We start from the raw sequence: 108707 nt of genomic DNA on the forward strand, positions 1-108707 counted from the left end.
ACTACAGGTGCAGGCCACCACTCCTGGCTAATCTCTTTTGTATTTTAGCAGAGATGGGGTTTCACCATGTTGCCTAGGCTGGTCTCAAACTCTTGAGCTCAGGCAATCTGCCCACCTTGGCCTCCCAAAGTGTTGGGATTACAGGCGTGAGCCACCGCACCTGGCCTTGCCTCAGCCTCTTGAGTAGCTGGGATCACAGGCACATGCCGTCTGGCTAATTTTTGTATTTTTAGTAGAGATGGGGTTTCATCATGTTGGCCAGGCTGGTCTCGAACTCCTGACCTCAAATGATCCGCCCACCTCGGCCTCCCAAAGTGCTGGTATTACAGGCATGAACCACCACGCTTGGCCAGAACTGCCTTCCTTTTGAAAGCTAATATCCTATTGTGCGTGCGTGCCGCATTCTGTTCATCCATTCATATACTGATGGACACCTGTGTTGCTTCCACCTTTGGCTATTGTGAATAGTGCTGCTACAAACAGGGTTGTACAATACCTGCTCAAGACTCTGCTTTCAGTTTTCTGGGGCATGTACCCAGAAGTGGAAATGCTGGATCATAATGGTAAAATATACACAACAAAATCTACCATCTTAACCTTTTTTCTTTTTTTTTTTAGTGGTAATTCTGACTGGGCTTGGTGGCTCACACCTGTAAATCCAGCACTTTGGGAGGCTGAGGTGGGAGGATTGCTTGAGTCTAGGACTTCAAGACCAGCCTGGGTGACAAAGAGACCCCATCTCTACAAAAAAAAAAAAATAATTTTGTTTAATTTTTGAAGATTTGCCATCCTGTTTTCCTTACTCCTCCCTCTGATGTGCAGTTTCTGTACTCACTGGGGCCTTCTGTGAATGAGGCGGTTCCAAGACAAGCTGCCTTCTTGTCCCCCAAGTGAGGCAGGCGAAGATCACAGAGCTGAACCTTCCCTGGCTGTGACATGCTACTCCACAAAAGCCTCTTATTAGCGACTAAGAGCTATCACTTCATCAAATCTTATCAGACCTGCCACCTTGCCTAGCAATTTTACAACAATTACTCTAGAAGAGTGACTTTGTACAAACAATCAGAAAGTATGAACACTGGGTGCAGAGGTGGGTGGCGGGTGGCCAGCTAGGCTCACCCACGAGCAGAGGATCTTGCTCCCTCGGGCCAACCTCACAGCACATTGAAACTTCTGGCTTAGCAAAGTCACAAATTAGACCATTCAGAGGCCAGGAGGACAGTCAAGGCCACACATTGCTCTGGCGCAATTTCTCTTGGTGCTTGTGTGCGTCAATTTTTTTAGCTCAGTTCTTTTTGGAATCTCCTTGTCATACTGCTGGCAAAACAGAGCCAATATAAAAGTACTATGGTGGGAAGGAGGCAGCAGGGCCCAGAGCTTTGAGGGGCCAACGTGACTTTAATCCTTTGGTGGCATCTGTCATAGACACAGATTGGGGTGGATGTCCCATTCGGGACAATTTCTCCAGGAGCCATGTTTGGACTCACCCTTTTTTAAAGATAACCCCTCCTTTTTCTACTTTAGACAAGCTTTTTGGGAAGCTTCCATCTTCCTACTCAGCTCCACCTTCCTGGTCAAATGATTGGTCCAAGGTTGGCATCATGGTACCTCACCTTCTGGCTCTTTCTTTTCTTTTATCCTTTTTTTTTTCTTTTGTTTGAGACAGAGTCTTGCTCTATCGCCCAGGCTGGAGGACAGTGATGGTGCGATCTCGGCTCACTGCAACCTCTGCCTCCCAGGTTCAAGGGATTCTCCTGCCTCAACCTCCTGCGTAGATGGGATTACAGGCGCCTGCCACCAGTAGAGACGGGGTTTCACCATATTGGCCAGGCTGGTCTTGAACTCCTGACCTCAAGTGATCTGCCCACCTTGGCCTTCCAAAGTGCTGGGATTACAGGAGTGAGCCACTGTGCCCGGCCAGAACTGCCTTCCTTTTGAAGGCTGAGTAATATTTTATTGTGCGTGCGTGCCGCATTCTGTTCATCCATTCATATATTGAGGGACACCTGTGTTGCTTCCACCTTTGGCTATTGTGAATAGTGCTGCTATCAACAGGGTTGTACAAATACCTGTTCAAGACTCTGCTTTCAATTCTCTGGGGCATGTACCCAGAAGTGGAAATGCTGGATCATAATGGTAAAATATACACAACAAAATTTACCATCTTAACCTTTTTTCTTTTTTTTCAGTGGTAATTCTGGCTGAGGTGGGTGGCTCACACCTGTAAATCCAGCACTTTGGGAGGCTGAGATGGGAGAATTGCTTGAGCCTAGGACTTCAAGACCAGCCTGGGTGACAAAGTGAGACCCCATTTCTACAAAAAAAAAAAAAAAAATTAAAAAGTAATTTTGTTTAATTTTTGAGGATTCACCATCTTGTTTTCCTTACTCCTCCCTTTGATGTGCAGTTTCTGTACTCACTGGGGCCTTCTGTGAATGAGGCAGTTCCAAGACAAGCTGCCTTCTTGTCCCCCAAGTGAGGCAGGCGAAGATCACAGAGCTGAGCCTTTCCTGGCTGTGACAGGCCACTCCACAAAAGCCTCTTATTAGCGACTAAGAGCTATCACTTCATCAAATCTTATCAGACCTGCCACCTTGCCTAGCAATTTTACAACAATTACTCTAGAAGAATGACTTTGTACAAACAAGCAGAAAGTATGAATGCTGGCCATGTATGCAAGTTTTAACAATCCAGGTGCTAGATCCACCCAGAACTTGCAGATTACCCTGTGTACCCACTTTGTGAGCTGCACACACAGTCCTGCTGTTCTGTTGTGTAACCAGAGTTGAGACCCCTTTACATACTTCCTCAGGCAACATTTGGGCCAAACCCCACTCTGTAAACCTCCTCCCTCAACTTTGTGGCTTCTGAGCAGATCACTTTCCATTTCCATTTATTTCTTTTTCTTCTTTGCTTGGTTTCTGGCTCATTCCTCTTTGAACTGCCAAGATCATGCTAGGTAAATGTTTATTGAATGTAAGCTAGCAGCTTGGTTTTATGAGACACATATTTTATAGCAAGGGGTTTCAAACTTGAACGTGTGTCAGGATCACTTGGGGGGCTTGCTGCAACAGCCCACCAGGCCCCATCCCTAGAGTTCCTGAGTAGCAGGTCTGGAGGGAGGCCGGAGAATTTTTTGCATTTCTAACAGGTTCCCAGGTAATGCTGCTGCTGCTGGCATCAGTATCACCTGGGAACTTCTTAGAAATGAGGACCACACTGTTTTAGCAGAATAAGAAAGTGTTCTCAATTCACATAGCGTCCAGCTAATCAAAACCACAAGTAGAAACTAGAGGTATCACCAGCCTATAGACTGACTAACAGAGACTGTGCACTCAGTCTCGCAGAGTGGAATTATAAGGCTGTGTGACCTTGAGCAAGTTGTGTAACCTCTCTGACCTTCAGTTTGCTTATCTGCAAAATGGGATAATAATAATAGCCAACGTGACGTGCTTACTACATATGCCACACACTGTTCTAAGCACTCTACAGTAAGTATCATCACATTTCATCCTCATAACAAGCCTATGAGTCGATACTGTTTTTATGCCTCTTACAGATGAAGAACCTGAGACATGGTAGAGTAGCTGGCGGGCAGTAGCTGGCACACAGCCAGCAAGAGGCTGAACCAAGATTCAAATCCGGGCAGTTGGGACCCAACGTCTGAGCTTTCATACTAGGGAGCCCCTCTCGCCCCCTTCAGATCCCACCTCCAAGGGCTTCTGGGAGGAAAGTGTGATGATTTGTAAAACGCTGGCTGATAGCCTAGTACACGGAAGCACTCAACAAAGTTTGTGGTTATTGTGAGTTGGTGTCTGGACGTGCACCTATCTGTGTCCTTGTAGGCTGTGCCCAAGGGCACCCCAGCACGTGTGTTGACTATTGCACAGATCCACAGAATATCAGACCCCAAAATCATGCCCGTTGGACAGGAGGGGGCTGTCCATATTATGTAATGTGTTAATTCTTGGGTCCTTGGATGGGACAAAGTTGTGAATATGCATCACTTAGAAAACTTATCAGGGAGTGAGGAATGGAGTTGTTTACAAAACCAAGCCCTTGACGTCTTCCTGGACCTCAGCCTCATCTCATCAGCTCCCGCTGAGGAGTGGGGCGGAGGCGGCAGACACGCTGAACGCTCAGGGTCTAAAGGAGCAGGGGCTGCACCTCGCGCCACCTAGTGGCCAAAGTGAGCAGGTCCCCTAAAAGACACGACGCCCCGCAATCTGCGGTAAATCACATTCCTTGCGATTTTGCAATCACAGGTAGATTTGGAATGGGCTAGGATCCCCTGAGAGACTGTTTATAAGGAGGGCGGTCTATGTAGATGCACTAATTTGAAGGAGGGAGAGCGTGGGAGGGTCTCTGCGAAGGAGAGATGCCTTCTCTCTGGAAACCCTGGACGTGAAGGCACCTGCCAGCTGCCATTTTTCTTGCTCTAAGCTTTTCTGCAAAGGAGAGAATAAAACTGAGATGCTTTACTAGGAACTCAGGTGGGAAAATAAACGGTTCCCTTAGGAAAGATGCCAGAGGCAGCGAGCAGAGGCAAAATCCAAGAGAGAGATGAGGTTTTTGTTTGTTTGTTTATTTTAAATCAATTTGGGCTGGGCTCGGTGGCTCACGCCTGTAATCCCAGCACTTTGGGAGGCCGAGGCGGGCAGATCACAAGGTCAGGAGTTCGAGGTCAGCCTGGCCAATATGGTGAAACCCCGTCTGTACTAAAAATACATATATATATATATTAGCCGGGCGTGGTGGCACGCACCTGTAGTCCCAGCTACTCGGGAGGCTGAGGCAGAAGAATCACTTGAACCCAGGAGGCGGAGGATGCAGTGAGCCGAGATCGCCCCGCTGCACTCCAGCCTGATCCACAGAACGGGACTCCATCTAAAAAAATAAATAATAAATAAATATTTCCCCACTCTGCTACATCGAAAGGCCGGCATGGTTCACTCGTGGAAGGGGAGGAGCAGGTGTGCTAAGCAGTAGCTGTGGTTTTAAAATGTTTTTCTTTTCACCATCATCCTTCTTTATCCCTCAGTTTCTTCCCTCTGCAGCCCCGGAGGAAGGAGGTGGGCCGTTCCGCATTGCTGTAAAGGAATACCTCAGACTGGGTATTCAAAGAAAGAAGATTCATTGGCTCTCAGTTCTGCAGGCTGTACAGGAAGTGTAGCAGCATCTGCTTCTGGGAAGGCCTCAGGAAGCTCCCGATCACGGCAGAAGGCAAAGAGGGAGCAGAAGCATCACACGGCGAAAGCAGGAGCAACAGGAGCAGGAGGTGCCACACACTTTTTATTTTTATTTTTTTTTGAGACGGAGTCTCGCTCTGTCGCCCAGACTGGAGTGAAGTGGCGCGATCTTGGCTCACTGTAACCTCTGCCGCCTGGGTTCAAGCGATTCTCGTGCCTCATCCTCCCGAGTAGCTGGGAGGCCTCCACAATCACCGATCACTGTGTCCAAGGGAGAAGGTGCTGGAGGAGCGTGTTCTGCTCCTCAAGACTGTGGCTCAGAAGCAACACACGTCTCTTCTACTCCCATTGGCCAGAATTAGTCACATGGCCCCAACCTAACTGCAGTGGTGGCTGGGAGTGTTGTCTTCCTGAGTACCCAGAAAGAGGAAAATGCAAAAACATTTGGTGAAAATATAGCATTATCTTTGCCATAACAAACATCCTTCCTTTGTTGGTTTTTTTAAATCAAAAGCAATAATTGGAGATTAATGTGTTATATCTCCTCTTGGAGAATATTTTGTTGTCATGTTAAAAGCCTCTGAAAAGTCTTGCAGTAAATATGGAACTTTTATTTAATCCAGCATTTCCCAGATTTGGTGACTGAGGCCTTTTAAATAATTTAATAGCTCTTGGAATTAATATTTGGAGGTATAAACTTTGGGAAATTGCCCAAAATGAGTCTACTGGCGAGTCCAAATCTTTGGGGGGAAAATGATGAGCAAAGAGATGAGTAATTTGTTCTACAAAAGTAGAGGACAGTCAGGTGCGGTGGCTCAGGCCTGTAATCTCAGCACTTTGGGAGGCTGAGGTGGGCAGATCACCTGTTAGGAGTTCAAGATCAGCCTGGCCAACATGGTGAAACCCTGTTTCTACCAAAAATACAAAAATTAGCCGGAGGTGGTGGCAGGCGCCTATAATCCCAGCTACTAGGGAGGCTGAGGCAGGGGAATCACTTGAACCCGGGAGGTGGAGGTTGCAGTGAGCAGAGATTGTGCCACTGCACTCCAGCCTGGGCAACAGAGCAAGACTCTGTCTCGAAAAAAAAAAAAAAAAAAAAAAAAAAAAAAAAAAGTAAGGAATGAATTAGACCTGGGGCTGAGAGAGGGAGAAGATAACACTGGGGAAAATTTTCCTGAGATGGGAAAGGCCTGGGAAGCAATGACAGACCCAGAGCAGAGGGTGATTCAGCCCAGGCCACAAGCTTGAGGGCCCTAGAGCAGACGCAGCTATAAACCAGGAGAGTCGGTGCAGCCAATGTCAAGAGCTGGGAGGCTCTTTTGGTGCCAACTTGTAGCCCTGCGTAGCTAGAGGAATCTTAGGGCTCATTCAAACTGCCTTCTTCATGTAATAGACAAGAAGGGTAGGGGCTTAGAAAAATGTAGTTTTTTATTCTTAAAGTAATTCATATTCATGAAAGACAATCTGAACTAAGCACAAAGAAGATTAAAAAAAAACCCACCATATTCTGGTCAGGTGCGATGGTTCATGCCTGTAATTCCAGCACTTTGGGAGGCCAACACAGGTAGATTGCTTGAGCCCAGAAGTTTGAGACTAGCCTGGTCAACAGAATGAGACCCCATCTCTAAAAAAGAATGTATAAATTAGCTGGGCATAGTGGCACTTGCCTGTAGTCCCAGCTACTCAGAAGGCTGAGGTGCGAGGATCACCTGAACCCAGGAGGTTGAGGCTATAGTAAGCTGTGATTCCACCACTGCACTCCAGCCTACGGGGGGCAACAGAGCAAGACCTTGTCTCAAAAAATATATAAATATAAATAAAAACGTATTCCACCTTGTAAAGGTGTTTTATTCTGGAGGAGACAACTGCCACCAGGTGGCACCAAACCTAGCTGGCCTGGGCTGATGGGGAACCCCAGCTGTGCAGGCTCTCCAAGGCCACTCATTAACCTCAAAATAAGGCAGCTCCTCAAGTCATACAGTTGTATTTCTGGACCCCGCTTACTGGTTAAGAAAAGATTTTACCATTTATTTGATCAGTCTTGCTAATTGTGCTGTACAAATCTTCCACATCTTAAATTTTTGGGGGTCTATTTGATCAGTGAGAAAGATGGTTAAAATATCCATTGTTGACAATTTTGCCTTGTAGTTCAGTTTTTGCCTTGTATATTTTGAAGCTATGTTGTTAGGTGTGTAAGGGTTCGTGCCTGATATGTTCTATTCAGTTATTTTTTTATAAAAATGAAATATCTTTTTCTGTCCCATTCAATCCTTTTCTTTTTGAATTCTGTCTATAGCCATAGCACTCTGAACACTCTTGATCTTGTCTGAATTCTATAGAATCTGATTGGTATTGCTAAACCAGCATTTTGTTAACATTTGTTTGATATATCTTTTTCCATGTATTTATTTTTAAAAACAATTTTTGAGACAGGGTCTCACTCTGTTGCCCAGGCTGGAATGCAGTGGCACCATCATGGCTCACAGCAGCCTAGGCCTCCCCAGGCTCACATAACCTCAACCTCAACCTCCCAAGCAGCTGGGACTACAGGTGCACACCACCACACCGGCTAATTTTCGTATTTTTTTGTAGAGACAAGGTCTCCCTATGTTGCCCAGGCTGGTCTTGAACTCCTGGGCTCAAGCAAATCCACCCGCCTTGGCCTCCCAAAGTGCTGGGATTACAGGTGTGAACCATCGTGTCCAGCCCACACTGTCTTAATTATAATATTATAGCATTTGGAAGGATAATGCCCTAATATTATTCTTTTTCAGAGCTCTCCTAGTCACTGGTCATTGTTCTTTATGCAATTCTACAAGAAACCTATTCAGATTTTTATTGAAGTTACATATGACATCTTTACAGTGTTGAGCTTTTCTGTCTCTCTTTCTGTGGTTTGTGTGTGTGTGTGTGTGTGTGTTTCTCTTTTTTTTTTTTTTTTTGAGACAGGGTTTCACTCTGTCACCCAGGCTGGAGTGCAGTGGCCCAATCATGGCTTACTGCAGCCTCCACCTCTTGGCTTAAGCAATCCTCCCACCTCCACCTCCAGAGTAGCTGGGACTACAGGTACACACCACCACACCCAGCTAATTTTTGTATTTTTTTGTTTTTGTCTTTTTGTAGAGATGGGAGTCTCGCCATGTTGCCTAGGCTGATCTTGAACTCCTGGGCTCAAGCAATCCACCCACCTTGGCCTCCCAAAGTGCTGGGATTACAGGTGTGAGCCACTGCGCCCAACTCCTATGTCTTTATTTTCAGTTTTCCCATGTGCCTTGATTGGGAATTGGTTTCACTTCATGTAGTAGAAACAAACTAATGCAGCTCCGTCAGTAAGATTTTTTTCTCACACAAGAAGTCTGAAGGCTGTGGTCCAGAAGAGGTGAAGGTCAAAGATGCATCAACCACCTAGGCTTCTTCTACCATTTGCTCCTCTGCATTTTTTTTTTTTTTTTTTTGAGACGGGGTCTTGCTCTGTCGCCAGGCTGGAGTGCAGTGGTGCGATCTCAGCTCACTGCAACCTCTGCCTCCTGGGTTCAAGAGATTCCCCTGCCTCAGCCTCTTGAGTAGCTGGGACTACAGGTGTGCACCACCACGCTCGGCTAACTTTTTGTATTTTAGTAGAGATGGGTTTCACCACGTTGGCCAGGATGGTCTTGATCTCCTGACCTCGTGATCTGACCGCCTCGACCTCCCAAAATGCTGGGATTACAGGCATGAGCCACCGCACCCAGCCTTTTTTTTTTTTTTAGGTGGAGTCTCCCTCTGTCACCCAGGCTGGAGTGCAGTGGAGGAATCTCAGCTCACTGCAACCTCCACCTCCTGGGCTCAAGCAATTCTCCTGCCTCAGCCTCCCGAGTAGCTGGGATTACAGGCACCCGCCACCATGCCCAGCTAATTTTTTGTATTTTTAGTAGAGATGGGGTTTCACCATGTTAGCCAGGATGGCCTTGATCTCCTGACCTTGTGATCCGCCTGCCTCAGCCTCCGAAAGTGCTGGGATTACAGGCATGAGCCACGGTGCCCGGCCAATGCTCCTCTGTATTTAGTGCATAACTTAGACCTCCTGGTTGAGAGAGAGCTACTGTACCTCTATGTAGGTGACAGCATTCCAGACAGAAAAAGGTAACAAGGGTAAAGGACACAGAGACATGCAGATGGAACAGAAAACGAGAGCTTGCTATGAAGCTGCACCCAGCAGAATTCCACTCACATCTTAGTGCCCGGAACTGGGTGTCATGGACACCACCAGCTGCAAGAGAGTCTGGGGAGTTCAGCCTTTTAAAATGAGCACATTGCTTCCCTAAAAAAATAGGGTCTCCATTAGTAAGAGGGGAGGATGAATCTTGGGTGAATAACTGGCACTGTCTGCTTCGCCACAGTATTTTGCCTTTGCTATCTCTTGTAAACAGCATATAAATGAGTTCTTTTTAAAAACCCAATATGAATTTATAAAGCTTCAATAATAAAATAGTATGAGAACAGTGCATGAATAGACAGGGATAATTAGAATAGAATATAAATTTCAGGAATAGGCCTAAATACACATCATAGTTTAATAATGTGATAGGGGTGACATCTCAAAATAAATGGGGGAAGTCATGGACTATTCAGTAAATTATGTAGAAAAAAATAAGGTTAGACCTATACTTCACACCATATACCAGGATAGATTCTAAAAGGACCAAAGGCCAAAATGTTAAAAAAAAAAAAAAAAAAAAAAAAAAAGAAAGAAAAGAAACCTTAGAAATCTGTAGGAAAACCTGGAATAACTGTTTTATAACATAATCCATATTTCAAAGTGAGTGTGATAGACCGCAAATGACCACAAATTCTTTGAAGCTCTTTTCCATCAAGAGATGGAGTCTATTTCTCTACTCCTTGAATCTGGCCTGGGCTTGTGACTTGTGTAGATCAACAAAATCATCAGAAATGCCACTAACAAGTTCCAGAGCCTAGGCCTCCAAAGGCCCTGAGCCTTTGACTGTGCTCTCTTGGAATGCTGTGGTCTGTGAAGAAGCCCAGGCAAGCCCACGAAAGGATGAGTGACCACGTGGAGCAGAGACAAGTCACAACTCAGATAGATGAGCAAGGCCATCCTGGACCATCCACCTCCTGCTGAGCTGGCCCTGACCAAAAGAGCCACCCAGCCACCTACAGAGTTGTAGGCAAACAAATGATTGCTATTTCAAGCTGTTTTTTTTGTTTGTTTTACTACATATTGGAGTAATTTATCACTTTGCAACAAAAGATAACTGTAACTTCACTTCTAAAAATTTATCCTGCAGATAGAATTGCAACATGTGCAAAATGACAGACATTAGGTCCAGACCATTCATTGCCCCATTGTCTGTAAAATCTTTCTGGGGTGCAGAAAGGGGGATGACAGGGTCTCACTCTGTCACCCAGGCAGGAGTGCAGTGGCATGATCATGGCTCACCACAGCCTTGACCTCCCGAGCTCAGGTGATCCTCCCACCTCAGCCTCCAGAGTAGTTGTGACTATAGGCACCTGCCACCACGCCTGGCTAATTTTTTTATTTTTTGTAGAGACAAGGTTTTGCCCTGTGGCCCTGGCTGGTCTCAAACTCCTGGGCTCAAGCGATCCACCTGCCTCAGCCTCCCAAAGCGCTAGGATTACGGGCATGAACTACTGGACCTAGTATTGACCCATCGTTTGTAATATCTAAAGACTGAAAACAACCTAAACCTCTATCACTAAGGGATGGGTGAGTAAATTATTATATATTCATACAAACGGATACTAGACAATGTGAAAAAATATTAGCACCTATGTGCTGATATGGAAGGATCTTCAAGAATATTGCTAAAGTATATAATAAAAAGATATACACGGCCAGGTGTGGTGGCGCATGCCTGTAATCCCAGCACTTTGGGAGGCCAAGGCGGGAAGATCATGAGGTCAGGGGTTCGAGACCAGCCTGACCAACATGATGAAATCCCATCTCTACTAAAACTACAAAAAATTAGCTGGGCATGGTGACATGTGCCTGTAATCCAAGCTACTTAGGAGGCTGAGGCAGGAGAATCACTTGAACCCAGGAGGCAGAGGTTGCAGTGAGCTGAGATTGAGCCACTGCACTCCAGCCTGGGTAACAGAGTGAGACTCCGTCTCCAAAAAAAAAAAAAAGTATACACAAGAATGTTCATAATCACCTTATTCATAATAGCTAAAACTGATCATTCAAATGTCCACCAACAGGTAAAGTATGGTGTATTCATGCAATGAAATGCTACACAACAAAGAATAACTAATATACCCAACGACATGGATGATCTCAAACAATATTGGGTCAAAGAAGTCAGACACAAAGAGAACATATTGCATGCTTCCATTTGTATGAAGAGGAAGAGGAGATGGATCTAATCTATGGTGATGGAAGCCAGAAGGGTGGTTACCCCCTGGGGAATGGAGAGGTGTGTTTGGACTGAAAGGGGCAAAAGAGAACCTTCTAGGGAGGTGGAAATGCTCCATGTCTAGATCTGGGAGGTGGTTATACTGGTTTTTATAATGTATGTAAAAATCACCAAGTTGCACATTTAAGATCTATGCATTTTATTATATGTAAATTATATCTTAATTTTTCTTTCTTTTTTTTTTTTTGGAGACAGGGTCTGGCTTTGTTGCCCAGGCTGGAGTACAGTGGTGCAATCTCAGCTTACCTAGGCTCAAGTGATCCTCCCACCTCAGCCTTCTGAGTAGCTGGGACTACAGGTATGCGTACCATGCCTGGCTAATTTCTGTTTTTTGTTTTTCTTTTTGGTAGAGGTGGGTTTTTTTCATGTTGTCCAGACTGGTTTTGAACTCCTGGGCTCAAGTAATCTTCCAGGCCCAGCCTCCTAATATTTCATTTTTTTTTTTTAAGAGACAGGGTTTCACTATGTTGCCCAGGCTGGCCTTGAACTTCTGGGCTCAAGTGACCCTCCTGCCTCATCCTCTCAAGTACCTGGGACTACAGGTGTGTGCCACTGTACCCAGCTTTATATCTTAACTTTTAAAAAGGCATATTGCTAAAGAGAAAAAAAAAAGCAAGATTCAGACTAGTGTGCATAGTATGTGCATAAAAAAAGGGAGAAAGAATACGAAGTCATGTTTGTTTAAACAACGACTCTAAGGATACCCTAGAATCCAAAGAAGACAGTCTACTTCAGTGGTAGATTTACCAGAAGGGGCCAGGGAGGGGAGAGGGAGACATTTCACCTTTTATCGTTTCGGACTTCTTTTTTTTTTTTTTTTTTTTTGAGACTGAGTCTTGCTCTGTTGCCCAGGCTGGAGTGCAGTGATGCGATCTCAGCTCACTGCAAGCTCCACCTCCTGGATTCACACCATTCTCCTGCCTCAGCCTCCTGAGTAGCTGGGACTGCAGGCGCCCACCACCACGCCTGGCTAATTTTTTGTATTTTTAGTAGAGACGGGGTTTCACTGTTCTTGGCCAGGATGGTCTCAATCTCCTGACCTCATGATCTGCTGGCCTCGGCCTCCCAAAGTGCTGGGATTACAGGCATGAGCCACCACACCCAGCCCCGTTTTGGACTTTTGAATCCTAAGCATAAATTACTCATTCTAACAATTTTAGAAGTTTAAATTTAAAAAGAGTCCAGCCTGAGAACTGCTGCACTTCAGTAAGTGAGTTTATGCCATTGACTTCTGTCATTTGACATTTTCCTCTATCCTACGTTTGTACTTTTCTTGTTTACCAGGTTTTTATCTCTTTAACATAGTTAGTGGGTTGAATTTTGTTGTTCCATTCCTCACCTGGCCCCAGTAATTTGAAAGGTTCTGTCTGTCCTGCAGTCACCCCCGACTTAACCCGCCTACTTAAGCTCATTGTTTTACCATGTCTAGAGTTGACCATTATCTATAACCTCCTACCAAGCAGGTCAAGAGCCTTTGCAGACATCTGCCAAACCTTGGCACCCCTCTCCCTATATATTTGGGAATTTTAGACTCAAATTTGGGAGGGGGAGGTTTCAAAGAGAAATTAATGGAAATATTTAATTTTAAATAATTTTACTAGGTGCGGTGGCTCACGCCTCTAATCTCAGAGCTTCAGGAGACAAGGTGGGAGGATCACTCAAGCCCAGGAGTTTTAGACCGTATCTCTACAAACAATAAAAAAAAAATTAGCCAGGTGGGTTGCATACATCTGTAATCCCAACTACTTGGGAGGCTGAGGCAGGAGGATCACTTGAGCCCAGGAGTTTGAGGCTGCAGTGAGCTATGATTGGGCCACTGTACTCCAGCCTGGATGACATAGTGAGATTGTCTCTAAAATAAACAAACAAATTTCTATACTTACCATCATGGGTCTTAGTATCCCACTACCTTCTGAATTCCTTTTTGTTACTATGTATCTGCCAGTAATTCCTTTGTTGTGGGTTTGTGGGTGGTAATCTTTTTAAATTCTTTTATACTGTATTTGAAAATGTCGGCCACGCACAGTGGCTTATGTCTCTAATTCCAGCACTTTGGGAGTCCAAGGTGGGAGGATCGCTTGTGCCCAGGAGTTTGAGACCACCCTGGGCAACGTAAGTGAGACCCGTCTCTACAAAAAAAATTTTTTTAATTAGCCGGGCATGGTGGCACTCACCTAGAGTCCCAGCTGCTCGGGAGGCTGAAGCAGGAGGATTGTTTAAGCCCAGGGTCTTGGAAAGAGTCCACTTCCCGGCCTTTTCCAGTTCCATGGCCTTTTCTTCCATCAACATACATCCCTCCAACCCCGACCCTGTCACCATCTTCTCCTCCACTGTCACATCACTTCTCATGGCCCTCAGTCCCCAGCCCCATCATTAGGGGACATCACGCCCAGTACGGACATGGGACTGGAGCGCCAGGCCTCTCGTGGTCACTGTTGGTCAGTGACAGGCTCCCCCGGCCTGCCCTCACCCAATCACTTTCTCTTTAACACAGAAGCAGGCCTCCCTGTCATCCTCTGCGTCTTGGATCAGCATTCCAGCTTCTGCTTATCCTCTAGAAACTTCACTGGGCCATAGTCCTGGTGGTGATTACTCTTTCCAGCTCTGTGTCACCTGGAAGCAAACTCCAAGAACACCTCTGCGACTTCAACCAGTAGGGGAGCTGGGCTGGGAAGAGAAAGGGCAGTTTCAAGAGGCACAGGGATGACAGGAAAGGGAAGAACACAACAGTCGCCACTTATGGGACTGACTGGCTAAACCTCGCTCAGATGCCAAGTCCACTCAGTTACTGTCTGGCCAGTCCTACCCCTCAACCCCCACTGTGGGGGCTAAAGCTACTCCAGCTTGGATGCTGATCCCACATGTTGACCTCGATTAACCCTAGTTCCAGGAATGCTTCTAAGATTTCTAATTTCACGTACTTACCCTTAGGTCAAAAAATGTTGATGTTATTGCAAATGTACACTTACCCTAAATCCTGGTCCTTAGGCAAATCCTCCGTGGCATATAAGCCCTGAGTCTGGAAGATAGCAGTGCAGGGATCCACCCTCTCATCTTATGGCTGCCTGAGACATGGCTCTGTCTCTATGTCCCTTTTAAATGTTTCTGAGAAAACTGGATTTGTCAACCTCTTTTTTCAGCCTCTCAGCTCCCTCAGCCTTCAAAGGTAGGTTTTCCAGGGCTGCCATGTTCTAATCAGCCCTGACCCTCGGCCCACAGCAACTGGCCTGGAGATAGGTGGGCTCATGATCTGATTTTTGGCCTTGGCACAGGTTCTGGTCAGTCTCTTGCTAAAGTGAAAGATGTTAAATGTTTTCAATAGCGAAGGAAACACTGGTCTGCGGAGAGAGGAATAAGGTCATCAGGGGACTTCCCCAAGGCACAGGATGCTCCAGCACGGGTGCCTGGCCCACCATGGAAAGACAGACAGGGGAGGTAACTGTCATGAGGATCTGGGAGTGACGCATGGAGGTGACTACTGGAACAGGTACTGAGGTAGTATGAATAAGGACACTCACTGATGGAATACAGATATGTGTGCACACCGATCTGGCTATATTTTATGAAATGGATCAAACATCTGGAAAAGAACATCTTTTTGCAGTCCAGTATGGACTTGGCACGCAAAGCTGCAGACCCTGCCTCTGTGCCCCATCTTTGACAATTGTCCCCAGGCCCCAGAAGTACATCCAGGTCGTGCCTGCCCTCCTCCCAGGCCTGGACCATTTCAAGACTCAGTCCCAGCCCTGGTGAGAATCCAAGAGCTGTCTCTGCTGCCACATGAAGTGAGACGAGGCAGCCAACTGAGGCAGGAGAATAGGGTCTGGAGGCAGGGAACCTAAGGCTGTTTCACGCTGACTTCCTAGAACTAAATCGAAAGGAAAACCCAAACTTTCCACGCCTAAGTAACAAAAGGACCAGAGGCTACTTTGATCTTTTCTGTCCACAACCAATCAGACTGATTGCAGACTGAGTCTTCATTTGCATAGAAGTATAACTTTGTAACTTCATCCTAGCCTCTGATTGGTTGCTTTTCGCAACCAATCAGATGTTTCGCACAGGGGTGTGACCTTTGTAACTTCACTTAAGCCTCTAGTTGGCTGCTGTGTGCAACCAACTGATTGCAGGCTACCACTTCATTTACCTGAGGTGAGCATGAAGTGGCCAATGGGAATCTTCTAAGGGGGTATTTGGACCCAAGAAGATTCTGTATCTGGGCCCTTGAGCCGCTGCTCGGGTCCGCTCCCACGCTGTGGAGCGTACTTTTGTTTTCAATAAATCCCTTTCGTTCTTTTGTTGCTTCATTCTTTCTGTGCTTTTCTGGGCGTTTTGTCCAATTATTTGTTCAAAACGCCAAGAACCTGGGCAACTTGCAGTCACAACCCTCTACCGCTGACACACCACCTCACCGCCCTTCATTCGCCCTTGGAGTTGGCTGTGTCCAAGACTGCATCTTAGAGGAGGTGTGTGTCCAGAGGCCTCAGGGTCGCTCCTGGTGCCCTGCGAGGAATGAGGGGAGTAGGATGGGATGGTGGCGGGTGGATTTGTGGAGGGCAGGAGCTAGCGTGGATGCAGCCCCTGCTAAGCTGTCCTGGGGCAAGTGGGCCCTTGGAGTCCTCCCTTGTAAGCTGCCCCCGGCCTGACACTGCAAGAGCAAGTGGAGCCTCACCTGACTTCTCCATAAAGAGGGCGCAGGGGAAGGAGCAGGTGTGTTGGGAGGATTGCAAAGTCCAAGCAGATGTCAGCCGAGCTCATTCCACATGCCGCTGACCCACTCTTTGGGGCACTCCCAACCCTTTTTGGCCTCAATGGCATTTCTCCTCTCCTGAGTTTCCTAGTCCAGTATCCTACCTACTGCACACATGCCCCAAACTCTGCTTTGAAGCCCAATTCTCACCACGTGGCATGACTGTCCCAGCTGGCCACCTTCCTGGAATTCAGCCCAAATCAGTACTTTTGGGAACTTCCTGCAAGGTTTCAAAGAAGCTTTTCTGACACACAGCCACCACGGAGGGTGTTCCAATCCCCGGACCCTGCTGTGGACATGAGGACACCCATCCCCCACCAGCCGAGCCAGCTGCAAAGGCCTCATAGTCCAGCCCCAGCCACCCAGGAGGACAGTGAACACAGCCTGTCTGAGAATGGTATTTGAATCTTTAAGAAAACGAGACTGACTCCAAAATCTAAAACTACCTTTATTGTGGTTGGCTCGACATAAGATGGCGCCATCAATCCGCAGAATTATGAAACTGTACAGGAGGTACAAAAATAGGTTGTTTAACTTAGATAATGACCCTCATGTCTTCAAGCTTTAAAAATACACATAAAAGTTGTACAATCTGGCAGTTTATAAAATATAAAGCTAAAAAGAGGATTTTGGATTCCACAAAGAAGACTGTATCACACAATTAACACATACTAATTAATTAACCATCCACATAGAAGACACAATGGCACAGAATTCTTAAAAATCACCTAAAAATTAACATTTTACCCCGACCAAATTAATCACCCTTTAATAATAAGACTACTGTAAAGCATCCATCCCATGGAAGGATACAGTATCACTTTTCCAGTTTTAAAATGGTCAGGGGTGTTGTCCAAAACAAATCTGATGTGCTTTAAGCAAGTAAAATTGTAACTGGATACATTTCAGAGTAAAAATTAAATAAATATAAATAGGTTAAATAAATAGGTCATTGCAAAAAGAACACTACACAAGGTTTGCATCTGAGAATGCAGAGTAGGTGACTGGTAATGCTTTCTAGGTAAGTGGGGACTCCCCATCACAGCTTTAGGGACACTGAAAAGGAATACTGTATCCACCAAACACACACACAGTACACAGGGGAGGTGAGGGGGCTTTGGCCAAAGTGTTGGTTAAGGCTGCTCCAGTGGGAGGCTCACTGCAGTCACGTTCTTTGTGGTTTTCCAACGTCTACAGAAAAGATTTAAGCGCCGGTACAAAAAATCAGAACCAGGGTTACTCACAGGAAATCACTGTTTCATAAAGAAAACAAAGTAGAGGAAGGGAATAGACCATTGGGTTTAAAAGATGATGTCCAACCTGGGAGGGTGGAATTTTGGCTCACCTGGCGAGGATGCCTGATAACTTCCAGCCAGGAGAAGCCAAAGCCAGGACACAGTCAACCAAAATGACTCCAGGATGGTGAGGGAAGGGACAAGGAAAAGAAACACTGGGAAATTCAAAGAAAGGCAATCTCAGACACTAAAAGCGCAGAGAGAGAAAGCGACATGGGGAACTTAAAGAGGCTCCTTCCAGGGCGCTGGGCTTCTCTTCCAGCACAGAAGGCTGCAAAAGTGGAACTGGCCCCCCGCTCCCAGAGGATCACAAGGCCAAGGATCCAATGGGCACACCATGAGGATCTAAGGAAAGGACAGAGAAAGGAACGGCTCTGGGAAAGCCAAACCTGGCCAAAGTCCAACTTCCTGAAAAGAAAGCAGCCAAGAGGAGAAAGCCGTACAATCCAAAGTTCCCCCCATCTGCATGAACGGTTTGATCAGCAACCAATTAATCTCTCTCACTGCAGCAAGAAAAGAATTGCCAAAGATAACTGAATCGCATTCACACAAAACCTTACCAAAGGCTCAGGGTCAACTCTGATAAAGCCCTTTCTTCTAGAGTTGGTGGGAAGAAACTCTGCTGGATCTACTCACCTGCAGATCTTCCAGAACATCTATCTGTAACTGATCAGAATGATGTCTCCTTGGAAGGGCCTCTGACCACCACTGCACTAAGAACACGGCGGGAGTGAGAACACCTGTGCACCCAGGATTTCACACTTTAGCTGCTAGATTGCTTCACAGCTAATCAGGGAATGCCAATGTTCCTCAGGTGAAAATGCTTTGGTGCCTAATGACTTGTGGAGCACTTCAAAAACTGAAATTAGGCTGGGCTGTAATCCCAGCACTTTGGGAGGCTGAGGCAGGCGGATCACAAGGTTAGGAGATCGAGACCATCCTGGCTAACGTGGAAACCCCATCTCTACTAAAAAAAAATACAAAAAATTAGCCGAGCATGGTGGCACGCACCTGTAATCCTACCTACCCGGGAGGCTGAGGCAGGAGAATTGCTTGGACCCAGGAGGCGGAGGTTGCAGTGAGCTGAGATTGTGCCACTGCACTCCAGCCTGGGTGACAGAGCGAGACTCTGTCTCAAAAAAAAAAAAAAAACAAACAAACAAACGAAAACACTGAAATTAAAAAGACTCAAGAAGCAACAAGAGAAATTCTGGCACACGTGCCCAAGAGAGGTTTAGTAAGACAAGATTTAAATAAGTCATAGTGTCCTTTAGATTCCTAACAGATGTGACCAAGTTCCATCTTGAAGATAGCGTACAGTACTTCTAAAAAGTTCAACAGCCTTCCAGGATTGGAGAAGTCCCATAACCTGAACTACAGACCAAACATCTAAGCTGCAACACGATATGTGATGGTGCAGAGCTGTTCTGGCCTGAAAAGAACTTTCCACTTGCTGAGCACAGTGGGAAACCAGAATTCTCGAGACTAGAACTGGATACACCAGATGATGCCCAAGGTGTTTTCATGACAAGTATCCACAGGAGATCTCTTCAAACAAACCCCCCAGAGGATGGACGGGAACCTGGGCTCCTAAAGGCGACTAAGACGAAAGACCAGAGGTGACTGGACCAGATCCCTGTGATTCTGGGACAGAAGAGATGCAAACCGCAAACACGTGCCCTTCCCCACACACTTTGGTTTCTTTGTGGCAGCAACACTTTTTTATTGTTCTCTCTCATGACAAGTTTTAGGAAAGCAGAAGTGTTGCCTGTCTTGTTCATCGCTGTATCTCCAGCACCCTATATCCTGCCTAGCTCAATACAGTAAGTGCTCAAATAAAATACTTTGAATAAATGATTTTGAGAAATCTGGGTGGTTAGAAACTAGTATGATAAGCAGAAAAGGCATCGGAAACAGTTGTCTCTAGGCAAGTGGGGCTAAAACAGGGAGATGACACAAAATTGGGCCACTAGAAATCACCTGGGTACTCCCAAAGAGAAAACCTGTGCTGAGAACGAGGTGGGGGAGGCACTCCCTGTGGCAGTCCTGTTAAATCACTCGTGGCACCTTCTCCACCTTCTGATCCTCTCTTAGGTTACTGCCAAAGCCCACAGGTAGCGCCTTGCAGCCATATGGGGAGCTCTGTCTCAGGCCACCCGGCATGCAGCATGGGAGCCGCAGGAAACGCTGTCCGGCCATGTTTCTGAACAACGCACAGCCTTGCTTAGAAGACACCAAGGACACCGACCAAGGGCCAAGGTTCCAAGGCCTAAGTGAGGTAATCGATGAGATTTAAGGATGCAGGTTCATGTTAATAGTATGGAAAAAAGTCACTTTAGCTATGATGAAAGGAAGGGAGCTGAATTCTACAAAGGCAGAATAAGAGCTTTTGATGAGTAACCATGATACAAATACACAAACAGAAAACATCTTACAACATGAATAAACAGTTGATTTCTCTGTGAGTAAAATTCAACAATCCCATTCTTAATATTGAATGGAATATCTGAGTTCACCAGGCCTGAGCTGCAATGATCCCCCAACTGGCTGGAGAAAGTACACAGACAACATCTCCTTACACGGTAGGCTGATTGCATTTTAACCTCTAAGGCTCTCGGGAGAGAAAAGACAAAGTTTTGACTGAAACTAAAGCTAAAAATTATGTTAAGTTTAGAAAAAAAAATATGGTACAAACAATTTAGAGACTATTTCTTTGATACTGTTCAATACATTTACATAGTGTTGCTATACTGTTTTACTCTTCAGCATTAGAGAATGTTCTATACATGAACACTCTTTCTTGAGGGGATGGTGATTTTTGGTACCACAAAAAATAGAAGCTGTATTGTATCTTGCATTTATTCTTCACAAGTAAGCTTCAAGTTTAGCTTACTTATGCTGACATAGCATTCTACAGTATAATCAAAATATAGTTATTAAAATTTGCCAAGAAAAACAAAAAAGCTGGCCCATGAAGCACACGGTGACCCTGGCCTTGGCCGCCCACCCTGGCCCTGACTCACCACGAGCCTCTTGTTCCACTGGCCTTGGGGACGAAGGAGGTTGACTGCCTACTCGCTGGCCCAGGGCTTTCTCCTGGTGACCAGGAGGGTCCCATTCGGCGGCCTCCCTCTGGTCCTGAAGGCTAGCCCCTGTCTGGGTCTTAGCTGCTCTCCTTGAAGGCCAGGGAACCCTTTACCTCTTGCCCCAGGCGCTCCTGAGCACCACTCCCAGATGGCCCAGGACACACCCACCAAAGGCCACTGTTCTGGCCACTGGCACTGAGCCACTGCTGCCTCCAGAACAGAGCAGCCTCTTCATTTCTGAGACCTGCAGACACAACCCCACCTACCAGCATGCATAGCTGACGGGTCCCTAATGCCACGCCTCATGCTCACGGCTCCTGCTGCCTCTGCAGAAACACTAGTTAACAGTGACCTGGGCTACTCTGGGCACATCTGTGATCAATGAGGCATCTCATACTGCAGGACGACACCCTCTGAACTCCATCCTCCCCCTCCTCAGCATCCCCCACCTCTCAAGTCCGGTCTCCAGTGAAGCCTGCACTTGGTGCGTCTCAGCCTAGCTGTCCCAGCACACAAGCAAAATGTAGGATTCCCTCCTCTCCCTTCCTGAAAGGCCCGTAGACTGACACTAAGCAGGAATTTAAAAAGTCTGAAACAAGTTTATCCAGTAGATGGCTGGGGGTGCTACTCGCGCTGTCTCTGAGGCCCTCCTTTGCAGACATCATGACTGTAAGGCTTTTGGGGCCAGCATCTTCCCAGTTCCCTGTAGGTCACGAGGGGCCACTTCTCCCACTTCCTGGGGTCAGCACTGTCCTCTGTGGGCTGCAGAGCAGGCAGCTCAAGGCACTTGGTTTGGGAAGCCTGGTCTCCCTGCACAGCCGGGAGGCATCAAGCTCTAATTGTGGTGACCAGGCCCTCAGTCACAGCTGGGGCTACCAGAACAGAGGGGCCGCCCTCACTCAGAGGGCGTCTGGAGTCACTGGGGGCTGCGGCTCTGGGGGCTCGTGGAAGTAGTAGGGCTGGAAGAGTCTCTCGTGGCTGCACAGCTCCATGGCCTGGTAGGTGTGTGCGAGGAGGTGGGGGAAGCGAGATGTGAAGTAGCACACGAAGTCGTCGGGGAGGGACCCCAGTGTCTCCCGCACCTCCGCAGGCAGCTCCCGGTAGTGGTGCTTCTGCAAAGAGAGTTAGAGAGCTGGGGAGGTTAGAAAGGGGTTAGAAAGCTCGGGAAATATTGGCAAAACACCCTTTCATCATGCAAGGAAGAGACAGAACGTGAGTGTTGGTTGGTTTTTGGTAAAGAAAAAGAAAAAAGGCTTATGTATCCAAGAATCCAGCCCCGTCATCTCACTCAGGAGGAGGCCTCGAAGTGAGCAAGGCCCAGCTGGTCCAGGGGGGCTCAGGCCTTCTGTGACAGTCAGGACCTGGAGACACTCCTGGCCACCTCAGGAGGAGTAAAGTCGCCTGAGATTGGAGTGTCCGTCCCAGGGGGGTCCCCGCATTCGAGGCATGTTTATACATGTTTATATATAGTGGCTGCATCAGATAGGGAGAGGGCCCCACAAAAGTCAGCAACCAGAGACCATGAGGGACACGGGCCACAGAGCACTGCTTCCCAGAGCTTCACCTGCACCTAGGTCCCTGAAGGGAAAATCCACGTAAGAGAAGCAACAGCCTGCAGTTTGTCAAGTCCAGCTGAAGCTGCCTAGCTCCTGAGAGATGAGAATGCCAGTACGGATAAAAGATTTATAAAGAATGGATGAAAGGAGGAAGGTGTCCATGTCACAGCCACTGGGTCTCCTCCCCAGTATTTACAAACCGCTTACCTTGTTTCTCATGGCTCGGAGGAGATCTCTGACAGAACCACCTTTATAGGTCCTGAATTTACGCAGGTCTAGAAAAACATTGAGGGAAGCAATGGGTAATCAAATTTAAAACTAATAAACTTTAAAGAAAACAATTCATGGGGTCCTGGGGATTAGGGAGTGGGACTGAAAGGTGAGGTCACTCCACACCCAGTCACGGGAGCAGATCCTCCCATCCAACCCAAGGGTGGTGTCCCCCTGAACCCCACCTGGTGATCGCGCCCAGATCAGAAATGACCACCTAGAGCACGACAACATCACTCACCTGTCACTCTAGGGAACAAAAATGAAACACACATCAGTGTAACCAAACCACAGAGGACACACCCAGAAAGTCTCAAAACCGACAGGTGGGATGTGGGGCCTGAACAGCCTGGAGCGGCCATTTCCACGTTTACTTTTTGGAAAGGCGGCAGCGGCTTTTGCAACGCGTGTCCTTTCACACGCTGCAGCACGGTCACCTGTCTGGAGGGGGACGGTGATGTTCTCCCGCCAGTCCATCTTCACCACGGCTCTCCCGCCTCTCTCTAACTGCTTCACGATCGGGCCATCCAGGGATTCCTTTTCTATTCTGTCGCTCACGTCCTGTGAGAGAAACAAGGGCAGCAGATGATGGTCAGTGCTGGAGATGCTGAGAGCTGTGCGACTGGGACTCTGAGTAACAGATGGTCATGAAGGGATGACGGCCCCTAGGCCCAGACTGCAGCCTGCCCCAGAGCTGGGCAGCAGGCACCCTGCCCCCTGCTTCCCTCATCCATGACTTTCCCTGTGAGCTGCTATGTTCCTCATGAAGGACAGGCCCACAGAGAGCTTCTCCATGTCAGAGAGGCGTCACAGAGTACACCTGCATATAGACCATGAACGCACACCCTGAATTTCACATGTGCACACACATGCCATGTGTATGGAGCCGCAAGTGCAATCTATATCCAATGAACCAAAACCAAAAAGAAAAGGAAAGCTCAGATTTGATGTGCATCCCGTGCTTTGTCTACTCACTGAAACAGGGTATGCTCAAGCCCATAACTGGTGGAGGGTCGCCACTCTTCCCTCCAACAGTAGAAAAGACCAGTGAAGCTGGGCCTTCTTCTCAAAGAGGAAACTTGGTGGCAAGAATATGGGCTCCAGGGGCTCCTGTTGGGATTCAAACCTTGCTCTGCATTTGACTTTGGCAATAAGGAGAGGGTCAGAAAGCACCCAAGTATGGGCCTCTCGAAGTCCCACCAGTAAGACAAGTCGACAGCTGAGGACACAGGGAGTGGTGAGCCCTGTCTACATCAATGTTAAGTAGCCTTAGGAGACCCTTTTCTCAGAGCAGCCTTTTCTGTGATGAAGATGAAGCCAGACTGGCTGAACTCCTAATTTACAATTGTCAGAGAAAAGCTGTGGAGAGGTTAGATTGTCGACTTGGGTACACTGGGAACACATGTGTCTGAGCTGCAAAGCTGTTATGGCTAAATGACCCGGGTGGAAGCCAGGTGTGTTCGAGAGACATGACCTGAAGATACTAAGCATTTAAATCCTGTCCCTTGGTGGGTGAAGGTCCCTTTGTGTGGTTTTATTCCTGTTCTATATTTTGCGATCAAAGTGACCTGGTTAGTTTTCACAAGTCCCTGGAAGACATATGGACTTGAGATTTTTCACATTATGTCCATGGACACAGTGACCAATCCTTATGCTACAACATGGAAGACAGCATTAAACTCTCCCCAACCCGGTCCATCTGAATGGTTACTAAGCCCCCACCTTGGGCCAGGCAGCGTCCTCCCTAGGAGGCAGGGACACAGCAGTGAATGCGGCAGTCAAGCACTCCTGTCCTTGAGGAGCTTACATTCTGGGGGCTTCCCTCTGGCCAAGGCCCCAGTCAGACCCCAGGAGAGCATGATGGTCACTTCTCAGTATGGTGCCCACCAAGCTCTGCCCGGACCCAAGGGGAAAAGCACTGCCCCACAAGCCTGCTCTTTGGAGCCACGTGCCGGGCAGGAGGTGTTCGGGTGAGTTATGTTCAATTCATACGTGGAAGACTTTGAAAAACACATTACCTCTTCAAAAGTCACCTGACATTGTCACAAAGCTTTAAAACAGTCAAATCGCCAAAGGAGTTCTAACTTTACAGAACCTATTTTAAGCAAAATGAGATCTGGGCAAAGACTGTGTAAAAGATGATAGAAACAAACACAATATAAGAAAGCACTGAAATTTATGACACTTGGGCTGAGCCCATGCCTGTAATCCCAGCACTTTGGGAGGCTGAAGCGGGCAGATCACCTGAGGTCCAGAGTTCAAGACCAGCCTGGCCAACATGGTGAAACCCCATCTCTACTAAAAATACAAAAAAACTTAGGCAGGCATGGTGGTGCATATCTGTAATCCCAGCTACTCAGGAAGCTGAGGCAGAAGAATCACTTGAACCCGGGAGGCAGAGGTTGCAGTAAGCCAAGATTGCACCACTGAACTCCAGCCTGGGTAACGGACTGAAATGCTGTCTCAAAAAAAATAAAAATAAATGAATAAGCTTATGACACTTGAATGAAATTATATGATGCCTGAGATTTACTTCGAAATAACCTGGGGTGGGGAGAGGATGAAGGTTAATATTTATTGAACCTGAGGGATGAATAAAGGAGTGCTCGTTATAGCGTTTAAACATTTATGTATTATATATTTGGAAATTCCATAATATAAAGCTTAACCGTTATGGCACATCCATACGATAGAATACTATGGTCATTGGAATTTTAGAACTTTAACACGAAAGATACTTAGAATATCATGTACAGTTAAAAAAAAAAGCAGGTTCTGAAACTGTATATACGGTTAGATCCCAATTATACTTTTATATATGAAGAAAACATTAAAACATCAGCCATGATTATCTCTCAGTTTTAGGGTAATGGGCAATTTGTTTTATTCTTTGTCCTTTTCTATATTTTCAAAATTTGAAAAACATTAAATGAAGACTCTGGATAAAGAGAACAGACATCTCTACCTGGAAGAACTGGAGCTGCTTCTCTAGGCTCCAGAAGAATGGGTGTTTGAGCACGTGCTTCGCTGAGGGGCGTTTCTGAGGATCCATTGCAATCATCTTCTCTATCAATTCACGTGCAATGACGTCTTCTATAAAGGAGGAAAATAAGCAACTCACGATTACCAGTCCAAAGCCACGGTGAAATACCAAAAACTTTAAAAAGCTGCACACCCTCTCATTGATGATTCTATTTACAGGAATTTATTCCAATAAAATAATTAGGAACAGACACAAAACCTCAGCCAATGAGGTGAGTCCTCACTGCATGGTTTGTGAAGGAAGTGACTGTAAATATCCAGTATCAGAGGCCCGAGTGGATATACTACTGTGCCTCCCTACGCTGGGCCATGAGCTGTTAAAGTGCGGCTGTGACTAAATATGGATTGACATGGAGAGAGATTCAAGGTGACGGTGAAAAACGTGCATGCTGCAAAACAGAATGCAGGATTTAACCGTATTTTTATAAAATATGCAAACACGTCTAGATGAATGACTGGAATAACATATACGCAAAGGTATCAACAGCCATCATTCATCCCTGTATAATGGGAATATATGGGCCTTTATGCTAATCTGTGTTTTCTATAATAAGAAAAATTAAGCATAAACAAAACAATAATTTAGTTGTAATTTTTTCAAAAGGCAGCACTGGAGTGTCATGGGCCAATTACCACCCAGGAAAACCTGAAGTCTGGAAGAAAGACTTGTTGCACCCATACCAGGAGACCAGGAGGGTGAGGATAAAGCTTGTCTGTCACCAGCCCAGCATGGACTGCACCTGCTGACCACTCGCCATCCCAAGAGAGAAGACAATTTGTCTTCCCAAATGCCAGTGCAGGAAGGGACCTCTGATTATTTAACCCTCGTGTCACCAGGCAGAAAAAGAAGGTCTCCAAAGGGGGCTTTGCCTAGATCACACAAGTAGTTGGTGACCTGGAGGAACCTTGGAGCATCTCAGCTTTAGAAGGTGGCACCCCAGGGATAACCCTACCAACCCTCTACCAGATTTGGCACAAGTCTGTAGGTTCCTGAGGCCTGTGGGGTGAGCAGCTGGGGCACCAGGGCCTCTGGGAGTGCAGAGGCGGCACCAGCCCAGCTCTGCGGGGCCACCTGAGGCAGCTGAGGAGCTGCTCCCAACCCCAACCCCTGGACCGCTCACCGTGCTTCTCTGGATGCAAGCAGTCAAGGCTGGAGGCACCCAGGAGGATGTTGGCCTGCCGCTGTAGGGACTTGCCAAAAGGGTGGCTGCCCTCAGAGATCACGTAGTAAAAGACGCAGCCTGCAGAAAATATGTCCACCGTGTAGGTCTGAAAAGAGACATGAGGTGTGAGAGGTCTGGGAGCAGAGTTTTCATCCTCACTCACAGCCAGGGAGGGAGGAGCATTGCTGCTGCTTCTGCCACCTGGAAGGTGTCCTGGGAGAATCAGCTGACATACGTGAGCTGCGCAGAGCAGCGAGGGCTAACCTGCAGCACTGCACGGGTGTCAGAGGTCACAGTGGAGAACCTGGGCTTGGAGCCACCTGGAAGCCCCTGGTTCCCTCTCATGTGAGATGAGGACACCGACAGCATGCTCCTCATGGGGTTGTTGTCAAAAGAGATGCATTAATATGCAAAAATGGTTGCTTACGACAGTGCCTGGCCCATCAAAAGCCCTCCTGGCTGTTATATATTCCTTACCCCCAACATGAAAGTGCTCACAGGCAGGGTCTCTGTGTCATTGCTTCCCTGCTGTACCCCCAGGGCCCAGAATGGTGCCTGCACACAGTAGGTATCAAAATTGCTAATAAGTGAATAAAACAGCTTATGATTCAAAAACATCCCTAGAAAGAACTATCTGACAAGTTACCAAGGAGGTCATGTTTGATGTTAATCCGAGAAAGCCTCTCACTTATCCCATGAAACCATTCTGTGTCTACAGAATAGCTTCCTTTAAGGGAAATGTACGTTTGTGTTTTTTAGCTCATGCTACCTGGGGTATAACACCAGGGTGGTTCCTGAGCACAGCTTGGGTCCCTGTTAGTAGGCCCTGCCTCTGAGATTCTCCACCGGGTGAAGTGAGAGTCTAGTGAGAGGAAGCAGGGGCTCATCGCCTCCCATGCTGGAGGAGACACACCTTGAACAACACAGCACTCTCATTCAGCCTCACAACAACCTTGTGAGGTGAGCAGAGCAAATGCTTTCATCCCCAGATGAGAACGTGGAAAGGCTGCATGACAAGCTCAGGGTCACTGCTGGATGTGACAAACGAGGATGAGACTCAGGTCTTCCAATCCCCAAACCTACCATGCTTTATTCCACCTCACCGGATTTTCCCTTAGGAAGGTGCTGGATTCGGGACAGGAGGAACATGGCCACCAAAGCTAGAGCTCGCCCCTGACTCCCAGAGCTCTCTGGGTCTTCCACACCCCCTACACTCTCTGCAGCCTGCTGTCCCCAGCATAATCAACACTAAGGTGAAGAGGCATCTTTCCTACCTGCCTGGCCCCAATTATGTTCTTTCCCAAACTTATTATTGCCACTTGTCCTTGTAATTTGGATATTCCATAAGCTGTTAAACATGAGTGCCACGAAGTCTGAGGTAAGCTGAATCTTTAGAAAGACTTGACAAACGAAAGGGAATGGTTACAAGAGCTGCTGCGGCATTTGGTGTGGTGGATTCAACTGTAAGGGACTGGGTCATGAAGCGTTAAAAACCAGGCTTCTGCTCTCAAATCGCTCAGGAAGTGTTTGAAGTGTCCAAGCCTCCATGCAGAAGTCACAGAAGTGGCACAAAAGTGTGCTTAATGCAAGGGGGAAAATGAGGACTCCAGTCAGTCAGACCCAAATCTGAAAAGACCTTAGCCTACAGCACAAGATTTAAGGGCTAATATTACTTGCTTTAAGTTAAAATTAAGTGTTATGGCGTGTGTGCGTGTTTTTATGATTCTTCGCTGTAACTGACTTCTTTGATGATCTGACCAGCTGCTGGTCCCCAGTGAGCTGCATAAGAGGGGGCCATATCTAATCCACTCAAGATGGCTGACCCACCCAGGCCTTCATCGGGGAGTGTCCAAGGTGAGCCTCGGTGACTTGTGCTAGAATAAGGTGCTCAAGTGTAAGTGCGCTCCCAGCAAATGGATGCAGAAGCCAGCTTGAAGGGGTTCCAGGTTGGCCAAATTTGGAATAATTTATGTATCAAAAGAAGTAAATAACAAAAAAAAGGACTAAAATGGATTATAACATTAGTTTCAAAATCCTTGAGCCCATAGTGATTAAGAAAAAAAAAAAAGAGAGAAGAAAGTGAAAAGAAAGCTCTGCTTTACAGAAAAATGTCAGCTAATAATGTAGAAGAATTTCTACTCAACTGAGTTCAGGCAACGGTGATCAACAGATGCTAAACCACTGGGTGAGTGACTGTCAGTAAACAGGATATTCACACTGTGCTGAAGTACCACCCCAAATACTAACAACAGAGGAGGAAATGAACCCTTATGGTAGAGAGATCAGCTGTAGCATCACTAAGAGGAGGTGATAATAATCTTAGAGATACAATCTGCCATCACATGCTTTCTGATGTAGAGACCTGTGATCTATTCGTGCCAAAAACATTTAACTTGAACCTAATCAAGCCTCTACACCTAACTTCAGGTTTCCAGGAAATATGAGGAATACAGAGAAATGTTCAACGCTGTCATGAGGAAACAAGCAAACAAATCAGAATGGGGCATCCTATAACCCACTGCCTGGACTCCTCAAAATGGAACTTCAACATGGAACAAAATATAGGTGGAAAGATTTGTAAATGCCAAGAGACAGAATCAAATGTAACGCAAGACACCTGATTCCATCCTGGTATACAAAACCCAGTAGGTATCAAAACCCAGTAGGTAGCAAAATACCAACTCTATAAAAGACATTTGGGGACTAATTGGGGAAATTTGAATACGGATTGAATACGAGATGATGGATAGAAACAGTATTAATTGTTGAGGTGGGATAATGGTATCGTGGTTGGAAACACAATGTATTCCTTAGGAGACAAGTGCTGAGGTCTTCAGGGGTGAAGGGCCAGGACGCCTGCTACTTATATTCAAATGGTCCAGTAATAGGTAAAGATAAAGCAAATGTGGCAAAAGTATTAACAAATGTTGAATCTAGGTGGAGATACACAGGTATTCATGTTAACATTCTTTCAGCCAGATGCTGTGGCTCATGTCTGCAATCCCAGCACTTTGGGAGGCTAAGCCTGAGCCCAGGAGTTCAAGACCAGCCTGGGCAAAATAGCGAGATCTCACCTCTAAAAAATTTTTTTCTTTTAATTTTCTCTATGTCTAAAAATTGTCAAAATAAGTTGAGAAAACAAAAACAAAATTTTAAAAATAATGAAAACTTGAAGTTTGCTCATGCTAAGCAAGTCCTGACTTCCCAGTTTACCAAAATTAAAAAGGGGTTAAAAAGTGATTGATTTAGCTGGGTGTGGTGGCAGGTACCTGTAATCCCAGCTACTCAGGAGGCTGAAGCAGGAGAATCGCTTGAACCCGGGAGGTGGAGGTTGCAGTGAGCTGAGATCATGCCACTACACTCCAGCCTGGGTGACAGTAAGACTCTGTCACAAAAAAAAAAAAAAAAACCCAACCAACCAAACAAAAAAAAACAAGTGATTGGAAGAATAGGGAAAAAAAATAGATAATTGCCCACATTTGCCCCTTTAATCAGCTGAACATGAGATGACACAGAAAGTTCACACAGGAGCTCTTGGTGAAAGGAATGCCATTCTCCAGCTACACGGGCACCAGCCCCCAAACCTGGAATTTAAAGGTTCTACTCCTGAAGATACAATGGGCTGGTTCTGTAGTTTTCAAAGGGCCATAGCCTATTACTCACAGGGTTCTCCTTACAGTCTTCGCTCAGCATCTCCGGAGCGATCCAGCCTTCTGTGCCAGGCACCCCAGATCGGCGGCTGAAACTGTGTCTGCCCACTGCCAGCTTCTTGCAGAGGCCAAAGTCAGAGATCATGGCCTTGATCTTGCCGTGTGCATTGGGCATGGATATGAGAATGTTATGCGGCTTTAGGTCTCTGTGAACTAACAGAGAACTCCAGATTAGTCCAGTGCTTACCAGGAGCAACCCCAGGCCTCCTCCTCCAATGGGGAGTGTGTCCTCGTCAGACTCCCAATATGCCTGCTGCCACCTCCAAAGGTTCTGATTTTCAACTATGTCGGATTCCTCCTCAAATTCTTACACCACTCATCTTTGCTACTGGTGATATAGCCAAGAGCTTGAATGGAAGCAAGGCCCACCCGAGCTACTGGTTAGCCCCACCTGGACCACTGATTATCCCCACCCGGGCCGCTGGCCTGGTAAAGCGTGGCCTCTCACCGATGTTGAGGGAGTGGAGGTGGGCCAGGCCCGAGGTGGTCTGCTGCAGCAAGGTGATGGGCTCCAGGCCGAGATGCGCAAAGTCCTTCTGCTCCACATACTGCAAAAGACATGACAGCAAGGTCACGGCACACAGTCCTCAGGACTTGGCCCCTCCGCTCATTTTCTTTGATACCATTTTAAGAACGAAATGGGAAGTTTTACTGACAACATTCTGTCTAAATCCGTATTTTCCAACAAGGAGCAAACCTCCAAATCTACTAATTTACAATGAGAAAGATAAGAAGGCAAGAAACTCAAGTTCATTGCCTCATATAAGTAAACCTACAAAGGAATCCAAATGATACTGATATGGTTTCAAGGTGAGCCTGGAAAATGAGCAAAAGGAGTTTGCTGGATGATCTTAAAGCCCGGAGTTACCAACTGGCATCCTCCAAGCCCACACCAGCCATGACTGAAGATAGGAAGAACAACTGTCCAGGTTTCCTGGAGGCAAAGAGGGAGAGACATGCCAACTGCAAGCAGACTGCCCAGACATGCTGGGGGGACCACCCTGTTACAACTAGAAGGATAAAAATGCTCCACATTTTGACGGTGTATGTGGTTAAATGGGTATAGATATTTGTCAAAATTCATCAAGCTATACATTTAAAATGAGTACAATTCACTGTAACTTTTTTTTTTTTAATTTGATGGGGTCTCACTCTGTTGTCCAGGCTGGAGTGCAGTGGCACAGTCACTGCTTACTGCAGCCTCGATCTCCCAGGCTCAAGCAATCTTCCCACCTCAGCCTCCCAAGTAGCTGGGGCTACAGGAGCACATCGCTAGGCCTGGCTAATTTTTGGTTTCTTTGTGGAGATGGGGTTTCACCATGTTGTCCAGGCTGGTCTCAAACTCCTGAGCTCATGGGATCTGCTCACCTTGGCCTCCCAAAGCGCTATGACTTTAATGAAGTTAACAAAATAAAAAAAATAAATCCACCTCTTGCAGGGTGGCTGCACACAGCTCAATGGCAATGTACTGGAATTGCCGGTCCTTCTCCGTGCAGAAGTAGCGGATCACGTTCGGGTGCTCATCCGATTCTCGCAACAGCTGGACCTCACGGTCTGCAAAGCTAAAACACTCCGGTAGGATCCTCTTCACGGCCACGTCCCGGTTGTCAAACATGCCCCTGCGGGATGAGGAGCGGGAGTTGTGTCTGGTAAGCACGAGTCAGGCTGTGTAAATGAGGTGAGAATCTGGGTCCACAACATTCACCTACTGCCTCCCAGCCTAGAGGGCCCTGACTGACTGCCTGGTGGCCCCGGAATCATCGCTTGTCTCAGTGTGCAGGCTCCCTGGAGGCAGGACTCCATGCGCCTAGGTCACTGCTTTGACCCTGCTGTGCTTTGAGCCTGGCACCAGGCTTGCAACCTGACAGGCACTTAGCAGACGGTGAGGGCAGGGGGCTGGCTAATCCACTCACCGGTACACAATTGTGCCCTCAGCTCCATGGCCCAGGACATCCTTGGGACAGAAGGAAATTTTCCCAACTATCACCATGCTGGTTTCCTCATCTGGGACAAAACAGGAAAAACAGAGATTGTTTCAAACAGATATCACCTAAAGAACCTTGAGGTTAACATAGTGACAAGCTTCCTGACCTCAGATTAAAAGATGGGATTTAAGAGGCACTGCACCCCAGACTGCTGCTCAGCAAGAGCCTGCCGGGCCCACTCCCCATGTACACCCAGGGCTGCCTCTTCCCCCTGCCCCTGCATTCTGTTTCCGCCTTTACCTTATTGTGCGATTGCATATCTTAAAACCTTCTGGAAGGCAGGGATTCTTCATAGCGTTTCACACACTTATACATATTCATTGTGATATAGTTAGAATGGTTTAATAGTTAACAACAACCACAAAGTCCACTGTAAAGATCCGCACTGAAACATTTAGGTGGCGGCAGTGGACAGGTAAAACGAGGAGACTGCCTGGGACAGAGGGCTCTGAGTTCCCTGCACCAGCTCTGTGCCAATTCTCTCAGAACTGGGGCTCTGACAACTGGCTTGAGCCAACTTCCAGAGGAAAGCAGATCAACTGTGACACTTTCACACTTGGCCACCAGCTGGCCCTGGGAACTCTCTTCAGCCCAATGGGCAGCTCACCTCTGGTCAGCCGCGATGCCCAGCCCTTGTGGAGAAAGACAGGAGGATGGCCAGGGTGGTCCCCTGAAGGCCCTCTGAGGGGGAGATGCCAAGGGACGGGGCAGAAGCCTTCCCACAGAGACCCCCAGAGTGGAAGTTAGAGGAGAACACAGTGAACCCCTGAGAATGGCACTTTACAATCTTATGGAGACTCCTTGGACTTCCCAGGAGGTGCTCGAATAAAACATAAAATAGCACCAAGATGGCAACTGGCTTTACCTCCATCGTCTTGTTCCAGGGAGGGGCTGCTGCCAGCCTTAGAGGCAAAGCTGCCGGAGCAGAGCGAGTGGTTGGAGGCCCTGGGGGACGTGCTGGGGCTGCTGGTGCCCGAGCTCTCTGAGTATGGGCCAGACGTGTCCAGGAGCTCGCCGTCCTGAGCCGTGTCTCCCGGTGGGTGGAAGGGCAGCTGCTGCTGCTGCTGCAGGAGCTGTATCTTCTCCAGTTCCTTCTGGAACTGCTGGTGCTGGAGCTGCTGCTGCTGATGCATGCTCTGGGAAGAGAAACCCACATCCAGACAAGGGCAGCTGTTACCACAGGGAAACAAGCAGCTAGGAAGGGACAGGTCCCAGTGGCGGAGGGAGCATGTGTACTTCATGTGACCCCACGGGGCACAAAGAGACCAGTGAGAAGGCACCTGGAGGCAGAATTGCTTTGATGACTGGAGGTCTTTCCGCCGACTAGTTAGATCCTTGCTCGTACAGCCCACTCCCCAACCCTAGGAGGGGCTGGATGGCCACCAGGGGAGGGACTGTGCTCTAGGTTGAGGGCTGTGCCAGTTTCATTCAGTTCTAAAATTCTGTGATTTTTATGAAAGTCTGAGAGTTGTTGCAAAGGTGAAACCAAACAGGAAGCACAGGTAGCATGGCTGAGCCAGTGGTGGGTGAGAGCAAGCCCCAGGTTCGCCACCCACCACGTCTGTGTGTTGGCTAGAGGCTAGTGCACAGATGCTCAGTAGTCCAGAGGGGCAGATGAGGAAGCTCTAGTATTCTAGGTATGCAGAGTACATCTGCACACACACAGCCAGGAGGTGGCAGTGGGGCTGACACTGGCTGAGGTCCTGCTTCCCCCTTTCATCCCACTGCCTTCCCCGAGGCCACATGCCTCTCAAATACTCTGAAGGATTCATTCTGTCATTATCTGAAGTAGCAGCGATCTGTGATCATCCCTACCCATTCGTGGGAGGTGGACTGAAGGGATTTCTGTGAGCCACCAACCCACCAGGGAGTCGTCTCTTCTTCCCTCCACCATGGGGTGGAGTCCTGGAAATGCCGTCTACTAGCTGGGTACCCATGGGGGAAAGTTACTTAGCTTCTCAGGGTCTACTTGCTTCTTTTGTGGACAAGGGATCAATAATAATGACCTCATAGGACTGAGTGAGGTGAAAAGTGAAACCATCAGGTGCAGACGTGCCAGTGGGGAGTGCCCTAAAGAGTCTGTCATTCCCATTCCTGGGCGGGTCATTAGCTTCCTGAGCTCTCAGGTAACAGTGTCTCGATGCTCTGAGCAACCTGCTGAAGGACCACCCCCCTCACATATTTCATCCCACCCATGGCCTGCTCTGCTACAGAACTTGCTCATTTCCAACTAGGAAGTAAAGGGATGGCCACGCTGCCTTTTTCACACAAGCTGATCTCACAGGCAGCTTCTTTTTGCTTTTTTTGGTTCTTCTCCCCAGCAGAAGTTCTAATGGCAGTTTTTAAGGGAGGAAAGGTCTTCATCTATTATCCTTATTCTTTAAAAATACAGATAACTATTCAAAATCATCTTTGAGCAAGGCTTATAAATCAGCTCTTAGTTGAAAAACACTAAGATTTAGGAACAAAATTGTCCTTTTCTGGGAGGCTAGTGTCTCTTTAATTATGTTTTTGAAGATAAACAAACACTGACTTTTTTTTTTTTTTTTTTTTTTTTGAGACGGAGTCTTGCTCTGTCGCCCAGGCTGGAGTGCAGTGGCGCGATCTCAGCTCACTGTAAGCTCCACCTCACGGGTTCACGCCATTCTCCTGCCTCAGCCTCCCGAGTGGCTGGGACTACAGGCTGTCCCTACCTGTCCCTACCACCTGTCCCTACCACCATGCCCTGCTAATTTTTTGTATTTTTAGTAGAGACAGGGTTTCACCGTGTTAGCCAGGATGGTCTCGATCTCCTGACCTCGTGATCTACCTGCCTCAGCCTCCCAAAGTGCTAGGATTACAGGCGTGAGCCACCGCGCCCGCCCGGCCAACAAACACTGACTTTTAAATGGGGAAAGAAATGTGCTGGTTGTTTTTGTCTGGATCTCACTGACATGAGGCGACAGGCAGAGAAGCCCCAGAAATAGGTGGATGGCAAAGGGAAAGTGTTGAGCTTTACCAGGGGATAGGTGATGATGAAGGCCACCCAGCCAATCAGCAGGAAGGTGCTCAGGATGATGGTAGCCATGTCCTTGAGCATGGAGTCCACGGGGGCCTCGGGCCGGGCAGGGGCATGGGCAGGCTTCTCCTCCACATCCCGAGACACGGTGGTAGGTGCGTTTTCTGAAGTCTGGTCAACCAGGTTGATAACCTTGCAGGGGAGAGAGTTGCGACATCACTGCAAAATTTCCAGCCAGATACAGATGAGGCCAGCAATCAAGAGAAGCAATCACTGTTTACAAGGATATGACTGTACTGCAGGGTGTTGTATTTGTTTTAAGCTCACCAAAGATCATGTAGCCAGATAATTGTTGCCTCTTTCAAAGCAATTGCTTTGAGAGGCCATGCATCTTTGCAGTGAGGTTATCATTATTCAAAAATAGTTTTTGGAGCAATACTTTTGGCAGGTGTCTTCAGACCCTACATATTTTTTTCAAAAATCCTCAAAAAGGCAAACACTTCCTCCTTCGATGGTAGGTTCAGTATCCAGGAAAACACTGATGTCATCTGTAACAAAGTCTGGTGAAAAATTGGTATTTGATTTAATAATACCATTTCACATTAAAAGGAAATCCACATGTATACAGAGGCGCATGGCTAGAAAGTAATAAAGCAGTTTTCTTGTGTTGCCTGTAAATTGTCAGTGCAATCCCAAAATTATAACTTATTCAAGTAGTCCACTATTTCTTCAGAGTTTTTAAGCATCAGAAGCATTTGTTACAGAAAATTTAGAAGCCCAAAATTAAATCAGATAAAAATGGAGCTTCCCTAGAGTTCCTCAGAATCTCCAAGACTTTATAGAACGTGCATTTAGAAAAATGCATTGATTCATTTTCAAATATCTAGTATTCTAGGTATGCCGTTATCATTTGCCCAACAAAACTAACACAGCCTCCCGGCACATGCTGAATTTCCCACACGCTAAACTTCCCACATGCTCACACCATTTCACCCCTCCCCCCAGATGGCTGCCTAGAATGTTCTCTCCCCTTCCAGGTGTACCCCTCTTGTTCGTGCCTCTCCCACACTGCCTCCCACATTTTTGGGAGTTTGTGGCCTGCAGAGTGTATAGGAGGCATCTGGGCATGTGGCCAGAGACATCTGTATGTCTCATCACCATACAGATGCACCTGAGAGTATTTTAATACATACTTTTTCAAAGACTGTTATCCAAGACCAGATGGTTAAATATAAAGATTTGACACGTGGCTACCTCTGGGTGTTAAATTAAGGGCACTGTCTTATTTTCTTCTGTATGTGTTTATTTTCTAAGTGTTCAATAATGAATATGCAGGACTTTAATAAGATTATAGGACAATGCTGTTTAAGATTGCTGTTTTAGGAATCAATGTATTTCTCCAACCTGGCTACTTCGTAGATGATGGTAAACAGATACTGTGCCCTGGAATCTTGAAAGTCTACAATTTCCTTTGTCTCTGGATAAAATCTAAATCTCTCAACTGAGTTTGCTGTGCTTTTGGTCTCCGCATCAGTCAGCCATTCTCTCCTTCTTCTGACCCTGCTCATGTAGCCCAGGTACGTCTCTGTCCCTGGGCCCTCCATGGCAGGGCTGCCGAAGCTGCCAAGCCTGAATAGCTCACTAAGCCTCAGACGTCCCCTCTTGCCCTTCCCTGGCCATGTTGGGTTCCCTCCTGCAGAGCCACCCTTCCACCTCCTCCACCGGCTCTGTGCCCCAGAAGGCTGACCTGTATGGGCCAAAGCAATGGCCTCCCCAACCCCCTGGGGTTTCTGATTGGGTAAAGCTAACAGCGGGCACCAGCAGATGAGAGAGAGGTAGGAGAAAGAGGTTGACTTCTGTGGGGCTGCTGAATTCCTCAACTGATGCTTTCAGCTCCCGGTCTGGAGTCCTTTCGACTCCCTCTCCTCTGGCTTTAGGCCAAGGTGTGCTAAGAGAGCCCCTGGAACTCTGTGCAAATAGTACCAGGCCACTCTCTGTCTGCTTCATAAAACTTCAGGTCTCATCACTTCTTCAACAATTTTTTTTTTTTTAGCAATAGGGTCTTGCTATGTTGCCCAGGCTGGTCTCAAACTCCTGAGCTCAAGTGATCCTCCTGCCTTGGCCTCCCAAAGCACTGGGATTACAGGTGTGAGCCACCCAACCTAGTCTTCAACAACTCTTAATTCCTCCACAGGGCTTGTTTCAGGCCCTGCAACATGGTTCCTTTTTACCCATGTGAGCCCATTTCCTACTACTCCCTGCTTAGTAGCCTCGGGTCTGGCCAGGCCTTTCTCCCCACAGCCTGGGAGCTGGGCACACCAGCATTCTTCCCACTCCAGGCCTTTGCCCTTGCTGTTCCATTCCCTCCTGTGCCCTCTTGCTCCCTCTACCTGGCCAAATCCTACCCATTCATCCAGGTCCAGGCCTAGCTTGGCCCTGCTGCCTTTCCTGCACCTTCCCTCACGAGTTGCTTCCTATTCCTCTCCACTAGCCCTTAACCATTTATGTTTTTTGCTTTGGATTCTGGTGCATTCCTCTTCCCTCCCAGACTAGGCTGCAAGCTCAGAAGGCAAAGTCAAAGTCTAATGCCTCACCCTCCCAACACCTAACACCAACAACCCCCCACTGGTCGCTTCCTCACTCACTTCCTCAAAGCTCTTTTTCTCTGAATCAGCAGGAATCACATTTTCCCGATGTTTGGGTAGATTGTTAGGAAATCTCTCCAGCATCTTGGTAGACGCAGACAGTGGGGTTTCATGGTGTCCTATGACAGGAAACAAAACCTTTAGTGAGAACAGTTTCCCGAGCTGTGGTGGCACTTAATGCTAAACTTAGGCAACAGGTGCTACCCACGGAGGGGTCCGCAACATAAACTCTCAGCAGGACTGCGAGTTAGAGAAAATGAGTGGCAGTTACCAGAAAATTCCATCAAAGCAGGACCTTTACTACTTGATGGCAGAATACAGTATTCCGAGTCTCCTACTGAGGAGCAAAGAAGTGTCCTTGTCATGACAGGGATCAGGACATTTGGGAGGCACCAGATGCAAGGCTCGTGGGGCTGCATGGGCCCGATCCACAGGTGAAGTATTATGAGGCTTCATTAAAAGTTCAAGGAGTTCTCCTTTCAATGCTTTTTCTTGTAACGTCACTCTTCTATGGCCGCCGAATTCCCATCTTGGTATTTAAATTGCTCAGGTGGAGTTCCACTCCTACTATTATCTAAATGTGAGCTTCCATCCGGGAAAGTGGTACAGTACTTGCGAGACAGCAGTAGGACACACCTGCTAGATGGATGGGGCCATAGCTCGCTCCACGTTCATTTGCTGTTCACTGCACAACTATCGCATGGCTACAGAGTGAGCATTCATTACGCATTTATTGAGCATCTACTGTGTGCAAATTGCTGTAAGAGATACAAAGCTGACTAGAATAGGGAACTGGGATTTGATAGGGCTTGATAATCCATTCAGCTCTAAAAATGAGTCCACATACTGCCCCAAAGAGCCAGGTCACTTTTTCAGATTAGGCTGCCAGCAGCCTGGCTGACTTTCCTTTCTGTTCTCTGGCTATGAGCAGATCTCACTCTGACTCACGTCTCTTTCACCTTATGATCTTTCCATTGTTCCCCTAAACCTATCAAAGATTTCATGACATACATGCCAAGATGGCAACAAACAGGAACTAGTCTAAACTGTGTACATTTCTTGATCTGGAAAATTCCTCTTTGATTCCCCGTCTTTAGGTCAGTTCTCTATCTACAACATAATATCGTTCTTTAAGGGAAACCTACTTTTGTTTTGAGCCACCACTAGTTTCTCTTGTGTACCAAGGATCTCTGAGACATGCTTTGCTTGGGAGCAGGATTTCTCCATGTGTGGTCTGCCCACTTCAGACCTCTGAATCAGACTTGCTGGTAGGGCCCAGGAATCTGTGAGTATGTGCGGGTAACTCTGAGGCTCATTAACAAGAGACCTATGGTCTAAGAAAAGTGAGGTGTTCTTCTACATGCCACACTGTGCAGCAGTGTCCTGCCCTTCCCACAACACCCACTCAGTGCGCAGGGTCCTACCTGTCTGGTAGGACACCTGCCAACAGACTGCTATGGAAGGCATAAGCCTGAATCCCCCTAGTTCTCCTGTCAACCTTCTTGTAAACAGGCTTCTCCTTGAGCTGGGCCTTCATTAGTATCACGCTGCACACACTGGACTAACCACTGTTAGTCCTTACTCATAAGTTAACCTTACTCATGAGACCGCTAAACATTTTGTACAAATATTACCTTGTCTTCTTGATGTATTCATCTATCATTATCTCTTAGGTCCAGACTCCAGAGCAAAAAGCAGATGGCTAGGCCCTGCCCCAGACCTACTGAATCAGGCTCTGCCGGGCTTATATACGCCTAGTTAACTAAGCTCTGATGCCGAAAGCACCCAAGGTCAGGGCCATGGCTCTGGGGCAACCCACAGACCATGCCTCTCAAGCTAACTGGATCCTTGTATTTTCAAGATTAATGACAACCTGGAATATCTTTAATATTTTCCACAAAGAGAAAATGAAAGGACACATTTGGACATAGAAGGGCATATCCTTTTACTTGTGGCCCTCGTCAACAGGAGACACTGCCGTAGTCTCAGTGCCATATTTTAAGATGACGAGCTTTGGAGCTCCTCAAAAGAGGCTTTCGAATTGTGGGATCCTTACACTTAATAGATTCCTTATACTTTGCTGTTTTCGCAGTTTTCTTACTTGGACAACCTTTCCATTTTAAAGGGATCTCATTTTATAAGTTAACCATGAAGACTCCCTGCCCCCATATTTTCTGTATTCTCATATATACACATTTCCTTAATTCCACTTCTTAATCACTGGCGGGCAGTCTGTGAGCCCCTTAACTGGCACATAATGCTGAGCAGCCTTGTAATTGCAATGACCTCTGCTCATTAGCTATTTTTTTCTCACCATGGGCCTATTCATACATGCTCCTCCAACTACTTCTGTTAATAAAAATGTATTATTATTTTGTCATCTCCTTTACCCATTATTTGGTAAAAATAAAATAAAAATGGCTACAAGGAATCAGGATGAAAAAAGGAACGGACCTTGACAATCTATAAAGAAAGCGACCAGGGCTCAAGGATACCTGGTTTCCCCCTGTAACACCTGGTTACACACATCCCCACCTACACCGCACTGCCTGGCAGATCCTGCTGTTTCCTGGTCCCCACGTGCTCCCAGCTGCCCCACATCTCTTTTCCAGAGCCCCAGCCCTGACCTCTTTCTCCCCTAGTACCTGTCACCAGCAAGCACGAGAGGAAGAGAACAGAGAGAAGAAACTGCATGGGCCCCTGGGTGCTCCAGCCCCCGACTGACCTCCTGCCCTGCTCTGCCCCTACTGGGGCTGGGAGGTGGCAGAACAGCGGGGGGTGGGTCACAGGAAGGGCCCTCGCCTCTCCAACCCGTCACCCTCATGCCCACATGGACTCCAAGTTAATTCTTCCATAGAAACAGTCTCAGTTTTCTTAACTATAAAATGGAAATGATGAGGGTAGCTACCTCACACAGGGTCGCTGTGAGGAATGAGGAAATGCATTCTAAAAGGCTTAATGTCGGATAATCACGCAAGGTTTACATAATTTAGTACCTGAGTTTTGGAACATTAAACAGTTTTCAAAAACTGACTCAGAAACACAGCTACCTTGTTGATATTCCTTCGGGGTAAAAATGTCCCAAGGTCTCAGGGGCCAGCTGGGAAAGGCTCTGAGCACAAGGCCTTCCGAGCTGAGTACGGTGTAACTACCAGGGCCGGCGGTCGCCCACCAGGAGGCAGCACGCTGTCACCTCAGGCTACTGTGGGAGACCCGCTCTTACCTATCAGAAGCCAGTAATTCCTCAAGTAGTTGAGCTTGTTCTTGCTTTTGAGTCCGGGGTCAAACTTGACGTCTGTGCTGGGCGTGATCACACACTCCCCCTTGTCCCCAATGGTGACGCCATCAGTCTGGGGCCCTTCCAGCAAAGGAAGTGTGCTGCCGCGGGGCTGTGGAGAGGGTGCAGTGAGGGTCGGGAGCCGGGGAGGGAGAGCGGGTCCCATGGCACACCGTCCCAGCCACTGTCCTGAAAGGTGAGCGATTTCTAGTGCAGGGCTAGTCTAGGACAGAGCAAGACACAAAGACCCAACGTCTGGGCAAAGAAGCTCCTCCCTCAGGACATGACAAGCTGCACTGATGTCTTTATGGACGTCTTTTTAGATTCTTATGTCTGGGTACTGGGGAACAAGAAGTGTGTGTGTAGAACTCCAAGAAGCTATTATGAGAAGCAGACATAAGTGAAGGAGAATGAATGGATATCTCTGTTAGTCACAATCGACGCAACCAACGGGGCGGAATAAAGTCCAGCCACATGCCCGGTGCTGGCTCAGGTGCTGCTGAAACTACGACAGAGGCAGGGGCTGTCTACTCACAGAAGCAGCCGCCCAAATCACTGGGAAGACAAGAGAGCCAACCACACAGCCCAAGCATTGTAGGGATCAGGACAAACAGCTAGGATTATGACGCCTTGGACTTTCGGAGACAGAATGCTTGAGGCAGGCTGGTGAGGCCCAAGGAGGCTCGGCGAGACTGCAAAAGCATGCAAAGGGTTTGAGTCGGGAAAAGGAAGAAGAAAGGGCATTTGAAGTGTGAGGTGAGGTGCAGCCTGAACAAAGGCCCTGGGGAAAGATGAACAGGGAGCCTGTAGAAGTCAGGGAGAAGGTGCACACGGTTGGGCCATGCAACTCACACAGAGAAACTAACAGGGTGGCAGAAGGGCATCGTGGGACTGGATTAAGGAGGGCCATAAACACCAGCCTGGGGAGTTTAGATTTGACCACAAAAGCAAAAGGGAATAATCAGGGATTCCTTGGCTTTAAGACGCTGTTTTTGTCATGTATCTTTCTTTCAAAGTAGAATGTGGCATGTGCAGAAACTGTTTTTGAGAATTTAAGATTTGTATTTTTCATTCTTAACCCACAGGATGCTCATGCATAGCAAAGTCATTCTTTGCTAAAATGGAACAGAAGTGGTTAGGCAGCTGCGAGCCCTCCGTAGTGGACTTACCACGACAGCAACCCCCTCGTGTACCATTGAGGGAGAGGCATAGAGGCTGGTAGAGTATTTCCCGACATACAGAGTGGGCCTAGGAGAAAAACAGACACACGCATTCCAGAGTCATTGAATTTCCAGATCCCACAGAAGGGAGGAATCATCACCCCAAATACCACCCGCAGGGATGAACACATTAACCCTCCAGACATGGAGGAAAGCAGTAGGGGTGTGAAGGTAGGGGAACTGCCCTGGGAACAGGGCCACAGGACTTCAGTCCCAGCTGTCACTCACTGCAGAAACATGGACAAGCCACCTAACGGCAAGCCTCAGCAAAATTGCAGGGCTGGACTAGACGATGCCCATGATGCCTGCAGAAAGGACTACGTCCAATGGCCATAGAGGAGACGAGTGCTTACCACCACTGCCGAGGCCCCTCAGATGACCCTCTACAACACACTTTCACTCCAGCGATCACCAGAACTACCCCCATTCTTTCTTGTGCTTTCTAAGGATCCTGGAGGTGCTACAGAACTCCTGAGAAATGGTCAGCTGCTCTACTCTGGATGCTGAGAGCAAAAGAGATGCATAAGAAATTCCAGTCTTAGTGAGACTTCTGGTTCCCCAGTTGTGTAGTCTGTCCCCATGTGGGACATCAGGGAGATGGAAAATGGTGAGAGCTACACCGCCTGGCCCTTCTGCTTACTGTCGAGAGCCCACCTGGGATCGGTCATCCACTACATTATCTAAACCTCTCTCAATGAATACCTTACCTTTGAACGGTGTTTTACAATCTAAACACTTTCTGGCACATTATCTTATTTGGTCTTCCACACAACTCTATAAAGTAGGAAACTGAGGCTTGGCGAGTTTAAGTGACTCAGTGATAGACTATTAACAGGGGGATGGAGAACAGAAGCCTGCTGAGTCTTGGACACACACACACTGTAACTATATTTTCTGATTTTTAAAATGAATATAACCTAAAAATTTAGAAAATATAGAAAGTTAAACAAATAAATCTCGTGCATCCCTACCACCTAAGATAGATCCAAACTATACTTACACTGGCATGGCAGTCTGTTTCCTATCCCCACCTTTATTTGTGTGTGTGTGGCAGCAGTGGGAGGGTCTTGCCATGTTGCCCAGGTTGGCCTCAAACTCCTGTGCGCAAACAATCCTCCCACCTCAGCCTCTCAAGTAGCTGGAATTACAGGTGTATGCCATGGTGCCCAGCACCTCCCACCCATGATTTTTATGTAATATTTAAGAACTCTGAAGTGTCAAGGGGTGCCCCTCAGCTCTTGTATTCTGAGGTTTCCGAATGAAGCAGTCTTGGCTCTGAATATTCCTCATGGCTTCAGAGACTGCCCTGTCTTTGGCCTCCCGTGCAGGGCCTGCTACACTGCAACAGCACCAGAACACAAAGGCCACGGCCGCCCTCTCCTTCCCCGAGCTCCCAACTCACGTCAGCTTGCTCTTGGCCTCTGTCTCTTTGGGGAACGGGTACTTCCACTTGGTGATGCGCCCCACCTCCCCAGACATGAAGGTCAGATAGCGCAGGGTCTCCACAGCGACATTGATGTGCATCACCTTCCTCAGACCCTCCCGCTGCCAGACATAAAAGGCCACCACAGGGGAGGCGTAGTTTTGGATCCACAGGACATCCCCAGATTCACTGTCCACAGTCACCACCAGTCCGTCACCATTGGACACAAAGTGGGACATCTCTGTACAGATCAAATAAACAAAGCATGATGAGTCTCACCCCATCTTGCAACCACATCCTCTACTCTTGTGGCAGGCTCTAGTCACTCAGTTAGAGGAAACAAGACTTCTGGAATATTCTCAGATCTCCTTTGAGCAATTTCACTTGTTTCCAATGAACTCGCTTAGTCTCTATAATATCAAGACACTGAGAGCTGGCTGGCTTATAAACACAAGACAGGATCACTCTCCCAAAGGCAATTTATTTGGTGATGTTCTTTACCACTCTATTCAATAAGTGAGAGTAAATACTGAGGAGGAAGGAGCCAGTGGAGATGCCTATTAATCTGGAATTTCATAGCAGTCACTTGAAACCCATCGATCAAACCGAAAGTCAGGGACATCTGTGGTGGCTCATGTCCATAAGCCCAAGAATTTGGGAGGCTGAGGTGGGAAGATCACTTGAGTCCAGGAGTTCAAGACCAGCCTGGGCAACATAGTGAGACCCCCATCTCTAAAAAAAAAAAAAAAAAAAAAAAAAAATTAGCCAGGGAGGTGGGGGAGTGGCGGTACGTGCCTGTGGTCCCAGCTGCTCAGTAGGCTGAGGTGGGAAGATCGCTTGAGCCTAGGAGTTTCGAGGCTGCAGTGAGCCCTGATTGCACTCCTGCACACATCCTGAGGAACAGAGGGAGAACTTGCCTCAAAAAAAAAAAACAAAACAAAAAAACACCCTGAAAGTCAGACCTGAACCACTGACACTGTCCCATCAGATTCACAAAGAAGTCCTCAGAGAAAAAGGAAAATATTCTAGGTCCTTGACCAGAAAAAGCAGAGTCCAACTTTGATACCAATGTTAAGGTGGCAAATTGGTTTTTAGTTTTCATTTGAGCTGGGTGAATGTTAACTGCAGAAATAACTAGGGATGAGTCACATTTGCAGAGTAGCCTTCTTGACAGGGTTGTTAACGTCCTATGCTGATTTTACTTCTACTTTCCATGGGCTTGCAGTAAATTCCTTCTGTGACATAGAAGACTCAACGAGGGATGTCCTCCTTCCTCTCTGGCTAAGCTTGTCACCATTTTACTTCGGTTTCCCTTCAGACTTCACCAAGGCCCCTGCACATTGACTGTGGGAAGTATTTACAATAAGCCCATGAAAAGTCCATGGAAAGAAAGAACCTGGTGACAAAGAGTATCTTAAAAGAAAATCCTACTTTTTGGAGCAACTGTTTCCACATAGGTCAAAAGTACTGGCCCAAGCTTGTGAAATCCAGCAGAGAGCACTTACTGTAGTCCACGTCGTCCTCAGGCAGCGAGGCCGCATAGTCAAAGTAGGTGGCATTCCACCGGAGCTCTCGGGTTTTGGTGTCATACATGGTGATGGTGTATTCTAAAGAACACAGACCAGCCAGCCCATTACCATGGAGGGGCCATAGTACCTACTGAGGTATGGTCCTTCTCTAATTACAACAAACAAATCCTCCCTAAACTGTAGGCCAAGAAGTCCAGACTATCCATGTCGATAGAGAAAGGCAATGTGAGGAGAACTGAAGGCCCAGATACATTAGTGAACCTGGCCGACAGCATGTGGAAGCAGAGACGACCCACCCCCGCTATGCCCTTGGACTCATGGCTCACAGAAGTGTAAGCAATAGAATGTTGTTGTTAGCCATTAAGCTTTGGGGTGCCTTATTACATAGCAATGGATTGCTGATAATTAAAAATTGGCACCTTGAAGCAGGATGGCGCCATAACGAACACCTAAAACATGTGGCATTGACTTTAGGACCAGCTGGCAGGTGGAGGCTGGGAGGCTGACAAAAAGGTTGGTGGAGACTTGCTAGTGCAGAGAGGGCACTGCTATTCAAAGTGGAAAAGGGGTGACCCGGCTTGTGGAGGGTGCCATGATGAGTATGACTATTGCTTGCAGTAACTTGGAAGACAGAAAAAGTACCTAATCAACTCAGGGATCCAACTAAGGAGATTTCCAGACAGAAGGCAGAAAATGTTGAATGGTTTCTCTTAGCTGTCTATGATATATTGTGAGACAAATGAGCTGAGGAAGAAATCATTCAGCAGAATACAGAGGAACTATAAAGGGTCCAGGACTGAATACTGCTGGAAAAGATTCTCAATATAAAAAATAACTTTAGGGAAAAGATCAAATCCAGGGTACTGCCAGCAAGAAAAAATGGGCTCAGGGTAAAGATCAATCAAATCAAAGTTGAAGCTGTAAGATCCTTCTCTGAGACCTCCGAAAGATTTTAAGGTGGCCCCTCATAGACCCTCTGCATCAAGGGAGTTCTAAAAACCATGTGTTGTCCCATTGCACTCACATTCCAAAGTCTAGAGACTTGTGGGTATGGCTTTTATCTAATGGAATAAACTATAATTTGACACATGGAAGCCCATATAGTTTTTAAAGGAGTGGTATCAGCATAGACTAAAAGGATCAGAGACAGTCGAATTGAAAAAAAAGGGCTTCTAGATCCCCAAATTTCAATGGACAAGAACGGACTGAGAAAGATACAAAACTGGCCATTTGTTATGGAAAAGAAAGGACTTCTCAGAGGGCAGAACCAAGAGCCACTGAGAGCACTATATTAGGGAACCAATCCCAGAGGGCAAAACTGGGCCCTAATGAAGGAATATTCCCTACCCCTGGAGGAGGGGAACCTGAAAACATGTGCCTGGCTGGATTTCAGAATTACTAAGGCCCAATGTGTGATATGTGTCTCTCTTTCCTGCCCTTTTTTGAGTGAACATGTTTACTGCAGCTATCCTGTCTCTATCTCACCACTGTATGTTGGTGGGGGATGGGAAGGGGGGAAAGACCCTGTCTCTTTAATTCACAGGTCTCCGATCAAGAGGTGCTACACTTGAGGAGCATCATCCACATCCAGACCTCATGCAGATAACGAGACATGAGATTTTGGGACTGATGCTGGGATTGGACTTTAGGGGTCTTTGGAGGGAGTGGGAGGGTTGTAAACTACTGCAGCCTGAGGGAGGACTGCAGTAGACCATCTCTAAAGGTCACTACTACCAATTCTTCCCATTCCTGTAATATGCATTTACTCTTCCCATCAAGAGGCCGAGTCTATATCTCTACCCTTGATTCTCAGCTGGCCTTGAGACTTGCTTTGACCAACAGACTGCAGTGGAAGGAAGGTTCTGGAACTTTTGAGCCCAGACCTTAGGAGGCACTGTAACACCCATTTTTACTCAAGAGGGAGCCCGCTGCCATGTCAAGAGTCCAGGCTATCTGTATGGAGAAAGGTCACACAGAACTGAACTGAAGTCTCAGATACAGGCCTCTGAGTGAGGCCAACCAAGCATGTGGAGTAAAGATGATAGGTTCTTGTTGAGTCCTTCCTGAATTCCCTACAGAATCATTAACAATAAAATGCTTGTTTTAAGGCACTAAGTTGGGGTGGTTTGTCATGCAGCAATAGATAATGGAGGCAATGGATTTACACACCTATGCACACACATTCCACCTCATGCATATCCCAGCTCCTTCGAACACCACAATTTCACCTGAGAACGACACAATTTTTATATCTAGATGAAGCTGGGGCCACTGTAAGAATTTACTTAATGGAAAAGGTAAACACATAAATCCTAAGCAGTCCCTACAGTTAGAAGCTGGAATACATGATTTTTACAGTCTAAGACCTTCCACCCATTTCCAGGAGAGCCCGGCCAGCTTCTGCAGGGCCCAAGATTAGTCTCACTGAGTTTTAGAAATGCAGTGCTTTCCCCAACACTTTCAGGAAGGTTCTCTTTTTTCAAATCCTTGGCTGCCTGAAAGTTTAGACCTAAATGTAGTGCTCAATTGTAATGAATTCATCCTAGGTTTTTGGTATAATTTTTTCCTTCTAAATGTTTTTTGTTTCTCCTTTTAGTTTTAAGTATCGTTCAACAATTTTAATGGCATCCCCGACATGTGTGAGGTGCTGCACATATGATAATGACTAAGACAGGTCTCTGCAATAATGGGCCCACCCATTCATACATTCAAACATTGAGCCCCTGCTACACATCAGGCAATATGCCTGGTGTAGAGAGACAGCAGCTGAGCAAAACAAAGTCGTACCCTCAGGGAACTGATATTCTAGTGAGGGAGGCAGGAAGTAGGCACATAGAATTTATAAATATGCAGTGCCAAGTGTTAAGAAAGAGGCTGAAAAGGGAGGAAACACAAAATGGTGCGGTGAAGAGGGTGCAAGCCATGCCTGTAAAGGGACAATGACGAGGGGTGAGATGGCTGCCACTACAGGCCTGTTAACTGCTACGTGTACCCCTAGAATGGGAGAGCCGGGTGTTCCTGAGCAGGGTACGGGCTGTGAGGCTGGAGAAGAGACTTCACAGATAAGGTGACTTTTGAGCACAGTTGTGGGAGAGGATATTTGCCAGACAGGCAAAAACAGGCATACCTGGTGGAGAGGACCATACCACTACAAGTCTTTAAAAACAGCACTGCTATTCTGGGAGCTGCAGGTAGTTCATCCTAATTAGGAAACTTTTGTTTTGTTTTGTTTTTGTTTTTTTGGGGGGATGGAGTTTTACTCTTGTTGCCCAGGCTGGAGTGCAGTGGCTTGATCTTGGCTCACTGCAACCTCCACCTCCCCAGTTCAGGCGATTCTCCTGCCTCAGCCTCCTGAGTAGCTGGGATTACAGGCGCATGCCACCACACCTGGCTAATTTTGTATTTTTTTAGTAGAGACGGGGTTTCGCCATGTTGGTCAGGCTGGTCTCGAACTCCTGACATCAGGTGATCCACCTGCCTCGGCCTCCCAAAGTACTGGAATTACAGGTGTGAGCCACCACACCCGGCCGGGCAACTTTGAAATGAGAGAAATGAGGCGAGAAAGGTGACAGCTGTGTCACAGGGGTTTTTCTGGGCCGTGGTGCAGTTTGGACTGTATCCCTTGCGCAGTGGGGGGACACTGAAGGGTCTTATAAAGGAAAATGACATAATGGGACCTGTGTTTGGAAAAAGGCAGCTCTGGCCACCTTCTAGGGAAGGAGGCTGGGGAGCTTCTTCCGATCTTCTGGAAACAGGCAGGTTGTAGATGACAAAGGTTCATTTCTTACCTGTTCGCCCAAGATACAGAAGAGAGGTTGATGGGCAGAGACTATCTGCAAAGGCCGATGACAAAGTCTGCTGCTTCTCCCCGGTCAGGAGGTCAATAACATACCAGATGTCCTGCTTTTTACCTGAAAGGACACAAAAACACATCGTCATTTACACCATATGGAAAAAAGTATCGCTGCCAAACTAGCAGCCAAGATGCTCTGTATTGAGAGAGATAGACCTGAAATTCTTAGGATGTCATTTCTAAGGTGATTATATAAATGGTAATGCAGAGATAATAAAACTTCTTAGGTCCATAGGTCTTATACTAATTTAATAACCTAATCATGGTATACAAATTCCTCCAAACCTAATAACATAATTATAGTTTCAAAAAGTTCCCCAAACTTTCAAGTTAGATTTTATTGCTTTGATGAGTGGCTTTAAATATGAAAAGTCTTGCCTGTGAAAGGCAACCCTTTTCCCGTGGACTGGGATCTATAGAAATACAGAAATGTGCCCAGGGGTTCATCTCCCTAATAACCATCATTCACATTTCTCAACCTCCCTACTAACCAGCCCCCATGTGAGAAGGATCTACAGTTACTGTTTATGACTATAATTAACTAGTACCTGGGACTGGTCAGTGGAGTTGGTTGCAACCTGATGCTAAGGATGTCAAAGTTGTCTCGGCCTCTGTTCCCAGCCAGTAAGTAATTCCCTGGCCTCGGGCCATACCCCTAATCTTGGTCAGCTGATTATGACAGGCAGACAGCACAGTAAATAACACTATATATTAAGAAAACCCAAAGCATATGTATCAATGGTATATACCCAACCGCATCCTAGCAATGGCGAGTCTGTAGCAAGGCCCTCCAATGTGAAAGTCAACACAGTCACTGTGATGTGTATATTTCTATTTTGTAAAGCATGATCTCTGGTGGTCATTTTTATCTTCCTAACTTATTGGAAAAGTCTCCTGTTTTGGAGACTCTTAGAAGCAGAATATTGAGATGCTGGAGAAGCTCACAGAGCCTTTGAAAAATTTTTTTTTTTTTTTTTTTTTGAGACAGGGTCTTGCTCTGTCGCCCAAGGAGTACAGAGGTGTGGTCACGGCTCACTGCAGCCTCCAACTCCTGGACTCAAGTGATCCTTTTGCCTCAGTCTCCCCATAGTTGAGACTACAGGCATGTACCACTATGCCTGGCTCTTTTTTTTTTTTTTTTTTTGAGATGGAGTCTCGCTCTGTCGCCCAGGCTGGAGTGCAGTGGCGTGATCTCGGCTCACTGCAACCTCCACCTCCCAGGTTCAGGCGATTCTCCTGCCTCAGCCTCCAGAGTAGCTGGGACTACAGGTGCGTGCCACCACTCCCAGCTAATTTTTTTTTTTTTTTTTTTTTTTATTAGAGACAGGGTTTCACCGTGTTAGTCAGGATGGTCTCCATCTCCTGACTTCGTGATCCACCCAACTCGGCTCCCAAAGTGCTGGGATTACAGGTGTGAGCCACCATGCCCGGCCACCTGGCTAATTTTTATTTATTTTTTATTTTTTTTGAGACGGAGTCTCGCTCTGTCGCCCAGGCGGGAGTGCAGTGGTGCAATCTCAGCTCAGTGCAACCTCCGCCTCCAGGGTTCAAGCGATACTGCTGCCTCAGCCTCCTGAGTAGCTGGGACTACAAGCACATGCCACCACGCTTGGCTTATTTTTTGTATTTTTAGTAGAGATGGGGTTTCACCGTGTTAGCCAGGATGGTCTCGATCTCCTGATCTCGTGATCTGCCCGCCTCAGCCTCCCAAAGTGGTGGGATTACAGGCGTGAGCCACTGCACCTGGCCTACACCTGGCTAATTTTTAAAAAATGTTTCTTCTGTAGAGACAGGGTCTCACTATGTTGACAAGGCTAGTTTCAAACTCCTGGCCTCAAGCAAACCTCCTGCCTCACCCTCCCAAAGTACTGGGATTACAGTTGTGAGTCACTGCGCCTGGCCTATAATTTGCTAAAGCTATACTTCTAAAGTTCTAACAGATGTTGCATACATGCCTGCTCCACATGTGTGCAACTTACCCATGGATCGCAACTCTGTTCTCAATGACAAAATCATAATATGAATATGATCTGAAGGTAGAGGAGAACAGAGCTAGGACCACGAACCTTTTCCATCTAGCATGACATAGCTGGTTACTTCAAGGACCACTAGAGTTTACATAACTCAGCTATTACTTTAATGGGTAGATTGGGCAACTACCATGCTCTTAAATATGTTTAATGAACTCGCCTAAGAGGCCACAGCACAAAGATGATAAGAAGACAATACCCTAAGCAGACTATAAGTGACGAATTGCTGGCAAAAGCTGGAAGACCAGATAGGACACAGTGACATGGATGGTCAGAAGATTATCAGATGTTCCCAGGGCATGGCCCACAGAGAGAAAAATCTGTGCCGATCGTTTCCTCCAAATTCCTAGGCTGGGAGTTCCTCATTCTGAAGGTGTAGAAGGAAGCAAGAGTCTCAGTGTCCTGAGCAAAACCTTAAAAGTCTGGCCTGCACTTGAGACCCAGAAATACACATAAAGCTCCTCGAGGCATGAATAGGCAATAAGCACTTTCAGTTCCTCAAAAAGAAAGCTGCTGTATAAATACGGGCTATTATTACTACTATGATTTCAAGATAAATACAGCTCTCCTTTGTGTTGCAAATGCTTTTTTATTGACATTTTGGCAGCAACATGGTAAAAGAAAAGCAGGTGATCTGATGCTTTGAAAGCTGTGACCCCATAGGTATGAAGGCAGTTTATCTAGGCAAGCTATTAAGTGCTGTTTTATCAAATATTCTGATAGCAGGAAATACTAAGAAAGCCCTATAATTAACAGGCAGAGCCTGGCTTTCCTTTCTTGGCTTAGACAATTGTATTCACTTTAAATTTCATCCATTTGCCACTGGGTATGTTGCAATCTTGGAATCTCAGGACTAAGTCAACACAGCAACTAAAAGCTTGTTAAATGAGTAACCATATTAATGATGTCAATTCTTCTCCCAGGTTCGGGGAGCCCTTTCTTAATTGGTCAGCTGATCCTGGGGAGAACAGCACCTGAAGCACAACCCAGGAAAGAAAGGGTTGGCAAGGCGGTGACTGCGCCCTCTCTCTCCACACGCCACTTTCCCAGATTCCGGGACTTACGTCAAAGAGACACAAGTTTCTGGAGACAGGAACTCTTACCCATGTAGAGGATTCCATCTGAACTTCGGCACGGGGATGCCTGCACCAATTCTGGGATGGTAAAAGGAAGTTTCTTTAAAAGAAAAAGAAAAAGAAAAAAGTTAACCAAGTCTTGTGCAATTATTACAATTTTACCAGGCAGTTTGTTTCTATTACCTAATTCTGCTAAAAAGAGAGAAGCACTTTGCAGATGAGAGTTTTCCTAACTGAATACAAAGGAGAAGGGGGCACCCTATGCTTCCACATCTACTTTGTTTTTATTTTTATTTTTTTGAGACAGGGTCTCATTCTGTCACCCAGGCTGGAGTGCAGTGGCGCCATCTTGGCTCACTGCAACCTCTGCCTCCTGGGTTCAAGTGATTCTCCCACCTCAGCCTCCCAAGTAGCTGGGATTACAGGCATGTTGCCACTACACCCAGCTAATTTTCCATGTCTATTTTGACAAGCTCCCAGGTTCCTGAGCTCCGTAAACATCCACTCCTTTACTTGACACCATGTGCGAAGGCCCCTCGAGGTCTCCTGTCCAGGGTGCTTCCCAGGGCTGACACAAACCTTTTCTGAAAAGATTTACACAAATATGGAGAGTTATATATTCTTTGAAATTCTAAGAGTGGGAGAAAGAATTGTCCTGGCTTGGAATACAGAGCCAGAGCTGGCTAGACTGAGTAAAAATGACAGTGCTTTGTAGAGCCCCATGGGAGGGAGCCAGGACACTGATGCTGAAGGGATGCAATCTTGGTGCCAAGCTCAAGCTTCGAGGGAAAGGAGAAGTCGCCATTACAGGGGCAACACAAGAGTTTGAGGTGGAAAAGAGTTTTGATGTTTTCTTCAGTAAATCATTCACTATTGAAAAACAAGAAAAATTGAGACTTTTGGTTTAAAAGAGGAAGTTAAGATAGGTGCCAGGAAAAGAAACTCAAAGGAATCCAAATGTTTCAACTGCATTTCATCATAAAACTGATTCTTCTGAGTCTACAGCTGACATCTGACAAGCTCTTTTGGTTAATGCTCGTTTCAGTATACTTTATTTTTAGAACATTCTGTGTTCTTGAAATTGTTCTATAGATACCTGCTTTTATAGAAACGCCTCTACTGCATGGGTCACCTTTTTCTCCAAGAAAGAAAAGATTTCTCTCTAGCTTTAATAAGCAGAGCTTTGCATACTAAATAACTTTGATTTCCCATCATCCCAACATTCAAACCAAGCCTCAGAGGAGGAAAAATGCTTCAGAGAGGCTGCAATGACTGGGTTTTGCCACGTGTTTCTGAGAATCAGAAAGGCACTGCAGATCTTCTAGTCTTCTGGAGTCCTATGGTCTCTGCTGAGCACTGCCACGGGTGCCCTGATTCAAGGCCCGAGCTTGGGAAACATTGTTTCTGGAGCTGCTAAACCACAACCCAGGAAGGAACACAAGGGAGTGATGAAGGGCATCCTCTTTTTTTTTTTGAGACGGAGTCTCGCTCTCGCCCAGGCTGGAGTGCAGTGGTGCGATCTCGGCTCACTGCAAGCTCCGCCTCCCGGGTTCATGCCATTCTCCTGCCTCAGCCTCCCCAGTAGCTGGGACTACAGGCGCCCACCACTGCGCCTGGCTAATTTTTTGTATTTTTTAGTAGAGACGGGGTTTCACCGTGTTAGCCAGGATGGTCTTGATCTCCTGACCTTGTGATCCGCCTGCCTCGGCCTCCCAAAGTGCTGGGATTACAGGCGTGAGCCACCACGCCCGGCTGGGCATCCTCTTTAAGAACCAACTCCAACACTAGAAGACTCAGCCCTGGACATATTCCTTCACTTCTCCAGGCTGTTTCCACACCTCTAAAATGGGGATATCTCACCCACATGGCTGCTGAGAGATTCCAATGAGATAACTTATACAACTCACTCACCCCAGTTTCTGGCAAACAAATTGCTTAAGAAATGGGGACTACATAGCTGTGGAGAGAAACCAACAGAGAGCAGGGTTGAAGGTGAAATACACACAGCTCTATACAAGCTTGCCCTCCTCCCCTCTGTTTTGGTCACAGGCATTCACAAAATAATTTTTAAATACCCAAGTTAAAGTCCACAATCCACTTACAGCCTGGATCAGTGGTTCTCATCCTCGGTCGCACACGAGAATTACTTGGAAGCTTTAAAAACTTCCTACTGATGCATAATACACAAACAGAAAAGCACTCGTCATCACACAGCTCAGTCAATTTTCACAAAGTGAACATTCCCACGTAACCGGCGTCCAGGTGAAGAAACAGAAGCCCCCCTCCTCTCTTGCCCCGCTTTCTAGCCATAACTCTCCAGGGTAACTATTATCCTAACTTCAAAACAGCAGAGACTTGTTTTTCCTGTTTTTGGCTTTATATAAGTGAATGGTAGTGTGTGGCCTTTTTTGTCTGTCATGTTTTGCTCAACATCACGCTTGTGAGTCATCAGAGGTGTGTGTCGTCATAGACTGTTGGTCCTCATCACCGTGCATGCCGCTTCTAGAGTTTATTTTTCCACTCCACTGTGGATGTTATTTGGCCACCCTCTGCTCATTATAAATGGTGCTGCTGTACATTTGGGCACATGTCCATTGGTGAACAAACGTGCATTTCTTCTTTTTTTTTTTTTTTTTTTGAGATGGAGTCTTACTCTGTTGTCCAGGCTGGAGTGCAGTGGCGCAATCTCAGCTCACTGCAAGCTCCGCCTCCTGGGTTCACGCCATTCTCCTGCCTCAGCCTCCCGAGTAACTGGGACTACAACCGCCCGCCACCGCACCTGGCTAATTTTTTGTATTTTTAGTAGAGATGGGATTTCACCGTGGTCTCAATCTCCTGACCTCGTGATCCGCCTGCCTCGGTCTCCCAAAGTGCTGGGATTACAGGCGTGAGCCACCACGCCTGGCCAAAAATGTGCATTTCTGTTGGGTCTGTAACCTAGGAGGGCATTACTGGGTCCTAAGGACTTTAGCACTTACTGCCAAACAGTTTTCCAAACCACTTGTGCCACCCTGCACTTCCGCCAGCAGTAGGTGAGAGTCCTGGTTGCTCCACATCACCAACACGTTTTCTTTTTCTACTTTCCTTGTTTTGGCCATTCTGGTGAGTATGGCACTGTGGCTTTAATTTGCATTTCCAAATGACTAATAAAATGGAACATCTTTTCATATGTTTATGACCATTTGGATATTCTCTTCTGTTATTCTTCCATTGGGCTGTCTTTTTTTAATGTGCCATAGGATTTCTTCATATATTCTGAATATGAACTTTTGCTGGATGTGTATACTACAAATACTTTGTGGCCTCTTAATGAGGAAAAGTTCTTAATTTTAATATAATCAATATATTGATTTTTTCCTAAATTTATAGTGTTCTTTAATATCCTACTTAATAAATCTCTACTTACTCTAAGATCATGAAGATGGTTCCATTACTTTTTTTCTTAAAGCTTTATTATTTTGCATTTCACATTTAGATGTGTGATCTATCTGGAACTGATTTTATATGTGTTGTGGGGGGCTAGGAGTCAAGACTTTTATTCCTATATGGATATCCCAATTATTGCAAAAACACTGTAAGCTGGGTGGTGGTGGCTCACGCCTGTAATCCCAGCACTTTGGGAGGCCGAGGCGGGTGGATCGCTTGAGCCCAGAAGTTGGAGACCAGTCTAGGCAATATGATGAAACCCCATTTCTACCAAAAATACAAAAAATTAGCTGGGCGTGGAGATGTGCACCTGTGGTCCCAGCAACTCAGGAGGCTGAGGTGGGAGGCTGGCTTGAGCCTGCGAGATGGAGGTTGTAGTGAGCCAAGATTGTACCACTGCATTCCAGCCTGGGTGACAAAGTGAGACCCAGTCTCAAAAGAAAAGAAAAGAGAAAAGACAAGACAAGACAGGACACTGTAGTGTCACCTTTGTCATAGATCAGATGACCATATGTGTGGGCCTGTTTCTAAATTCTCTTATCTGGGGAGCTTTTAAAAAGTCCTGATGACTTAGATCAATTGAATCAGGACCTTCTGGGACTGGGCCCTATGTTCTAGGTCCTAATGCTGTTTTTTTGAATTCCAGGTTATTACAATGTATAATCAAGGCTGAAAACCACTGGTTTAGATTCTCAAATGGAGATGAGGGTAGAAGATCACACGACTTCCCTACGGAGTCATCGGGAGGTGGGGCAGGTGATATAGCATTTCAAACGATATCCCTCCCTCCTGAGGTGAGGGTCACCAGTTACAGCAAACCCCGTTCTTAACATTGTATCCTCCAGTGTATGGGCTGGGCCATGAGAACTTGCTGGTCTGCATCCATGTTTCTGAACTCTGGCACCACATTTAAAAGCTCATTTAGGAAGCTCTCTGAAAAGACTGATGCCCAGGCTCCTCTCTAGACCACCTGAATCAGAATCCCCAGGGGTTGTTTTGAAAAGCTCCAGGCGGGACACACAGTAAGACACTGTGCAGACACACTTAAGGACCGCTGGTCTAGAACCCCTGGAATACAAAAAGCAGCTAAATATACTCACCGTCAGGCCTTCATTATTCTTGCTTCCAAGTGTATACAGGCTGCCATCATTAGGATCTGGGAGAAAGGCAGGCCTAGAGATTAAATAATAAATATCAAAGATAAATTACAGCCCAGGGCATGGAACAACATACCAAAGCCACACAAACCCATGATGGAGGAATAGAGAGTGGAGGGTGGTTGTGTGTAGGTGTGTAAGTGAGTATATAAGACAATTCCACCCACTACTCTCTCTCACTTCAACCACAGATAAATAAAATACCCCTATGGTGGTATACACTATCCTCGAGTGGAGAAAAGCGGCCTGAAAGGAAAAATCATACAAAACCGTAGAACACAAATCATCATTTGGTCAAAGCACTCTGGATGAAGGCAAAATATGCGAAAAGGACCCAGCAAGTCCACTTTTCAATTTCTACATAAATTGTATATAGAACTTCAGCCATTAATATTTAATAGGATGGCATGGTACATAAACAGGTAGAACAAATCTGCTTTTGGTTTTCAAGAGATATTTTTTGTTTAACTGGAGGCAATAAAAGCAGACTCTAACAGCTTGACATCAGAGAGAACCCGCCAGGGGGACAGATCAAGGTCCCTCCGTCAGTAGCTTCCCTTGAAGCAGATGTGAAGTGGTCTTTTGTCAAGTTAATCTGCTAAAGACTGAACTATAACTACAGTCCCTCAGAAACCCTTGGCTGAATCGTTCCTTAGGTTGCGCCATCATTTAAGGCTCTTACAGGTGCTATCCAGCTTTTACCCCAACACACACTCTGTAGCAGCAGGTCACATTCACCTTTTTTCTCCATGATATGACACAGCAAAGAGGAAGAGGTCCAGTCCCCCTGAGGACTTTGGAAGTTTAAGTTCAAAGCTCAACTTGAGTTTCATCTCAAATAAGCCTTTTTAAAACCACTACCCTTCTCCCTCAGGAAACTGACCACCTCCTCCTCAACACAGGCTTTCATCATAGCACCTGTAAGACTTTTTATGTCACTCATTGTTATTCCTCAAACTTACACATATATGCACTCCCAGCAACTGGCCTCATAAACACTGATTGAATGAAGAAGACTGAATTAAAGGGAAGTACTGAGCAAATCAGAAAACTTACTCTTCCACATGTGTTGGGACCTGCAGGACTGGATCTGTGCAAAAGAACAACAAAGGCATCATCAGAAACATCCCAAAATGTCAAGATTCCCAGAGGCTTCCCAGGACCAGGTCAAGTTGTACCGATAATAACTTTCTCCCTCACGTTAACCTACATGGGCTAGTGTACGTGAAGGTTATATGCACTTTTGCATCATCGTGCATATCTTTTAGAAAACATATCCACAATGATGCAAATGTAAGCTCTTGGATAGTCACTGAGGCTGGATAGAGAACTGAGACCAGAACAGAACTGCTTTCAAGAAACTTGCATATAACTTGGGGGATGGATGCAGAAGGAAGAAACAGTCACCACACACAGTGGACAAGGGGTCAGAGCATCACTATCTGACACCTCAAGGACTTCTAAAACCTAAATCATTACCTTGTCCGATGCCTGGAGTAGCTCTACATATTCCCATTAGGAAAAGTAAAACTGGTTTAAGAACTGACTTCGATTGGCTAGTAAATGGACACACCTCTTTGGAGCGGCAATTCTAGAGCCTCCAAGTGTTCATTCCCTTTGGCTCCCCCATTGCATTTCTATAAAATCTAATTTAAAGATAATATAAACTATAGAAAATGGTTTTTGTACAAAGATGTGTACATAGCAGCATTACAAATGACCTACCCAATAATATGGTTAAGTTATAGAATGTCCACTTGGCAAAAAATTAAGGCTTCTAAGAGGGCTAATAAAATTTTAAGACATATACAAACCTATGCTATTATGTTCAGGAGAAAAGATAACATTGTACATAGAGTATTAATGCAACTATGGGGAAAGGCTTCAATGTACCTAACTAGATGGAAAGATCAAAAATGCTAATTGTAAGTTATCCTTGTTGGAAATGCAACTCCCCCCAACCTTTTCTATATCTTAAAATTTCTGCAAGAGCAAGCATTACTTTTTAAATTGAGAACATGTTTTTTTTTCTCTAAGTCAATTTTACATTTGTAGCAATTAATGGCAGAATTCTTCCCTCCCTAGATTTTCCTGGGCACAAAGCAAGAGGAAGCTCCTGATTCCAGGGGCAGATGATGGTGGCAGTGAGAGAGCATGAACACTGGCACAGCAGCACTGTGTAGTGACAGATCTAAAAGTCCACAGGCAGGAGACTCACAGCGATGAGGTATTTCCAGCAACCAAAACCCCACAGCCATGCTATACACAACTGAAGCTCTGGGGGCAAGAACAGCAAGTATTCTTATATGATTTTGTATGCAGAATTCCAGACTCTGTAGGCTCTGCTTATGGTGACAGACAGCTGTCCAATCCATCCAATTATTGGATGAAGGAAAATCTTTTAAGCCTTATCATATGTTGACTTTGCTTAAAAGCCCAGCTCCTATATAAAGGCATATGGTGTTCACAACAACAGAGGTGTACACACACCATATGCGGTCTGTGGGCAGCAAACAAACAATTCACTAAACCAAAAACACTCTAGGAAACAGGAAGAACTTTCAGTCAGTAAGCACATGTTTATCTTTCCCATTAATCACCTCTCGGTACACTCTCACAAACAGACTGATGCAAGAGACAGGAAATAAAGGCACACCACACTCATCCTACTGAAACAAGCTAGTCAAGGTGCAATAACCCAGTTATTTTAACACCAGCCTGAAGCCATGCAAGCCAAGAAGAGCAAGAATATCATATTCCGAAGAAAACATGGCAGTAAAATGGCATCTTTTTTGTTTGTTTCAGCCACTTAAAGGTATCACAGATAAATGCAGATTAAGAGGACATGGCTGAATTCCAGGAATTCACCAGAAACAAGACATGGAGGCCAACATGATTTAAATTCTGTTCATAACCTGATCTTTGCTGTATAGTGTTTGCTCAGTCACACAGACTTGTCTTCAGATGCAGATTTTCCTGGTTTTCTATAGCTTATCCACTGGTCACCTGACACTGAGGCCTCAGGTCCCAAGATATGCCCTGTATCAGGAAGGTTCCAGTTAAGATTCAGGACATCGGCAGGAGACAGGGGAAGATTCCCAGGACAACTACACTGGTGTTTAAGAACTGTGATTTTTTTTTTCTAGGCTTAGGAGAAGACAAACTCCAGCAGGACGACCTTATGGTTATCTTAGCATTTCCCATCCACTCAGTAAAATAAGCACCTGGAATAAGCCTCTTCAAAGCTGCAGGCCAGGTAAAGACACAATTACTAAGACAGTTCTGACAGAGGCAGACACACTGCTGCTTGGCTTCTGAAATGTAACAATGACCTAATTCTGTAAATGTTTTTCTTTAAGAATCATCTGAATTCAAGATTTGCTTTAAAATACTACAGAAAATAATTATATGGGGGCGGGGAGGACATATAAAACAAAAAGTGGCAGGCTGTTGATAACAGTTAAAGATGAGAAATGGGAACACTGGAGTGTTATTTTACTACTCTCTGTACATATGCTTAAATTTTTTCATATTAAAAAAGATTAAAGAGAAAATTATCTTTGGAAAGTCAGCAAAAACAAAAACAAAGAGCATTATCTGAAAATGTGCAATAAAAGAGTAACATGAAAAAGTGGTTTTGATTTAATAAGGAGAACTGATATCAGGTAAGATTCTTGCTTAAAAAAAAAAAGTTTTCAGCCATGTGAAAAGAAACACTGTCCTACCTGTAGGGATGTAAACAAATACTGCTGTAAAATAAGCCACTATCTATATGGGGCTCGATAAGAATAAAAGCCATGTCACCAAGTTGTTTTACTTTCAGAAAAAAAAAGTTGGGGGGAGTTACTTCACAAGTATAAGAAGTGGCTGTTAGGTAAGGAAAAGGTAAGGTTATCTGGTAAAGGTAGAGATATGGGAAAATATAGCTGAAATCAAGGTTTGGTCTCCCAGGATTAACATGGGAAAGAAACAAACCTGGTCACTGATCCCCTGGGAGCAGCCATTGGCCTCAACTCCACTTCCCGGCCCGCATCGTGTGTCCAGCTGAGGCCTGGAATGGCACAAGCTTTACACCTGCAGGAACTGACATCCTGGGTGAGGTCACAAGATGCTCATTGCTAGGCTAATCTAAATCACCTCTTTAAGCTCAAATAACAAAACAGACGTCCACATCTTTCCTTTGTCCAAGTTCATAAGGGTAAAGTTTTAAATATTTCTGTCCCCAAAAGCAGTGAATTTTTGTCCCCACTCCCTCCTCCACACAGGGAGGAACATTGCCAGCTTCTCCCTTCAGCCTTTCTTCTCACTTAGAGAGCACATGCCTCTCTATAACTTCCACCCTAACCACAGTGGGGTTCTAGGCTCCCCTCTCCCGGGTCCTCTCTCTGGATCAACTGGACACGCCCACTACTTCCCACCAACGCCTCAGCCTCTGCTTGCCCAAGTCACGCCCTCTGTCTTTTGCCTCAGACTGGCTTCTACTCCTGACTACCATATTTTATTAACAGTACCACCATTCTCCTAGAAGAGAGCCATGACTCAAACGACACTGTTGACGTCTATTTCTCCCTAACACATGCTATCAGTTGCCAAACTCTGTGGTCTATTTCGAGGCCAATCATAGTTCTGTGTCCTGTTCAACACCATTGGAACCTTTTGTCTCTCAAGCCTTCCCTCCTCTCCTAATCTGTGTGGCCTTTGGAATCAGACAAACCAAGGCGTAAATCCTGGCTCTGCCAATCACCAGCTGAGTGACCTTGGCAAAGTTACTTAAGCTCGCGGAGCCTCAATTTCCTCATCAGTAAGGAAAAAAAAAATAGAGATAACATCAACCTCATGGGGCATCTCTATGTGGATTAAATGTTTGTCAAGACTGTAAGTCAGTGCCTTGACACTGAGAAGAGTGATCCTTTTAAAGGCATAAATCAGATTAAGCTTCTCTGTCACTCAAAATCCTTTGGTGGTTCCCCATCTCACTCAGTGAAGGCCAGTGTTTACACAGTGGCTCATAAATCCCAAGCAGTCCCTCCCTTTCAACCCGTCACCCTTTAACAATCTCCCACTATTTCCCACACACTCCATTCCAGCCATGCCGGCCTCCAAGTAGTCAACAAGCACTGCCAGGCCTGCCCCTGCCTCGGGACCTTTGCACTGGCTGTTCCTCTGCCTATGTCTTTGATCAACTGTTGCCACCTCAGAGCAGTCTTCCATGATCACCTCCTACTGCCCAGGATTTCCAACCCTTCTTCCCTGCTTAATTTTTCTCCATGTCACTTACCACCTCTGTAGTTCTATATATTTTATTGCTTACTTAATGCCCGACTCTGGTCACTGAGGGTTGGGATTTATTTTTTGTTGTCTGCATCTTCCCAAGGATCTAAAACAATATCTGACACACAGGTGGTAACCAATGTATTTGCTGAATGGAGTAATTAAGTGTCATTTCCTGTCTTAGTCTGTTTGTGTTCCTATAAAGGAATACCTGAGGCTGAGTAATTTATAAAGAAAAGAGGTTTATTTGGCTCACGGTTCTGCAGGCTGTACAAGAAGCATGGCACTAGCATTTGCCTCTGATGAGGGCTTCTGGCTGCTTCCACTAGTGGCAGAAGGCAAAGAGGAGCTGGAGTGTACAGAGATCACAGGGCGAGTGAAGCAGAGAGAGGGGAGAAGGTGTCAGGCTCTTTTTAACAACCATCTCTCACAGGAATTAATAGGGTGAGGATTCACTCACTACAATGAGGACAGCGCCAAGCCATTCATGAGGGATCCACCCCCAAGACCCAAACACTTCCCATTAGGCTCTACCTCCATCACTGGGAATCAAATTTCAACATGAGGTTTGGAGGGTCAAATATTCAAACTAGAGCAGTTTCTTTCCTACTTCCACTCTTGCCCAGCCTGGAAATCCATTGTTGATCACTTTTAATAATCCAGCAGATAAGCTCTACTCACCCTGAACCCAGGATCTGCATAGCAGTCCCTGTTCCTCCATCCAGGCTTCTGAGCACGGCTGTAGAAAACACTGCGATCATTTGTGGAGATACCATCATACATGGTATCTCCATGGTGTGGCCAGCTAGGCCCCTGCCACTAGGAGATCCTGGCTGACTTCTGTTCTCATCCCTGTAGCTGATATTTCAAACTACTCCTTGCCTCAAGGTCCCTGTCTCTCCACAAATGACTCTGCCTTCTGTGTCACAGGGGAAATTAAGGGAGACTGAGTGAGCTTGCTGAAACTTCCCACCCTTTGCCTTCTACATTTGCCCAGCTCCACCCTTCCCTTCACATTTCTATAAAGGGACAATGCTTTTGTCTTCACACTCATAGATTTTTCACACTCACATCTAGATCCTGTCTCCAAGGATCTCCAACTCCTCCTCTGCCTATAAACACAAAAACCTCTTGGCTCTGCCCGCTCTTCTGCACACTCTCCTTTTCCTCCAAAATGCACCCATTTTAAGTTTATAGTTCAATGAATCTTGAAAAACACACACACCCATGTAACTATCTTCACCATCAAGATATAGAACATTTCCATCACCCTAAAACATTTTTTCACATCCCTTTGATTCAGTATTTCCAAATCTTGCTCCAGATAAGTACCAGTTCATTTTGTTTGTTCTAAAATTTCACAAATGACCATGTCATAGATACTCATTTGTGCCTGGCCTCTTTATTTCACATAATGTCTTGGAAATTCATCCATATTGTTGTGTGTATCATAGTTCGCTCTTTTTTATTGCTGAATAGTATTCTACTGTAAGAATTTACCACAATCTGTTTACCTATTTACCTGGTGAGGGAACATTTGAGTTGGTTCTATTTTTTTGGCTGGTGTGAATGGTGTGAATAAAGCTGCTGTGAACATTTGTGTACGAGTCTTTATTTGGACCTATTTTCATTTCTTTTTTTTTTCTTTTCTTTCCTTTTTTTTTTTTGAGATGGAGTCTCGCTCTGTCGCCCAGGCTGGAGTGCAGTGGCACAATGTCAGCTCACTGCAACCTCCACCTCCTGAGTTCAAGTGACTCTCCTGCCTCAGCCTCCTGAGTAGCTGGGACTACAGGCGTGTGCCACCACACCCAGCTAATTTTTGTATTTGTAGTAGAGACGGGGTTTCACCTATTGGTCAGGCTGGTCTTGAATTCCTGACCTCGTGATTCACCCGCCGTGGCCTCCCAAAGTGCTGGGATTATAGGCATGAGCCACCGTGCCCAGCCTATTTTCATTTCTTAAAACAAGGAGGGGGACTGGTTGCATCATATTGTATACATCTGACAAAAAATTGACAAACAGTTTGCAAAAATGGTAGTACTGTTTTATATTTCCACCAGCAATGTATTAGAGATTCCTATGGAATTTTTAGAATGTTGATTCCTAGGTTCTTCCCCCAGGAAGCTGGCTTTGTAGGTAGAGACAAGGAATTTGCCTTTATAACCCAAGCTGGGTGACTGAGCCATGTGGGGAAACTACACTGCTCTGAATCCTCTGTTCCACCTTCCTGCCTTCTTATCTTCCTCCACTCACTGCCCTCTGGCCCCTACCCTCAGAATAAGATCAGAACTGCCACTGTCAAGTTCCCGTGATCAAAACCAACACTTGCAAATCCTCCACATGGCATCTGAGGATGTTCTCCCTTGGACTCCTGACCCAGTCCCACATGCAACTGCTATGGGTGTCTCAGCCCAAGGCCATACCCCCAGGACCTGCTCCTCGGTTCACACTCCCCAGACTGGCAGGTGGGTCCCACTTCCACCCAGTCACACAATCTAGAAACTCAGAAAGTCCCCAAACCAGTCCCTTTTAAGTGTACCTCTAGCAGTGACTGTAAATGTTTTGGGTTGGCCCTTTTGAAAAGTATTTAAGGGAGAGGGACGGGGATTACCCCGCGTTGATCATTATTGAAGCTGGGTGTTGGGTACATGGTTTCATGACACTACTCTTCTTACTTTGGGGTATGTATAAAGTTTTTATAAAATGAAAAGTTAAAAGAAAAAAAGCTAAAAACAGAAGCTATGTAAGGCAAACATCTGCAACAGGTTGGAGAGAATGGCCTGTTCCTCCTGCTCTCACCTGTGGCATAATTCTGAAGAGCCTGCTCTTCCAGTTGCACGGGGCACAGAGAGACTGAAGGGAAACTCATGTTAAGAGCGTGAAGGACCCTGTCAGGACCATCCCAGGCTTCCCTAAGCGCAGGGTTGGCAAAATTCATGAGGGCCTGGGGAAAACATCGGGTGATAAGTCAGCTGAATGGAAATGTCTTTGACGCAATCAACCAAAATTTAAATAATTGTTTCAAACCAGACTTCGAGATTGACGGCCTCTCTCTGGAGGTAGCTCTGGGCAGACTTCCTTCCATGTAGGAAGAAATAAGATCCCTTTGATTATAGAAGCCACAAGAACAGGTTGCTCACTTGACTGGAGCTCAAGGAGCCTTGCAAGATCCTTCTCTTCTCTTTCCCAGATGAGTAGGGATATTTCTGGAACATACTGCTTTTGCTTTTCTGGTGGAATCTAGATGACCTCTGGCTTTATTGCCCTCCTCCACCTTGTTCTTTCAGATCCCATCTGACCACCTTTCTGACCCCCATAACGCAGCAATGGAAATCAGCTCTCTCTCCTGTACAACTAAGATATCATCACACAATTAGAAAGTCCCCAAACCAGTCCCTTCTAAGTGTACCCCTAGCAGTGATTTTAAATATTCTGGGTTGGTATTCAAAATATCTTTTGAAAGGTATTTAAGGACCCAAAAAGCAGAGATGAAGTCTCAACTGCTTTATAGTCTGTGTAATCCTCTACATGCACGCACCCCCATTCCCCACCAAGGAGGAAGAGGACTGACAACCCTGCTACTAGTAACTTTCTGTTGAGATGCACCAAACACATCTCAGAAACAACTGTCAGATATCTGCTTCAGCTGGGTTCTCTGTTAAGTGCCATGCAGGATAAAGAAGGGAGCTTATGGTTTGAGTTACAAAGCTAATATACATGAACCATACACAACGAACTGCTAGAACATGGGGCACGCACCACAGGCTTTCCTAGGTGGGGACCGGAATACTCAGAGCAGAAAACCCTCATAAAGGCAGCCGGCCCTGAGCACAGGGATGACAAGACAACATGAGTGAAAAACTGTCACTGTGTTCGTGGGACAGAGGATGCAGGCTCAGTAAGTGTGACATGTTCCTCCTGAGGAACAACACAAATGAGGCTGGACTGCAGGCAGTGACACTATGGGGAAGAAAGCCTTGAAAACTTTGTGATGTGGAATGTTGGGCACTAGAGTCCAACTGGAAGCCTCTGAGAAAAAGAGGAATGTGGGCCAGGCGCGGTGGCTCAGGCCTGTAATCCCAGCACTTTGGGATGCCAAGGTGGGCGGATCACGAGGTCAGGAGATCGAGACCATCCTGGCTAACATGGTGAAACCTTGTCTTTACTAAAAATAAAAAAATTAGCCGGGCGTGGTGGTGGGCACCTGTAGTCCCAGCTACTCAGGAGGCTGAGGCAGGAGAATGGCGTGAACCTGGGAGGCGGAGCTTGCAGTGAGCCGAGATCGCGCCACTGCACCCCAGCCTGGGCGACAGAGTGAGACTCCGCCTCAAAAAAAAAAAAAAAAAAAAAAAAAAGAGAAATGTGACACAGGGTGAGCATCCCAAATCCGAAAATCTGAAATCTGAAATGTTCCAAAATCTGAAGCCTGAGCGCCAACGTGATGTGCAAAGGAAATGCTCACTGGAACATTTTGGATTTCAGATTTTCAGATTTGAGATGTTCAACTGGTAAATATAATGCAAATATTCCAAACCTAAAAAAATCCAAAATCAGAAACACTTCAGGTCCCAAGCATTTCGGGTAAGGGACACTCAACCTGTACAAGTCCTCTGAAGGCAAGTTAGACAGGCGGGCATTGAGGCACAGAATGAAGGAAAAAAGGGAGAAGGAATCACAAAGGTGCTGCAACAGACAGACCCGAGCTGGGGAGGAGGGGAGTCAGAAACAGACAGGAGGGAAAAGAGTGTCAGCAAAACTGAGCCCTGTCTAGATAAATGCAGTGGGAGAAAGGAACGAGTTAAAGGTGACATGGAGATTTTAACCCTGGCTGACAGGTAACAGTGAAACTAGAAAGGCATAGTCTGAATGAGGTAAACAACTGCTATTTTCTCAAGAATGTGCTTAAGGTTCTAATACTGTTTTCCTATTTAAAAAAAATTACTGGCAGAAACAAAGCCATTCACCCTTCCTTAACTCAAACCTTCAGTCTCCCAAATATGTTTCATACATTCGAGTGGCCCAATTAGGAAGTACTTCTCCCCAGTGGCAGCCCATTCCTTCCCTCCAGAGAAAAAGCACTTCATTAACCTAAGTCATAAACTCCCATTAAAGCTGTTAGGTCCAAATTGTAAGACAGAAAGTCTCAGACATTCTTTACAGTTCAGCTTTCACGAGGAAAGCATTTTTTTTTAAAGACATCTAATCGAAAGCTCCTCAGTTTCTAATCTCAGCAGAACTGGAAAAGGATGTAACAAGTTTTCTTCGGAGGTAACCTCCGTTAAGTCACGAAATGTCACATTTGGCAAAGACGATCACGTAGAAATGACCAAGTAATCCGGAAAACTGCCCATACTAAAAGCAGCTGAAGTCTACTGCGTTCTCACTTATCTCCACCTTGGCAGAAGTAACTCAGGCCAAAAAACACACTGAACGTTATAATCAATCATGAAGGCACTGAAGACAATTAAACACTACGGCCTGTGTCCAAATGCCTCTCAAGATGTCATAACTTCACAGAATTCATTCCTGAGTGATGGGGTGCCATCAAACCAAACACTCAAAAGTGAACAAACGGACACGTAACTAAGTCACAGACAAAATAAGGCACTTTATCCATGTACTTCAACAATCACAACCATATTCCAACACACACCAACCAATGCTGCAAAGACGACCCATCGGAGCTGAGATCCACGCTACTACGTGTGTGGCAGCTGCTAAGAGGAGCCATCCGAAATGAGAAATGCATTACTTTGAAGCAAGTCCCAAAAATAAGGGCAGAAAGTGAGTGGGGGTGCAGGTGAACAAGGCTAGATACAAACCAGTCCCTGTTGAAGCTGAGTGATGAGTACATGGGGGTTCTTTACATAATACTTCTACATTTGGATATGTTTTAAACCTTCTATGTTTAAAAGTAAAATACAAAAAAAGAAAGAACCAACACATTTTCAAGATGCTCAAAAGTACAAACAGGTTTATCTCACAGCCCCTTTCATGAAACTTAGTTTTCAATCCTTCACAACAATGGAGAGGAAATAAACACCTTTCTTATACTTAAGCAGTGAGGGTAAAAAGGTAGATGATGCATATTCTAAGCCTAGAAAAGTCCTTGAGAGAAAACAGGTTAGATCTATTAACAAAACATCATCACTTTTCACAATTTCCCCTTCTTATGTTTCCATTGCACTTCTGAAGACAGATCTCCAACTCTTCCAGAGTCCCACACACTGCCTAAAGCGCAGGACAGAAAAACCAACTGCCAAAAGCCACACAAAACTCAAGATCAGAAACCAGAACCGGAAACTGTCATGACTATGATACAAGCAACAAATGATTCATCATCCTGAGAAGGCAGTCAAGTCCCATCTGTTTCTCAGGACTCCCAAAAGACGTCCAGGCAGAAGAGTTCTGGGACCCGAGTCAGCCTCAAGTGCCTCGGACATTTACTGAGCATCCTGGCTGCCCAGAGCCCCCGTAAGGAGGTAGAAATCCACTAGGAAGCAAATGAGAACAAAAATTTACAACACAAGCCAGAAGTGCCACAACAGAGGGTGCAGAAAAGCACCTCCAGAACCCAGACAAAAAATGGGCTCACCCTGCTTGAGAAGCCAGGGAGGTAACCTGGGAAGGGGTCTTCACAGATGAACAGGAGCTTGTCTAACATTGCAGGCTGCTGGTGGAGAGGGAGCATGAGCAAAGGCCGGAGGTCTCCAAGGCCTGGTAAGGAGTTACATGGCTGCAAGTAGGGCACCTGCTGGGCAGGGGAGGGAGCCCAGGGAGTTGGGGGGAGGGGGGGTGGCGGTGAGAGACCATGAATGGCCTCACACATGCACTAAGGAGCTTAGACTTGACCCTGTGGAGCAGCACTTCTCAAACTAGCAGTGGTGAAGGGCCAGTTGTTGAAATGGCCAACCCATCCTGGATGATGCTCACGCTCCCTATTTGTCCTTTCCTCATCATTCACAGGTAACACACCACACACACTGGCACAGGCACAATGCCACCACTATAGACAACACCAAGAGCATTTCAGCAGGCAGGGGTACAGCTAGGTCCAATTGGTCTTTTTGGAGGGTGTATCTGAGGGCAGTGTGATGAGTGAACGAGAGGGCTAAGGTGCGAGAGGCATGGATGGTGGTCAGGAGGCTGCTGCATTCATCTAGGAAATGAATGCCAAGAGCCTGGCTAAGGCACCAGCAATGGGGCCAGAGAGGAGGAGTCAGGTTTGCAGGGTCCTTCCCAGTCTACATGACAGGGCTTGGTGACCACTGGGCATCAAGGGGAAAGTAGCACAGTATCATTCTATTTTCTCTAGTTTCTATACTGCTTGGCCGTGATTCTGTCGGCACAGGGAGGAACTGTGGCAAGAGGCACATGTTTGGAAAGAGACACTCAAGTGAGAATAAAATTGTCTTCAAATTTCAAATAACTTTGTTCTGACTCTTCCCTCCTAAGAAATCTCCAGTATGTCCTGTTTTGTTCACCTGCTATATATACTCAGAACCTGGAGTAGTATCTGGATAGCTTTATCATTTATCTAAATGTCCACTCAAGGGACATCTCAGGAGTCTGGGCCCAGCTGGCTAGGAGAGTAGTCATATTGCATATTTAGCAGATTTTCATGACTAGTAAAGAATGGTTCTAATTTGACCCAGCCCTTCATGCCTACTATTATTGGAAAGGAGACAGAAAAGAATAGAGCAGGGTTGCTATAGAATGACCTGTAATTTGATGGGGATTTGAGTGTTAAAAATCAGCATTAACTAGTATTTTAAGGTGAGCTCAAGAAGCCCTACACCAGCCCTGGAAATACTAAAGAAAGTCCTCTCAACTCCATCAGGCCAAAGCAAGCTAATCTAAAACAAAATGTGATGGTAACATTCTCAGTTTGCGTTTGGTCTAAAAGTATAGAGATGAAATATATTCAACTCTATTCACTGGTGAGGTTTTAGAGAAAGACAGACTACAGCCACAAAATCAGTGCTTAGAAGGATGGCCCCTAAAGTAAAATGTCACAATCCAAATGAGTTCCAGAAAACAAAACGCATTTTCTCTATTAGGTATAATTTGCCACTATGGTGTGAGAAACCACCATTTCTGGGAACTACAACACGTTTGGCTGAGGAACAAAAGCACCTGCCAAACCACCACAGAAAGAAAAAAAAAAAAAATGCCCAGTTCGTTGGCTCCTGAAAAAAGTAAACAGCCAAATGGAGTTGCAGGCCTCTATTCTGAAGAACCCCAGTTTGGTGAGTTAAAGGTATGTGTTTGCATCAGCAAGTTTATTCCATTCAACTCTGAATCCCTCTTTGAGACTCAGACCCAAGCTTGTATCCTCTCTTGTCTGGACTAGTGCAGTAACCCCTGCCTGGCCTCCCAGTTTCTTCCTGGCCCCATCTGTTCAGTTTCAACACAGCACTTGTTGATCTTGTAAAGTGGAGGCCATGTGCCTTACTCTGCTCAGACTACTGTAACAAAATACCATAGATTAGGGGGCTTGAACAACAGAAATTTATTTCTTATGGTTCTGGAAGCTGGAAGTCTGAGATTGGTTTCTGGTGAGGGCTCTCTTCTTGGCTTGCAGACGGCCACCTTCTCACCATGTTCTCACATGGTGGAGAGAGAATGAGCGAGCTCTGGTCTCTCCCTTCTCATAAGGACACTCATCCATCCCAAGGGCCCCACCTTCATGATTATCTCCCAAAGGCCCCATCTCAAAGTACCATCACACCGAGGGCTAGGGCTTCAGCTTATAAATGGCATTGGAAGGATGACACAAATATTCAGTCCAGAACAACAGGGCATGTTGCTCCTTGCCTCAGGTTCCTCCAACGGCTGAGGAAAAGCCAATGTCCTCACACCAGCCACTAGGCCCTACACCAGTGGTATCAGTAGGGAGAGCACAGCTCCCCAGGGAATGCTTGAGAAATTGATGAAGGTATTTTCTGGTGGTCACAGAGACTAGCAGACTTTACAGGCACTAAGTGTGGGGGACCAGGGATGCTAGTGGTCCTGCACAACCAAGGACTGCCCTGCATCTGCACGCCACTCTGATGTCCTGCCAGACATTCTCATGGGCCAAAACCCTTTACTAATTGTCCAAGGCTATAGTCTGTTTTACACACAAGCACAAATGTACTTTTTCATAATATACAGAATTTTCTTGGAACGTAACTAGTGTGTAAGGCAGGTAAGGCTGTACTTCTTTTGTTTGAAACACCACCAAGAACAGTTCACCATCCTGGAAATCCAGTTGCCATGGCTATGGTGGTAAACTATCCTGCACTTGTCTCCATCTGCATCAACAGGCACAGCATTTGTTCCTGGGGGGAGTGTCAGTGTGTGTCCGAGCATTTACATGTTATATCTATGTGATTAAAAAAATACTTTCCTATTATTTGTTTTAGATTACCAGTTCGGTAATATGTTTATTTCTTTTTGAAACTGTGTATATGTAGTTTACTGACTATAAATTTTGTTTCAGTAAGCATCTTTATAGTACATGTGAAGTAAAGGAAGCGCTGGGTCCCTCCTGCCCTGTACGACTGGCCCATCTCTCTCCGAGCTGATTTCCTCCCGCCACATCAACTCTGTGCTCCTCCTCTACTGTGCCAGGGACACTCCCATAGTTTCTTTTTTTTTTTTTTTTTTTTTTTAAGGACACTCCACCTTTGACCCGCTATGCCGGCTGTCTACAAGACTCCCTTGCCTCCTTGAGCTCTTGCTCAAATGACACCTTCTCAGTGGAGCCCTCCCTGTTTAAAACTGCAGACTCGCGTCCCAATCTGGCACTGCCCATTCCATGTCCCCACTTCATTTTTTCTCCAAACCTCTCGTCACTAATAAGTAACTGATTTCCTGTTTTCCCACTGGAATGAAAGCTCTATGATAAAAGGGTTTGCCCGTTTTGTTCACCTGCTGTATCCTCAGGACCTAGAGTAGCATCTGGATACCTTTATCATTTATCTATATTTAACAATTTAGAAAAATGTTGAAATCTTTAGTTATAACCACAAGATTAAACTGAAAACTCAGGGTATCTACACATTACCATCTTTAATCTTTGTATAGAAATATAAGTTAAGGCCACTGGTATCCAGGGCTGAACTAAAACATGCCAGTTTATTCTTAGAAAAACAGATCATCATGAATACTACTGGAAATTATTAAGCCGGGCACAGTGGCTCACATCTTTAATCCCAGCACTTTGAGAGGCAGATCACTTGAGGCCAGGAGTTTGAGACCACCCTGGCCAACATGGTGAAACTCCGTCTCTACTGAAAATACAAAAATTAGCCAGGCATAGTGGCGCATGCCTGTAATCCAAGCTACTCAGGAGGCTGAGGCATGAGAATCACTTCAACCTAAGAGGCAAAGGTTACAGTAAGCCAAGATCGCACCACTGCACTCCAGCCTGGGCAACAGAGGGAAACTCTGTCTCAAAAAAAAAAGAAAAGAAATTATTAGACCTTAATTGGATTTATCTAATTCTTCCTTTAAGCGTCTTGTAACTCCTCCTTCCTAGTCAGTCACTAGATTCTACTGATTCTATTTCTGGCTTGCCTCTCACCCTTCCCATCCCTCCTCCCTTTCCAGGTCTGCTTCCTGTTTCTAGTCATCCCACACACAGCTGCTGGAGTCATCGAAAAGTGAGCACCTGTTGAGTCACTCACCTGTTCAATCACATTAACAGCTCCCAATTTCCTGTTCAGTCAGATACAAATGCCTAAGTGCTCCAGTAAGGCTCAACATCCCCTTGTAATCCTCCCCCGCTCTACCTGGAAACGCTAAGCTCCTGCTAAACGGGATCAGCTCCTGCACCCTAGACCTGCTGCTTCCTTTGCTCTTCTCCAGGCCTCACTCCCGACTGAACTCAATTCATCCACCAGGGTTTACCCCCAACACCCCACTTCACAGAGCCTCCTGCCCTCCAAATGGATGTGGGCTCACAGCACATTACTAGTCCCTCTCATGAGTGGTTACAGGACTCGGCTGTGTTGAAGTCCTGTGTTCTTATATTTTCACCATGGGTTTAGACCATGGGCTTCTTAAGGACAAGGTCTGCCTTTTTCATTTTGGTGTCCTACAGAACAGGGGTCCTCAACCCCCAGGCTGTGGACCCACACTGGTCTGTGGACGGGTCCGTGGCCTGTTAGGAACCGGGCCACACAGCAAGAGGTGAGCAGGGGGTGAGCAAGCAAAGCTTCATCTGTATTTACAGCCGCTCCTTGTCACTGGCATTACTGCCTAAGCTCCACCTCCTGTCAGATCAGTGGCGGCATTAGATTTTCATAGGAGTGTGAACCCTATTGTGTACTACGCATGTGAGTGTAGTGTGGCATGTTTCTTATGAGAATCTAATGCCTGATGATCTGTCACTGTTTCCCATCACGCCCAGATGGGACCATCTAGTTGCAGGAAAACAAGCTCAGGGCTCCTACTGATTCTACATTATGGTGAGTTGTACAATGATTTCATTCTATATTACAATGTAGTAATAATAATAGAAATAAAGTGCACAATAAATGTAATGCACTTGAGTCATCTCAAAACATTCCCTGCCCCCGCTCCCCCGATCCATGGAAAAACTGTCTTCCACAAAACTGATCCCTGGTGCAAAAAAGGTTGGGGACTGCTGCTATACAGTATCTCTCACATTCTAGGTTCTCTAAATACAGATTCAATTGAGTTAAAAAGAGGCAAATTCTTTCAGCTCTAAGTTAGAAGAGAAAACAGGTTAATTCTTATGTTTGACTAAGTAACAGACAGGACACAGTTTTGTTGGATACAGATGACATTACTTGCAGCAATGAAGACTTGGAAAAAATCAACTTAAAGCATTATGTGCAGGGGAAAGCAAAGCAGAATGAAGTGGCTCAGGGTGAAGATGTCCTGCCTGGGAACAATGAAACTGAAAGACATGCCCTAACATTCCACAGCCAAAGTGTTTCTCTCAATTCTTGTGTGATTTGTTGATTTTCATCTTTGGACAAAATAGGAAATCCTGAAGTTTGAAGGACTCTGTTTCATTTTAAAAACATTAAAAGGCTTAAATGTGATGGAGATACAGTACAGATGACGTTCTTGGAACCTGTAATAAAACACTCTACAGTCTTCCTGAGGCCACTTACTCCTGAGAGAGCTGCTCTTTGGGCTGCTTAAAGTTCCTGCTGATCCAAGCAGGGCCCATGCAGGTGGGGCAGGATGGCCTGTGGTAACCCAGCTGCCACCATCTATGGACGGTAACGAGGTTTGCTGCTGAATTCACAAGACAATGTGTGACCTTCTGACATATGCCAATATTTTTCCATCTAGCATACTGTTTTGGAACACTTTATTAAGGAAGGAAAAACATTGGCTGCGCTCATGAAAGTAATGAGTCACAGAGTAGTGACGAAAGAGAACGATGCTGTTCAGACCCGAACCTCGGGCCAAATGAGATTTATTACTAGACAGATTAAATAATACAGATGACTCTGAAAGTCCCAAATCCTGGGATTTGCATGGCTTTATCTGGAAAGATTACTTTGGAAATCAAATACAATTTCCCAGCTGTAGGGCTTGACTCTGCTAGTTACCACCAGGAAAATCAGATCATAACATGGACGCATGGTATGTTAACTAAGAAAGAAGCTCAGTCTTTATTCCCTTCACCCTAACAACCCAATAAAGTGGTTAACTTGGATGAATGTCAAATTTTACAGCCCTTTATTATTTCAGCCTCTATAAAAACAAGTGAGTAATTTGAGGTGTTGAGAAGATACCTTCTTGTAATTATGATTACAAGATTCTAATCATGAGACCAAATTTAGTGCAGCATGTCTTCATAAAGACCAACCAGCTAGAGCTATTAATAGAAAAGCCTAGAGCCATTTTAACATGAAGTCTAAACAGAAGCAAAAAAGAAGATAAAATGTGCTTCTTTAACTGATGCACTTAGTGGATAACCACAGCAAAGCTATAAACATCCTTTGAGCAGAATGCCTTTTCCTCTCTTGATCCCATTCTTCTTTATTTCTTATTTATTTTATTAGATAATAAGTAATGTTTTCTCTTTCTCCAGAATACGTTTCTGTGGAACCAGTTAAGCAAATGTCCATGTCGCCCAAGGACCAAATCCAACTTACCTTCTTTTAAAGTCCATTTGATTGAGCCTGTCCTTTTGCTGACAGCATGCAAACTTCCATCCAGCGTTGACACAAACAACAAGGTTTCAGGAAGCGTCACTGTGCTGGTACTTCCAAAAATCTGCAACGAGATGTAGAAGACTCTTAATGTTGATATGATTCTTCACCTTGGGCATGTACAATCACAGACCCCCCACCCCCAAGGTGATCCTGCTAAAACCCTCCATTTTACAGATGAAGAAATGGAAGGTGGAGAGCCTAAATTCCCACTCAGTCAGGACTAGAACCCAGGTCACCTCACTCTAAGCAGTGATCCTGATCCTGCCTGCAGACAGGCAGGCTCATGACCTAACATTACAAGGACAAGAATTCTGAAATAATCCATGGGCAGCCTCCACTGAAACAGAGGGGCAAAGTATGCTCAGCTTTCTGACTTCCTTCTCTTGGGCCTACTCTATTCTCTAAAACCTGGTCATCTCATAAGACGTTATGATAAAAAAGAATGCCAATACCCACGTGCATACACACTCATGAAATTTTAAAAAGCAAAGAATTAGGGGAAAATGCTTAAAGCAAAATAGGAAAAACAGCTTTCATTATACAAAGAATTTATAAAATAAAACACCAAGATTCCAGTAAAGATATGTTATAAAAGTAAATGAATAAAAAGCATAACCCCAAACTGGTCCTCACTTAGAATAAAAATAAAATTTAAATTAAAATGTACTTTTTTTCTCAACAAACTTAAAACAAAAAAACATTTTAAAGGAAATAACCAAAGGCTGTGACATTTCTCATCCATTGCTAGTAGCACTGAAAATTACTAGTATCATCTTTCTGGAAAATATAAAAGTGCTCTTAGTTTTTGATCCTGTAATTCCACTTCTATACTCTAAAGAAATAACTCCAGAAATGGAAAAAGTTCTGTGCACGATGATACTCATGACGTCCCACTTATAAACACAAAAACTGGAAAGAACCAAATTTCCAATAATATCTAAATGGCTAAGATAAATAAAGACATATGTTCAGTGGAATAATTATCATTAAAATAACACTTGGAAAAATCTACAATATAGAAAAATGCTTATACACATTATCAATTAAATATAGAATCCAAGATTTGATAACCACTGTGGTTACAATTATACTGGACAGATTTTTTTTTTTTTTTGCCTACCTGTCTTCTGGCTTTGCTAGGAATTGTACCCTCATTCCACAGGGTTTCCATGGGAGCAGGTGTACGTGCACATGTACACACATGGACGCATATGCAGGTGACAGCTGGTAAGGTTTCCTGGATAAGATTTCCCTTTTGAGGTAGGGGTCCCTTCAGCAACCCCACTCTTGTAATGAGATTTTCTCTTCCTTTGTCACATACTATCCTGAAAATAGCTTTTTCCCCGGGTCTTCAATTAAAAAAAAAACATGCCAATGCAACTTGCTTATACTGCAACAGTTTGAATTCTGGCACAAACGCTATTTTTGAAATACAGAAGTAAGCAGCATTAAATGTAAAAGGACTGGGGTTATTTGTGCATGGGGGCCTGATCCCAGAAGGCCCGGCTACTCTCGGTAAGAACCAGGACGCCTACTTAATCCTTCAAAGGGAAGGCCCCACAGGCTCTCTCTGGGGCAGCCTGAGGTGGCAGGACAAATACTCTGGGGTCCCGTATTCCTTTTCCGTGGTGGAGACCCACCAACGGAGGGAGTGAAATGGCTGCCAGAACTTTGCACATCCCACGTCTTCGCTTTGCCCAGGGCCAGGGCCTGGGCTCACTCCCTGGAATGGGAGAAAGGACAGCAAGCTGTGTTGCCAGCTACCGAGTCTACTCTGTGCAAAGCCTCAAGTCTGAGGAAGAAGAGTGCTTTTAATTGTACCCTTGGAACTAGGAAATTAATATCAGAGTAGGAATCGGCTAGGAAAACATAAGCCTCAAGGGTGGTATCTGCCCTAGCCGGGGATGCAGAGGTCACTGTTTGGGAGTGGTTAGAATTATTTCAGCCCAGAGGGTCCAGATGGTGACAAGCCACCTGAACCACAGGTACCTGGGCCTGGAGAACTGTGGCCCTATGACAAGGCCACCGGGAGTCCATGAGTAAACAGGGGCTGAGTGAATTGGGGCTGTCTGCCACTGAGGAGGGGGAATGGGTGTGCAGCTTGGTGTGGGATGGCTGGATTATGTTAGGTGTGACAGTTTGGAGGATGAATAAGTGAAAGGATGAAAGGGCAAATTATGCATACCTGGGGCCAAGAAGTGGAAATCCCTGCTGAGCCCTCCTCCACCCCGCAAAGTTACCACAGGAATAACCACTCTGTACAACAGGTCTTGGGAGGCCACACAAGAAAGTGAGTTAAACTCTGGGTGGCTAAAGTGGAAATAAGGCCAGGCACGGTGGCTCACGCCTGTAATCCCAACATTTTGGAAGGCCAAGGCAGGCGGATCACATGAGGTCAGGAGTTCGAGACCAGCCTTGCCAACATGGTAAAAACCCATCTCTACTAAACACACAAAAATTAGCCAGGCATGGTGGCATGTGCCTGTATTTCCAGCTATTCAGAAGGCTGAGGCAGGAGAATTGCTTGAACCTGGGAGGTGGAGTTTTCAGGGAGGTTACACTGAGCCAAGGTTGCACCACTGCACTCTAGCCTGGGTGACAGAGTGAGACTGTGTCTCAATAAATAAATAAATAAATAAATAAATAAATAAATGAAATGGAAATTAAACTTCAGAGAGCTCTGTGAATGTGTTTTCTGCCACATGGAAAAAGCTGAATGAGACAGACACAGAAACAGAAAGCAGCCTAAGAAGAAACATGACTGAAAAGACTGGGAGAGCCCACCCTGGCTTCCACAGCTCCTCAGGCCCAGCTAAGTTCTTGCCCTTGGGCTCAGAGACCCTCCAGTCCTTACAATAAATTCCCCTCTTTGCTTAAGCCTGTTAGAATTAGGTTTCTGTCACTTGCAGCCCAAACAGTCCCCACCACACACCCAATGAGGAAAAATGCAGACAGAAAAAGGGAAAAAAAGGGCCAGGCGCGGTGACTCATGCCTACATGTAATCCCAGCACTTTGGGAGGCCGAGGCAGGCAGATCACTTGAGGTCAGATGTTCGAGACCAGCCTGGCCAACATGGCGAAACCTCGTCTCTACTAAAAATACAAAAATTAGCCGGGCGTGGTGATGGGTGCCTGTAATCCCAGCTACTCGAGAGGCTGAGGCAGAAGAAATCACTTGAACCCAGGAGGTGGAGGTTGCAGTGAGCCGAGTTCGCGCCACTGTACACCAGCCTGGGGGATAGAGTGAGGCTCTGTCTCCAAAAAAAAAAAAAAAAAAAAAAAGAAAGGGAAAACAATACTGCAAAATTACAGCAATATTTCTTCTTTTCTCATTTTTTAAACTTCCAATAATATGATTTGCTAGTCTGTAGTGAATTTTTCACAAAGTAGAAAGGAGATGGACAAGCTAGCAGGTAGGAGAGAGGCTTGAATTTAAAGGAGCTCCGGCAAGTGCCTAAGTTCCACGTGAAGCACTTTCCACCTCAGGATAGTAGGCAAGTCAGCCACCTTTGATCATTAATCTCCACCAAACAAGGGACCAGAGTTTAAAAACACATGGGTCTCCCAACAAGAATGTATGCATCCAAGAATAAGAAGTTTGCTGTTATTAAAGCCTACAGTACAACCATAATGAACTAAGTGCCCCCAAGTATATCTTATCACAGTATTAATATTTAAAAGGGTTAATATTTACCAAAACATACCAGTGCTCCTTTGCTACTAGTGGAAGCACTAGTGGAAACAAAAGCCACCTGCCTTGTCTGAGCATCTTGGAAGCCACTGGAAGAGCAACTGTCTACGGTTGGCTTATGGATCAGAATGAAACACTAATCATGGCCGGGACCAGTGGCTCATGCCTGTAATCTCAGCACTTTGGGAGGCCAAGGCGGGCAGTTCACCCGAGGTCAGGAGTTTGAGACCAGCGTGGTCAACATGGTGAAACCCCGTCTGTACTAAAAAAAATACTAAAAAATCATCCAGGCCTGGTGGCAGACACCTGCAATCCCAGCTACTTGGGAGGCTGAGGCAGGAGAATTGCTTGAACCCAGGAGGCGGAGGTTGCAGTGAGCTAAGATCATGCCACTGCACTCCAGCCTAAGCAACAGAGCAAGACTCTGTCTCAAAAACAAAAACAACAACAACACTAATCACATGACTAACTTAGTCTTGGAAAAATCTCAAAAATACAAAGTTTAGAGAGAAGCTGAATTTGGCAACTGAGAATTCTGTCAATCACAGTGTCTACAGAAATGCCACAAAGCATTACAATTGGCAGGTTCTTCTCTTCTCAAGGCTCTCAACTGTACCAAATCGAAACTCCTGGGAGCCACTCGGAACAGTGTTATTCTCTCATAAGGCAAATAAAAATGACAAATTTTCTGGCTTTTTCCCCTCTGGTATTTTTAAAAGCATGAACATGCCTGAGTTCAAATGTAGTTGCTATAGCTAACATGAATTAAACATGCTTCCAGATGCCTTGTGTGATACTGAGCACAGCTGAGAACTATTTGTACCCGAACACTGAAAAATGCTGCTTCACAAAGATGAACTTGTGCCTTGTCTTTGCCCAGCCATTTCAGTCCTCAGTGCTCACTTTTCTCTACAAGCAATATACCCTACGGCACACACACTGGTTTCCAGAGAGCCTGAAAATGGAAAGAAAATGTCGAGTCTGCAGATCTGTTTCAAGTTAACAACTATTTGAAATTTGATTCAGTTTTAAAACTAGTAGTTGGGAGGTTAAAAAAAAAAAAAGTAGAATATATACTCCTGGCTTTGATGGTGACTTGTAGGAAGTAACCAACAGTAACTGTGGAGGGTGGGAAGGGTAGTGGCAGGCATCTAGTCTAGCCTAAAACTAAACATCCATTAGCTAATTGGTCCCCTCAGACATCAGACTCTGTCCAGCATGTGTCACTTAGTGGGCTTCAGCAGTATAAGGGTCCTCACTGCAGCCCTACTCAGCTGGACTGCAGCAGGAGTCTCCCTCCCATGAAAGCCAACACATGACCAGCACTGGATCCTGATGTTCAATGCTCTGATCATAAAGCAATGTTACGGCTGGACGTGGTGACTCACACCTGTAATCCCAGCACATTTGGGAGGCCAAGGTGGGCGGATCACTTGAGGTCAGGAATTCAAGACCAGCCTGGTCAACATGGTGAAACCCTGTCTCTACTAAAAATACAAAAATTAGCTGGGTGTGGTGGCAGTCACCTGTAATCCCAGCTACTTGGGAGGCTGAGGGAGGAGAATCGCTTGAACCCAGGAGGTGGAGGCTGCAGTGAGCCGAGATCACGCCACTGCACTCCAGGCTGGGCAACAGAGTGAGACTCCATCTCAAAAAAAAAAAAAAAAAAAAGCAATGTTACACAAAATCCAGCAGCTTCCCCATTCATAAAATCCACCATTCACTCTGCATTTACTACAAAGATACAGAAGTGGCTATCAACTGCTTATGCAGAGATGATTGAAAGGTACATCACCAACAATTTAATCATTCCCTAATATTGTGAATTCAGCTAATTGTTAGGGCTCTTGCATTAATTAACTACCTATATATATTTCAGGTAAGAAAAAAATATTTTCTTAAATGCCTTCTGAAATAACTTCATTTAGAAAAAGTCTTCAGTAAAGAGAATTATGGACACAGGGGCAGACAGTTGTTCAAACAGCACAAAAACAAACGAAATGGCCTCTAACAAAAAACCACCAGTTTCTAAACTTGCATTTGGGACTGACTGGTCAGGCAGGGAGGCAAGGTCATCAGTGGCTGGAGAACAACCAGCAAAAAACCCACAGCTTCCTGGGCATGGTGGCTCACTCCTGTAATTCCAATACTTTGGGAGGGCCAGGCGGGAGGATTGCTTGAGCCCAGGAGTTTCAGGCCAGCCTGTGCAATACAGGGAGACCCCATCTTGACAAAAAAAAAAAAAATTAATTTGCCAGGTGTGTGGTTTATGTATGTAGTCCCAGCTACTCAGGACGCCAACGAGGGAGGATTGCTTGAGCCTGGGAGGCAAAGGTTGCAGTGAGCCAAGACAGTGCTACTGCACTCTAACCTGAGCAACAGAGCCAGACCCTGTCTCAAAATAAAACAAACAAACAAACAAACAAAAAACACAGGGCTTGATTTCAGCAGCCTTATCACTGAAGTTTTGGCTTGTTTCCACTTACCACCGCCCTGTTGCCCCCTGCAATGATAAGTACAGCAGGGAAGACCCTGCAAGCTCCTCTGAGATGCAGAAGGTATGAAAGCTGAATGTTCCTTATCAGGGGTTTCAGAAATGTTGCTTTTGCCAAAAAAAAATGCAGCTTGTCAATTTCAGACATACATTTCAAGAACTGATTCCCAGGTTGACTACCTGATAACAAGGGTCAGTCAGGGCCAGGTATGGTGGCTCATGCCTGTAATCCCAGCACTTTGGGAGGCCCAGGCAGGTGGATTACCTGAGGTCAGGAGTTCGAGACCAGCCTGGCCAACATAGTGAAACCCTGTCTCTACTAAAAATACAAAAATTAGCCAGGTGTGGTGGTGCACACCTGTAATCCCAGCCACTCAGGAGACTGAGTCAGAAGAATCGCTTGAATCCAGGAGGAAGGCAGTGAGTCAAGATCGCACCACTGCACTCCAGCCTGGGTGACAGAGAGAGACTCCATCTTAAAAAAAAAAAAAAAAAAAAAGAGTCAGAAATAAGATTATTAAAATGGCACAGACTTTTCACTTCTAAGTCAGTGGGAAGATACAGTGTAATGCACACGTGTTCCATACCCACAGTTTTCCAGTGATCTATGCTTAAACGAGGTTTATAATCTCTGCTCCATTTACAAAACTGGAGCATCTTACCAATGCAAAAAAAAAAAGTCGTGTACACACAAACACACAAACACAGAAAACCTACAATTGTGAACAAGAGAGTCACACACTTCTCAGGTGGCATGTAAATGGATCAAGTCCAACCCAACTGTACAACCCTCTCTCTTTTCTTCTTTTTTCTGAGATGAGGTCTTGCTTTGTCACCCAGGCAGGAGTGCAGTTGAGCGATCAGAGCTCACTGCAGCCCTGAGGCTCAAGCAATCCTCTCCCCTCAGTCTTCCAAGTAGCTGGGACTACAGGTGTGTGACACAAGCCTGGCCAATTTTTAAATTTTTTGTAGAGTCGGGAGTTTCACTACATTGACCAGGCTGGTCTTGAACTCCTGGCCTCATGCAATCCTCCCACCTCAGCCTCCTGAGTTGCTGAGATTACAGGCATAAGCTTAAAAAAAAAATTTAAAAAAAAAAGACTTAAAATAAAAATCTTTTCTATGAATCTTCTCCCCATCCCACTTCCACTCCAACAGACCAGAAGTTTATATAATCATCTGGCTAATAATAAAAATTTGTTTTAGGAATATCACACCAATGTCTAGAATTTGTTCAGAGGCTGGTTTGTGTGTGTGTGTGTGTGTGTTTTTGTTTGTTTTGCTAATAGTCCTCTACGTTCATTGGATTACCGTTATATTGCATAATCCCAACTTTAGTTTTATTTATTTAAGGTTAAGAAAACAGCCGGGCGCAGTGGTTCACGCCTGTAATCCCAGCATTTTGGGAGGCCGAGGTGGGCGGATCACCTGAGGTCAGGAGTTCGAGACCAGCCTGGCCAACGTGGTGAAACCCCGTCTCTACTAAAAATACAAAAATTAGCCAGGCATGGTGTAATCCCAGCTACTTGGGAGGCTGAGGCAGGAGAATCGCTTGAACCTGGGAGACGGAGGTTGCAGTGAGCCGAGATCATGCCGTTGCACTCCAGTCCAGCCAAGGCGACAAGAGCAAAACTCCATCTCAAAAAAAAAAAAAAAAAGAAAGAAAGAAAACCATTCCTCCAAACTAAAAATACTTACATAATTTGAGCAAGGACAATAGAATATCATACAATACCATGTGTACCTCAGTTCTTGGAACATGCAACCTGCCAACAACAGCCAGGCTGCCTCTTGCAGTGCAGGGTTCCTTGCCAGGATTCAAATCTACTGGATGGTTGGCACAGAGGTAAAGCAATAAATTGGCGTTAAGGTTCCTTTTAGTTGGCTAATGAATACATATTACAGTATTAAAGGTAAGACTTGAAACAGGTTATGCAAGTGAGAGAAGGATTATATAAGAAAGATTTCCAAGATATTTTGTTTTACTGCCCAGTTAGGACATATGAAATCTTGAGAACAATTAAAAGTGCATGTTGCTAAATGTAGAATAATGATTTCAAGTGGATTAGAATGTGCTAAGGAATTAGAGCTTATAATTATTAACCTCGGCAATCATGCTTGGAGGTGGGAAGGGCATGCTACACAGGGGAATATGCCTATGCCAAAGCACCTATCAAAAAAGGCAAGATAAGGCTGATCCACCACACATGTGGATGTGGTGAGGGGTGCTGTCTAGATGGATAAGAAAGTAGGGGTTAATAATGAGTAATGGCAAATAGACTGGATTATTCTTCTGGCTATAACCGGCTGAAAGCCACAGGATGGATCAGCTAATTTTAAGAGATACCAGTAAGACACTTTCTGTCATGCCATAACAGGACACTAGTCCTACAGGGTTTCTTACACACACACACACACACACACACACAGGCTCGCTGTCTCTCTCATAGGACACCAGTCCTACAGGGTATCTTATACACACACACACACACACACACACACACACACAAGCTCTCTCTCTCTCACTCAACCTGTGCAGTAACATCAAAACAACAGGAAGAAGTACCTCAAAATGGTATTCTATAACACAGACCCCTGAAAGGCACTAAAGGATATTCAAAACGAGGACATCTGTGTCTACAATTCTTCTACTTGCAGCAATATTATCTATCTCAGACCATAAACTCAAAGCCTGGCCATTTGTGATTCTCTGCTTTATAAAGGCAGCCAGCAGAGTACCGCTTTCTAATACCATTTCATCACATAGTAGGAGACTGTCTGATCATGGCCAAAAAGACATCAAAAATTCACCAAAGCAGTAGAACACTGAAATCAGTGCCTAGTAAGTGCAAAGGCCCATGACATAAAACTCTCTCAATGATTAAAGCAAGCCCTCAGAGTAAAAGCCTCACAATGATCAGGAGGGGCTCAACTCTCCACTCACAAAGGACTATCTTTGAAGTTAAGTAAAGGCCTAACTAAGACAGATACAAAAAAATTTTGTTTTGTTTGTTTCTTTGAAACAGGGTCTTGCTCTGTCACCCAGGCTGGAGTGCGGCAGCACAAATCATGGCTCACTGCAGCCTCGACCTCCGGGCTCAAGCGATTCTCCCACCTCAGCCTCCCGAGTAGCTGCAACTACAAGCATGCACCATTATGCCTGGCTTTTTATTTCATTTTTTGTAGAGATGGGGTCCTACTATGTTGCCCAGGCTGGTGTTGAACTCCTGGGCTCAAGCAATCTTCCCGCCTCACCTCTCAAAGTGCTGGGATTACAGGCTTGACCAGCTGGCCTACAAAAAAGATTTTTATTCAAATCAAACCCTGTTCCCTGACCCTCATCTCATTTACACATACTACAGCAAAGTACTTATACCCAAATAAGGAGATTTCTATGCAGCCACCTGAACAGTAAGTAACAGAAATTTCACTACTTTTAATCTCCCGTCTATGGAAGAACATTCAGAACCGAATTAAAACATCAGCCATAGACACAAACAAAAGTCTTACTGTTTTAAAGATTTCAGTCCACTAGTAAATCATTCCAAATTCTGTTATAATTCGTTTACCTGCGTGTAGGTCAGCAATAATCCATCAACCATACAGTTCCTTCTAACCAGTCTATCGACTATTATGTTTCCTGATATTAAGTCAATAAAGGCAACCATGACATTTGCTTTGGATGGGAGTCAAGTGTCTAGCTGGGATGCAGTAAAGGCCAAGGCCTAACTGAACAGCACTGTGTGGTTTCCAAACTAAGCAGCTGAGAGAGTTAAACTTTCAGTGTTTGTGGCAAGTCTGGCGTATGGTGTAATTAACCACCACCCAAGACAGTTAGGACTCTTCTTCAGTTTAGGCTACTGTCCTCCTTTAATAGGTCTGATAAAAAAAAAAAAAGTACCTCATAAATCCACTGTATTCCTGAATGCAAAGGTATGCTACTTTTATAATAGGTGAATATAGTTCCCCCCAAACTGGTTTTGGGGCCTGGGCTGAGTGTCTGAGTTCAACCATTTGCAGTTCTGTTTATGTTCGTAGTTGCTCTGCCATCATCTTATATTGCCATCATTGGAAGAAGAAATATATCTGGACATGAATGGTGCTACATGAAATCCTTTTCCCTGATGTGGTTAGGAAAACAAGCCCTTTTTCTTAGGGTGGTATCAAATCCCTAAGGTCCCTCAGGATACCTGGGGAGCTAAGCCAAATCCCACACTTTACATATATGAAAACTGAAACCCAAGGTTACATGCTCATTTAGTGGCTGAGCTTTAGAATGCAGGTGTCACTAGTCTATTTTGTTGTCTTTGCTAAAGGGAAACAACATCAACTGATATCTAGTAACAACCGAGAAACGTATTGGGCTAATTTACTTTAATGGAGAAACATCCTAAACAAACTAAACTAATACAGGCCTGACAGACTATAAATTTGTATGTGCACCATCAGCCTTACAAAAGGCCAAATTTTATCCATTTGAATATGTCTACTTATGTGCAGTTAGATCTACTATTAAGAAGTCCTGGCTGGGTGCAATAGCTCACGCCTGTAATCCCAGCACTTTGGGAGGCCGACGCAGGTGGATCACCTGAGGTCAAGAGTTCGCGACCAGCCTGGTCAACATGGGGAAACCCCATCTCTACTAAAAATACAAAAAATTAGCTGGGCGTGGTGGCGGGCACCTGTAATCCCAATTACTTGGGAGGCTGAGGCAGAAGGATCACTTGAACCCGGGAGGCAGAGGTTGCAGTGAGCTAAGATCGTGCCATTGCATTCCAGCCTGGGTGACAAGAGGGAAACTCCATCTCAAAAAAAAATAGAAAAAAAAAGAAGTCCTCATGTAGAAACCCCAAGGGAAAAAAAATTTAATTACATACCAAGTTTTTCAGTCCTGGTAACAGCAACTAATCTGAAACTGTCAATTTTGCTCCTCATATTTAGTTAGGAATTTCTTGCAGGGGACAGTAGAGGAGTAGACAGGAGAGTCAAGTAGAAAGTGGAAAAATACTCTAGTTAAATTAAAATTATCTACAAACAACTGTATTTATGACATAATTGCTACCTACACTGGCCAGATGTTGCCAAACTTTAGGCTAGAAAAGAAGTACTATGAAATACACCCCGAGTTGAGATATCTGGCTTGACTGACTTCTGCCAGCCAGGACCCCCATTGTTTGAAGTTGATTTGAGGATCACACACTTCTCTACCGGCCCAGGCCACCATACCACCTTCCTCTCTCCAATTAGCTGGATAATCCTTTAAGTCCATGCGGCTCCACACAACGCAGATCAACCAGTAGGGACTGTTTACTGCTTCTGGGATGTGTAATTTTTGAGATGAAAACGACCGAACAGATTACCTTACCCAACCCTCTCATTTCACAGGAAAAGAAATCAAGGCTCAGAGAGGTGAAGTGACTTGCCCAGGGCACCACAGACAGTTAACCATAGACACAGGACTGGAACCAAGGTCTCCGCCTCCCCGTCTAGTCCTTTTGCCCACTATGCCACACTATAATTTCACTACTTTAAATCATGGTTCACTGAGGGCCAAAGCCTAAATTACTTCAGGCCTGAAGCTCCCCCTTTGAATCCTGCTGGGGTAGATGAAGATCAGCACTCCACTTTGATATGAGGGTTGGATCTTTTGGATGAGACCAAAATGTAATTTTTAGAGTCTCTATAGAAACCCAATATACCAAATGGCACTGCAAATTATACAGGGAGGGGTCTTTAAAAAATGTTCAGCATGAAAATTCCTGAGATCCCACTGTACATCTAAGTGGGTGGGAATAACACAACAAAAGGTCAAAGGTCACAGCTTTAGCCACCATAAAAAAAATTCCTACAATACACACTTACCCAAACCAGTCTTTTAAAAAAAAGTTTGTTTTTATTTTTTACACTGACATAGAAAAATTATATATACTTATGGTGTACAACATGATGTTCTGATGTATGTATACATTGTGGAATGGCTACATCAAGCTAATTAACATATCCCATTACCTCATATACTTATCATTTTTTTGTGGTGAGAACATTTAAAATCTACTCTCTTAGCCATTTTCAAGTATATAATATGTTGTTATTAACTACAGTCACCATGTTATATAATAGATCTCCTGAACAGCCCAGTTCTAATGGTTTTAAAAAATGTTCTTTGATGAAGATGATGATAATGTAGCCACTGCCAATTCCTTTGATGAAGCCAACATTCTTTTAATGTCAGTGCCAAGGAAACACGCATTACTGATCAGCACAGGACAACTCCTTTGAACTGTAAGGACCATTTTAATGACCAAGCATAAACTGATGGGCCCCACACAGTAAGCTATGACTGCTTCACTTGGTAGGAATAAGATGCTCACACAAAAGAAAGCATATTCTGATACTGACTTTTTCATGTCAATATTACATCAGATTTCTGTAATTTCAGCACAGGTTTTCTATTATCTAGGCTTCCCTGAGAGGCGATCTTTATGCATCCTCACACGTTTGAATAGAGATTGGAAAGCACAAGAAACTGCTGGGAAGACTGTGCCGGCACAACCAAACCTTCCGAGTTGAGGCTCGAAAACAGGACTCAGAAAAAGGGGCAAAGCATGAGGAACCGGCCAAGAGCGAACAACGTTGCTTTCTCCAGCTTATCAAGTGGTCGGCAGGAAACAGAAGCAGGAAAGAATTACCAACCAGAAGATAGCAAACCTATGGGCTCAAAGAGGAGGCCTTTCCAGACATCAAAGGAAGAACTCCCTCATGAAAAGGGAAAAATGGCTGCCCCAGGCAGGAATGGGCAAGGGACCATATTATAAAATATTTTTTAAAAGTTTGTTTTTATTTTTTACATTGACATATAAAATTTATATATACTTATGGTATATAACATGATGTTCTGATACATGTACACATTGTGGAATGGCTATAATGATCCTATAAAGGATATTCTCTGCTGTCATTCTCAGTTTTCCCAGCAATCTCTCTTTCTAAAGTCACTACCCCGGTCAGGCTTCTGCCTAGCCTGGAGGTCATCCAATCTCTTTTTTTTTTTGAGATAGAGTTTCACTCTTGTTGCCCAAGCTGGAGTGCAATGGCGCAATCTCGGCTCACGGCAACCTCCACCTCCTGGGTTCAAGCGATTCTCCTGCCTCAGCCTCCCGAGTAGCTGGGATTACAGGCACATGCCACCATGCCCAGCTAATTTTTTGTATTTTTAGTAGAAACGAGGTTTCACCATGTTAGCCAGGCTGGTCTCAAACTCCTGACTTCAGGTGATCCATCCACCTCAGCCTCCCAAAGTGCTGGGATTACAGGCATAAGCCATCACGCCCGGCCAGGTCATCCAATCTTATCACCATCTTCTCTAGGCCCCAGAAGTGGACCTGGGCATCTGGATTGTGGGGCAAGGTGGCTAAGCTTCCACATTTGTTTTTTCTTTTAAAAACTGAAGAATAGCAACATCTCTCTAAACACAAAGCAAAACAAATATTGAGAATTTCAAAAGTAAGAGTTATACAAATATTAAGGGAGATTATTTAATTAAAAAAAAATTGGTGGCAGCCAAAGAAATCATCAGGAAGTAAACAAAACTCAAAAACCTGATAATCCACTGCTCCTCATCTCTTACCTCCATTGCTACTCATCTCTTACCCTCATGGGCAGACAGCAATAATGTAACAACTGGTGCTAGGAGACAATCAGGAATAATTAAGGAAGAGTTAAAATATGTTTGGCTCGTGGTGTTCAAGAAGGAAGCAGTGGCTGGGTGCAGTGGCTCATGCCTGTAATCCCAGCACTTTGGGATGCCAAGGTGGGCAGATCACTTGAGGTCAGGAGTTCAAGACCAGCCTAGCCAACATGGTGAAACCCCATCTCTACTAAATACTCAAAAATTAGACAGACACAGTGGCACACACTTGTAATCCCAGCTCCTCGAGTGGGTGAGGCAGGAGAATCACTTGAACCCAGGAGGTGGACAGTGCAGTGAGCTGAGATTGCACCATTGCACTCCAGCTTGGGTGACAGAGCGAGACTCTGTCTCAAAAAAAAAAAAAAAAAAAGAAAGAAAAAAGAAGAAGAAGAAGGAAGCAGAGTATAACTGCTGAGGAGACTGTCAGTAAACATTACTACATTTTAAGTTATGGGATTGTATTTCAATCATTTGGAAACTCACCTATGATGCTGCTGCTAAACGATTCAATAGATACTTGTTAAGTTCAGTGTAGTTCCTGAGCAGTATAATGTGGTTGTTAAAAAGGTAGATTCTGGAGCCAGACCACCTCAGGCAATCACTTACCTCTCTGTGCCTTCAGTTTCTCATCCATAAAATGGGGATAATGCTAATTAACTTTAAAAAGTTGTTGGGAAAAGCTTCTGCACAGCTGAACACACGGAGGTTCCTGATGGGTGGGGCATTCCCCAAGGGCATGAGAGCTCCATGCTCCTTCCCGCATGCCTTGCCCTATGCGTCTCTTCATCTGTACCCTTTATCATAAACCAGTAAATGCAAAAGTCACCAACTCTAGTCTAATTGGAGTGGGCTACACACAGACTCTTAGGCCTGGTGTGAGGCTCACACTGTCTGCTCTGGTAAGACAAGAGATCATCAATGCTGGAGACCACAAACTTGGGTGTGCTCTGGAGGTGGAGGCTTAATCTAGCTGAAAGAAACCTCTGGGAATGGATATCCGAAGATCTGGCCTTAATATATTTCCACTGTGACTAGCAGGCTTTTCTCCCAAGAAGGTGATCCAAAGGATGATCTAAACAAAAGCTGTATTTTAAATATTTTAACAGTTACTGGTTAGTTGGTTCCCTGGCTATCTAGTTACCAGTGCGGCATCATGCAGTGACCTATATGTTTAAGCTGTTAAATGTGCTACTCCCACCAATAATGAGATAGACTTTCATGAAAATTGTGCAGCTGTGTGGATGTTTGTTTTTATGTTCCCTTAACCACTGCATATTGCCATCGAATGAGATGGATCAGTGGATATTTTAGGATGAGGTTAAAAACATTTTATTAAATTCAACCATGATTTGCATTACTTTTGCTATCCTAGACCATTACAAATTATGAATAAAACAAGTATACATAATTAGTGGCTCCAAGTATTCGCAGAGTTAAACATTTCCAGCTACGGCCAAATCTCTCTGATATCTAACATTTTATTTTTCCAGAGCATTTTGCCCTTTACGTAAATCTTTTTTTTTTTTTTGAGACGGAGTGTCGCTCTGTCGCCCAGGCTGGAGTGCAGCGGCATGATCCCGGCTCACTGCAACCTCTGCCTCCCAGGTTCCAGCAATTCTCCTGCCTCAGCCTCCTGAGTAGCTGGGATTATAGGCACGAGCCACCATGCCGCCAGCCAATTTTTTTGTTTTGTTTTGTTTTGTTTTTGGAGACAAAGTCTCACTCTGTCATCCAGGCTGGAGTGCAGTGGTGAGATCTCAGCCCACTGCAACCTCCGCCTCCTGGGTTCAAGCAATTCTCTGCCTCAGCCTCCCGAGTAGCTGGGATTACAGGCGCCCGCCACCAGCTTATTTTTGTATTTTTAGTAGAGACGGGGTTTCACCATCTTGGCCAGGCTGGTCTTGAACTTCCGACCTTGTGATCCACCCGCCTTGGCCTCCCAAAGTGCTGGGATTACAGGTGTGAACCACCGTGCCCAGCGACCTTTACCTAAATCTATGCCACAAAGTCATCTGTGTCCCTAGAATAATTCCATGGGCTTTTAAAGACTGTAATAAGAAGGTAAATGCTAAAAAAAAAAAAAAAAGCTGTTGCAAGGAGAGTTGAGTCAACATAAGTAAAGCTCTTAGAATGGGCCTAATATACAGTAAGCATCATGTAAGTGTCAGTTATTATTATTCATTAAGAACTGTATGAGACACTATGATCTAATCACAACAAATGAGATCTGGTTTCCTGCTTTCATGGAGCTTACAGTCCAATAGGAGACCCCAGTAATCAATAATGACACAAACATAAAATGACAAATTGTAGTAAGTGCCATGAAAGGGACATACTGGAAACTGCGACAGCATAACAGAAGAAGAGCATCTGGTCTTGTGATGGTGGGGGAAGCACAGTGTTAAAAATGATGTTTGAGTTAAGATGTATAGGAAAGGGAGTAGGAAAGAAGAATTTCCTGGGCAGAGGGAATAGCCTATGCAAAATTCTGAGACTGCAGAGAATGTGTTGTGTTTGAGAACCCAGTGGACCAGTGTAGCTGGACAGGGAAGGCAGAGGGGATATGGGACACAGTGAGGTTGGGGCAGAAGCCCCAGAATGGAGTGGGCCACAAGAGTCAGAATCTTTTTTTACGTGTCTTATTTGTTATCTATGCAGCTGAAGGAAAGAACAGGAAGGTTGCCGTTCACATTGTTGTAAAGCCACCTGGAAGAAAAAAAAGCACTCTCCCTAAGGTGAGGCGTGTAATACACCAACCACAATCTGTTCACACTCTCGGTGAGTCTCCTCCAGTGTTTTAATTTATACTAACATTCGACTGATGTTGCCTAGCTGGTTTACAGCTGAATATTAGCAGAACACATCAGAACTTCGTAGGAGAGTGTAGTAAATATGGCTGTTTTTGTGATGAAATGTGGCCTTCAGGACAAACCCCAATGCAGGTTTTCTTGCTTTATGAGACTCCTCATTTGAGGGGGAGCCATTTCTCTGACTAGCCATCATGCATGGAATCAGAAAGCTCCCTCTGAAGGGCTGAGGAGTTAAACCTGTACCTTCCTATCTTTTTAATCTTCCAGGCTCCCTATCTGCACAGTACCTGCAGTCAGTGCCAGGACTATTTTCATTACAAGAGGCAGAAATCTTGGGGATACTAAACTTACAGGACAAGGTAAGTCATTGGCTCATGGTCTCACATTACTCAAGTAGGCTGGCAAGGACTTCAGGATTTGCCAATCTCTTCCAGGCACTCCCTGCCTCATACTTCTTCCTGTTGGCTGACTCTTCTATTTCAACTCCTGTGTGCTAGTTCACTTACTCCAACCCCGCCCCTAGGCTGGACTCTTATTCTACATATATACAGAAAGAAGGGTCCTGTTACACACAAGGGAATGCTGCCCCAAGGCCTGTAAAACTCCTGCCTTCAAGGGGTTTGCCGTCTAGCAGGAGAGTCGTGTAATGCAGAAAAAAAGATGGCAAGTTACATGGCTGAGCTTCCCGAAAGCTGACTTGGCAGCATACCCAGGTCCTGCCCAGAGCAGTTCCAAGTCTGGTCCCACCCTACCCTGCTCAGCTGTCTTCTCACTCCTTGCCCTAACCTGTGTCCATATAGCTCCAAAACCTGTTATTTTATCATCTCAAAACTCTTTGGTTTAAAAAACAAAACCAAAGTTCCTCAGGTATCCTCATGAGTCTGGAACATACAGATGCTTTTGGGGTGAATGAAGCTGACAGAAGATGAGGTGGGCACACAGATGCATGTTCTGGTTTGAGCTCTGGGCAAGTCATTAGATTTCTCCGGGCATGGGTTTCCGAGAAAGTAAGAAGCCTGAGGTGGATGGTGGCTGCAGCTCTGAAGCATGACGATCCATGACTTACCAGACCCTCATCTCTCCTCAGGCTTTGCTACAGCTTCTTCTAGCCCCAACCAATCAAAACATGCCCAAAATCCACATAAGAATTTGAGAGAGTTTAGGAGTCCTGATGCCTTTGAACACAGTCATTTCCAATCCTGGTCTTGCAACATCTAAGTGTCTCTGCTTATCTCAAAATATTGCAACATTAGAAATTAGTAATAATATGACTCACTTTAAGGTTTAGGATGGGGAAAATAAATACCACAAAAATCAACTAATGTTATGTGGGACCAGGTGGCTGACTCCCAGGCACACATACCTACTATAGACTCTAAAAGCAACCATCTCCTAAACTGAAAGGGTGATACCTTTTCTTCTGCCAACCATAAATCAGATAAGTGATTGAACTTTTACCAGGCACCGAAAGCCCCAGAGATTTCCAAGCACTGAACCATCAAGATCAAGATAACTTAGGGTCCGTTTTACAAGCAACTGTGGCTTGGTTCCCAGTTACTTGAGCACCAAAACTACAGATAAACTTGTTCTTAATCTCCACATATAAAGGAAACCGTTTTCTTCTTTGCAAAACCAGCTCATGGCAAGTGGAAAACGAACCCTAACAGAATTCTAGAATAAGGTCACTGGATTGCTCATAACGAGGTAGTACCTTTAAAGGTCAGAGATTCCCCAAATTTGTTCTTACAACTTTCTTACTGCATTTGAATTTATCGGGAGATGTTATAAATACTTCTACAATGGAAAAAAATGTAATCTTATTTAATGTAAAAAAAAAAATAACACACACACACACACGCATACCCATTTGTGTATTTGGGAGCACAGCCATCACAAAAATCAAAGAATGGTTGGTTCTGACCCCTCTGAGTTGTGGGGGTTTTCTGAGGTTTCCCTGACAGGATTTAATGTCTTATCACGTTATCCTTAAAAATCAACAACGTGGCCAGGAGCGGTGGCTCATGCTTGTAATCCCAGCACTTTGGGAGGCCGAGGCAGGCGGATCACAGGGTCAGGAGATTGAGACCATCCTGGCTAACACGGTGAAACCCCATCTTTACTAAAAATACAAAAAAAAAAAAAAAAAACCCCAAAAAACCGGGTGTGGTGGTGTGTGCCTGTAGTCCCAGCTACTCGAGAGGCTGAGGCAGGAGAATGGCGTGAACCTGGGAGGCAGAGCTTGCAGTGAGCAGAGATCGTGCCACTGCACTCCAGCCTCAGCGACAGAGTGAGATTCCACCTCAAATAAATAAATAAATAAATAAATAATAAAAATTCTTTTAAAAATCAACAATGTGGCCAGGCGCAGTGGCTCATGCCTGTAATCCCAGCACTTTGGGAGGCCAAAGCAGGTGGATCACTTGAGGCCAGGAGTTTGAGACTCACCTGGGCAACATGGCAAAACCCCGTCTCTACTAAAAATACAAAAATTAGCTGGGCGTGTTGGCACATGGCTGTAATCCCAGCTACTCAGTACTCAGGAGGCTGAAGCATGAAAATCGCTTGAACCCGGGAGGTGGAGGTTGCAGTGAGCCAAAATCACGCCACTGCACTCCAGTGTGGGTGACATAGTGAGACTCTACCTCAAAAAAAAAAAAAAAAAAGAAAGAAAGAAAAAGAAAAAGAAAAGAAAAAAGAAATAGAAAGTAAAGAAAAATCAACAATGTTCATACTCAGTCCCTCATATTTGCTCAGGATTTTCAGACATACCTGAGGACTACCAACACCAGTCCTCCAGAAGATTAGACAAGAAACAAACGGGAGCACCAACCTGTACATTACCCCAACACTAAGTGAGGTGGTGCTATTTGGAGTGCAGGAAGGGATCTAGTCTACGAGAGTACAGTGGTCAGGGAGGGCCCTAGGCCCTATACAAGACAGGTGAGCGACAGCCAATGAAACCACACCACAGTGTGTGACAACTTACAAGGCCTCCATCTCCCTTGCTCTGCTCTATGTTTCTCCCCTACAACCCCTGCAGAATTTTATCACCTTGTCACATTCTATATAATGTATTTACCATGCTATTGTCTATCTCAACCAACAAGGTAGAAGTTCCATGAGGGCGGGATCTTCGTTTTGTTCATGTGTCCCAAGCATCTCAAACAGTGCTTGGCATAAAATATGTACTCAAAAAGTTGATAAATAAATGGATGAACAGATGAAATTCACTGCATTCAAGAGCTAGGAAGCTGGCAGGCTCAGAGCAAAGCAGCCCTCCCATCTTCTACCTCCCCGTATGAGGCTGCACCAGAAAAAGAGGTGGCTGGGGGACTAGTCGCTTTCACCTAAATGGTGATCCTAATTTGGGAAGACATTTGGAAACAGGCCCACCAAAGAGATTTTCTGGTTCCACTGCTTTGTTTTACAGATGAGGAAGCAGAGGTGGAAATAACTCATTTGCCCAAAGTTGCACAGCTAGCTAGTACAGAACCTCCGGACTCTCACTTGCTGAAAGAATGCACACAATTTCATCACATGGGGCAAAAACACATATAGAAACAAGATACTGACACTATGATTACATTTAAAAACAGCTAAAATGATTTTACATTTAAAAACAGCTAAATGCCTATCTGCTCAAGGAGTGCAGAACTGGTTTGCCACTTGGGATTTCCTTTAAGCATTAAGTTAAATTAGGAAACAGCCCTGGTGCTGGAGTCCACACAGCGCTTTCAGGCCAGGTGCCAAGCCCCATTCCAAGGTTGTATTCAAAGAGCGGGCTCCCAATTCTACTGACATTTGTCAACCTGGTTCCAGCAGAGCTTTGGATTTGGTCCAGTCTACTCAATGTGATGCTTGGAAGCAAGTGTCCTCTTGTTTCTAAACCAGCTAATAAAGATCCTCTGAGAAACAACTGAGATGGGTCCAGGGGCTGAGACAACTGACTGGTCCTCTCCTGTGTTCTACAGTTGGGCTTGTCAACTCGGCACCTGCTATAAAAACCCTTCGAGGGAACTCTGCCTGACTCAGGCAATGAGGCTTAATAGCCAGCTCTCACATGAAAAGGGGAAGGGAGTGTCACAGCCTGCACCCTCCCACCATTTGCTTCCAAAACATACGTTCCCACCCTGATAGGAAAGTTCCTGTTTTTTCACAAGCTTCTTCTTGTGCTTTAACTAACTCACTCCTTCTACAAATCCCTTCTCCTCACTCCCACTGGCTACTTCATTTTTGTTACAGAAGGTTCTTTTAAAACCATGAAGATGATTTTACCCATCAGGATACTGTGAAGGAACCTGGAAAACAATATTGTTTTGATTTCTTAAGCCTCTTAATATATGGAAAAGGCAATAAACAAATATATAAATAAATAAACAAGCATAAGTCGGGTAACTTTAAATAAACACTTAAACATCTTACAATTCAGTAACTAAATATGTTTTAATATAAGGCCCATTAAAGCTGATAAAAGCAATTTCAACAGTTTGTATTCAAAGAAAAAAATCCATTAAATTACCTGCTCTTTAAAAGTTGAATGATATAGTACAGTAGAGAAAATGTAATATTAGGTTCCTTTTTTTCTAGGTTTTTTTTTTTTTTTTTCTTGAGACAGAGTGTCACTCTCGTTGCCCAGGCTGGAGTACAATGGCGGGATCTTGGCTCACTGCAACCTCTGCCTCCTGGGTTCAAGCGATTCTTCTGCCTCAGCCTCCCAAGTAGCTGGGATTACAGGCACGCGCCACCACGCCTGGCTAATTTTTGTTATTTTTTTAGTAGAGACAGGGTTTCACCATGTTGGCCAGGCTGATCTCCAACTCCTGACCTCAGATGATCCGCCCGCCTCAGCCTCCCAAAGTGCTAGGATTACAGGCGTGAGCCACTGCACCTGGCACTTTATTTCTAGTTCTAACACTAACTAGCGGACTCTAACAATCCTAACCTCTCTGTAAAATGAGCCGAATGCTGTCTCTAGTCTGGTCCCGTGCTCTGTGACGTGACTGGGAATTTGGAGATGCATTTGTTCTTTCCAGGATTAAGGTACAAAAATTACTTGAAGGCCTCATCCTGGCTGCACATCAGAGTCACTTGGGCCTTAAAATATTTTTTGTTGGTTTGTTTGGTAGAGACGGGGTCTTTCATTGTTGCCCAGTCTGGTCTCAAACTCCTGACTTCAAGTGATCCTCCTGTCTTGGCCTCCCAAAGTGCTGGGATTACAGGTGTAAGCCACTGTGCCTGGCCTTAAACTTTTTTTAAAAAAAGAAAAGATGCTGGCCCCCACTCCCAGAGATACCAATTTCATTCACCTAGGATGGGGCCCCAGCACAGGGTTTTTAAAAAGCTCCCCAGGTGACTGAGTCATGGCTGGGAAGCACCGCCTCAAGTAACACATTCCTAGCCACAGTTGTGGCCCCCTGTACGGGTGATTCTCTCACTCCTAGTGGCCCCTCAGGAGTCATCGGCCATTTGCTTTAAGAGAAGAGAGATCTGATTTACCTTGGTCAACAAACTCCTCTGACTCAACTGGAGATCAATGACGATGTCAGGTTCCAGGCATGTGACAGCACTGTTTGTTCAGAGAATGTACAGAAAAATTCGGTTTCCATGACAGACACTCCTGCAGCCCAGACAAACAATTATTCCTTCATCTGACAGAGAGAGGGGAAATAATCCACTGGAGAATGGGATGGTTTTGAATTATAATTATAAATTAGTCTACTAACAAAAGAAGTCATGTTTAATACATGAGAAGACAACTCTGGGCCAAGGTTCATTTTTTTAACAGTGAAACATCATGCTGAGTGAAAAATGAAACTGACATGAAATAATCACAAACCGTTTACCTCATGGGGTTTGGCAATGGAAAAATTAATCTCATTACTGATAAGAGGAGCCCACCAAAAGAACACTATACACTATGGGTCACGTCCACCCACGCAAATATCCTGAAAGCTCCTCTAGTTCTGTAGAAAGACACACAACTGGTGCAATCCCATTAAAGAATATAAAATATAGCTGAAGCAACACCTCCCACCCCCATCCACAACCCACTTGCTTGATGATAATACAGCCCCTTTATTGGTCTTAATGAGTCTCAAAGAAGAATTCAATAAATATTTGCTGAGTGCCCCCTACAGTGGTTATAACCAGCATGCCACGTTAAATGCCACAGAGGACGCAACCATCAGCAAGCCAGGGTTCCTGCCTTCTCGGGTGAACCAGCAAGGGAAGTGAGACACACTCCCAGGGGCACCTTCCTGCCCCCCTTGCTCCTTCCTTCCCTCATTAGTCTCTTCCGAGAGCTACCTAAGCTAACTTGAATCCCTCCATTGTGGTTTAAGAGCCAGAGTCACAGCCACTGTCTCTCTCCTGTCATCACAGACCTGCTCCCTGGTGCCAGAACTGCTTGGCAGGTGGCGCCTCTGCAAAGGCAAACACCCAGAACCAGCATGGTAACGCAAGAGTTCTATCTTTTCAGGACTTCTTGGTGAAGGCTGTGACTGAGCTAGAGAAGAGCGGCTTTGGTTAAAGGCCTCTAAGGAAAGAACTTTCAGTTTTGTTCTTTCAGACATATGACTAGGTGAGATGTTACTGAAAACATGCACCTGCTTGGATATTATTAGACTCCAAGCAAAGAAATTAGCTTAAACTGTGAATTAGGCTTAGCAGGCAATTTTTTGTTGTTGTTGTTGAGACGGAGTCTCTGTTGCCCAGGCTGGAGTGCAATGGCAGGATCTCAGCTCACTGCAACCTCCGCCTCCCAGGTTCAAGCGATTCTTCTGCCTCAGCCTCACGAGTAGCTGGGATTACAGGTGCCCGCCACCATGCCTGGCTAATTTTTGTATTTTTGTAGAGACAAGGTTTCACCATGTTGGCCAGGCTGGTCTTCAACTCCTGACCTTACGATCCACCCGCCTCAGCTTCCCAAAGTGCTGGGATTACAGGCATGAGCCACCGTGCCCAGCCGAGCAGGCTTTTAATCCCTACTCTCTCCATGATTCTGGATTTGCCTCTACAGTTGAAAATGGTCAATTTCCCTGATGGAGACTCTCAGGTGAAGGCAGCATTCCCATCTCAAAATGGCATCTTCGCACAACTGCAACAAAGGGTAGAAGGCCATGATTCTTAATGGAGGAAAAAGAGCATTATCTGGGTATTTTCCTGAAGCTTACAAGAAAGCCTACTGGTCTAGACCTTCTCTAGATCCTTCTTTCACGGCCACATAGTTTGGTCAGCTCCTCAGGGTATGACTGAGGGTAGCCAGACTGGTTTGTCCCAACATACGCACCAGAACATAAGCACTTCAGGGGCTGCTCTTCAAAGGGAGGTAGGAGGATCAAGTTTAAGGTTTGGTTCTGCCACTCACACATGGCCCTGGACAGGTTACCAGCCCTTGCTTGTTGGCTTTTCCCATCTGTCTGCTCTGGAAGACAGAGCAGGGTAGTAATTTTTTTCAGCTTGGGAGGGGAGGGTAATGCCTGAGAGAGGGTGCCCCAAGCACCACCCTCCTAGGTTCTGATGTGCTCATACTGTTACTGAGGGATGTGCGTCATATTTCTTATGTGCAGCTAGAGGGGGAAAAATTGAGACTCATTGGACTACATGGCTGAGAGCCCATCACGCAGTCTAATGCACTCTGATTCCAGTTATCTTGGGAGGCTACACATCTATTCATACATGCTTCTACGGCTCAAAATATTTCTGGAATTCTTTGGAAATTCCCTTCAAAGAATATACTTTTGAATCCCCTAAATGGTAAAAATCCTGCTCACTTTAGGATGGATTTCATTTTAATAAATAGCTGAAAACCAAATCCAAGTGTCCTCAATAAATTGTGTGATCAAACTGGGTAATAACAATTTTGATCAAAAGTGTAGTGTGAATCACGTAAAAGTCCTATTAAGCAAAGGCTGGAAGGAATTGGAGAATGTTTTAACTTGTATAAGGATAACTGGTTTAACAGTAAATATTTGTTTTCAAAGGTTCCTTTTTGTTTTAAAGTTGAATTATTAAATGGGTTAGATAAGTTGTTAAATTTAACTGGAAATTTTTTTTAAGACTGATTTCAATAACCCATAAACTCACGCCAAAGGGTGATTATTTTGAAAGGCACATTTTTTTTGGAAGAATAAATTCAGGTATATTTGCAGGAAAAGCAAAACAAAACAAAAAATAAAACACCACAGATATTACATTTTATTTTTTTATTTTTTTGTTCTCTTTTTTTTTCCAGGTAGATAATCCCAGCAAAAGGTATTACTTTATTATCAAGTGGTACTTTAATATTCCTAGGAAAAACAGCCACATGTTTTAAGAACTGCAGCCTCCAAAAGGGACAATCAATGTATCAACTCTGATTTATGAACAGTCTTGAGGCAAAATTTTAAATGGCCTCACAATCGACCATACAAAGAATCTTATCTGTAGGGGGCAGGCTACCCTCAAAACCACAGAATTATCCCGAGGTATTTCAGGGTGCTCATGGGTGCCACATCTCCTAGAAAGTTGATCTGAAACCACTGCAATCCAAAGGACCCGACAAATGAGTCATTTAACAAATCCAAATAAAACATTTTCTCAATAGCTTTTAGGTACAAAAGGTATCATCCAGAGACTGCCTTGGTTTATTTACATCTTCAAAATATAAACAAAATGTAAACATTCCATTTTCATCCAACTTTAAAGTCTACACTCCTAAAAGAAAGTGGCCACTGATAAAAGAAAATGGCATACTTTAAACCGCCTATCATAAAAACAATTTAAGGTTAGTTTTGTGGTTTTTAAAACACTCAACATTGCTTAGGGGCTGGGGGAGAGGGCTGTAAAATACTACATACAATCAGCAAATTTCAGTCCTGGAATCTATCTCAAGGAAATAACTAAGCAGTTAAAACTCATTCAAGAGTTTAGCAACAAGAAAGTTCATTACATTGTTATAATTTTTATAATGAAAATAAAAACATATCTGTGTAGTGAAAAAAATTAAAAAAAATAAAAACAGCCTCAATATCTAAATGATTGAGTGGTCAAATTATGGTACATCCATTCCATTCAGAGAAATACTACGCAGCCAATTAAGAATAATGTTGCAGAATTAAGTTGATTGACACAGATCTATATGTTCCAGTGCGGGGAAGAAAAGTATTACCTGTAAATATGTGCACAGGAAAAGCATCTGAAAGAACATATGTCAAGATATTAGATTAGTTATTAGAGAAATGCAAATCAAAGCTATAATGAGTTACCACTCCACATCCACCAGGATGGCTAAGATTAAAAAGATAGGTAATAACGAGTATCAGTGAGGGTATAAGAGACACTGTAACCCTCCTACATTGCAGGTGGGAATGTAAAATAGTGCAGCTGCCTTGGAAAACAGTCAGACAGCTCCTTAAAAGGTTAAACAAAGAATTACCATATGACCCAGCAATCTCATTGCTACATATATGCCCAAGAAGAGTGAAAATAAATGTCCACACAAAAATTTGTACACAAATGTTCATGGCAGAATTATTAACAGCCCCAAAGCAGAAACAATCTAAATGTCCCTCAATGGATGGATGATATGGTTTGGCTCTGTGTCCCCACCCAAATCTCATCTTGTAGCTCCCACTATTCCCATGTGCTGTTGGAGGGACCCCGTGGGAGACAACTGAATCATAGAGGTGGGTCTTTCCCATGCTATTCTTGTGATAGTGAATAAGTCTCACGAGATTTGATGGTATTAAAAATGGGAAGCTCCCTGCACAAGCTCTCTCTTTGCCTGCTGCCATCAATGTAAGATGTGACTTGCTCCTCCTTACCTTTCTTCATGATTGTGAGGCCTCCCCAGCCACGTGGAACTATAAGTCCATTAAACCTATTTCTTTTGTAAATTGCCCAGTGTCGGGTATGTCTTTATCAGCAGCATGAAAATGGACTAATACAATGGATAAATAAAATGTGGTATATTCATATAATGGAATATTATTCAGCAATAAAAAGAAACAAAGTACTGACACATGCTATTATACAACATGGATGAACCTTGAGAACATGATGCTAAGTTAAAGAGACCAGTTACAAAAGACCACATAATGTATGATTCCATTTATATAAGATGTCCAGAACAGGCAAATTTATAGACAGAAAGTAGATTTGTGGTTGCCAAGGACTAGGAGGTTTGGGGGGAAACGGTGTGTAACAGCTAACAGGAATGAAGTTTATTTCTGGGATGATGAAAATGTTCTAAAATGGACTGTGGTGATGATTGCAGAATTCTGTCAATACACTAAAACCCACTGAATTGTATACTTTAAATGGGTGAACTGTGATGATAGGTGAATTATATCTCAATAAAATTGTTTAAAATCTTCATAGAGGTAATGTTTGGAAAATAAGATAATAGAAGGCTTGTTTTTTATTTTTTAATTTAGGCTTACCTATCCTTTCTAACTTTTCTACAATGAATATGATTACTTTGAGATAATGCTTCAAAGAAAAAAATCTTCCCCTGTTATCATACAGAAAGCACCAAACACAAAATAATTGAAAAAATGAAAATATGCCTTTCTTTATGATCCCTATGGCCACAGCAAGATGACTGGCAGGCAAAGCACAGCTTATTACCACATCAACCCTGATCAGTTATAACCCCAGTCCCCAACCCACGGCTGGGCACAGAAGCTCAATGTTTTTTGTTTTTTGTTTTTCTTTTTGAGACAGAGTCTCGCTCTGTTGCCAAGGCTGCAGTGCAGTTGTGCGATCTCAGCTCACTGCAACCTCTACCTCCCAGGTTCAAGCGATTCTCCTGCCTCAGCCTCCTGAGTAGCTGGGATTACACGTGCATGCCACCTTGCCCAGCTAATTTTTGTATTTTTAGTAGAGATGGAGTTTTGCCATGTTGGCCAGGCTGTTCTCGAACGCCTGACCTCAAGTGATTCGCCTGCCTTGGCCTCCTAAAGTGCTGGGATTACAGGTGCAAACCACCATACCCGGCTGAGAAGCTCAATGTTTTTTACATGGATGATGGTTTACTAAGGTGCTACTAAAGTGACAAATGTGATGGTGTACTCAGAACATTTCCTACCGGGTTACAGAAGATGTTCTGTGGGGAAAAAGTGAACAAAAATAGATAACATCATATTTTTATACTGTTGTATTTGCTGTATGTTTGTACACGAGCAAAGATAAGACATTGATATAGAGACTGTCTAAAACCAGCTGTGTTGCTCTAAGGCAGGGAAGTTTGAAACCAAACATGGGATATAGGTAAAGATAGACAGAAAGGAAAAAAAAAAAAAACTGCGTCTGGGAAATATTTCCAACCAGTATGTTTATTATTCACAAACTGTGATTCACCAGTCCTATTTTTTAAGCCAGCATCACACTCTAATCATATTCCTAGGTTACAAGCCCAGAGTTATTTGTGCATAATAAAAACTGAATCCATTAAGATGATATATTAGGCTTTTCTTCCCTATGTCATCTCTTTAGGGAGAACATTTGATTATAAAACCTACAAAATATTGAACCTACAAATTACTTTGGATCCCGAAACCAAAGAGATTTCCTATGAAAATGAAACAGTTATCCAAGGATTCTTTCACCTGAAAAATGGAGTCCAAATCTGGGGCAGGCAAATAATGAAACCCTTGGACCCATGCAAGTGACACTATTCCTTCCATCCAGACATGAAGAAACTTTTATGTGGCTCACTGGATTTATGTTCGGAAATATGGTCTATTGTTGAACTCTCTCTGGAATAACTCTCGGATACATTTTTCTCCTGTGCTCTGAGAAGCTACATTACTGCAGAAGGCTGAGTAGGCAGGCAAGTTAATGAAACAATACACATGTGCACAACTACAGTTTAATTTCATGATCAGCAGCCCTGATAACAAACTCAATGAAATATTCTACTTATGGCCTCAGTATATAAACACTTGATATCGCCTATTAGGATAATTAATGCAGGTGATCACTGTCAGAATAAATGATAAGCAAAGACATTGCTAGTTAAGACTCATCTATCAGATTACAGTGTTTCTATACACACATGATCCTCAGTTCTCAGTGACTTTTTAAAAACCTCCCTCTAAAACCAAAATATTGGCTAAATGAAAGAAATCTGATATATTATAGCTTTTTTAAAAAAAGGTACTTTGCCTCACATTGTACTGATATCTTTGATAATTGAGAGATGTGGCACCTAAACACCATAAAATGAGGACTGCTGACAGTGATGATGTAACCCTAACCAACTCTAGGAGCAAGATATAGGTCTAGGAAGAAAGGAAAAACTCACTGACTAAATAAGCACATTCTGGATTAACAAAAGACAGCCTCAAGTGCTTAATAATACCAATGTTATTGCGTTTTGGATCTGGTAGCCTAAAGTCTCAACTCATAATGAGTCAATGTCTGGCTCAATAAGACACACACTGAAAGAAAATCACAGTATTGCCTCCAATGCAATAGTTACGACATCAATCAAAGAGAAATATCAAAAACTATTTCTTGCAGAGGCATAGTATAACATTCAAAAAATGATGACTTAGAGTAAAAAGCATCTTTGGAGCATAAAGAGAATTTACATTTATTATCTATTAAGCATGTGTGAAGGTGGTGCCTTCTTTCACATGTTAGCTGTCCCCATTTCACCTATCAGGAAGGAGTCTCTAAGAAGTAAAATCACGGCTGGGGGCAGTGGTTCACGCCTGTAATCCCAGCATTTTGGAAGGCCAAGGTGGGTGGATCACTTGAGGTCAGGAGTTTGAGACCAGCCTGGCCAACATGGTGAAACCACGTCTCTACTAAAAATACAAAAATTAGCCGGGTGTGGTGGCGGGCACCTGTAATCCCAGCTACTCGGGAGGCTGAGGCAGGATAATCGCTTGAACCCGGGAGGCAGAGGTTGCAGTGAGCTGAGACCACACCATTGCACTCCAGCCTGGGCAACAAGAGCGAAGAAACTCCATATCAAAAAAAAAAAAAAAAGAAGTAGTACTAATAGTAAAAGAATATGCCTAGGGCACAGCTAGCAAGTGACCAGTTAGATCTCAGGTTTGTCTGATTTTATACCCACTGCGTTCTGCACATCACTATTGCCTGGTTTAACTGCAAACTTTGCTATGAGTTTCATTTACAATTTTAAAATAATAATTCTTACTATGTTTGGGGGTAAAAACTCTTGGGAGAAAATTATAGGAGTGAAATTCTGACCTTTCTCTCTCTCTTTTTTTTTTTGAGACAGAGTCTTGCTCTGTCACCCAGGCTGGAGCACAGTGGCTCCATCTCTGCAACCTCCGCCTCCCAGGTTCGGGTGATTCTCCTGCCTCAGCCTCCCCAGTAGCTGGGATTACAGGCCTGCGCTACCACGCCCGGCTAATTTTTTTTTTTTTTTTTTTTTTTTTTTTTGTATTTTTAGTAGAGACAAGGTTTCACCATGTTGGCCAGGCTGGTCTCAAACTCCTGACCTCAAGTGATCCACCCACCTCAGCCTCCCAAAGTGCTGGGATTACAGGCATGAGCCACCGGCCCGGCCTGACCTTTCACCTAAATAGTAGTTACACTAAACTATAACCTTTTGATAAGGGTCTGGAATATTTTATCACGAACTCTGAGAAGTTTGGATTTCTAAATACAAATTGGAAATATTTACACGAACTGAAACTATAGTTCCAACTATAGCTAAATCGTTATTTTTGGCTCTTTAGCCTAAGTTATTCAATAACCAAACACTAGAATCCAGTGAAAAAGTAGCAAAAGGAAAGATGTGGCAAAGGAAACCATTATACACCTATCCCTTGACGATATGAAATTATCGAATTCCTTGTCGAACATTTGGTCATTCTGCTTATACCCTCATTTGTGAACAGATGCCAGGCAGTAGTTACCAATCCAAGGTGAGGTGCTCAAGTTCAAAACCTGACCTTAGTTGTAAAAGTGGGGTTTTTATTTGAAAGAAAAACTTAACTTCCACAACTTCTATTATAAAGAGTCTACAAATTTTCCTTTATTTTTTGAAAAAAAAAAAAAAAACAAACCTGAATTTGAAAAAGGCAACCTTATTTATTTACTTCGCCTGTTTCCAAATTCTTGTTACTCCAAGAGTAGACAGTTATTTACCTAAAATGCAAAACCTCCAAAGAGTTCACACGGTGGCTGGCACGCAGGCACACACATGTCAGTGCTCTACTGGGACACCTGGTACATGATATCCCTATTAAAGAGTACACAGTACCTTTAAAGAGGTCATTAAACAGAACACGGACAAATTTGCCACGCTCACATCCTGAACAATACATTTTGTGAAAAACATTCGCTAATTTAGGTTCTTCCAACCAGAAGAAAAAAAAAAGCCAAGTCTCCCACAAAGTGCCCCCAAATCCACAGCTGAGTGAAGGTCATAAGGAGTTAAATGAATGTAAACCAGGCCCTATCATTCGTCTCCTCCAGAAAAAGATGAAAAGACATTTCTGATGGCCCCAGGTGCTCTCCCACGAGGAGAAAGTCTTTCATTTGAGGTTCTGAAGCGGCCTCACCTCGAACCCATGCGGGATCTTCCAAGAGTGCAATTCCCACAGCTCCACTTGCTCAAGGAAGTCTCGGTGCACAGAAGGAAGCCTGCAGCCTCCCAGTACCAAGAAACCGGCAGGGCAAGTGGCAGAAGCCAGCTCCCGGGTGAGAGTCCTTACTCCCTGTTGCATTCGTTCCCCAAAGTTTCCGAATTTTTAAAAAGTTCAAACAAGGATTCGAAGCGCAGGACAGACCCTTCCCTTGGATCCCAACGCCCTTTCGGCTCCTCCGCGGCCCCCGCCAGGCAGCGCCGGCGCCCGCCCGCGAGGAGGAGGGTCCCGCAGGTGGGCGGCCTCCCCAGGCCGGGGCCTTCTGGGACCCCCAAGTGCCGTCCAGGACGCCACGAAGTTGCGCCCGAGCCCGCGCGGTCCGGGGAGCCGCTGCCCGTGACAGCCGCGCTGGCTTGGGAGGCTCTTCGGGCGGCCGACGCCTCGGTGGGGCCGCGACTCCCGTCAGGGAAGCTCTCCCGGCCCGGTGCCGCCTCCTACGCCCGGCCCGAGCCTCCCACGGCTGGGCACACGGGGCCTCTGGCCGCCGCCGCCGCGCTCCCAGCTCGGACTCCAGCCCCGGCGGCGCGACGCTGCCCCGGCCCCGACCCAGCCGTCGCGAGCTGTCCTCCACCCCACGCTCCCCGGTCACTCACCCCGAGGCCGGGCAGCAGCAGCGTCAGCAGCAGCAGCAGCAGCAGCCGCCGGGCCGGCATGGCGAGGACTCAGCCCTGGCTCCAGGGGCTGTACGGACAGAGGACGGGGCGGGGGCGCCGCGACGACAGCGAGGCGGTGACCGAGCCTCAGCGGACGCAGAACTGACTAGGCAGCGGCGGCACCCCCATTCCCGGCCGTATAAGCGCTGGGTGCCGCGGCTTCTTCCGGTCGGGGCGGGGTTGGGGGGCGGGGACGGGGCGGGGCCAATCTAGGGGCGTGTTCGGGGCGGAGTTGGGGCGGAGATGAGGGCGGGCCGAGGGCGGGCCCCGGGCGGGGATGTGGGAGGGGCTGGCTCGGGGCGGGGCCGAAGGCGGTGCTGGCATCTGGCTGGCTTCGCTCAGGAGGCGGCGGCGGCTGTAAAAGGACCAGGCCTCGGCATCCAGCGTCTGGGAGCGCTGGGGGATCGAGGCGCGAAGCTTGTCTGTGGCTGGGAAAGACCAGCAATGCCCCACCAGGCGGTCCCATTAACCCTGCCGAGGGACCTGCCGCGTCAGACTTCATCGGGGAAAAGGGCGGGACACGGGCGGTCCCGGGTGCCTAGAAGCCTCCTTTTCGTCTTTCCGCCGTGGTGGAATCATCGGCAAGGTTTACTGAGGCGACCTCCGGAGCGAAGGTTTCAGCAGCTACCGGAGGCTTCCAGCAAACACGGCGCAGCTGCCCCGCGCGGCAGTCGCAGTGTTCACAGCCCTAGGGTTCTCCAGCTGTGCCTCGTCTTCTCCAGGGCCCCTTTCTTCCTTTTCCTTGCCCTCAGGAATTCCCCTCAAGTCATATCCAACAGCCATCAGTTCCGCTGGGAATGAACCACGGCCAAGTCACTCACCAAAAATTATAAGGAGGAAACCACTTCGGCCACTTGTGTCACGTGCGTTGATGTGACACGTGTGGATGCGAAGTTTGAGATGGTCTGCGTCACAACTCGTTGGGGGGAGTGGGTGGGTTGAGGCCTCTTACAAGGTCTATGTGAGGGTGTGGAGTACTAATTGGAGTTAAAGAGCTCGGCAGCTGTTTGGTCACTGGCACTGGCCTCCACTGAGAGGGACATGGGGAGGGAGGACACGTCTTTTGCAAGGAAAGACAGTAAACTGAGATTTGGAGCCCAAGGAAAGGTATCTAACTTATCCCAGGAGAAAAAGAAAACGGCTATGAAATTCTCTAATTTTTCCTGACTTGCTCATATGAGAGCCTAAGAT

The 108707-nt window shown here is 45.3% G+C and overlaps 1 protein-coding gene across 1 annotated transcript; it reads right to left on the reverse strand.

The window, feature by feature from the left end:
• Positions 1-16798: 16798 nt before the first annotated feature.
• On the reverse strand, positions 16799-107692 carry ERN1 (endoplasmic reticulum to nucleus signaling 1). The gene is made up of 22 exons (XM_054459013.2): positions 107457-107692; positions 75510-75630; positions 58168-58201; positions 57055-57127; positions 52556-52628; positions 49358-49480; positions 45546-45647; positions 44020-44281; positions 42567-42645; positions 41344-41509; positions 38121-38239; positions 35476-35667; positions 33343-33613; positions 32406-32496; positions 31922-32111; positions 30941-31040; positions 30446-30645; positions 26741-26888; positions 25543-25670; positions 23015-23138; positions 22515-22582; positions 16799-21863 (listed from the first exon to the last, which is right to left on the reverse strand). Exons 1-22 carry the CDS (start codon positions 107514-107516, stop codon positions 21651-21653), a joined length of 2937 nt encoding a protein of 978 aa, XP_054314988.2. The 5' UTR covers positions 107517-107692; the 3' UTR covers positions 16799-21650.
• Between the last annotated feature and the right edge of the window lie 1015 nt (positions 107693-108707).

This window comes from Pongo pygmaeus, chromosome 19 (genome assembly GCF_028885625.2).
Source record: "Pongo pygmaeus isolate AG05252 chromosome 19, NHGRI_mPonPyg2-v2.0_pri, whole genome shotgun sequence".
NCBI lineage: Eukaryota > Metazoa > Chordata > Mammalia > Primates > Hominidae > Pongo > Pongo pygmaeus.

What these genes read in the sequence shown, in the direction of transcription:
- ERN1 (XM_054459013.2), bottom strand. Translation starts at nt 107,516, where the DNA reads ATGCCGGCCCGGCGGCTGCTGCTGCTGCTGCTGCTGACGCTGCTGCTG. An exon ending in GAGGCCAAGAGCAAGCTGAC is followed by an intron (nt 42,646 to 44,019) that starts GTGAGTTGGGAG and finishes TTTTTCTCCTAG; the next exon opens with GCCCACTCTGTATGTCGGGA. An exon ending in ACGAGGGGGTTGCTGTCGTG is followed by an intron (nt 41,510 to 42,566) that starts GTAAGTCCACTA and finishes CCCTCTCCACAG; the next exon opens with CCCCGCGGCAGCACACTTCC.